The sequence below is a fragment of the Rhipicephalus microplus genome, chromosome 3 (genome assembly GCF_043290135.1).
Source record: "Rhipicephalus microplus isolate Deutch F79 chromosome 3, USDA_Rmic, whole genome shotgun sequence".
Lineage (NCBI taxonomy): Eukaryota > Metazoa > Arthropoda > Arachnida > Ixodida > Ixodidae > Rhipicephalus > Rhipicephalus microplus.
Window position 1 is genome coordinate 149761863 of NC_134702.1, and position 139075 is coordinate 149900937.

The window sequence follows — 139075 nt, forward strand, 5'->3', positions numbered from 1 at the left end:
CAGTGTCCTCTTCGCGAGAGCCGAACGAACCGCCGGGGTGCCGAAAATTTAGCGAAGCTGTTGCTTAAAATGTGTCCAGTCCGTGATGTCAGTTTCATGATTGAAAAACCATGTTTTCACTACGCCTGTCAAATAAAAAGAAACACGGCGGAGCTTGTTAGGATCATCCCAGTTGTTAGCGGTACTCGCTCGATTGAACTGGTCTAATTCTCCACATCTTCACCTCGAAGTCCGGCGAACGTACGCGGTGGTAATCCACGATGAATAGGCCGCGGTAGCTGGGGCCTTGGAAGTAGACGCAGAAAAGCCGGTTGGCTCGTCCTAAAGCATGTTACCGGACACCTGGCACAGAGCACAGACGACGACCTGAGCGGAGCTCCATGAGGAAGAGCGGGCTTGGAGAAGACAGGAAGACGTATGTATATATATATATATATATATATATATATATATATATATATATATATATATATATATATATATATATATATATATATATATATATATATATATATATATATGTCTTGCCCGGTAAAAGTTTTCTGGTGGTGGACCTATAGTTACATCATTTATCTCATGAATAAACGTGTAAGCAATCTAATAATTTTTTTCTGAAATTCCAAAGCACTTGTGCAAAAAGAACTATCAGGAACGAGAAAAATTAAGCAAAGTACTTCTTTTTAAAGAAGGCATTGCTAGCAACACGTGAAATTATGGAGAACACAACTGAATACATATAAAACTTGATACCTGAGCTCTTTTAGAGGCGAAGCAGCTTTTTGACTGGCCTGTGTAATGCTGTTCCTCTGTCCGCACCACGATTTCTTGGCCTCAGGTCTCGGGGCCGTGCCAACTAGGCAACACCTTTACTAACAGTGCGCGCACGTTTACGTCACTCTCTGCCTAGCCTGTCGCCGCTTGCCGCGTGTTATCTCGCTCACTTCACCCTCTCCACTGCTCACAACATTTGAGCGCACATCAAGCAAACAGTCTTTCTTGATTGAAAAACTGACTGCTCACACTGCACAACCATTCACTGGCTATCCCATGTATACAGGCACTAGATCTCGATCTCAATGGTAGTGTCGGTGGGAGATTTCACCACAGCGGTGCGTTGTTGAACAATAAAAATTAGTGCGTTGTTCAACAGTGAAAATTCGCGTTGAAAGAAACATTGAACTATACAGACACAGTGCATATTCAAAACAGTGTGCGTGAAAGATATCCATAAAAATGAAAGGGGTGAAGCCGCAAGTACTGAACATTCTACAACATCACTGACACAGAATTTAGTGGAATAAAATCAACTTTTATTCAAATGAAATTCAGTTTTTCAATTTGTCTTCACAACGAAAATTTTCAGTGCACCAAGAAGAATAATACTGACATAAGAATATCAAATTGTACAGTCGGCATTCAGCCTGCATAGTACGCAAAACACAGTTCAAACGATATGAAATGAGCGCGACGAAAGTACGTGTTCGTGTGCTGACTTTTCTGCGCAAGCGTACGTTCACTACACAGCCACAGCAACTAGAAATGTCTCGCTACTTGCCACGAAGACAGCAGCGTTTCCCCGTGTCAACTATTTTTACGTCATAAATAGCACAAAATAGATCGGGCATGCATATTAGTATATATACTCCTAGTTCTTTGTCGCCTTTCTTCAAGCGAGCAGGTTCATCGAAATCTACTGCCACATTGGGCCAAGTGGGCCAGCCACAAATTTTTCGCTGTTTACTCATGCTACTCTAAGTTTTCGTCATTTTGTTTTTTCTCTTCTTTCCTCTTTCACCTTTCTTATTTTTCCTCTATCTGTTCCTTCCTCTCAAAACGTAATCTGGCATTACGTAGCTGGAAGTTGCCAGCTTGCTCTCTTTCTCTTTTCTACGTGTCCTTGTGTATCTGTGTATGCAAATCAAATTGCTACATGTAGGCTGCCGGAATGCATATTATGACGCGCATGTGCGCCCGACAAAGAGAACGAAGGTCGCTTCCGGCTCTAGCCTGGAGCTGTATTGGTCACTGCTGCAACCGCTCTTTCAAATATATTTTGTGAACTGCCTACAGTGTGAGCGAATCGTTACTCACGTAACAAATTTGGTAAAGGAGGAACATTCTCCATCCTCTCCACGCAGCTCCGCAGTGGCCGCTTCTTGAGTGAAAATTTTTCTACTATAGTTTATTTTCATGTCCCATTTTTACAGCACTTATCTAAGGATGATTGTTCAGAATTATTTGGTTGCTTCCGCAAGTTACTGTAGAATAAATCAGACAGTCATTTCGTCATTCATTGACGTCACGTAAAACCAAATTTGGTATATGTGGAGCTAGCAAACGGCCACGAGCGTATCATGAAGGGTCCGATATATTCTATTGTAGCGCGACAGTAGCGAGAGACATATCAAACGTTGTAGAACAAGAAGCAGATCGGTTTTTCTTCAGCAGTTAGCCACTCCGTGGGGTTACGATATAGTGGTGGAACGAATGGGTCACTTCGAGATGCATTGATGGGATCGGTCTGGAGTAGGGGCGAGAAACAGGCCAGGTGGCCCTTCGTTATCGCTGAAAACCTTTACTGATTGTAGATCACGTCATGAGGTCGTTACACAATGCTCTAATATTGGTGGTTCAATATGTGCGGTTGATATGCTGCGGCACTGGACTTGCCGCTTCAAGTTGCCGTTGAACAATACGCGTTACATTCTGCTCAAAGGTGGTGTTGAGGTAGAATCGGAGCAGGTCGACGTAGCCGCCTTGCTTGGCAGCCGAAAAAACTGAGGGTGCACACGAAGACTTTTCGCCGTTTCAAAACGTTGCCATTCATGAATGATGTCGTCTATGTCGAGACATTGGTGTACGCCGGTAAATCGAAAGCGTCGTACATGCTTCCCTTAAAAACTTGACCAACAGTATGAGCTCCAGACATTGCCTCGACCACTTTCCGGCATAGAGCCTGCACAACTTGTATATAGGACGCGTACAATTTAGTTTGTGACTGGACACGGGTAGAGAGTTCCTGTTGTGCAGCTGCGTGTCGACCGGTCGTGTCCCCCAAGAAAGTCGTGACCTCCCAAGAAAGCAAACGGCATCGGTGTGATCAACGACACTGCACGTGCACTTTTTGCCTGGTTCGTTGGTTCTGCTGTGGTCTCCGACCGGGCACGTTGGCTTAACTGACAAACTGCTCTCTTGGTACAGGGGGCCAGACATAGTGTTTTGTGCGGTGACTTCCGTCTCTTATGAAATCACTCCTGCTGCCTTGTCGTCTTCAACAGCCCTTCAGGCCACCAACATCGTACACATCACACGCCTCAAGCAGCACTACTCGCCCAATGACGTTGAGTCTAGATGCCCCGAGAAAGCATCTGTGCCGATGAGGGTTAGACTACATGTAGGCTGCCAGAGTGCATATTTCTGACGCGCGTGTGTGCCCGACAAAAAGGACGAGGGTCACTTGCTGATCGATCTCGGAGCCAAACTGGTCAGCGCGGCAACCGCTCTTGCAACTATATTTTGATAATAGCCTGCAGTGTAAGCGACTGATTATTCACGTAACAATAATAATAATGAGTTTCAAAACTAGCTATGCTGTACATAAGAGCATCTGACAGAATGGCTCTATCGTGCAGAAAAAAAGGCGAAAGACCAATCTTTTTGTCCTTCAAACTCCATTTCCATGCATAACTACACTCAAGTTGCAAAATAGATGCTTTAAACTGTTTCCATAGCTTACTTCGTTTTTACTGAAGCACACTATATTCGCATCTTCCAGCATGTGTTCAGTTACTTCATTGAACCAAAGGTTGTCGCAGAGTACGGTGCCTTTCTCTCCTTTCGAGACTTCTAACGATAACGTGGTTAGGGCGTGCAAAATACCAAAACCTAATAACTGAGCATTTTTAATTATTGTTTATGCGTAGATACACAATACCTACATATTTAAAGAGAAATGTTATCTTTTGGTTAGCAATCATCTGTTCAACTAAGAGCACGAGAACGCAGCTGCCTAAAAACAACACATAGAGCGCGAAAAATCTACTGAGCTCACTCATTTGGTTTGACTCGTTATCTTCACTGTTTTCCGTGTTTGGATGCTCCATTTCACTGCAGTTAACCGGCACTCGTAAAAGGGAGGTCTCCACAATTCTCGTCACAAATTTACGGAAGGCGCCTCTCAAAGCAAAATTTTTTCGTACCGGAAACGTCAAAAGTACTCTCTGTACTTTGTCTTCAGATATCAGAAGGTCAGGATATCTGTCACGCAATTCACACTTCGGAATTGTGTGCATCAAGCAAACGTTCCGATGCTTGCGTGCGCACAATGAACAGGCACTCGAGCTGCCTTTTTTCAGCGAATTTTTGTATTTGTTCGATTCAAAAGCTAAGGACAGCTTTTTGTAAAAGCTTGTGTCATTTCGATTTTCCTCTATATAACTAAATGTTAGGCTTCCCTGAAGTAGACAGGTATTGAAAGTTCGCCTCTCAAGCGCAAGTTCAAGTTCTTCGAATGTGTCCACCACATCAGCTGGTGATCGCAAACTCAAGCGCGAAACGAGTTCAGAGCGGATATATGTTGATAATGGTAACATTGCCATAAGCCAGGTGGTATACCAAATGGAGCGACTTGTCGGCCACCGGAATCTCCAAGGGACAAGTGATGGAGTTGCGTAAAATGATGCGAGAAGCAATGAGACGCTGTCGATGAGTGATTCTGAGTAGCACAGGCTCATTTTTTTCAAGTCAGCTATAGCTAACACAAGTGTCGCAAACATTATTGCAACTGAAAGCAAGGAGAATGCAAGGCTGGACTCCAAGACAATGTCCAGCATAGAGGCTAGGACATACTTGCGACGCTGATAGTAAAATGTTTCATATTGCTCTTCGAGGACAGCAGAAAAGTCTGCCACATTTCCATAGCCATCGTACATTGGCCATAAGTGCCCTACTATATTGAAATATCCACGAGTGAGCTTGATCAATAGGTCCTTGTGATCAGGTTGAAACGTCCAATGTAGTGAGACATTGTATACTCGCAGTGCAGCGAATACAAACATTTCATGGCTTCCTGCGCAGGTCGCGTGGTTTTCTGCGGCCCTTTGGCAGCCGACATATATATCTGAATTTCTTAAATGGTTTTGTTCACTCAGTGCAGAATAGATGTCACGATAGTTGTGACGGCACTCCCTTGTATATATTGATACATCACTAGCATTCAATAGTTCATGAGAAAAATTTCCATACTTCTTGCGATAGGCGGTTCCAACGACATCGCAAGAAAAGTTTCTGGTTGTCTGTGCGCCTATGTATTTCTGAAATATTTCTTTCGCTTCATCACTGCCTTGAATCACTATCCAATCGACTAGCCTAAAAGCTCTAATACGGCTTAGGCATGTTGCCAGGCAGGTCGACACTCCTCGGCCAAGTCGTGGCAAAATCACGATCGACCTTATTCCATAATGGGCATGCGCACTGAGATAACGAAGAAAGTTTTTACTTGGGAGTGTCCACAGGGTGACAGGCCAAGGAACATGACGCAACAGTTGTTTGTCCTCGGTGTCCCACTTGCCTTTGCACGTAGCGATTGCCTGCCGATCATTCCTCTCTATGAAAGCCTCAACAGATTTGAGTAATTTAGAGGTTTTTTCTTTTTGTGAAACTGACATGTTGGACTGAACATTGTAGAAAACAATTACAAACACACAAGCAAAACACCTCATTTGTAAGGAAAATCAGTATATGATGATTATAAGGTTTGTACAGCCGTAAACGCAGCTTTCCGTGAAGTCCCACTTATATTTCTGATTTTATTGATTTATATAGTACAATCACTGCCGGAAAGAAAACCTTAAAATATAGCAAAGTACACATACGCACACATAAAAGAAAACTGGCACACTGAGAGCAAACAAAAATATATGATTGCGCACACAACTTGTGATAGATATAACTGTGTTCGCGAATAACAGCCACGAACGCCGGATTAGATTCTTCAGCTTTACCAGTACAGCGAACTAAACTTGCCACGGATCGAGAAAGCATGCCGATGGCCACAACGTACTCTCGCAATGAAACCTTCACCTCGCTAACAGAGCCATCCTCTTCCAGGGTAAAAAAGAGCGAAATGTAAAACTAGAATGTAAATTATAGTTAGCTCCGTCACACCAAAATGCTCCCTTATATCCAAGCTTTGGAATGCACGACGAGCCCGTCACCCAAATATGCTTTACACGCTCTGATCACATCAGTAAGTGGACACGCCAGTTCACGTGTACGGTGGTCGGCAGCACTCCTGGATGGACCATTTGCGCGCAAAGTTTCTAAGCCATGGCGCAGGTCAAAGCACGTGTACCGCAGTTGTAGTTGTGTTTTCGAACATCAGGACAAGATGAGGTTTACGAAAACGTCAGACACCTCTCCTTGTTCCCAATTAAATTCGATCTAAAAACACTGTTGGGTCCAGGAAGAGCCTGTGGACAACCACCCGGCAGGAGCGCTCCAAACATCCCTTTCTCGCCCAGAAACGTGTTGGTCTGTCCAGAAAGTCACTGTCCTTTATCGACGTTATTAAGAACACCAACTTACAAGAGCATTAGGAACACCATCACTGTGTCAGTACCAAAAAAGCTTCACATGTGCACTTTGGTCAGTGGCCTGCAGAAATAAAAACAACAAAATCGATCAGCCTGATGAAGATAATGACTTTGTAGCATAAACTGAGTTGTAACGGCAGCATCATGCGGTAACCCCATTTATACGCAAAAGTTTTAGTAGCGTGTTTTTCTTTTCCACAGCAACAATGTACATGCAAATGAACAATCATAGCACACCATTGCAAGCGGAATATAAAAAGAAGAACCAATGACATGTATGCAAGTGGTCCTAAATCACTCTTTAGAATGCAAAGAGCGGCTTTGTGAAGCTCACTTCAAATATTATATCGCTTAGAAAAGTCCATGCTACATGTAAGTCTCAGTACGTTTCGTAGGGCGATAAGGAGAACAACACTGCCTAAGTTGTCATTCCCGCATATATGACACGGTCCACTTTAAAGGGGCGGAAAAACTGCGAGTTTAATCCACACTATACTTGAGTGTATTGTGTCTCCACGCGATATATTCAAGTAAGCTGCTTACAAGTCGTAGCGTTCTCATAATGGCAAGAGCAATATTGACAGAATGTGACTTTGAACTACGCGCGCTAGCAAATACATGTGCCTTCTGGATGATTTGCGACGCACGAGCCTGCGGTTCCCAGCTGCGCGCCAACCGTGTTGGAAAAAAGAAGAACGTAGAAGAAGAGGCAGACGTGAATCCTCGAGACAATCTAGCTGTGTTATTATTCTCGGGCACAAGTTCGCCCTACCTACGTTAGCATAGTAAAAGCGTTCATTAAAGAGTGCGTTAGAAATCTGGTGGAAGTGCAGGGTGTGATGCCAAGCCCCTCTCGAGTGACGGAGCACAGTCAAGAACCACGGCGATTTCGACCCAACGAGCTGACTCCTGTTCATCAGCGCTGCAGTCGACGCCTACGTGGTGAGGGTTCTGAATTTTCACCTTTATCGACTTCGCTTGAAACATCAACGGCTGTGAACGGGTACGCAACCGACATGACAGCTCAGGTCACTCTAGCCAACATTGTAGTAAACCAGCCAATGCTACCAAAGCCTTTCCACGGCGAAAGCTACGAGGACGCAGAGGACTGGCTTGAGCACTTTGAACGCGTCGCAAAGGCTAACGGATATGGGGAAGAGCGCAAACTTGGAAGTGTTTACTTCGCACTGGAAGATAGCGCACGAACGTGGTATGAAAACCACGAAGCTACCTTCCGGTCATGGAATGACTTTTGACGGGAGCTGCTCGCTGCTTTCCCGAACACAGACCGCAAAGAGAGAGCTGAAGCTGCGCTCCAGACAAGAAATCAGTGAAATAACGAAACTGTCGCCATGTATCTGGAAGACATGTCTCGCTTATTCCGCCGAGCGGATTCAAATATGAGCGAAGACAGAAAGCTGCGCCATCTAATGCGAGGCGTGAAGCAAGAACTCTTTGCCGAACTAATTCGAAGCCCGCCGCGCATCGTCGACGAGTTTCGTTCCGAGGCGACTACAATGAAAAGGACGCTACAACAGCGAGCAAGGTTATACAACCGGGATGCGATCGCCGCTTCCTTGGACATGTTACCAACAGCCTTCGGTAACGGCATGGGAGCACTACGCGAGCTGGTGTGGTCTGTTGTACGAGAAGAGCTGCAGAAGCAGCGTCTTGACGAGAACGCTCCAATGCTTTCGTCTCTGGCCGATGTGATCAATGAGGAGGTCAGGCAGGTGGTACGCGAACATTCGAGCAACGCACAGCCAGGGCCGCCACTACAACAGAAGACGAGAGTGACGTATGCTGATGTGCTACTACGAGGACCTCCAGGACGTTCGGACGTCGCGGCGGCAACACCTATGCAGTACCCGATGCCGCCGAACACCCTGCAGCCAATGCCAGAGAGGAGACTAAGGAAGAGCGATGTCTGGCGCACTCCCGACAGGATACCGCTGTGTTACCACTGTGGGGAGCCTGGTCATCTCTACCGAACGTGCCACTACCACCAGGAATGTCCACGTGGTTTTCCTGTTAATGCACCAAGACCACGAATTGGTGAACATCCCTTCGAAATTGAAGAATACCTGTCAGGTCGTCAAACCTCAAGTGGCTTCCAACGACACCAACCTCATGCAACGACAACGCGGAGGTATAGATCGCCTAGCCCCAGACCTTCAGCAAGCTCCCCAAGGTCTCGTTTCCCAAGCCCGCGTCGGGAAAACTAGAGTCAGCGACCTGTGGAGGCAAGGCCGCTGTCGACGGTAATGCAGAAAGACCTCCATTGCTGACTGAACGACGACCGATTCAGAAACCGGTGCTTCGATAGTGAAGTTGCTTCCAATTTACGTGTGTTCGTTGACGGCTACGAAGTCATCGGACTGTTAGATACCGGCGCAGATTATTCAGTGATGAGTAGCGGACTTTTTAAAATACTAAAAAAAGTGCTGACTCCTTGGAAGTGACCACAAGTTCGCACAGCAGGAGGGCACCTCATCGACCCTACTGGAATATGCACAGCAAGAATCGGAATACGGTGTTTCACGTACGTCGCCGTTTTTATTGTGCTGCCGGAATGCTCAAGATACTTGATTATCACCATGGATTTCTTACGAGCCAAAGGCGCTGTTTTAACTTGCGAGAATCTTCCGTCACATTCTCGACTAGGCACGCAATTGCTATCTTCGAAACGGAAGAAAACATATGTGACCTTTGTATTGCAGATGATGGCGTCATGGTGCCGCCAAGATCGAGCATATCTGTCGCAGTAAACAACAAAGCATTCAGTGAATTCGAAGGATTTGCTGACAACAACACTGTCTTACTACGCCAAAAAGGGATCTGCAAGGCACGAGGCCTTGTTAAGTTACGTGACGGGTGTGCAAATGTTCTACTCACAAACTTCGCAAATGAGGTGCAGCACGTTGCAAAAGGTACCATCATCGCCAGTCTGAATGATTTCGTCCAGGTTACGGAGCTGCGCACTTTCGAAACCAATGAGTCTGATTTCGAAGACGTGGAGTCTGTCCTTGCAGCCATCGACATCGAGCCAGGCCTACTACCAAGCGAAAAAGAGCAAATAGAGGGTCTTTTAAAGGAATTCGCCGAATGTTTCTCGTTGTCACCTAAGGTTCGACGCACTCTTATCACCAAACATCGCATCATTGTCGACGAGTCAGTGAGGCCAATACACCAGCATCCCTATCGAGTGTCACCAAGAGAAAGAGAAGCTATTGGTAATCAGGTTGAATAAATGCTCGAAGAAGATGTAGTGCAGCCTTCATCAAGTTCATGGGCATCACCTGTTGTTCTTGTGAAGAAAAAAGGCCAAACCTTACGTTTCTGCGTTGATTATGGGAAGCTGAATGCCGTCACCAAACGGGATGTTTATCCTCTGCCAAGAATTGATGACACTCTGGATGAACTGCGAAATGCCAGGTATTTTTCCTCATTGGATCTTAAAAGTGGGTATTGGCAAATAGAAGTGGACGAAAGAGATCGCGAAAAGACAGCGTTTGTGACACCGGACGGTTTGTACGAGTTCAAGGTACTCCCTTTTGGCCTTTGTTCAGCACCCGCCACATTGCAGTGGGTAATGGACACAGTGCTTTGTGGTCTTAAATGGCAGGCATGCCTGGTTTATTTCGACGATTTTGTAGTTTTCTCTGCTACATTTGAGCATTATTTGGAAAGGCTCCGGGCCGTGTTCACTGCGATCAAATTAGCGGACTTGACGATAAAACCGCAGAAACGTCATTTCGGCTTCCGTGAGCTTCTTTTTCTCGGCCATGTCATCAGAGCGATGGCGTCAGCCCAGACCCTGCAAAAACTGAGGCCGAAGCAAGATTTCCGAAGCCAGCAGACAAAAAGGCTGTTAGGCGATTTTTAGGTCTCTGCGCCTATTATCGACGGTTCGTTAAAAATTTTTCACGAATCGCTGAACCACTGACGCTGCTGACAAAAGAAGAAATGCCTTTCGTATGGCTTGCCAAACAAGAGGAAGCATTCAATTAACTACGAAAGTGCCTTCAAAGCCATCCTGTTCTGGCGCATTTCACGAGGAAGCGGAAACCGATATCCACATGGATGCAAGCAATTCAGGTATCGGGGCCATGCTCAGACAATGGCAAAACGGACAAGAACGAGTCATTGCGTATGCCAGTCGCACTCTTTCGAAAGCTGAGGTGAACTACTCAGCGACCGAGAAAAAATGCTTTGTCGTGGTATGGGCTATCAGCAAGTTTCCACCATATTTATATGGTAGGCTTTTTCGAGCTATAAGCGACCATCATTCGCTATGCTGGCTCGCTAACCTCAAGGACCCATGTGGACGGCTTGCACGATGGAGCTTGCGATTACAGGAGTATGATATCACGCTTGTGTACAAGTCAGGTCGCAAGCACAGTGATGCGGACTGCTTGTCACGTGCTCTGATTCAACCTGCTGCTTCTGCTTTCACCGAGGATGGTGAAGATTTTATATTCTTGGGAGCTGCGACCCCATCAGAGATGGCACATCAGCAGCGATCCGACCCTGAGATACTCCTCTTGATCACATACCTACAAGGACAGTCTGTCGATGTTCCACAACCTTTTGTCCGCGGCTTGTCAGCGTTCGTCCTACGAAACAACATCCTGTAGAAAAGGAACTTTGACAACAATACAGCGACATTCCTTCTTGTCGTCCCTTCATCTCTGCGACCAGAGATTTTGGAGGCTTTCCACGACGATCTGTCAGCTGGACACTTAGAAGTAAGCAGAACGTTAGCACGTATCCGCACTAAATACTACTGGCCGAAGTTGCTTAGCTCTGTACGACACTATGTCAGAACCTGCCGGGACTGCCAAAGACGTAAAACGCCACCGCTAAAACCAGCAGGTCTCCTTCAACCGATAGAACCACCAGAAGCCCCATTCACACAAGTGGGAATGGACTTACTGGGCCCATTTCCTGCGTCGTCATCGGGAAAACGGTGGATAATAGTTGCGACCGACTATTTAACCAGATATGCCGAGACAGCGACTCTTGTTAAAGGATCAGCCGTTGAAGTAGCCAAATTCTTCGTCTCCAACATTGTACTGCGGCATGGAGCTCCAAAAGCGTTGATCACGGACCGAAGGACTGCATTTACTGCCGACCTGATGAAATGTATTATGAAATTGACGCACACCAGTCATAGAAAAACGACGGAATATCATCCTCAAGCAAATGGTCTTACGGAACGACTGAACAGAACGCTGGCTGATGTATTGTCAATGTGCGTAGATATAGAACACCGTACTTGGAATAAAATATTACACTATGCAACATTCGCCTCTAACACTGCGATGCAAGAGACAACACGGATGACGCCATTGCAACTTGTTTTTGGCCGGACGGAAACGACACCTTTAGATGCAATGTTACCTATTGATGAGACGCCCGAAAATTACTATGACGTTCATGACTACATACAAAGAGCAGAAGAAGCCAGACAGCTGGCACGATATCGCATTCTACAACAGCAGAAAACCGACACGCATCGATACAATCTGCGAAGAAGAGACGTCCAATACGCACCAGGAGACAGAGTATGGGTGTAGATTCTTGTACGAATACGTGGCCTGTCAGAAAAACTTCTTCGCCGCTATTTCGGTCCGTACAGAGTGCTCCGCGGCGTCGGCTTGCTCAACTACGAAATTATGCCAGAGGGACAGGATATTTCATCCCGACGGCGGCATCGCACGGAAACTGTGCATGTCGTCAGGATAAAACCATATCACGACAGGCAATGAAACGCTGAAGATACAACGCTCTTTGACGTTAACGACATCCCCGACGAGGGTTTGTGAATGACTGCCATGCAACCAGTTCGACAGAAGCATCGGGACGATGCACTCTGCAAAGGGGGGCAATGACACAATGTGACTTTAAATTACGCGCGCTAGCAAATACTTGTGCCTTCTAGATGATTTGCGACGCATGAGCCTGCGGGACCCAGCTGCACGCGAACCGTGTAGGAAAAAATAAGAACGTAGAAGAAGAGGCAGAAGTGAATCCTCGAGACAATCTAGCTGTGTTATTATTCTCGGGCACAAGTTTGCCCTACCTACGTTCACCTAATAAAAGAGTTCATTGAAGAGTGCGTTGCAATGTTAATAACCATGGGCGCGAGAAATGCAAGTTTATGCTTGGAAACCAATTCGTGTTCCTGCTTCGGAGCAGTTTTATGTTGGGTATATTCTAAAATTTCGCCAGTATTTTATGAACCCTTGCCGAGAAGAAAATCCGGAATGAACGATCTCCGACAAGATTATGGTCGGAGTCCGGACACAAGATACACTGATGCAGCGAAATATCTTGAAATCCAAGCCCATGCTTTCAGCGTAGTTGACAGCGATCACAAAAACATAATGGCAGCTGCCATCCAAATCTCAGTAATCGATATGGCAGAACAAACAGAGGTAGTGCTGGCAGTCTCCACCTTTGCTCACATAGCGATCATACTGACCGATACGCAAGCAGCTTGTCGAAGATTTCAGAAAAGGACAATTTCGAAGCAAACCCCAGAAATTTTCGCCCCCACAGCGAAGGCAAAACTGCCTGAAACGTACACTGTTAGCACTCCAGGTGACGAGTCCCTGATGAGAAATGAGGCAGCCGATGTTTTCGCCAGAGCTCATGTTCACCACATAATCTCAGAGGACGCAACAAGGATGAAAGGAGATGTACCTCAAAGTACTCCAACATACTGCGGCACATCACGCTAAACCGAAAAATTAATCTGCCATTTCACTCCAGGCTGACAAGGGAAGAGGCACTAACCTTCGCAAACTGCAATTTAAGGCCCCGCCGCGGTGGTCTAGTGGCTAAGGTACTCGGCTGCTGACCAGCAGGTCGCGGGCTCGATTCCCGGCTGCGGCGGCTGCATTTCCGATGGAGGCGGAAATGTTGTAGGCCCGTGTACTCAGATTTGGGTGCACGTTAAAGAACCCCAGGTGGTCAAAATTTCCGGAGCCCTCCACTACGGCGTCTCTCATAATCAGAAGTGGTTTTGGGACGTTAAACCCCACAAATCAATCAAATCAATCAATCAAACTGCAATTTAAGACCTACGTTCATGGTACGCTGCTTCCCCGCATGTCACCAACTGAGTACGCGTACGCCTTCAAGTACTTTGATGTCCCGGAAGCCCTATTCCATTAGGTATTAGGAGGCACTACACTAGCAGAAGAGCGGTGGAAAGAATCAGCGCTGCCGGGTTTAACGGGCGTGCGATGTAGCCAAGGTCCGCGGCTACCTAAAAGAAGGAGGCCACCCACCTTGGACTCACAATGCGCTTGCTCAAATAGAAGTTCATTCTCTCCTCTCTGTTGCCTAGTCCCATGTACGCATAAAGGCATTTTGTATATCGTGATATTAGCGTGCCTACTGTCGATGCACCCTTGCAGCCGTTGAAAAACAGCTGACAGTCACCACTTCTGTGGTAACAGCAATTATGCTTAAGAAATTCACTGTTGTCGCTGGCACGAAGAATGTCAAACAAGCACGTGCGTATCTGTAGCCATGTTGCCGTTTTACAGCGAAAGCTGTATAAAGTTACAGGAAACGGGAAACTGTCCGGCCGAGGTGTCACGAACACGCGGTCCTATTGGCAGCCCTATCTATCACTTACGTCATTCTCAGCACCGTACCCAAGCACGTGCTCGAGTGGCTGCGTTGTGAGTGACGCCCACCTCGTCACTGCCGGAGCGCCGAGCACGCGCGAATTAGTTTTTTCCTAAAACATTTCCCATGGACTTGAACTCCAAGAGGGTGCCGACCGTGTAAACGTGAGAAAACTCGCATTCGCGGGGCGGATGGCGTTGTCCTGGAATAAAATTTGGTCCGGGAGGCCGAGTGCCAGCAGACACTGTGTACCGATGATCCAGCAGCCTTTCATGCAGCGCGATATCCCGAGCGGGAATGCAACCGCCGCTGGCAGGCGGATCTTGCAAACTGTGCCATTCAGTTAAGTCGCGATGTGGAACGCTTCGAACAACGTCGTGCCGAACAATGAATGCGTGGTTCTTGAAGAATTTCCTTCTGCCTACGGGCGATGCGGCGCAGTGCCTAGGCCGAACAAGAGGCGTTCCGACGTCAACGTGATGACGGCGGGAGCACGTTTGCTGGGGGGTTTTTCTGCGTAGTTTCCACAGCGGCACTCTACCTTCGGCTGCGACGTCTGTGATCACCTGTGGTTCGAGAACAACCACAGTGATGAACAGATTGCGATACGCCTTGAACCACTCGTTACACTCTTTTATGACCAGGATCATGGGGGGTACAATGTGCGTGATTAGAAATAAACAGTGTGGCAAACCCAAGCCAAACCTGCGTCTAACCTAAGAAGCACGAACATGTAATCAAAAATTTTGAAAGCCTTTAGGGCCATGTCGTTTTGAACTCATTGCTACACTCCAAGGGCACGCGTTTATCTTTCACTTGTTACCCATTTGTACGGAGTATTCGCGCGAAGATATGTTTCATTTCAGTCCTCGTTATGTTTCATTTTCTTGCTATAATCAAATTTCTTGTATTCTAAACAGGCTCAACATATCATTTATCGAGGATAATTAAAAAGAATTTGCCCAGGGCTGTAAAAGCTCGAGCTTGACGTTTTAATGGCTGGCCTATGTAGGCAGGCTGGCAAGAGAACTGATAAGTAGATATGTAGATATAGGGACAGTAAACAACATGGCACCGCTTATCAATGGATAATGGGTCACTGCAGCATCAATGGAAACGGCCATGCAGATTAAACAGCCGGATCTGCTGATAAATTCTGCCTATCATTTCGCTCTCAGTAAACTTCAATGAAATACTTCAAATCAACAGCTTCATCAGGCATATTTGTATTTTGAAAATTTTTACCCTAGTAACTGCCCTTGATACTTGCCCCTCATTAGCGCATTTTATAAAAAAACAGTGCAACATTATGCTGGGTATGTTCTTTTGTTTCCTGACTTAGTAAATCATGGTCATTGAAATTAGGTGAACTCCGCGAACCACGCAAAGCGAATCACATGACTAAGAAATAGAAATTATTGTAGATGTGTTGACACCAGTAGGCCGAATATTGAATGCAACTAGCTAGAAACCTAGCAGAATTGTTTTAGGAGTAATAAGAGAGTTTTCACTGTCATTCAAGGCATAATATTCAAGAAGTCAAAGACATTGCTTCCAAACTGAAAGAAAATAAGATGCATTGAATATTGAACACAAAATGTTTTCGGGGGACTTTTAAGCACCATCTTCGGCATGTTGAGTTAGGCGTCTAGAACTTAAACCGAATGAATAATATCTCACTTCTGAATTTCACCACTGAGTTCCATCATTGGGGGAGCTGCGTCCACGACAGGATAACTCTGCCAGTGATCAATCCATGACGTTGGTGTAGAGGAATCTGCAAAAGGTTATGTGTACGCGTGCCTACTAAACCGAGATTCTAGGGTGTATACGTATGAAGCGATGTTTGGAGGAATCAAGACAATACATATCCTCTATGTTCACAGAGAACATTCTAAGCAAATCAAGAAAGCATAATATTTTCGTTAAAATTTCCACATACTGACGGAGTGCAGATTCCTGATGGGCATGTGTCTCAAGTGAACAGACGTTTTCGAAGTGTTCAATAATGAGCGTAAAGCACTTCTATATGGAGCGTGCCCATCGAACGATAAATGAGGAAATGAGAGAAAATCACGGTTTTCTGAGAGCTCGTGGAAATTACGAATTTATTATGCACCTTGATATTGCAACTTCCGAAGATTCACAGACGAAAATTGGTATGAAACACCGGGGCGAAAATCATGACAACAGACAAGATCAGAAATGAAAATACTTTAATTTGCGTGCAGGTAATGAATTTGTGGAAATACTGAATTTTGTACGATAACTGTGTAGGTAGTTTTGTAAGGAGCTATCTGAGGTGTGAGCGGCAAGTGAATCGGCGTCATCAGAAGAAATAACGTCGAAGTGAACGTAATATGATACGCCTCCCCGTGAATCAGTTGTACATCCCATCTATAGTCTAGCGGATTGAAAAACTCATGCATTTTGTACAAGATCAGAGTCAAAGAACGAAGTAATCTAGTTTTTAATGCGATGTCTCAGAGTGTGCTTTCAGCGACTGATCAATTCACAAAAATGTCTGTACACTCCAGATGATGTAGCAGCACAAAAGAGAAGCAAGTTTGAGACCTTAGATTGAGTACGACATGTGAAACAAATTAGAAAGCCTAGTTACATAGAGCAGTACTGATATTCTCACTCACTAAAGAACCGGACATATTATTCGCAGATCCGCAAAAAAGCGTGGGAGGAAATTCTAAAGTTGATCGAACATCCATGCGACATATCATTACGAATGGGTCTTCTCTTGCCAATACCGAGGTTCTGTAGCACAGACTTTGTTTGTTTACGCGCATTATATGACACGTACCGACTTTACCGAATTGGCCAAGAATGCGACGTTGAGACTTTTGAATCTTGTTGGTGGGTGATTGAAAAAAATGAATATATTATGCAATAATGCATAATATATACAATTTGAACTACAAGTATTATGTGTTTGAGCATGTGTTCCAGACTGCCTTATAAACCTGATTGGAACAATTTCGAAGAACTTAGGTAGTTCGCACGAATGTCTTTTTCATCATACAACCAAGGTCTGGCAAATATTTCTGATGATGATGATAATGACGATGATGCTTATGATAATGATGATGATGATGATGGTGATGATACCTCAAGCATAGTTCATACCCACCTAGGGTGTCGGTGAAGGATTGGTTCTATCACATTCTATGGTTTCGTTGAATTCTGGGTCTGAATAACACGCTATGTTTCCAATGAAACAGTCATTGTGATTGCGAATATTATCTGCATATGGCACCCGCGGTAGTCTCTGAGTACTGCTGGGCCTTGGAAAAGATTTTTTTTTAGCGATGCTGACTTACAGTGCAGTAACTACAGCGATGCAGGACTACCATGTTTTGTTGGCACGCAGCCGTTTCACTTAAATAAACCAGTGACCGCATTTATATTTAGGATATATTGTATTCACAGAGAAACTATCGCTGCCGTCTCCATCTAAACTGGTGATGCCTACACGACGTGGTAAAGCATTACCGTACTTTGTACAGAGGAAACCACTATTTAATTGGGTGGAAGTGCTCATATCGGAAGCTCCCAGCATCAGCGAGGCCGACATCACGCCAGCATCTGAAAGTTTACATAGGCCCGATAGCGCGTGAGCTGGACTCCAGCTCTCGTTTTTCCACGACGTTGCACCGTCGACTCACATGCAGGATGCGGCCAGGTTAATGTCGTTATAAGAAAAAAAAATATGTCAAGCAGAGCCTCAAGAATTCGCACTGTCTGTGAACTATAATTGGCGTGCAATTCCACTTAAAATGGCTGTCTAAAGGAGGATAGACTCACCAGTTTGCCCAGAGAGGCCCCTGCGAACACGTTTTCTTGATTGTGGTGCGACTAGTTTTGCACGATGTGTGACAGCAATGCACTTCTCTTTGCAAAGACGTTTTCACTAGGTGATGTTATGAGCCACCATGGAGCGGAAGACAAGAAATGTAGATTCCGAATTGAAGGCTAGGTGGTGATAAACGCCGGCCACTTTATATTATGGGGAAAGAAAACCTGCGACACTTTCCGTTGCGGCACGAGGTCTCTGCGTCCCGACATCGCAAGTGCAACAAAAGCCACACGAACTTCAGGGCAGAGTTAGGGGCTGCTACAAATTAAATCTTGGCCGCAATAAGGCACGATTGAAATCAAGGCAATTGGTGCTTTGATGACGTCTACGCCGAACTCAGCGTGGATGAGTTTCAATTAATCGCAAATAACTGTGACCATGCAATGCTGTTGTAAGAAGCTGCTATTATTTGATCGTACAAAAACAGTTTCAGGTAATTACGAGCGAGTCCAATATGGATAATGCTGGGCGCAATGACAAGTGCCCGGACTCTATCAGAGCTCAGTGAAATGTTTCGCGGAATTTTTTTTCAATCTGTAAAAACCACTCAGAAAATTACACAAAAAACCAACTGCCCGTCCACTCGATTAGCTTGCTTATTTCTTAAAACTTGTCGTAGTTTGTAGATTTATCAATTAGGGGCGAATCTCCTTGAAATGTGACTGGTTCCCTCTGTGTGGTTAGTAGTCGGAGTACTAGTAGTGTGAAGCCGCCTCCAGTTTATTAATTGCTTAATTGATGGCGTTGTGTGTATATGTCCTTAGAATTAACATCACTAAATGGCGTTAGCGATTTTTGTATAGTTTACGGACGGACATACAGACACACAGACCGATGGACGAATGGACGAAAGAACGGACACAAACACAGACAAACTGACAAACGGACGGACGATTTCACGTAGTTGATGGACGGACAGACGGACAGCCAGACGGACGAACGGACACACGCTTCACACCAGTCATCATCGTTCACTCCTAAGATAGAATTTTCTTACGGCGCATCGCGTCGCAATGCAAGCACGCATGGGCCCTTACGTAAACTTAAACTAAAAGTGAGAACTTTCCACTTACCTGTATTCACCCAGAAGAAATCACTTGGATTCAAAAGTGCACTGCGCACAGGTTTTGGAAGCGTGATAAGTTTACCGATACGAAGCCTCACCACACATTTTTTTTTCGCCCTAGATCTTGCACGAACGAATGAAGGATTATCTTCTTAGGAACACCTGGAGTTTTGCAAATCCGATTTTTGTTGACTTTCCATGCCATGACGCGCTTACGATGAGCACAGAGGCGCTAGGCATTTATTTAAAGCAGCCGAAACAGGCGCTCCCGTTTAAATATCATCTTCAAGTTGTTGCCGGCATGCGCCACGGACTGGCGCGACAGTCTACGGACACCGCGAACAGAAGACAAGAAAAAGTCCAAGATTTTGTTATGAGGCTATTTCACGCAGAAGAAGCAAGAGACATACCAAGTAAGATGACATGGTGGGGGCTTGTGCGGCGCGTTTTTTTTTTTTGTCATCTTGGCTCACCCTTAGTCATCGTCCAAATTCACTGCAATAAGCCTTATTTCCCCCTGTGATCTAGCGTAACAATATAAAAAAGAAGGTGACGTGTTCAGAAGGGCCCTGGGTGTTCGATCGTTTGCGCATGGGCTGGGCACGAGCGTCGAAGGTTGTGCTCCTGGCTCTTCAGCTCTCATTGTTTAACGGCATCGCACCGTAGACTTCGGGCTTTCAAGGACGAGTCCGAGAAACCGGATTGGAGTCACGACAGCCCGCATCGCTCAGAGACCGCCACCGACTTGTGCCGCGAGCGCACCAATCAAAGATGGTACACCGCAGGCCTTAATTGAGTCTGTTCCTTGGAGGCGAAGACCAGCGCAAGTACCCGCGAGGCGCTGGTCACTAGCTTCCGAGCCTTCGAGCCTCAACTACAACGCAGCTCGCGTTCCTGATCTGAGAAGGACGGGGTCACCATCTTCGACGACAAAGTCAACGTAAGTGCCGCAGCAACGCGACCCTACTTCAGGCAGTGAGTGGTAACCTTGCAATTTACTGAGAAATGTTGTTTAGACAGATATTATACATATAATTCGTCCTGACCGTGTAGCATTTTGTGTCACTTGATTGAAGTAGACATTCTGCGTTCCTTTATATGAGCGTTCACGATTCAGTTGTTACTATAGAAACTCAGCATCGTGTATTGTTAATTCACAGCATATACGGTGTACGTGTACCTATAAAATGCGAGAACTATATTGTTCTAAGAGGAGACTCTACATGTTATTGTTCCAATGATATGTGAGGTTTAACATCCCAAAACCACCATATGATTATGAGAGACGCCGGAGTAAAGGGCTCCGGAAATTTTGACCACCTGGGGTTTTTTAACGCACACAGAAATCTGAGTACACGTGCCTACAACATTCCCGCCTCCATCAAAAATGGATCTGCCGCAGCTGGGATTCAATCCCGCGACCTGCTAGTCCGCAGCCGAGTGCTTTAGCCACTACACCACCATGGCGGGGCTCCACATAATATACTTCTTTGTGCTATCATCTCATTAGAATTACTTGTTCTTTCAATATGACTTTATTTTGTTAGTGTTCAATTTGCCTCAATGAAAATAGCTGGTGCTTTATGAAAACTTCAACATTTAATTATCATATATTACTAAATATTATAACCTTAACAACGTGAAGGAAAAAAAAATCAAGCTTTGTGGAGCTTTTATAAGGTACAAATATTTTTCAAGCACTTATGGTTTTGTTATTTTCGTTAGTTTTTTTTAATGCTCATGCTCTTGAATTATGCTCTTTCTGTTTTACAGCGAAAGCTGTAAAGAGATTATGACTCGGGCGTCGCAGAGCGCCGTAGTTGTCCGCCACTGCCACCGCTGCCGGTGTTCGTTACCACATCGCGCGAAATAAAAAAAAAACTTAGTATCAATGACACAGTGGGGCTCAAACCTGAGTCCGCTGGGTGCCAGTCCAGTATTCTACCACTGAGCCACGCCGGAGCTTCAGACTTGTTGGCAAACTTGCTTTAGGCAGGCTTGATGTCGGGAAAGCAATCGCGTTATTACGACCCCTAAAGCGTTTTAAAACAGCGAAAGAACAAGCAGTCGTCGCGCAATGCGAATAGCGTAACGAGTGGGTAGTCCTATGCTCCAACCCATTACAAAAGCTTCTTTTAATTAACCTATTAACTGTGGCGCATACCCACTTCAGACCAAATTCTTAATCGTCATCAGTCACTGCAAGCACAATTGCCACAAATTCCTCGCAATATTTTAGCGGTTGCCATGCTTCTCAGAAGAATGACGAATTATAGCATAGCAAATGCTGGCCAACTACCCGAAAATTTTTATTTTAATGCCGTAGTGGGCATCAATCAAGTGCGCTTGCAGCAGTTACCCAATGAGTTTTAGAAAAGACTCTGAAAGGCCGCTCTTCTAGCTTTCTCCCGGACTGTGCTCCACCTTCCACGCAGGCCTGGCGTTTTTAGCTGACTTGCATGCATGGCCCTCTCATTATCGGGAAACATCACTACACTGTTTGCAAAGTGCAGTATGACGCAGTGGCCTTGTCCTTAATTTTCTAAACTCTCAATCAAAGCTCTAACCTTCTATTCGTATATTGCTTTCTAACATATTCCTTACAACATGATAGTACAGTTACATATGCCGCACTATTTTCAGACGCAAATAATTCTGATTTAATTAAGGTTCAAAATTATTTGCTTCTTCATGACAAAATAAAAGTGATTCATGGTACTTTAATGGCAAGTTTGTTTATAATTAAGTGAGTAATCTAAGGCTTCGTGATTTTATTCTGTTAAGTAGGTTTACTTGTCTTATTTAGGAAAGGCTAGCTCGTAATGTTGCATGGAACTGGCATGATTGCAGGATTTGCATTAGTTTGCGCAGAAATTGCTTGCCGGATATTCTTCTCAATAAGAGAACGTGATAATTGAGCTGAAATTAGTTATGAACAAATGCCCATCTTAGTCAACGCTTCTCGCTGGCATATTCGCTCCTCCTAAATCTTTTCGGCATCGCATACAGAGCCAAAATTGCATAATAACGCAGGTGACCCCTCCCTCGAAATCAAAGAGAGGTCATCTTGTTTCCAAAAAAAACGTGCCTGCGCCCCAGACTCATCTACCAAACCGGATACTTGCTTTCTGGTTTTTTTCCTTAATACCACAACTTTCTTTTTCTTTTCATGTTTGTATCGTTCACCATCGCCAAGAAACAAAACGTTGGCAGGTGCTCGCTTATGACTATACCGACAAGAGACAGGCGTAAGTACTTGTGTAAAGTTCATTTATCATGGCGACATCTAACACCTTTTGCAGGGTGAGCTCATGCACGTCCTGAACTGATTTGAAGGCGTTCATTGATTGACTGACAGAGTGATTGAGCGATTGATGTATGAGGTTTAACGTCCTAAAACCATCATATGACTACGCGAGATGCAGTAATGGAGGGCACCGGGAATTTCGACCACCTGAGTTCTTGAACGTGCACCCAAATCCGAGCACACGGACCTGTAGCAGTTTCGCCTCCATCGAAAATGCGGCCGCCACCGCCAGAACTTGATCCCGCCACCTGTGGGTCAGCAGCTGAGTACCTTTATCACTAGACCAGCGTAGCGAGGCTTGAATGAATATTAGCTTCTTTGTAATTCAGCAAGAATAGCTTTTTTTGCAGAGGAACAAACTAAGCACCTTTGATAGTCTGATGATGCCTAGCAGTTGGAACTCTGTGGCCGATGTCTATGCCATGCTCTTGAATTTTCTGTCTTATCAGTTCTACAATTTCTTTTACCACTGACACTGATTCACTTGCGTGCGCGATATTTGTTCTCGTTTGTGCGTATCATTTGATTGTCTCTGTGTGCTTAGGCGTTACGTTATAATGAACTTGATAATTGCTCGTTGTTAGAGTATAGGCATTTAGGACACTGGCACATACCATCGTCGGCACGCAACAATTTGAGTGTGTTGTTGAGTTTCTTGTGGACAACTGGTCATATAGACAGACATTGATTGGTGTGGTTTGTGGGGTTATTGTTCTGTTTTTTTTGTTTAGTTTTTCCAACATCTCTGTTTCATTATTTACTCCCTTCACCCTCTTCCCCAGAAAAGGCTGTCAGCGCAGCTAACCTCCCTGTCCTTTAATTTTTCTTTTCACTCTCCTCCTTATTTCTAGTGTAAATAGCGGGATTATGTTTCGCCGACAGACACGAGTCAGGTGCTAACGTGCCTTTTCTACACTGTTTCGCATTGGGTACACTAAAAAAACGACTTCACATGAAACAAGGCCAATGGTCGGCGCCTAATTTTTTTTTTACTCTGCGTATGGTAACTTTGCGTACATTTTCGCACAAGTATATTGTTCTCGATCGCTGTACTCTTCACATATGCAATGTGCACGGCATGTTTCTTGCGATGTCAAGTTCCCAATTGCGAACTTTCTTCCTTTCAAACCATGACACCATCATCCAAAGCAAGCCAATAAAGATACACAGGCTTCCCAGAAGCCAGAACATTGCATTGTACGAGCCAAGATTGTCTCTGAAGAAACCTGCAACAACAAAAAATAACCATTTTTTATTCCTCGCGTACAGACACGACATTTCTTTATTTCAAGGCAGGGCGCACTGGAATGTGATCATACAATGCGGAGTAATCAACCACCTCGATGGCGCACAATTATTAGTAACTGGCCTTCTGTCTTTGCAAATTCTGGTAATAAAACAAAATAGGTCGCGTAAAATAGAGCCAACGACCAGGATACCTCGTAGTTTCCTGCCATGCAAAGCAATAATGAAATCCTATACATGCGAACTTGCATAAATGCTGCCATAAAGTAAGGAAGATCTAAGAATGACTACATAACTACCGACTACTGCAAAACATGATAATTGCTGTTTCCTTGTCGGAAGCTGCCTCCACAACTTACTTAAGGTGTTATAGGGTTAGCTGTTAGGTTAGTCAGGTCACCTAATAGATGTGGTTAATTAACAGATCAGCGAAGAGTTTAATTGCGCGAAGAGGATAGATGAATGAAGAGGCCAATATGTAACGAACAAGTTAGCTTATAGATGAAGACATATTCAACTGTATAGAAATGCGTGTATTAACGGAGTCTTCTGCGGTCACGTAAGACTACCTGAAAGCGAAAGCCTCCGCCCTTCCCTCCCTCTTAAATTGTTTTCTGCACCTAACATGACATTGCGCCATCTCCAAGCTCGGAAGCATTGCAAGCTTTCTGAACCTTGGCTGGTTTTGCCTTGTCGTGTAGGTTGGAGACCCCATTAGATGGGCACAGTCAGATCATATGAAGGAAAGAACAGGACTCATGCGATGGTCTACTGCACATCGCGGAGTTTTCCTGCTACGTTCATTTTTGTGTTCATTCTTTGTCTCCTTTATTAATAGTTCTTTTTTTTTCAAGCAGTCGTCTTGCAAGTTTTTTCTTCATGAATTATTTGAAGGTGCCTCCCTTTCTTGGCAGCAGTTCAGAGACTTCTAGATTTCTAGTTCTAACTTCTCGTAACACATGGTATAATTGACTTGCACGCAGCAAATGTACGAAGAGTCGTGTACACAATTATTTTACGTTGAATATACAAGTGCGAGAAGCAGCAGCGGACCTCTTCAAGAAATCTAAATTGTCGGCTTTCAAAAGAAGTAGGCATGTGAATAATTATACAACATCATGCAAGACACAAATAAGCGTGACGGTGCATCAGAATGTTGTAGTACGTTTTAGAACTCGGGCAACATTTCCGTCGTTTGTTTAAACCGAGTTACTGTGACTACGGCACAAAATTTCATCGCACGTGAAAGTAAAGATTCTAGTGCTTTCTGTTAATAAAATAGAATTCTCACCTACGAGCGGAGGCTTCCCCATAAGCAATGGTCCACAGATGGCGCCCATAATGCTGTACCCCACGGCCAGCCGCTCGAGGCCCAAATAGTCCGCCATCAAAACGCTGTGCATTGTCATTCCGCACCCCATGAACATGGCGATGCTCAGCGACGCGCCAACCAATGCTCCATAACTGTTGGTGAAAGGCAGCGACACTACAGTCGCTCCCAAGAAGAGGTAGTTTATCATCATAAGGCTTGTACGGCGCACGTACTTTCGATCGGCCAGCAGTGGCAAGAAGACCCTGCCCACAAGGTCCGTGATTGAGTAGTAGGGTATGAGGGCCACAGCATCACGCATGCTCACGCCTTTGTCCAAAGCAAGGTCGACTACTGTGGAGAAAAAGATATCGACGTTGTAACTGAGTACTAGCCAGGTCACCAAGAGCGCGTAAAACATGCTCTGCCTGAGCACTTCGCGGACACTTTGCAGCACAGCCTGAGAGGTTGACACCGCCCCTGTCGTGATGTCTCCTTCACACTGAGCAGTGAGAAGCGACGGTCTGGTTACTTGTGCCGGACGTTGTGCTCCAACTTCACCACCCAAAAACGTTGATGGGTCTGGTTTATTGGAAAGCCGAGGCTCCATTGTAAAGGCCGGACACGATGCTCGACGTAGCTTCGACGGGCTTCGGGTTGCCAGTTTATTAGTTGGGAATGCCGGTAGACTTGCTACTGTTGGGCGCCTCTTTTCAAGCCTCTCGGTGGATACCCAAGTGGGTTCATGAAGCGCGAGGCTTAAGGCAAACATGTGCATAAGGATGGCACCAAAAATCAGCAGGCTCCCACGGAAGCCGTACGTGTTCCGTAGAAAGAGCAGTAGCTGAGGGTAGAAGAAGGCGCCCGCTGTAGAACCGGCAAACATGATGCCGTGGGCGGTGCCTCGATAACGCTTGAAATACATACTTATGATGACTTGCAGCATGGTCGCAACGACTCCTACGCCGAAGCCTGGAGGTAGTAGGAGAGCATATATTAAGGGGTGGTATTGAAAAAGAGGATGAGACTGGTATGCGAGTGACACTTAGATGCGTTTACATTCAGCGGAGAAGTGGGGCGCTACTTCAGCCTTTGGCACAAAAGCATGCCACCTACTTCATTATTTATAGATTAGTTAAGCTATCAGTGGAACGAAATTTGCCACAGCACATTACACGACGCACATACCCTGCTAGAGCTGACTGGACGGTCCGCATACAAGCTTCACAAAGGTGGTCGTCAAGTCCTACACTTCTGTAACAGGAGGGCAAAACGTGATACGTTCTGCCGCCTAATTTTAGATAAGTAATAACAGATTGCTCATTAACAAGTCAGGTTGTAATTTGGTCACTTTCAACGTAGAACAGGCCGGAAATCATTTTTTACTGCCCGATCTAGACTAACTTACCAGAATCTGAGTGCAACTCGGGCTAAAAAACTTCGTTTTTTCACTTTATTTTCTTGTTATTGCGACAAAGACTTGCCTTTAAGGCAGAACATTTTTGCGAGTATGTGTATTAGGTGTGTCCTTCATTTATAACAATTACAACAATCAAGGAAGTTGCAAGCCAAAAAAGCACCAATGCTCAAATATTCCAACAAAAACACCACTACATTTTTTATCTCTTAGCAATGTTGTACACCTGAAAAAAAATCAAAAAGTGGTGAGTTCAAATAGCAACTCAATGTCATGGAGACGCTCATCGGAATGAGTTCTGGCCTGTTGTATTTTTGTAGTCAACAACGCTGTTTTCTAAAGTTGTCGTAGACTTACACGCTGTATGTAATGTCAAAATGATTCACATTACCAATTTAAATATATAAATTGATGTTTACGAGATTCTGCACAAAGCAATGATACCGGTAATGTAACGCAGTTTGAAGATAAAGTGAATTGATAACAACACGGCTGGTGGTTGCATACAGCACTGATTTCTTCATTTACAACTTGCTAAATGTTGACGCCTCATTTCAATTCTCGTGTTGAAGACGAGAAAAGAGTGAGTAAGAGAGTGAGTGATTGAGTGTGTGAGTGAGTGATTGAATGAGTTAGTGAGTTAGTGAGTGAGTGAGGTAGTACGTGATTGAGTTAAACAACTTTGATTGGTCCACAATAGATGCCAGTAAGCTCAAACGTGACTTGGCTAGGCCTACTCGGTGATGGTCAGATATACGATTATGAATCTGTTACTGCCACTCCGTACTCTACGATGCACTTCACGTTCACAAAAAGTTTGATTTGGCACTGATAAGGCACAGCGTCACAAGAAACTGCAATGTACGCGTGCATCTTATTCTGTAAAAGCTGATGAATACGGCTGCATCGTGCATGCAACACCAACAGTCGATCCACCTCTGTTTCCAAGAAAATGTACCAACGAAAGTCTTTTATTATCACTTATTTTTATATATTGCAGCCCTATCCGAACAATAACTTCATAGCATTTATTTTCTACTTCTTTCATAGAATACAGAACATCACAAGGGCTTAGTGTTATGGAGTTTATTTTCTTAGAAATTCAATTGTGTTTTTGAAGTTTATTTTTGGATGGAACTTAGGCGTTTATCAGAGTTCATTCCTCGTAGATATGCCATTCCCGGAATTTCTGTGTTAATATAATTTTAATTCTAATAAAAAAGCGTTGCATTTCTGCTGAGCGTCCTGCTTCTCAACTCTTTATCTTTTCTATTTGGTTTACACACATCTTCTTGGCCAAATATAAAGGACCTAACTGTATGCCATTCTCGCGTGTACTGCGAAATCTTAAAAGTTATATCTTAACACAAAAACAAGCAAACAAAAAATACTCTAAATTTCTCAAATGTGAAACGCACAAACAGATATGCAGCGCGAATATTTGAATTCAAAGCACCTACGTTAGTTAGTGCTGCAACGTTCAAGCCTATAATAACAGACTCAAACATGCTTTACTAGGTTACTGCCGCTGATGGGTGTTCACTCCACTTTCTATCAATGTCAATCTTGAAAGTGTTTGTGAACTTCGAAAATTTTTCAAGATTGGAGTTGACCAAATAAATCCGATTTGTCAAAAAATTATCGGCAGGATTTTATTTAACTTTTTCAAATTACTCCAAGAACACGCAGCCCTGTGTATACCTGAGACCGCACAGGGGGCATAAGGAGCAAGAACAATCACATACCATGCACAATGCCAAGACTAACGGAGATCCATGTGACGTCCGGCGCGTAAGCTGAAGCAATAACGCCGGCTGACGCCAACACGGATCCAACGGCCATCACCGGAACTGTGCTAAAATGTTCACTTAAGGGGCCAGACACTAAGCCTGCAAACAAGTGGTTATACAATGAACATGAGTAAAAAACTTTATTTCGATTAGTAAGACCCATTCTAGAAAGAAAACAGGCATACAGTGCACTCATAAAACCCAATTTTGTCTACTTTGAAAATATGAGTCCGACGATAATTACAACAAGCCTAGAAACCACCGACAGAAGCATTTAGACAGGATACTCTTTTAGTGGCTATGCTGTCTCCTACTGAAGCGAAATATATAACTTACCAACAGCTGTATTTTGATTGCCTGACATAAACCAGGGGTCGGTAACCTTCAGCACGCAAAGCAGTATTAAGTGTCCCTGGTCACGACGTCGAAACAACCCCCCTCCTTTTTATTCAGTGTAACTGCTCGAACTTCAACACGCAGTGTGATGGCGCGTTGCCTCCTAGTAATTCGAAGTCACCCCCTTGAAATACGCTGCCTACATTTATTTGTTGGTAGCTCTCGTTCCGTGTCAGCGCTTTACTATGAGACTCGATGGCCACACTGAAACGCCGTAAGGTAACGCTTGCCTAATGTTTCTCGAAAGGTGACGCTTGCCCCAGTGCACATTCGACAACTGGCGAAAAGGCTGCAGCAGCTGAAGAAACGGTTCTCAGCTGTAGTTCTGCACTGCCTGAATACGACTCGTGTTCCGAAAGAACTGCTGAAAACTAATCACAGCATAATACATGCACGGAAACCATGATTCTTGACAACGACCTTGGTCTTTATGTGAGCAATAAAACGCACTATCCTTAGCAATATCCTGAGCAATAAAACGTGTGCTCACTACAAATGTACACAAATGGGGGGTTTGGAGGGATGCAATGTAGGCCGCTGCTCGCCGCTGCCTACACTCATGTGCCAGTAATCGTTTTGTTGGCAGTTTGTATGACTGTAATCCGACTTTCTGCTTACCAGCCACACGTCCGGCCAAATAAACAGGGCCCGGATTCACAAACCTCACTTACGAAAACATTTTTGCGCAAGAGAAATTTTGTTGCGTAAGTCGATTCACGAAACGAAAAAACGTCGTAAGAGGTCATCGTTGTCACATCGGCCGCTGCAAATAAAGCGTGCTGTGACTGCCCGGGAACATGTGAGCGATGGTGATGAAGTTGCTATATTTGCTTACGTCACCGAAAAGTGCTCGTAAGTGGATTCACGAAGCGAAATTGTGCGTAAAAACAGCATGGCTGAGAGAAAATCCTAAGAGTGGCCCGGACCACTCTTAGGGACAATGTGGCTACTTAGAACCTGCTGCCGCGGCGGTATACTTTGGTGCCCTGGCTGGTTTTGAGTTATTTCATGCCCATTAAGGGCTGCCTGATGACTGCTGGTGCGCTTTTATTTCTTTCGGCGCTTTGAGCTTCGCGTGTTGTTTCCCTTGTACGCAGTGGATGGTGTTGACAACCACCATCGTCCAATAAGTTCGAAGTCGCAGTAATTGAAGAATTCTATTGGGCGTCAATGGCATAAAACTACGCATGTAAAGATTTGTGGTTGGATGAAAACCAATGTGATACGTGAATGGTCGGTGCATTCGAACGCGGCATGGCATAGGATCAACCTTATTTGTTATGTTGTTGTGTTGAGCCCCATCTCATCCAATTAAAAGTGCGACTCGAGATCCTTGCCTCATTGGTGGAAATTACCACCAAAGAGGTTAATGGGAGCACATTCTTTGCACGCTATTGGAAATAAAAATGAGAGGAAGTTTTCAGTGAGTGGCTCATAAAGTTTGTGCTCTAGTGTACTTTCATTGGCTCTAATTGTCCAATGGTTGCGATCTCTTAAATACAGCTGTCGATAAACTTTGGGACGATCTGGAACAAAGCGTACTTTGTAAACCAAAGCGTATTAGGGGTGTGCGTGATTACGCATGGAACTACAAACAAACCATGCATCTTCACCTTCACTGTTCAGACACCGATATGGGGCGTGATAATATGGCAAGCAATCGGAATGAAATGACCCTAGTAACTTTGTATGACACCGAAAATATGCAAACCCTCACGATTCTGGGGCAAACCTTGGCTGAATTCATCCCTGCGTCAATTACCAGCCATTTAACTTGGCGCTCGAACATCATTCAAAGGTAGAGCGAGCCACTGACATGTATTTTGTGCGACGCAGCGACCACTTGACCTGAGAATAATAGCGTTGCGAAGGTGAATCCCCTGTCGCATGCTCTGATCGAAGCAGACGACAAACGCGAGCAGACGACGGCTTGGCCGACAGGCATAGCTTGTGATTGGTTGTGAAGCAATACCCTCTACATCAGCTCACTCCGTGACGTTGCCAAAACACTTCTTTCATCTGGCACGCCTGTCCTGTTCGTCATATCACCCCCCTCGCACATAAGAGAAAATTTTTTCACGCCGTGAAAGTAGTGCAAGTACTTTCTAAGAGCTCTTTTATGTGCTGCGCAGTTGTCGAAAACAACATGGCGTCGTAAACAGCGTATCGGTCGGTGCGACTTTCAGCAAACGCTTCTCGCACGAGTTACTTCAGCGTTTGACCGGATGTGTTGTGATTACAGCAGCTCTTTCGGTGCGTGTAAGCAGTGCGGAAAGCTGTGGCAGTGCAATGGTGTACGGTGAAGCGCAGCGAAGCCTGTGCGTCGGTGTGGTTACCAAGCGGGGATCGGCGTCGATGTATCGACGGCAACTAGCACTCTAGAAGCCTGCAATGTGTGTTTGTGTGCCGGTAACAGTTCGTTCGCTTGACTTTCCAGTCTCTCAGGCGGGTGCTGTGCGACATTTTGGATTGACAGCGTTTTGACACGTTACTTGAGTAACCCCAACTACGTACTGAAACGTATGAACTGCGCGCTCGGTTCTTGCTCCGCCACTAATTATCCCGTACGGTTCTATTTACTTGAGAGCAATGTACTGTTCGGGAGTGAAACGATGTTCGTTGTGAACAGTGGTGCTGTGTTGTCGTTCCAAGACTTGTGAACAAGCTGTGCTCGTGTGACCGAAACTTGAAAGACAGCGTTGATAACTGTTTTTTCCTGCGAAGTTGTGGTGGGGCAGCTTGGCGCTTTCGTTTGTTAAGTCGTCACTTCTCCTTTTTGTGATAACTATAGTCCTAGCGCTGTGATGTGATCAACCAAAACTGCGAGATGCTACATTCTGTTGTGGATCGTGCTACTTTGGAAGCGCGCCTAGACTGTTCTTCGGTAACAACTTGAGAGTGCTATGTGGCAGCGAGAGCCTGTGAACGTCAAGCTTCCCTCCGGCCCCCAGACCTAGCGCTGTGATGTGATCAACCAAAGCTGCGAGATGCTACATTCCGTTATGGATCGTGTTACTTTGGAAGCGCGCCTAGACTGTTCTTCGGTAACAACTTGAGAGTTCTATGTGGCAGCGAGAGCCCGTGAACGTCAAGCTTCCCTCCAGCCCCCAGAAAAAGCAAAGATTTCACCGGTGCCTTGCTTTGGATGAAGTTGTAGGCCAATATCGCCTAACAAACAGGTTTCCGAGTTCGTCTGGCCATCGTTTTGCACGGCACTAGAGCCTTGACAACAGCCGGTCACGGTCAGTTTTTACACTTTATCAATGGACGTACACGCCTGGCCAGCCCTTCATTGCTGTCATTGGCAGCTTCCAGTCTGCAGATGGCCTTTGCCTGTTGGCCGTACTTGGTTCCTCATGACACCGACGGCTACTAAGTGCTGTCATCGGTGAGTTCACCTTGCAGAACTAAATTTCACCGGTACTATAATTCACGCAGTTCTATAACATGTGCAAGTTTTTAAGCTTATCAGATGTAATGTTTCTCTATGGTAAGTTGAAGCATGAAATATTTACTACTGCTGTTATATACATACATATATTATGGAGCAAATACATAAAAAGTTTTTTGTGATTTGATACAAGTCAGCTCTTGTTTGATTATGAGGTTGGGCCTGTCGATTGACCACGTTTGATAGTTGGAAAGGTAATGTGAATTTATTTTTTCAGGAGCCAGGTACCACTTAAAAAATTTATGTTATTTTGCAAAAATTAGTTCTATAGACGATTACCACTGTGGTAGTACTATATTTCAGTAGGACATATATATTGCTGTACGTAAATTTTACATGAGGCTTCAGTTTATTTCAAAGTGATTATAGCAGATTTTGGTCACTTTAACGAAGTGATAGCTTGCTCAAATAAGTATTAGAAGTGAGTGCTTTTAATGATTGTTTTAAATATCTTGTTTTTGGCTCTTCACAGATCGCAGAGATTGGTTTGTTAAGGTCCTGTGATGCATCGGTTGCACATTCGGGCACATCAATTCTCATCATTACTTGGAGCACCTGTACAAAAATAGGAAGGACATGTTCTCCCTAACTATGCAAACCTATGTCACTGCTGGGACTGTTATCATTTAGCGGATGTGGCGTGGAAGCATGCATGGCAGCCTCATCTGGAAGGACTGCGATCTGCTTGGGAGCTTCTAACGGCTGGCTGCAAGGTTAGTTTTTCTTTAATACATACGATTAAGTGAACACCACTTACTGTGCACAAGTTCAAAACCCAAGCATGGTTGCTTGCTGTGGATAACTGTATTATTCTTACACATAATTCCTATTCAACATTTATAGAACTAAATAGCAAGATAATTGAGAATGTTGATAGCTGAAAGCCTGCAGCTTATGAATGAAACTTCAATAATCTGAGACTCAAAAGCTTGTGCTTTGAAACGAGCACAAATACTTTGATTCCTTATTGAGCTCTCGAGCTTGTGACTCCCTCTGTGGATCAAGTGCTCTGGAAGGAAATAGCAAGTGGGTGAAAATTGCATGGCTGTTCACAACTTGCAAGGAGAGAGACCTATTGAAGAAGCCTCAGATGACATAGGGCCAGTAACTGCATCTTTTACCTAATGTAGCTTTTTCTCTCTCAGTGCTGTTGCTTGTGTTTTAGCCGAACATGTTCACCACGATTGCATAGTGATATATATTTTTCTACAAATTGTACATGACCTAAGTATGCATTGTTGATCTCTAAATATGACGTTCAGTGTGTTTCAAAGCCATGGCTTCTCATTTCTCTCTCCGTGGCTAGCCTATTTCAGCAGCAGAGCGATGCAGCTAGCACACATGCAATCCAAGTCATGGAGCGCTCCTTTGGTGTTCTGTGCAGGACGCAGCATATCCATCCGGCAAGAAACTGGTATCAACAATAATAATGAGTGTTGGTGGCACCTTTAGGAGCTCGTTGTGTTTTTTGCGTATGATTATTTTCTCTGATTAAGTGCATTTTTGAAAGGTTTTCTTCATTTAGAATAATATAAGTCAGCAACAAGCACACTCATAATCCACAAGTTCTTTGTGTCTTCTAGACTGCCCATTTGCTCCTATACGCAGTACGGTGAGCTGGTTATGTTAGACAGCCTTAAAGTTATGAACATTAGCTGTTGTGTTGTAATGCAGTCTAACTTGTGTTTCTTAGTGAACTTATTTGTGGTCTGCTTCTCGCACCTAGTGTAAAGTCAAAATAGAAGAAGCTTTATTGCCTTTTTATGTCTGGCAGAAGTTTCATGCCTTCATCTATAACATTGTAGTTTTGCTCTTGTATCATATTAAATATATTTTCAGTCTTCACTGTTTGTGTGTGTGTGTATGTGTGTGTGTGTGTTGAGGCTTGTCATTGGCTTCTGAAAATACAATATCTGTAAATATGAGCACATAATTGACAACTGTACACTCTTGCATGTAGCATGGTTGTAACAATGATCTGTATTTTTCTAAGTTCCAGCTGTAACAAGGGGTTTGGTGCTCCACGGTCATGTACAGTGCATCAAGAACAGAGCACAGAAGACCAACAAGTATAAAGGGACAGCCAGTGGCTGTTCTCCTGCTCAAAGTTTACAACAGCAGAAAGAGCACATTGTGATGTCAGGAGCAGCTGCTGCTTAACTTCTTAGCAGTGCATTATTCAGCAGTTCATTTGCTTGCATTCGAAATTATTTAAATTTTGCATGGAAGATACCAAACTATGACACTAATTTAAAGGCTGCTGTAGTGTTAGTGGGCAAATATTTTGAGCTGAAGTTTTTAACATGTGTGCTTCTACATTTACATGCCAGAAATCACAGCATCCATGGTCGCCGATGGTAACTGTGTTTGCATTCTTTGTAGTACAAGAAGTAAAGCCATCAATGCAGTAATCATGTACTTAGTCGATGTAATCTTTCAGTGTACACTCATTTGTATAGCACCAATGATGCCATGAGTGTATAAGCTCTGGGAAGTGAATCTATGTGGATTATTATATTTGGAAGGAAGAGGATCATCACTACTCCTTGTATGTCTTAACAGTAGATTTTAGTGCCTGGGTATTATCCCACTGCCTGTCCGTCCTTCAACAGTCTACTTATCTACTGTGTAAGTGTAACTTTTTAAATGTATACTTTGCTCGGATAGGTTTGTTCATAATGTAATGCAAGTGACTTATCATCTATGCAGCTCTATCCAGACTAGAAATAAAAGTATTTATTTTTATATGTAGCTATAGCATGCATTCACTTTTGTTTTCTAGGTGCCTGTACAATTGTTTAGCCCTACAAAAGTGCTGGTATACTCTAATATTGAATCTGGCATCTTAAAATGGTTTGTTAGTGGAAGTAAGAATGTGTTTACAACCATTATTACTATCCTCAGATGAACTGTGAAAACTGTGAAAATTTTTTTAGATTTTTTTAACTTTGTGAAGGCAAATGTTGTTATGTTCTTTTATTGTGGTTCCTGTTTCATGCAAATGACACATAATTACTTTGCAGTGGCATAGTATTAGTTGTTATTTTACACATATGTGCTGAGCAACATCGCAGTTGAGACCAGCAGCAAGACTTACATGCAGTGCACTGGAGCATCACCTCACATAGTGTACAGTCTTTGCCCACCAGTAAACTCAATATTTTTAAGCAGATTAATAGACAGCTGTATGGGAACTGTGTTGATGTGCAAACTTTGAAGTCTTCTTGAAGAGTGTTTTTCATCATTTTTGTCCAAGTGAAGTAGCTACCCAAGGCCACAACTGGTGGGAATGTGGTGGTTTCCTCTCTCCAAAAGCACTCTTACCAGCTGCCTCAATGTTAGCATGGGGTGAATTCATGAACTAGAAAAATAATTGCTCTTTGTTTTCTTGGCCGAAAGAGTCACTTCCACCGTTGAGCCACTACGACGCGCCAGAAGAGAATCTTCTAGCTAAATAAAGTTGATTCTACTTTTGAGAAGTGTTTTGGGGAAGCGAAATGGCACCGATAGCTGTCAATGTAAACACTGTTTGCACCAAGGAGATTAGTAGCTTATAATTGTATTTTTCATGTATTGTCTAGAATTTACTCGCGCTGTGCCAACTTTCAGCCCAAGTGTACTAACATGCTTTGTTAGTGGGTTGTGAATGAGCCAAGCTATGTAAATAAACAGTGATATTGAAGACATGTACAAAATATTGATGCACAGCCCTTTTCTTTAGCATGACATTGTCAAGGGCTTTATTCTTGTGTTTTTTATAAAAACTGCTTGTCACTGGGCAGCAGCGGAAAACTATGTATCAAGCTTTTGCGAGATGGTTCGAGAAACACCGTGTTCAGACATAACAGTGCCGGTGGATTTCTCTCGTAAGTTACTTTCTGTAGTATATTCAAAATGAGTGTATTAGAATTGTTGTTTTATAGCCATTCATTTTAATATTTACACCTGAGTGTATGTATGTATGTATGTATGGGTGTACATATGTACATGTGTGTGTGCGTGTATGTATGTATGTATGTATGTATGTATGTATGTATGTATGTATGTTTTGAATGTTTTAAATGAGAATCCGTTTATCATTTGTGAGTAAGTTTGGTAATGATTTGGCTGAATTTATTTCTAGTTATTTCTCTTTTGAGCCATTATACATTTCAAATTGTTTTGGAATGCATAAAAATAAATATAACCTTACACAAAATATGTGTGTTCGAAGAAGTTGTTTCATTTACCAACCTACAGTCATGGGCGAGAAATTGGGTAAAATGGAACGATCCTGCAAAGATTAGTTTAGAGCATAGCTACTCTACATGGCATATCTCATACACATTGCGTTTGCTGAATATGTTGATTTCAACCTGTCAATTTTAATCAGAATAAGCAAGCTATCACCCGTGGTTGTATGTGTGATATTTATGCATACTGTGTGTACCGGTTCGCAAGTACAATTAAGGTCACAAACCTAGTCAAGCCGGATACACGAATTTTGTCCATGCACCTTTCATCTGCACTGGAACTGTTGTTAATTAAAAAAAACTTCAGTTTAGAAATTTACTCTAGTAACCGAAAGCAGGGTATCTCTTTATCACACAAATCAAATCACCATTGTTCTGTTCCATTCTGGACAATAGGGGACCCTCTCAGCAGAACTCAATTAACTGGTATAGTTCATTTTAACCATTGACAGCGACGTTACACTGAAGCGTGCAGCATGACAAATAGCGGGAGAGAAGACACAAACTAATCACTCTGTTTGCATCAGCTCTAACTGTCCGTGCTCTTTGGTCTTGCTGCATGTGATGATGCCCACCAAATTAGCACGAAATCGTGTCCCTACAAAGGCAGTCAACTTGGCTGCAAGCAGGTAGCTCACTGCATGTGTAGATTTTCTTCAAAACACCGTGAAGACTGATTGCTGGTCGAATGTCCAAACACGTGAAAAGTAATATACCGAGTATGATATTGGTATTTCAGCACTGGACACTTTTGCGATAAGAAAGGATGGAGGAGAAAATTATGAACCCTGAATTGTTTAATTTTTGAAGGAGCACATACAGCGCTTTTGGGTCAAAAGGGGAGTGAGTGAAAGAAGCAAGTGCGAAAGCCTACTTCTCAAAAAATTAGTACCCGCCACCGCGCATAATGCCAGGCCGGGCAACCTCTTGAAAAAAAAAATGCTCAGTGATTCTGCAAATCGAACCAAGTACCTCCTAGATTGTAGTTGAGCGCTGTAACCGCTCGTCCACTGCAGCAGTGCTTGCATTCACCCTATTTCTGATATATAGTCATTCCTTTGAATGAAGCCAAATGCAAAAACGTCCGGTGAAACTTTGTCAAAAATAGAAAAAATAGTTAGAATGCGTTTGCCCAAGGTTACTAGAAGATAGACACCGCGACGTGTGACTGTATAACCGTGCGCTATTTATTCTTGTACATTACTGTCATGACGTTGGGATAGCCGGCTCTAAAGTAGGCTACCTTCTCATAGTTTGCCAAATATAAATAAGAAAATAAAATATATATTGGCCTGTGACAACGCTAATCAACTAATACGAGTTCGCTGTCACTAGTGTCACTTTCACTAGATGAATGCTCAGTTTGCTTGCATTATCGTTATTTAGGAAAGTTTTGGCTCATTAACTCAACTCTCCTAATTAGCATTGATTCTCACATCTAAGGACAGTCACACTTCATCTCGCTTTCTGAGTGGCTGTCACTCCCATATAACGCGTACTCCACTTTTTTATGCTCTCCGAGCATCTGACGCTGCTTTGCGGAGACTTTCCCTGACGTCTGCTGTGCCAGAAAATTGTCTTCGTTATCTATCAATTTCAAGCTTTCGCGAAGCCGAAACGAGAGTCTCTCTCTCTCTCTCTCTCTCTCTTCATTCTTTTCGCACGTGTGATAACGTCTCTAGACCTCAACACTCGTATACACGTCCCTTGCTTTGTTTGCGCACTCAAACAGCGCTGGACGAAATATTTGCACCGTGTTTTGTGAAAAGCATTAGCACTGAGACACCTCCCGACGAGTCTCCCTCATTTTACGTAGACATATACCTAAGCGTAAGCGTATGCACGTTGTCGCATTCCGGCTTTATAAAAATGCTGCGGTGCATGGAACCAGCGAAATTGCGCTCACTATTTCATTTGATTACTGCTGTTATCTATTTCCGCACAATTCGTCTGCAGGCACCAAAGTCACTCATGTGTCTTGTAATAAGAATATTGTAACAAAGGCTACCTTTAACTATTGGTACAAAACACCCTTACGTTCACCACTATACCGTGCTAGATTGCACCAAATTAGTTAAGTAGCAGCGCAGCTTCAATGAAATGTAAGGTAACTGGTCCCGTTAAATAGGGGAAGACATTCGAGGCACATTTTCAAACATTGCTTGCATTGATTTATGAGTGGTTTCATTTTTGTGGTGCACGTGGAGTGTTGTTTACTTGTACTTGGCGAGATAGTGCATGGATTGCTCGGTGGCTTAAGGCCATCGAGAAATTATTTTGTTTAGCTACAGTCGTTCATTAAAGGCGAGTGCTTGGCTTTGCACAGCCCACCAAAACGTCTATTGCAACGTACGCGGCATCCCGTAAGCGCTGTAGCAGACGCTCGCGGAACTGAAACTTAGATGCAGCAAATCATTGGCTATCATCGTATACTCTCGATGCTAGACGCTTTGCGTGCTACCTTGATATTATCGGCACACACTTCTTTCTTTTTTTGTCGTTTCATCGGCTATCGTGTGTCCTCCTTGCCCTCTTAAGTGCCGAATAAGTTAAACTCATACCCGCGCTATAGTAATCCCTCCAGATAAGAGAAGTTTCGGCTAAGGAAATGCTTAGCCAAAGGGAAAGCTTTGTGAATTCGGCCCCAGTTTTCTTTCTACAAGTCATCTCTACCTATGCCAGCGTCATGCCCCCGTCACAATATACATATGTGGGACATGAGGGTGACGCCGACAATCTGTCGAGGATGCCCATATCGTCACTACCGTATTGAAACTTCAAAGATGTTCGAGCGTGGGATTCAAGTATAGAATGTCATCACTTAACCTGCTTTTGTGAACGGCCAGCATGGCTTGGGATCTTGGTGTATGTCTCTATTGCGCTGCTGCAGTTGCAGTAAGCATTTACGATATTTCGAAAGGCCGCACAATTGTTCGTTTTTTTACAGCAAGTTGGAGACTCTCTCCATCTGGCTGTAAGAAAACGAACGACTGTGCGGCCCTTCGAACTATCGTAAATGCCTACTGCAACTGCAGTTGCGGAGTGCACACTACACCTGAATTCTTCTTTTTGCGAATCAGTGAAGAGCCCACATTGCGTCCGTCAGGCAACACTTGCGTAGCAGTGTTCTATTGAATTTGGTATTGCGCACCCCACGTTTTCTTTTGTTTTTGCGCGTGTGCTTTTTTCTTCGCTTTCCTTATCACCTTTTTTCTCCATTCCGTCTCGCCTTAGTGCGGGGCTGCAAACCGGATGCTACAATTCTGGGTAAATTCCCTGCCTTCCGCTGAAATTATTATTTGCGGCTGATAGTAATTAACTATGACAAAGTGCTTCAAATGGGTTAGCCTTTTACACGCTCATTACACAAATATTGTATTTTGACGAGTGGCCTCATTCTATACTTCTGTGGCGCAATGTCAATGAATGACATTCCGCTACATCACATTCACATAGGAAGAAGTGGGAAATAGAAATAAGGACATTTGAATCAGTAGAGACATAGGAACTTGCTCTTTTAAACGTCATTGACAATTATGTCATCAGTTTGCGTGTGTCCTTATTTTCCATACGTAAGTTGTCATAAATGTGAAAGGACCCCTCGATCATTGCTTTTAAGTGTGTCTGTTACGAAACGTTACTTTTCTGTTAGATCTGTTTTGTTGTGTCTAGAGCCACAGTCACTTTGTCTATGGAGGGAGCACATTATTATCAGCAGCTAAGAATGTGCCACATGCTTGGTATTACTATCACGCTACCGATATAAACGTGCTTACCCCCGAAGTCGTTCACAGAGGTGACGAGGTTTACCGGCCATGAGGCCAGGCCACGATCAACGTTCATCTGTTCTATGATTCCCACGTAGAGGAACCCAGAGCATCGGCTGGTTGCGGACTCCATGGTCGTCACAAGGAAGGCAAGCACGACAACCCACCAGCACTTGTCTATGCCTGCCGCTTCACCACCTTTCTTCTGCCTTCCGAGTACGCTTGCATCAGGACAACTGCACTCCACGAAGCTCAGCCGCGGTGCCTTGCAGAAGCCTTCGCCCGTAGCTTCGTGTGGTTCTTCGTAGAGATCAACCCTGGCAGTTGAATAACAAACGAATAAGTTAGTGATAGCTATAATGAAGTAATGGATGAACGAATGAAGAAATTCTACCTTCCTTTTAAAGAATAGGGCGGCCTGGGCTGAAGTTTGGGAACACGTAGGGAAGAAATTGTTGGGTGTACAGCGTAAAAAAACTCGTGTTCATTCGTTTTCAGTAGAGGTACTATAGCGTCATTCTCGCATGAGATGGTTGAACTCTTCTACGCAATTCGAAACAGGCGCCTTATACTAGCATAGGCCACAAATGTTTCTTTGTTGCTTCATCAATATTTAAAGTAGTGTAAATGAGTTTTCGTGCAATAACACGAACAAGCCGAATCGCTCCCAATTCGTGGACCCTGCGATACTTTTTACAGTAACTGTTTGAAGGTTTCATTAAAAGATTATTTCCTCAGGAATATTTCCCCACAAAATTTTTTTGCGAATCGATGATTTAAGAGCAGAGTTCCAGAGATTTGTTGCAAGTTTTATTTAGCTTCCCTCTCCTCCCTTCCAGCTACTTGGAAGCTAATCAAGAAGGCGTGGCAGTGGGAAAGCAAATAAGTCATCAGCAAGTCATGACTTCTAAATTTTTTGTTTGTTTGTTTGAACGTGCGCCTTATTTTCAGTGTGATTGCGCGTGAGCGTGCGACCAAGTGACAGCCTCCCGAGGCGGCCGTAAGAACTATCAGCTCGCGATGCTCAAATCAGCCAGTGCTCGTGAGCATGGGTATACGGCGCACTCATTTGGGTATGTGACATCATCTGTATAAAAAAAGAGGGAACGATTTCTAGCCGATTTAGAGAATCCTATTGTAAACTTCAGACCACGTGTGGTACTCTAACGCCTGGCTTTAGTGTTATCATTGTCCTAGACTACCTATCGGCTGTGTTTTCTGATCGCGCTTAAATGGTGCTTGGCAGTCCTATTAAGTAGTGCAATATTCGGTGGTGATTACGAAATGTATATCACACATACGACCATAGCATTGGGATCACTTGCCGGAAAATGTAGCTACGTTCAAACAAGATGTTTTAGTTAAAATCATGAAGCAATAAAAAATTACACATGAGGGCTACGCGTATACACTTAGCGAAGTTTTGTTCAAGGTCATATAGGCCATGTCAAAACCTTTTCTTGACGCACTAAGATTGGCAATTAAAAAAATGTTTGAGTAACTTTTTAAGTACCGGGTTTACAAAAAAAATTATCAAGACAAAGCTTGTAGTGCGTAACAAGGTATATAAAACTATCAAAATGCAGTAAGATAACTAGGCTGCCAATTTTTTTCCACCTTTGTTTAGAGTTCGCACGATTCCTGAAAATCCCAGGTGATTGCTGTCTAAATTGTGGTGTTTTTCGTGCTCTCTATCATCCTCATCAGCCTGACTGCGTCCAATGCAGGGCACAGGCCTCTGCCATGATCCGCCAATCAACTTAGTCTAGTGCTTCTCCTGCCGCATTATTCCCTCAAATTTTTTCGTCTTATCAGCCCACCTAACTTCATGTATCTCCCTCGTGCCTTAGCATTTTCTGGCAACCCAGACTGCTATTCTTAATGACCTTCAGTTGTCCTGCTTACGTGCTATGAGCCCAGCCCATGTCCATTTCTTTGTCTTGATTTCAATTATGATATCCTTAAGCGCGGTTTGTTCCCTGATCCACTCTGCTCTCTTCTTGTCTCTCCAGGTTAAACCTATCATTTTCGTGGCCATAATTCCCTGCGTCGTCCTCAATTTAAGCTGAACCGTTCATGCAAGCCTTCAGGCTTCTGCTCTGTAGGCAAGTTCCCGCATGATGCAGCAGTTATATGCCTTCCTCTTGAGAGTTAGTGGTAGATGATTACCATTCATGCTTGGAGAATATGCTTGTCGATTGCGATCCACCCAATCCTTATTATTCTAGCTAGTTCACTCTGATTGTTCAGCTCCGCGGTTACTGCCTTTCCTAAGTAGACATATTCTTTTACAACTTTCGATGTCTGTTTCTGCCGGAACTATTGCACATTACATTAGCTTTATGCATAATATTTTCAAACCTACTCCTCTGCTTTCCGTGTCCAGCTCAGTAACTATAGCTATAATTGTTCCATTGAGTAACTCATCATGGCAATGCTGTAGCAAATCGCAGGTTACTAACGTACCCTGCATTGACTCTTATTCCTAACTCTCCCGAGTCTACGGCGCTGAACGCCTCCTGTAAACAGCTTCTGTAGCAGTTATGTAGCATGGACACCTCTATTAGCATTCGAAAGATCGTGTCTGTTTGCCTTACGCCCTTTTTACTCTGCTTCATGCCGTCAAATGTAACTTCAAAGAATTATCGAAGACTGCCCACACACGAAGTTCTCCTGAACAGGCTATCGGCGACTGCTATGTACAATAGGTGACGGGTGGATGGTACCATTTAAAAAAAGAAGTAAAAAAATAACTTTGACAAAAAAGCTGTGGCAGAGCACGAATGGGATCCGAGATTGTAGGCAGCATTGCTCGCAGCGTCGGCAGTTTTTTCTGAGGGGGGGGGGGCAATGATAAACATGTCACCCTCTCCACCTCCATCATACTTATTGTTTACCTGAAAATAAAAAAAACAAAAAACAAACGTTGGCCACCTTTCTGTGCTTCACTGCTAATTGTCTTCGAAAGATGCCAGTCTTCTGTCTGGAGGCGCTGCGTGAGATATGGACGCCAGCTGGCAGTAAAGTCGCAAAACTAAAGCTTGCGTGCAATGCAGAGCCACTGGTGGGCAGCAGCATCATATTGTTTGAGCGAAGCGTAGGAAACACCGGCTTTTTCGTGCATAGCATTGCATTCTCAGTGCAGTTTATGAAGCACAAAAATTTTTAGAGTGACGCATCTGTGCATTTTAAATTTAGGAAAACAACTACCTAATGTTACGTACTCATATTAGGCCACACATATGCGCACTATTTCATTTTTAATCAACAATGTTCAAGAACAGCAGCACCAGATTAAGATTGCTGGGCGTAGAGCAAGGGCTTGCACTTGCGCTTGGTGGCCGAATCAAGTTACCGACAAACAAACAAAAACAGCCAGACCAAAATTTCTGTGTTCAAATATCTCAAGAAACAACTTCAGATTCGGGTGCACGTTAAAGAACCCCAGGTGGTCGAAATTTCCGGAGCCCACCACTACGGCGTCTCTCATAATCATATGGTGATTTTGGGACGTTAAACCCCATAAATCAATCAATCTCAAGAAACACTACTGCCTTTTAAAAAAGCGCCAGCACAGTGACGAATGCTACATCCGGTATCGTATCGCATTCACATGTGGCGGTCTCTTTTTTATTGATTTTTTTCTTTTTCAACAAGGAGTTCTTACCGACGCCTAACGTTCATCGCAGTCGTCCACGAAGGAACCTTCATCTGCCAATTCTTTGATAATTTCTTGAACTTACAGTTGAGAGCACAAAAAATGGCGCCCGTCAGGGGCAAGCACTAGGTAGTTTCTTAAAATTTCGCGCACTTTAAACAAAGGCTGGAAGTAAATTAGCAATTTTGAATATATTACCGCAAAATAAAACTTTTACCATTTCTCAATAAGAGCTACGAGTATTGAAAGTTTTCCTCAAGAGGCACCATTTAAAAAGTTCACTAAGCTATTTCTTCAATAGCCTAACTTGGTGAATAGGAGGAAAAAAATATATACTGCGCTTTTTGGCTCAGAACAGCACTGTGATAAATAGAGACGCGTAACGCTGAGGATGAGTTTTATTCTAGTGTTTTAGGCAAAACACCTTGTACAGGGTTGAGGCCCATAGACGGCTTTCTGCTAAGACATTGTACGATGCTAAAATTAATACGCAATTAGCTATTATGGCATGTCTCATACTCATATCGTAATTTTGTGACGTCGATGGTGCAGCAGGGAAACAAGTGAGTACGTCAGGTAAAATAAGATTGAAGGGACAACAACTGATCATTTGTTCGTTTCATTGTTTTTGCATTCGCGCCTTCAACAGCCACAACCTTCACAATATTGTCATGTGCCCAATCTCAGCAGTCCACCTCACATTTTATTTAACAAACAACATATGATGACCCCAATTTTGACAAAAACCCATTGCTTTTTCTTCTGCAGCTATTTTTACATATTGAAGAATTGCGACGTAACTAAACAAAGTTATGCCGGCCGACATGGACGCAGGAGCCGATAAGTAAATACAAAGCCTTGTTTAACAAGAACGTGTCATATGCCGGGTCCGTCATGGCTTCAGTGACGTATGTCCATCACAGGAAAGACACCGAAAAAGTGAACGCGATCAAATTACAAAAAAAAAATTGACCCCGGATCTGCATATTGCATTGCAAATGTCGTCGAAAGACGATGGTCTTCCCACCAGTGAGAGTGAACAAAACATTTATTTGATGTTCCACGCAAGAAAATCGGTGAATGGTATTCTGGAGGTGCTGCGTTAGAGTACCTCGAGCGTGCAGCGGAGGCGAACGAGGGCATCGAGGCACGTTAGACACGAGTGCCATCTGGCAGTTATCTTCGAAAACGAAGGAAGACTTCCGTACCTGCGGAGAAAGGTGCATGCCACTCTCGGAAGCGATAAGGTGTAGAAAGAAAAGCGATGGACAGGTGTTACCACCGTGTCGTTTAAGCAAAGCGTTGGCAACACTTCCCTTTTTGAGCATCGCGCTACACTGTGAGCGCAGCGTGTTTAACGTTACGGTCCTTACAATTACTTGTGTGTGCTTTCTCTAGTAGAAAGGCACACATACAAAACATTGATGTGTTTTTATGGTACCTCAGATATGCGCAATGATTGTTTTTTATTTGACAATCACACAAGTATGAACGCTAAATATTGAGCAATATTGGTGGGCGCTGCGGATGCAGTCGGCCGTTTGAGGTATCGTTTGAGGGCGTACAAACAGACAATTGTACAGACAGACAGACAGACAGACAGACAGACAGACAGACAGACAGACAGACAGACAGACAGACAGAAAGACCAAATTCTTTCATCCAAGGTCCCCAAGAAAGCATTGTCTTTGAAAATTGCTGGCGTATATTGCAGCAACTGTATTCTAAATACCATTATCCTCGGCCGGCCGCACTGTTTGAGTCCTGTTCTCTTCCGCGGCCACCTGTGGTGACCCACAAAGCGCTTTCTATATGCTAAATCGGCCTCATCTAGCTGGCATTTATGAATAAAAGAGGTGCTTCGTGAGATCTTGACGTGATGTAGCAGTAATGGTACGAAACAGGAGCTTGTTCCCATGACCTCCGAGGTTCGAAGGTCATGACCTTCGTGACCTCCATTGAAATAATAGGTGATTGTATTCAAGCTTAGCGTTTTTTCATGTTTCCTCTTTTCTTTGTTTCCTTCAGCGATTCGTGGTCTGTGATTGTATTGTAATGCTGTTACATCGAGTTATGCTCTCTTGTTTATACTTCCGACAGTAGTCATTTTTTACTACCGAACAGTTGTACTTCCCTGAAGTGCTGTTAATTGTAAGCAACAATTTTTCCAGTTTAGAGTATCCGAAGAAAGACTATCATCTCTTAATGTTCATAAATAGATGTAGAAACAATGACCTGTTAATCCGGGACAAGGGGTGCCGGGAATGCAACTAACCGCGCTACGGTCACATATTGAATTGGCTTTACAAACGTGCAATATATAGAGTTAGGGGAGGTAATATTATACGCGGAGCCAAATGCGACCTTCTGACTTTAGCAGCCTCAGTAGCTAATAAAAAACATTTATTTGTTTATTTTCTTTATCGATAAGTGCTGGTTCTTGTTTACATTTTCATCTGTAAAGGTTAACGATCACTCACAGTAATCGAGCGAGAAAAATTACGCGGCTGGAATCAGTGTGTTCGTCACTCGTCAAAAGTGGGCAAAATTCTGCTTGGCCTACTTTTTGACCTCTGCGTGGAGCTATTGCTGCGTTATTACCACTACGTAAATATTTGTGTGCGTACTTCAAACTACGAACTACCTAACACGAAATGTTCTCTTCGTTTGGTGACCACGAACAAATCAGATTTTTTTTATTTCTTGCATGTGACAGGGTCAAAACAACAAAAATGCATTCAATTACCTTAGAGTGTATCGTAATACTCGAACCAATAACTTACACTGAATATATATTACATTTGATTCATTAGGAGTGTTTTATCGTACAAGAGAGTGCAATATGCAGCTTCCTCGAAAGAAAACGACAGGAGAAAAGTCACAGCTTTGCCGCAAAACGAAAGCAATGAACGTGGTATCAACGAATTGAGGGGCACAATGAAAATCAAATCGAAACGTGTTCCGCGTTTCTCATGCCCAAATGACGCACAAAACGTACTCACAGTTACAAATGCACACGAATAAGCGTCTCATTCGTTACTTTGCTGTGTCTGAAAAGCGCGATCTTTTCGCAAAGACGCAAATTATTGCAGTGACCTTTGTTTGCCCGGTAACTATCTCAGAATCGTTCCAGGTAAACCCCGAGGCCAGCCAAGACGTACGATCTTCTTCTCCTTCCCACAGCGCGATAAGGACGCGCGAGGGAGCATCGCTCCCCTCTTATAAACGGGCAAAGTACGCTAGGATAGTACAGCACGCGCCGCTGGGCGATGTGGCAAGGCGTGCTCATTGCGCCATCTTGCTGATAATGCTGAAAACACAATGATTCCTTGATTGATGATTTGTGGGGTTTAACGTCCCAAAACCACCATATGATTATGAGAGACGCCGTAGTGGAGGGCTCCGGAAATTTTGACCACCTGGGGTTCTTTAACGTGCACCCAAATCTGAGCACACGGGCCTCGACATTTCCGCCTCCATCGGAAATGCAGCCGCCGCAGCCGGGATTTGAACCCGCGACCTGCGGGTCAGCAGCCGAGTACCTTAGCCACTAGACCACCGCGGCGGGGCGACACAATGATTCCTCCCGAGATGACCATCAGCAGTTGTAAGTGGTAGATATAAATAGCTTGCCGTTTGAACGGTTGTGAACGTGCTGCTCGGTAGCTCAGTGGCTCAGTGATCCGCGCGCTGATAATGCTAATCTTGCTGATAATGCTGAAAACACAATGATTACTCCCGAGATGAGCATCAGCAGTTGTAAGAGGTAGATATAAATTGCTTGCCGTTTGAATGGTTATGAACGCGCTGCTCGGTGGCTCAGTGGCTCAGTGGTCCGTGCACCAGAGTCTTTTAGATGCGGAGCATCTTATACTCGCGCCTTGTAGTGCGCCGTCTGCGTCGTCCGCGCCGTCCACACCGCTTCTTGAACATTCGACAGCTGACGCGCGCGCATGCGCCGTCGCGCCGTCGCCCACTCTTCCACCATCTGTGCATTCCTTCCTCCTCTACACACCGCGCGCGCTTCACTCCTTCACCATCTGTGCACCCTTCCTCCTCTACACACCGCGTTCGACATCTACAATTCTCGTGATTCTCCAGTGGACGCGCATGTGGCGTCGCGCTTCGAGAACATTCAACAGCTGACAGTGCATGCGCCGTCGTGCTGTATATATACTCAAGGTCGGCGCTCGCTCGCTCAGTTGCCGCTCGTCGGCTGGTTTGTACGGCGCGTCGACGTCCAAGGTCGCGGTGAAATGAATTCAAACGAATCCACAAACACAATGATCGACGTCCCTTCGACCAGTGCCGCCCTTTCGCATACCTGTGTACGTGTTCACTCATTTAACACCCCCTCCTACAACCACGTTAACCAATTTAGCCATCGACCCAAGTAAGTCGCAATTTAACACCCCATTTCACAACCACGTTAACCAATTTAGCCATCGACCCAAGTAAGTCGCACTTTAACACCCCGTTAACCAATTATATGGTCCGCATCCTCCTCAGTGTTCCCCCGAGGGAAGCTGCGGGCAATTTTTCGGCTTTTTTTCTTTCTTGCGTTTTCATGTATAAAGACACGTATTCATACATGGTGAGTGACAGCGACGCCAACGCCGGCGTGAGCGTGGACGCCACTGTCAGCGGCAAAATCCAGCCAAGAGCATCCATATAATTGGATGCTCTTGGCTGGATTGGATGCTCTTGGCTGACAAACACGTTTTAGACTGAGTTTCAACGCCTTTTCTCCAATGCCCTAATAGAGAAAAAATGAGCGCTAGAAATCACGAGTTCAGCACAGCTTTATATTTGGTGCCTCAAAAAGTTCGGTGGACGAAGTTGAAATCCACGAAACGCCTTAGTAGTATTGCATTGAAAGAGTAAAAAGAGGGAAGAAGATACACGAAAACATACCTAGCCTCAAATTGTTGAATTATTCAATGGGTGCAAGCGTTCAACAAAACACAACATTAGCACAAAGAAAGACTGTAGGTGTTTGATTTTTAAGGAGTTTTGAAGCAACGCAACACCATGTTCTACCTAGATTCAATGTGTAGGTTTCAAGGACTTGGCTCTCAAAGACTGCTTAAGGAACCAAAAAGTGAATGCTAGGTTTTTTCATTGAAAAAAATTAAGGAATATATTTTTCTCACAATGTCTCGTTTTCCCCCGCAGGTTGGGGCAAAATTAGACACGTGAAGCGTTTTTTTATTTCTTGGAAAATAATATTTTTAATGGTGGTAACATAGCAGTATTTATTTAGCACATACATGTTACCCAAAGAAAAATTTATGCATTGACGTTTCATTGTAAGGAGTGGAATAAAAATTATTATTCACTATTTGAAAACTTCTTTCGCATTTTCTCCCACCCTTCTCTATATATTGCACTCTCGTCTCGCAGTGCACAGGGTTGGCGGCGGTGTTGCCGTTTGGAAGCTGTGAAGTGAATCGATACATGACGATTGTGGCCTCCACGATTGGCTCAGCGAAGAACGCTTGCCTCACCTGGCTGCAACAACACTGCGAAAACACCGCTCAAGATTGCTTCTTGAAAGATTGGGGCTGGGTGAGAGGTAAGCACGACGTGCGTTGAGTCTTTAGCTTTCCTGAGGTTCCTAACATGCCGCGAGAGGCAGACATTAACTAAGGCTCTGCGTCCAGTGAGCGGCACTATTCTGGCTTGTTTACCACCTATTCCAATTATGCTTTCACCCGCTTAACTACTACGCCTACCACAAAGGTTCGCTTAATCATTGATTATGGCAACAGTCGTCTGTATCGATATGTGCCACCAAGCATTCACGTTGGTGCATCCACACTGAACACAAAAGACAGTGCGCAGCTCTGTTATGTCAATGCGCAGTAAATATTCAACTTCTTTTTAAGTATACGTATTTCGTGTTATACCGATTGCAGTGATGGAGAAATCAGCCGCGTATATTAATATGTTTCTTCGTACTTTAGAAAACTATTGTGTGAGGTAACTGCGATTGCAAGAGTACATATTGCGTGAGTGCTTTTGAACATATGTTAGCTTGAAGTCAGCTTCCGTCAAGTGTAACTTATGCTGTCCGTCCCTTTGTCTTCCGCTATTGAAAGAGCGACCGCTGTGATGCATCCAACAGTTGCCCCATTTGCCACCGATCTTCTTAGCAGCTCGGCTTCCGCCTGCCTAAGCTTATGATTTATTCTCTTACTGCTGAACCTAAGTATTGTCTCCAACGCCTATTAACATGCTATGAAATGCTGAGTACTATCACCGAAAATAAAATTGAACTGAAATAAAATTGAATTGAAAAAACGTACTTTCTCAACTTCTTTTGCAATGAAGAGTACTCACGGCTATATGGCCTAGGGTCAAAAACGATATTGTTTAAAGTGGTGAACACTACGCCAAGTCTTAGTGCTGAACACGTTACGCCAAGTCTTAACCAAAATATGTGTTTCAGAAATCTGAAGCAAAGGAAATTTCTGGTATGCAAAATCTTTTGAAGAAAGCTCTTTTTAGAAGACCGTTAGCAGTCTTGAGAGTGTCTGTGAATAGACCTTTGGGTCCGTTCAATACAACCGTAGACAGCTGCGTGATGTGCAGTAATTGATGAAAGCTTTGATATGATTCATTAATCGATATGTGGGGTTTAACGCCCCAAAAGCACCATATGATTATGAGAGACGCCGTATTAGAGGGCTCCAGAAATTTAGACCACCTGGGGTTCTTTAACGTGCGCCCAAATCTGAGCACATGGGCCTACATCATTTTCACCTCCATCACAAATGCAGCCACCGCAGCCGGGATTCAATCCCGCGACCTGTGGGTCAGCAGCAGAGTACCTTATCCACTAGACCAATGCGGCGGGGCACCCTGATAAGAAGACGACAGCAATGGTATTAGTAAGACTGTGACAACACAAAGTTAGCTACTATGGCATAGCCGCAGAATCAAGCTGCAGAATGCTATGATCGCGTAACAATTTATTTGACCACACCTAAAGCTATCTGTAACATATGGTGCGTGCTCAAGGCTAATTTGCGCTGATGTGGTCTAGCAAGCCGTGCATGTTTTTTTTTTTGGGGGGGGGGGGGCTACGAAGAAGAAAATTCTGTATTTCTCCTCTGTGTAAACATCCTCACTTAGAGACTGTCGCAATGTCGCCACTTATATTTAAACCTTGAATCATCTTCACGTAAGTACAACATGAGAACCACAACGCCAGTATTTTCATACGCTCGTTGTCTTACTTGACGATCCTGGGTTTACCAATGGCTTTTACGTCTTTCTTCAAATCATTTGCCATCCTTCCTTGCGAGAAATGCCCAACTCTGCCACCACTGTTGGAGATCTTCGTTTTCTGCAAATTAAAGTCAAGTGACGAACATCTCAACGTAAGGACAGAAAACATTTCCCTGCATGAATATATGAAAGAATACAAATAAATCACATTGGTACACTCAAGAAATTCGATGCCATTGAGTGATAAAAAACTTTTCATGAAACTTGTTACTGGCTGGTCTCAGAATGACACTACCCGTAAAATTGTACCCACGCAACATGCTGTATAAAGCCAAATGTATACATTGCTCATAGTGGGAAAAACAAAACGTAAACACCACTGGATGATTCGCTAGTTGGGTTTAACGTCTCTAAACCACATATGATTATGAAAGACGCCGTAGTGGAGGGCTCCAGAAATTTCGACTACTTAGGGTTCTTTAACGTGCAGTCAGTGGCCTAGAGCAATTTTGCCTCCATCGAAAATGCAGCCGCAACTGGCTGGATTCCATCCCACGACGTGCGGGTCAGCAGCCGAGTACCTTAGCCACTAGACTACCACAGCGGGGCGAAACACCGCTGGAACATGCTATACAACTAGGAGGGGAGAGCCTTGAACTTCCGCTCCACGCCTAGAGAATGAGAGGGAGTACTGCAAGAACATAGACACTGTCTTACTCTCCACACAGTTCTTCAGCTACATGGGGGAGTAGGGCAGAATTAACCACGGGCATAATTAGCCGCGGAACTTACTTCTTCATTGAAGACAGAGCGAAAGAGACTGCGAACTCTCGGCTACTCAGGTGGAGTTCCCAGTGCATGCAACTCTTGTGCCCATGATGCGTTAATGGGGTCTGGTCGGAGTACAATCTCGCACCTTCATATCACCACTGATGCCACAAAGCAATATAACTGTTTTATAACAATAGAATTCTGAGCGTAGACAGCCCAGATTTAAATTCAAAGCGTAACGTTCATGCATTAACTTGTAGTGGTAACAAAAGCATGGTTTTCCGGCATTGCAGGTAGGATTGAACGCTGGATAGTAGCGTTCTTAGAGTGTTTCTCGGCTAGCACTGCTGAAATAACGTCCCAACTGTGTCTGTAAGCGCCTATAGCTAGAACTCCCAGGTATGGGCATAAGTGGCTTCACCGCATTGATCCAATATGATAGAATACCCTCTGAATAATGGGTCATTTCACTCTGTCTGTAAGCGCCTATAGCTACAACTTCAAGGCTTGGGCCTAAGTAGCTTCACCGCATTTATCCAATATGATAGAATGCCATCTGGTAAATGAACGTTCCAGTGAATTTGGCGACCTTCTCGAAAATATTCGAAAACATTGGGCTGATTTACTGCATTGAAAACAGTGAAACGTACAATATTTCCGAGATAAAACTATTAGGGGTCACCTGGCTGCCTTTTGAACTTCACGGAATGTCGTTTGGGTGCTGTTTGTGGAAAAAGTTATTTTAAATGTTCTGCTCTGTTTTGCTGTACCAAACTTGATGTACATGTTAAGTAAATGTTTTTGTGTAAGGTTTTTGAAGCTTAGTAATATTTTTTGCAATTGTACTAGCATATAGGCCTCGTAGAAGTTAGCGAAAATGTGTTATGTTTGCATTTTTCTATTGCATTACTGCACATTGGATGAATATTTCAGTCAAAATTACCTACTCCACAGAAGGTACATTTTGAGAAAAAATTATTTTGGACCTTTCAATCTGCTAGTATTTACGAGGAAAATTCACAAATTGCGCAAAAATGTCATTTATGTAGATATTGAGACGCAATTCCGCCATGTGGCGTTCCTACTAAAAGTCACCAGTATACTTGAATCACAAGCAAATGTGCACTTCTCTTTATAGGGTAAAGCTTATCCTTATGTATTTTTGGGGAAAAATATTTTTGAACTTTCGCATTGATGGCAATAGGGAATTTTAAGGCAGCACCTGTGGATTGACCAAATGGGAAGATAGGCTCATGAAAGTTGAAAATTAGTTTCTTTATTAAAACAAAAAATGTAATAAGACTCGCTATATGAAAAGAACGGTTTAGTTGGTTCCGATTTAGGTGTAAAGGTGACGTTTAATTAGGCCACCACATGGTGCAAATTGTGTCTCAGTATCGTCAAAACGACTATTTTTGTTGAATTTAGGATTTTTTCTTGTAAGGTTTAGCAACTTGAAAGGTCTAAAAATGTTTTTGCTTAAAATATACTTTATGTGCAGTATGAATTCAATACTCGGATAATTATACAAAGTGCAGCATACCAATACGAAGATCGCAACATAAGTTTTCTCTAAATTCTTGGAGTCGTATGTGCCAATAGAGAGAGAAATACAGTTGCAACGAAAGGCAGGGAGGTAAACCAGACGCACGTCTGGTTCTCTACTCTGCACTGAGGAAGGAATGAAGGCGAGACAAGAAATAGGAAAAAGGTAAAAAATACACACAATCACGAGCACTCTCGGGAAGCACACGCAGTTGACAGGCTGTTTGTTGTGTTGGTTGGTTGTGTTGAAAAACTGTAGTAGCGCTTTAGTCACTTTCTGCGCAATTGAGGCACACGCCCAAGGTCCCATAATAGTTTGCACTTAGAATGGTATAGAGTCCCGTTGGTTCAAAACCATCCGGAGCTGGCATTGCTGCGTGTCGTAGCAAGCGCAACTGCACAGGACTAGTTCGATGGACTCTACGGCTCCACAGGTGTTGCATGTATAGGCGTCTACCATACCGATGCGAAAAGAGTACGCCTTTGAGAATGCAACACCCAACCAAAGGCGGCATAACAGTGCCGCATCAGAGCGGCAAAGTTGCGATGGTAGCTGTAGCTTGAGCGAATGATCCAGTTCATATAAGAGACACCTTAGGAAGCTGGTAGATGAGCAGAACGTGCGTGTACAATCTCGAGCCATTAAGTAAAGTTGTCTTGCCACATGAATCCTTGATAGACGAATCGGTACCACACGTGATTCTTCATGAGCTAAATGGGCTGAATGATGGGCTAATTGATTTCCAGTAATAACGATATGCCCAGGCCGCCACTGGTATATAATATCATGCCCTTGCGCTAGAGCTTGGTGGTGGCAATCAATTTTTGTATCAATTGCTCACGATTCCTCTTACGCATGTCAAACTGCAAACTTTGAACTGCTCTCTCTGAACTGCAGAATAAGACCCACTTTCCTGGATGCTTTTGAACGACATGTTGTAAAGCGGCTCTTATAACAACAAGCTCTGATGCCATAGATGTAGGCATACGCGACTACTTAAATTTGATTGTCATTGCTGTAGCCGGAATTACAACGGCACCTGATGAGCTGCTGGACGAGACGCACCCATCAGTGTATATCTGCGTTCGGTCCTAGTACAACTCATGTAATAATATCAGTGTTGCTTGCTTCAATGCTACTCTGGAGTGATTGCTTTTCTTTTCGATTCCCGGAATTTCTAGACGTACTTGCGGCTGGTCGAGGCACCACAAAGGACATGCCATCCTCGCAGCTGGCGTATATCCTGATGGAATGCTGTTTAGGTGCTTGGCTATGACGTGTAAAAACGTAGCACGTGGTCTTCCAAGTGTTGGGCCAAGTGTTGGTCGGGGACACGGCTAGCAAGCCGGATGTGCGCTCTGAGGCAATCAACAATGGTATATGTCCTGACTGGATGGTCCTTGGCAAGCACAATTGTGGCATAGGTAGAAGCGCATTGGGGCAGTCCTAGACAGATATACCGCGTCTGACCCTGCACAGTCTCCTATGAATGAACGTTGGATTTGCAAGCGTTCTTCAGTGCCGGCAAGCTGTAGCGCAACAGACCCAGTACTAGGGTCCTGTACAACTGTAGCATGAAGGCCACAGAAGTTCCCCATGCTTTCCGCACATGAGTTCCAATAAATGCACGATAGATAGCAATCTCTTCTTCAAGTATGCGCAATGTGGGCTCCACAAAAGGCTTTTGTTGAATATTATGCCCAAGAAACGATGCATCCGTACATATTTGACACTCTGCACATTGATGTAAACAGGGTATGGCGTCACTGGTTTTCGTGTGACCGCAATCGATGCGCACTTTACTGTTGATATAGTGAAGCCTTCTTTCTGAAGGTAGGCTGTTCTGAGGGTTGCTGCCCGCCATATTCGCGTGCGCACCTTAGGGCGAGGAACTGCAGCACTTCAGAGGCAAATGTCTTTGTCGTATATATATAGGCACGCCGGCTTTAGCAGAACCTCTGCCAGACTAATGAGGGCAACATTGAACAGAATGAGCTTAAAACACCTCCCTGATGTATGCCACAGTAGGTGTAATGTTCAGTCGTTTGCCATCATCTGTTTGCAAAAAAAAGCACTTGCCAGTCATGTACTCTTTTATCCATGGAACATTAGTTCACCAATGTTCATTGCTTCGAAAGAAGGGATGATGGTATTGTGCGCTACATTATATATGCATCCTTCACGTGAAGAAAAGGTGCCACTGATATACACTATTTTGTTGCTGAACAAATGTCGATAAGTCAAGGGCACAGTCGATAGAGGAGTGGCCCCGACGAAGGCCTGCCATGCAGGAAGGGTAGATGGTGTATCGTTATAAGTACCATTGCAGACGAAATAGAATCAATATCTTTATTACTTCCAAGCTAGCGTGTGGGGGCAATAGTGTGATGCACTGCAAGTTCCATGGACATTTTCCGGTTTCAGAAGTGATGTTAGTCGACCTGTTTTCCACTCCAGGGGACCACTGCCACTGAGTTAGTAAAGTGCACTAATATTACTGAGCTTCAAACACCATGCGCAAAAAAAACCTTTACTTAACATATATAGACTAAATTTCGTATAGAAAGAACAAGCGGTACTTTTAAAATACAATTTTTTACAAACAACACTCAAGTAACATTCCGGCAAGTTCAGAAGGCACACACGAGACAATTGTTTTCTCTGGGAAATATTCTACCGTTTCAATGATTTCAATGAAGTAAATCAGCACAATTTTTTTTCAATTTGATATAGGAAAATTGCCGAAATGGCTGTCACGTTTGGCGTGAAACGACCCAATTGGAATTTAGTAATGAAAACTGCGTCAATTGTCATGTACCTTTATGAGAAAAGATCGCCGCACCTACACAGTACCTAATGATCATCAGATACCCACACTTTCTACATATATATTAGCTCATCAAATTCGCTTAATACAGATGTCACACCTCCCACACTAATGCGAGGCTAAACATCATGGATATAAATACTGGTTGGTGTACGTATCGTTGCCGGTGTCGCGAGAGGTTTATCTTCAATGTTGCTGTAGTGTGTACGATTACGATGTCGGTGCCGATGTCTGTCCTGTATAAGGGACGTAAGGTTTAAGCAAACTATGCTGCACGTTCACTGTGACATTGCATAAAATTCTCGGCTTCTCCTTGGAACGTTAGACCTAGCAGCAAAAGTGAATCTACTTTTGAGAATAATTGCTGCACTCTAGACCGAGCAGAATGTAAAATTTTGTGAGAGAGTAGCGCAACTTCCGCTCATAGTGATGCTATTTCAGAAGCGTTACTCAGTTCTCGCGAGAGAGACTGTTCACTCTCGTTCAGCCAAAGCCCAAGCACTCTGTCAAGATAGTGTGCCTACTCTGTGCAGCAGAGTCTTCCCAGCATTTCTGAAAAGAGAATGAAATACGGGACACGCATTTACTTCCGCAATGAGAGTTGCCAGCACTCTCTTGGGACAGTGAGTGTAGCGCCTACTTTAAACTTCGATTTACCATACAACAAAGCTTGTTTGTACTTTTTTGGCGTGGAATCAGCAAAAAAAAACTTTTTGGCAGATCTCTCGTACTGTGTGAAACGACGATACGTGAAGCACGAATGAGAAATGTTATGCGAAGATATGCGAACCACAACACTACGAGGCACACGTAAATGATGTCGCGCATCACTTTCATGCCATGATTATCATGTTTGCATGTGTCATTTACTTTCGGCGTCTATTTGTGTCACATCATACCAAATTCAGCATCATGTGACGTGATATGAGGAGCTATCAAAACGGCCGTGAGCACGCTATAAGCGTAGCATGTTGTCATGCTTTACATCACACAATTGTCATGACTATCATTTTTGGACATGTCATTTACCTTCGTCGTCTATTGACGTCATGCGATACCATTTTTGGTGTATGGGGAGCTAGCGAAACGACCCCGAGCACGCTATGAGCGTAGCATGTAGCCTTGTTTTAAATGACACGCATATCACAATTTTTATGTTTGGACGTGTCATTTTCCTTCGTCGTCTATTCACGTGACCTGTTACCGAATTTAGTGTGTGTGGAGCTAATGAAACGGCTACGAGCGCGCTTTGAGTATGAGTGCCGCACGTAGTCATGTTTTGCACGACACGCATGTCATATTTATCAGGTTTAGACGGGTCATTTACCTTCCCCAACCATTCGCGTCTCGTATTACCATATTTCATAAGTGTAAAGCTAGCAAAACAACCTCCAGTGCATTATGAGCGTGGCGTGTAGTCCTGACTAGTCAAAACATTAGAATCGTGACGTCCATGTCATGGTTTTCACGTTAGGGTCTGTCGCTTACGTTCGTCACGCAGTCAAGTCATACCATACCAGTTTTGCAATTGTCATATGAACGAAACCACTGCAAGAGCAGTAATACCATGAAATCTAAATCATGGCATTCATGACATACATGTCATGATTTTTATGTTTTGCCTAGACAAATATATTCTTCATACAGTATTGCTATGTCATAGAAATTTTCGTATTGATACCATTATCAAGCCGGCCAGGAGAGCTAAATGTCATAGGTGGCTAGATAGATAGACAGATAGATAAATAGATAGATAGATAGATAGATAGATAGATAGATAGATAGATAGATAGATAGATAGATAGACAGATAGATAGATAGATAGATAGATAGATATATAGATAGATAGATAGATAGATAGATAGATAGATAGATAGATAGATAGATAGATAGATAGATAGATAGATAGATAGATAGATAGATAGATAGATAGATAGATAGATAGACACGCTCAAAGTCGTCCAAGTTCACCAAGAAAAGCTTCGCATTGAAGTACTGCCATAACTTCTACGCGCATTCAAATATCTCAACATACGAAAATTTATTAATATTTATATGATGAAAACACGTCTATTCTTCTTCCACTCGTATACAAAAAGCACCTTTTTTTCGTATTTGTATACGTTACGCTGCCGGCACAACTCAAGCTATCAACAAGGAAGACTTTCGATCTTCTTCAGGCACCGCGTTACGCGGCTTATCACGCAAGACAAGTTACACGCCGAATCTCCCCTGGACCTTGTCAAAACAGAGCGTAAGTGTTTGCTACTATTCACCCGTTCTGTCTACGGGTATATCAACGTGCTTGCTACCATTCTGATGAATCAAAAAAAGCTGTTCAAGACAGAAATGATAAGTGAGACCATAATTAGATGACGAAGAGCCAAGTGGTGCGCTCATTGTTCTCCATGACTTCCAGTGTCATGTGTCATACCCTTCCATCAGCGGCACCTCTCGTGCGTTGCGATCTTCCCTGATGACCATTGCCCACAGATATCGGCATGACATTGTTTTAAAGTGTTTTTCTTCGCTATGATCGTGCTGTTGTACATTTGCTCATTCATTTCGCTCAGGATTATTAAGAAATACCCTTGAAAAATACCGCACGTGGCGGCATTTAGCCCAGCAGCAGCAACACTCGGTTGCTGTGGGGTACGTGGTAATGCACGACACGTTTTGTATGTAGTAATGTGCACTACACGTAGCGCAATTAGGCCTCTTGTAGCACATACTGGGCTGAGCGACAGGGTCCAAGTCCATATTGCGAATTTTGAAGCATCCTAAAATGCTCAGTGCGATGCGATTCATTCAACTTTCTGCCTGCACAGCTACCATAGTGATTTACTGATTATGGTGCTCAAATCGAATCCCGGCCTCGACGGCCGCATTGGCGATGGAGTAAAAAGTTCTTGAGGCCCGTGTACTTATATTGAAGTACGCGTTAATAAACCCCATGAGATTTAAACCTCCAGAGCCCTCTGCTAAAGCATCTCTCATAATCCCAATCGTAATTTCTGAGTGCTTAGAATGAACGACCACTGAAGTATGTGACGCGTGGGTTGAACTGGTCATTCCTCGCCACGTCTGTGTGAGATACAAGTTCGTCGGAAAGCCTACAGTCGTGAGCAGTATGAGATGAAACACTGAACTCACGTCCAAACAACCAACACATGTGAAGCACCTATATGAGTGTGAAGCACTGAAATGCAGGAAAGAGTTTGCCGCTTGGACATTTGCTGCTGTGAACACTTTTTCACTTGTCAACTACCTAGTCACACCACTCTTCTCTCTCATCATTAATGTTGCTCAAACACGCGGACACCGAAAACTAGCGCACATACATAGCACTGCGGCCCTGTAGTCAAGTACTACACTATTTGTATTAGTTGACACGGACACTTTGAGTAGACCATTATGCTTGAACCTTTCACTACATTGCAGGGGCAACGGTTGCATGCTCGGCTCACAGAAGCAGCTGTAGTCAGAAAATTAACAGAGAACAAGGAGCGAGAAATCGAGGAGCCGTTCTTCATCAATAGACGTGATGAAGTATGTGCCGAGAGGCCGTTCATAGTGTTACACCCTATCGAAGTAGACTTTCTCAATTCTATACAATAAATTACACATATTAGTTTTTATTTGCGTGACCACGTGTTTAGTTTGTCAAGTATATATGCGTATTGTTTCTCAATAGTCATAAGTGAATTGCTGTGTACGAGTGCTCCTTTTCTGAGCCCTTGTTTTCCGCACCACGTTTAATGAAGGTATCGCACCAACTCGAACATTAAGGCAGCCTTCTGAACTTTCCTTCCACGCTGCTTACGACTGTGCGTGTAGTTTCAGCTTGACGAACGTGTAGTTGGTGCTTCGCTTATCAGCGAATTGATTGAGTTTTGTGGCGTAGCTGCTACTTTGCAATTCTGCGTCTTGTGAGCGAGATCCCAACAAATAGTGAGAACACTCCTATGTCTTACGCTGAGACATTTTCCCTGTTCCGCACAAGTCTGCTATTGTTTGTCTCCATTTTAATGTTTAAAAAAGTAAACAACCGTGATCAGAAAAAAAATGCTTTGCTATAAGTTTTGCGTGTTAACTCTCAGAGTAACAGTATTTACCGACTTACAGAGGTGGCCTGAAGTATATATTTGTGGTAGAAAACTGTAAGAAAATAGTAAAAGGAGAAAAATAGGCTCACCTTCTCGTCAGCATATACAGCAGGGGCCAAATTCACAAAGCTTCTCTTCCATATTTGCTGCGTTAAAATCGGTTGGTCTCCGCCACTGGTAGGGTCATCTTCCTGATTGGCTGTGATTTTGTCTTACATCTCTAGTATGAGATGTGAATAAGTGGCCCTTGTTTCTTGTCTAATGGTTCGACATTTATACAAAACTAAAAAAATCTGCGGAGCTGCAAGAGTAAGATGTTTTTTCAACAACAAAACAAACGCAATGTTGTTTTTTAGTTATTCTAAATTTATTAGAAGATTCATTCTTAGCTTACGCGGATTCTTTATCAGTTAACAAACGTCTACGCTACCGTACACAAGTTAGGCCACATTGACCTTCTAGTTATAAACTATTCCACAAAATTATATTCATTACCACAACTCCTTCGGAATATCCGCACAATGACATTGGTGTTAATTGTTATTACAAAGTGTATTGAACAATCCAGCGACGGAAGAACTAAATATCGGATGTCTTTAGGTCATAATCTCATCAAAGCCACAATATCCACAAAACTGCACTGCTATTTTCCTAAAGGTCAGAAAAGTAAAGAAAGCTACGCAGATAGCCTTTTGCACCGTCAGTTTACAAAACTTGCTTTACTCCGCTTGATGAATACATCTTCACTCGAAAGGAAACTCCTCCTTCAATGCGCAGGTGCGTAAATCGAAAAGTGCGGTGTAGTTAGCTTAAGACGTCAACCTGATCAAGCATGCTGATCCCTCAAGGAAATGGAAACCGGCTGCGAATGTGAACGTCACATGATTATGATTGAGAACGGGTATGTATATATATATATATATATATATATATATATGTGTGTGTGTGTGTGTGTGTGTATTGTTAGGCGGTCTAAATTACAGTGAAAGAGCAGCAGCTACAACAGCAACCGATGATGAAGAAAAAGAAGAACCGTGTGTAGCACTCACCGACACTCGCCGTCTAGCCCATTGTAAATAAAGCGCTCTTACAAACCGCGTCACAAGATATATATTTACAGGACAAGTCTGTGAAACTTCCGTGCATTAGTTTTAGTTAACTGACGACACGGCAATGATTTTGCTTGCACTTGACGGAACTAGGAACTAAGGCAGATACCATGGAACTTTTGTCACAACGTCACAATAGCTATGTAACTAAGCCACTTTATGCAATCCAGTGCGCATTTCTTACATCTCTCTAGAAAAAGGTTGGCACTATTTGGGTTCAGTTTCTATAGATTTAATTTAACTATCTCTGGTACATTTGAACGTGCTTAAAAATTATTTCAATTTGTTATTATTTCAAACGTGCCCTAGATGCACAAAGGCACCTGTAACAGCTGCTAGCACGCGACCACCTGTGCGTACGCATTGGAATTCGCAGAATTTTTGCCTTCTAAGTATTTCTGAGACAAGGCTACAACATTTAGGCAAAACCTTAAGCGTGGTCAACTTCAAATTCTGATTGCCTACATATAGTCCGCCGCCATATACTAAATTTGGTATCGCGTGACGTGAATAGACGACGAAGATAAACGACACATCAAAACATGATAACCATAACACGGAAGTCACGTACGGCATTATTGTTCTCCACCTTGTACCATTGTGCTGATTTTAAGGTAACATTTGAAGTTAACATTTCTCATTCGTGCTTCGCATATCATTGATTCCCACAATACGTGGGTACTGCTAATTTTTTTTGCTGTCGCTTTTGCGGCACAAACAAGTTGGGTCTTTGTTTTTTTTCTTTTTTTTCCTCACTCTTCACGTTTCCACTACAAAAGGGAACATTACTGGGATTAACACTGTTCTTAATCTATATCGTAAGTGACATTGAATAAAGCTCAAGACGGCTTGAAACTAGAGGTGCCAAGCTTGGGGAACACCGGTGCTCGGCGATTTACTTTCTTGGTTCGTTCCTCAACTTCTTGACGCAACCGATTCAAAGGGCTAGGTCATGATGCTGATGATGCCTTGTTTATTAAACTAATTAACTTGCTGTTCCTGCTTTTTATCTTTCTTTCTTGCTCTATTTCTGTTTTTCTGTTTTTTTATTGCTTTCCGAATTTTCTTTGTCTCTAATTATTGATTGCTCTCTATTCGTATAGCTATTTGTATGTTTTCTGTTTCCCCATTTATTGCTTTCTTTTCTCTCTCCTCATTTTCTGTGTTCCTCGCTTTTCTGTTTCTATGTCTCTCTCTCTTGCCTTTTTTTTCTCCGCACTTCTTCGCTCATTTCTGCGAAGAACTTTCCTTTCTCTCCCCCTCTTCCCCTCCTCCTCCCCACGTCTTTCTCTAAAGCTCGCTTTCTCATCCCAACCTTTCCCTACACTGTGCTATAGAAGACTACGTTATGCGCTTTTAGTGGGCCTACATAGCTGAGTGGTTAAGATGCTCGCTTTGGGATCTTGTGGATGTGTCTTAAAATGCAGCCTCATCATGTAACTCTTTCTCGAAAAATACACCTCTTCCTTTATTTTTGTGTTTCGCTGCTTCATTTTCTTCCTCGGTTTTCGTTCTTCCAACCAATCAGTTACCAGAATCGTACGCCGGACAAATATGCGCACGTGTTCTGTGAGTAGAGCACGACATGACAAAGAAGTGGACTAAGACAGCGCATGCCGCTTCATGGTAATGCTAGTTTTTGTTCACAGATTACAGATAGACTGTCAGCTTCACCAGTTCTGCTCTTAAAGGTGATGACGAATGCTGTCAACAAAACCCTTGAAGAAGGGGTCACCATTACGGCCAACGTGCTTGATTTGCGTCAGAGTGCCTGGCGGAGGTGTAGGAACTCGGTATGAAATGCCATTGTTTGAAATACGAGCGCGATACGTAGGCAGGAACAAGAAAGACAGGGACAAGCGCTTACTACCAGCTAAAAGTTTATTCTGAAAGCTGTGAATTATGTACTGACAGATGAAACACTTCGAAAGCACATACGATAAGACCAAGTTGCAAATCAACGTAACAAAACCGATACAATATTTATGGTTATCAGCCCCATGTTACCAACGTCAAATATGCCTTGCTGTGATACTTTAAGGCCTATTACATCTGCGACTGTCAAAAAACGCTAGCTCCTTATCGGTCAGAGCTATTGATTATTCGCTCACTCAAGTAAAGGGTTCACGCACTATTTTTTCAGCTTGAATTATAAATCTTTCAACGCTCATGTTTGTGTGTAATAGGCACGACTGTGCTGTCAAACTGAACTTCACAGCCACATCTACCAACGTACTGGGCCAGAAAAACATCGTTGCCACTGCGAACATAGCACGCAGGCGTACGCAATCTGTAGTTTAGGCATCTTCTTCCAATACAACACGCGCCGCATGAAAGCGGAATACTGTAATTAACGTCGCGAATGCAATTGACAAAGCGAGTTCTGTGCTTTGCTTTGCGCGGCTGTTTCTTGTGTCTAGCCACACATATGTGAGCCTAGCCAGATGAGAAAGCTGTGTGGTGCAGAGAAACACACAGGCACTTCCATGCGTTGTCGACCCTCTATAAGGCGGTGGGTGACCTGGTGAATGTAAGGGACTGATACATACAGCCACGGAAACCAAACCTGGCTCAGGAAATCTCGCTGATTTAGGCCTAGTGACCTGATTGTAAAGTATGGCTTCCATCGAATGAACAAAAGAACGGTCAATTGCTTTACTGAAAGAGGTAATCACAATGCCTCTTTACGAAGTTTTGTATGACCACATGTGTATGGCAGCAGCGGGTTTCTTGCGCACGGCTCATACGCCCAGAACATATGCTCGGCATTAAACGTAAGCCTAAGATCAATAAACCTGATGGATGAGTTTTCTGGCATTTCATGACTACATAGGTGGATCCCGGCATTTCATAAAAAGCAACAGCACATTAGCGGCCCGAGACAGAATACATTGCGGACCAACCTTCACTATGACTAAAAAAACTAAGAAAAAACCTAAACACTTTCTTTATGGCAGTGCTAACTAATTCTTGATCAACCGCCCTGTACAACTTTGCCAGCAATAAATCGCGTAAAAGAGAAGCCAGCACGACCCAGTCTACACAGCCTTTTTCTGGAGATGCACATTGCTATTCCACTCTACATTAATAGATGGGAGATACATGCCCAATGAGTCTACAAAACCACGCACACTCATTCCTGTGCTGTTCGAAAATTACACTTCACCGAACGGGTCATTAGGTTCTTCAATACAAGTGAGCAATACATCATGAGCTAAACAAGAGTAATGATAATTTTAGATCCTTGGAAAATTGCCCGAGACCACTTACCAATGCCCACACTATTGTCAGAAAAACTCATGTTGTATCTACGTATTGCATTCATCTCCTTGTGTACGTGTCACGCTCGTATTTCAAACCATCAGGACTCATCAACTAATCCAATCAACCATTTTGGTGAAATGCGAATTTTACAAAAGAGCGAATATTAATATTGTATGGCGATACTGGGTGTTCTTGTGCTCCCGCTAGATACAGATCTTGGGAATAGCATGCGTCATTCTCGTTGGAGGCGAAAATGTTGTAGCCCGTGTAAAGAACCACAGGTGGTAGAAATTTCCGAAGCCCTCCACTATGGCGTCTTTCATAATCACGTGTTAGTTTTTTGAACGTTAAATCGCACGTATTCATCAAGCAATAGCACGCATATAATACGGGAAAGAATGCTACCGTCAGCACAACTTATCGTATGCCATTCCACTACACGTATGTTTCTTGAACGTACAGGCGATCTAGCGAACAATCGTCCTTATAAGCTCTGTCGCGGATGGCTTGGCTTATCTTCCTACAGCTTGGAGCACTCACGTCACTACTTCTCATAGAGGCCTTAAGACAGCCAGTCATTCCGAAACATGTCAAAGCCAATTTTGACACGTGCTTTCACATTTTTTTAAAAATTGTTTGGTAAAGTGGCACTCTGTATGTCCACTGATTCTACTGCCACCCAATTAGTGAGCCCCGAAAGACATATCTCCAAAAATGATCGTTTCATAATACAAACACAAGTCTACATAGTGAGCATTAAGTTTGGTTGCCCCAGGAAAATAAGTTAAAGCCATTTTATTTGCACATTTTCAGCTTCTTGTAGCCTTTTTATCCCAGTGCTTTGACTTCGGGCCATTTATTCCAGTGACGAATTTTCCGAGTACATTTCTACTTATATCATTTTATTGTACACTGTTACCTACGATGGGTACAGCTCACGCATGCTGAGGACATTCCCAAAGTTTAGGGCCTTCGTGGGTTCATTCTTTTAGCGCAACTGATTTTGGCCCTTATCCAAATATTGGCTTTGGTGTTCATTCACACTGCACCCGTATTTATGATACAATCCTATGTATTCCTATTAATGTCACTGTTGTGGCGGTTTTTTTTTATAGCGTAGCCGCGTACACCTCAAAGCCGACAGTATTGTTGCTTATGATAGCATCAGGTAGGCATAAAAACTGCCTTGTTGTACCATTGGAAGGATTTCAAACTTTAAATGACAAAAAATTGTGCGGTGAGTTATCGTCACCTTCTGATCTTCCAGAACCTACAGTAGCATGATGGTAGTGCTGACATTTCAAGTGGTTGGTGTTGGAAAATACTTGAATATTGATGCCGCAAAATACTTGAATATTGAAGTTTGATGCTGCAAATACTATTTCGAGGCAACTTGCTCTAACACGGGGATACGGTATATGTGCTGTATATTACTGGGTATTCTCTGTTCCATAACCGTATCTAACCTTCCTGCTCGTGCAATCTCTGGTGCGCTGGTCGTGCTCTGCGGAAAAGTGGCAAGAGTTAACGAACTCTGAAGGTATCGATTTCACCTTGTTTGCCAGATTACCCTTTTCTGTGATTGAAAAAGTTCCGATTGTCTCCCACTACATTCAATGACAATGCATAGGAAGGCTTGCCACACAACCCAGCATCCTGGACACCGGAGCTTCAGTGCAGAAATTCTTGCCATGTACTTCACCAAATAATAAGCTTCATAAGCGAACGAGTAGCCGCACTCATTCTATTTCTCCAAATTTCAGACGATCATCCGACTGCTATATGCAACGTGTTCACAGCCCTCGTATGCTTAAAAAAGGTGGAGCCTGAGATGAACTGTAACTCTTTTCAATCATTTCAGTTACGGAAAAAGCTCATATAGACTTACACCTTTTCGTGTTACAGGGCAAATGTGAACACGCATTTGGCCTAGGCTGGTTCATTCACGCGCTTGCTTAGGGGTTCGTTGGCGGTATTTCACCATTTCTTACCATTCCATATACATTCGCTCGTTCACAGAAATAACCCAGCTAGACGTCAGCCGTCTTCGACTACTCCTACTCCTTTTCCTCAGCCCATCCGCGTGTAAATTATTTCCATAAGTAGTCTAGGTATCTGTTCCCAGCTTCAATTCATGCGTTGCTGTGAACCCAAACATATTGTGCTAACAATGGCGTGTGTTGTTGCCGTAAATAGGTAACGCGATCCAAGATTATCGGTGGCCAGCACTTTCGAGCGGAGGTATCCGCTTCGGCGAAGACAGAACAAGCACATAAATGAGGCTGGTGTGTCTTAGGCGTAGACTTGTCTGGGCTTTATCATTGGAAAGAAGTCAGGAGTTGTTACACTTACTTTACACGTATGTGCATACCTAGAAACCCAGTAGTCTAGGCGAGCGAGCTGTGGTTAGAGTGATGCAGGCATGTAGTAATATAGAGCATTGCAGGTAGGGGCAGTGGGAAAGCTGTGGTTAGGCTCCTACAAGCAGAATTGCCCCCTTTCAAGAATTTTCATTTTTATTTTCCTCGTCATCAGTGGATTAATTAGTGAGACAGTGCGTATTTCGCCTGTGCTTTTCTCTTTTTCATCATCTAAAGGTTAATTGCACAGTTGTGACAAGTAAACAAAGTTCCAGTAAGAGGGTGAACCAACAAAGTACAGAGCTGACACTCAACGCGCTGCTCAAGCACAAAGGACGTAACCAATTGTACGCGCTGGTGTTCAAAGTTGTGACTTCGCTGTGTCTGAACAGCACCCTCTTTTTGCAGTGCGCTGTGCAGCTAGTGCTCCGTATTTTTAACGCAAATTTCCAGTGAAAGCACATGACGTACAAACTGCCCCATCTCGAAATAGGCCCTGGCGCGCATGGAAGACAAGCTCTAGTGGTTCAAAGTACGCCTGAGAGATGAGCGCATCAGGGCGCCCATTGCACTGAGCCGAGCACGCCTTGTGCACAGTCTCACTGGAAGTGTTGAGAACACGCTCATACTTTTCCCGATATCTGCGTACCACCAGCAGTAAATGATATAGGTATCTCGATGCTGTATGAACGGACGTGCACTTTCGTGGCGTAAAACGACGCGCGCTGCTGAGGTTCGATTTGACGCGTCGGAAGACATTTTTCCGAGTCTGTGTAGCGTTTACATATGACACATATGTAGCGAACAGGACAGCGAACTCGTAAACAAACCAAGAGTTTGTTATTATTATTGTGGTTGCAAACAAAATCATATTAATTTTTCTTTGCTGCTGTTAGCGTGTGGGTTACGTAGGCGTGGGTGTTGGTTTGGTTTTAGGAGACCACGCAGACAGAGCATTACCGCATGAAGTTTCACCAATGGCTCTATATATATTAATAAATATACCAAGCACGTTTCTTCCAAAGTCTATATGATTCTGAGAAACAAGACAAAAGGTCTCCTCCGCCATTCTTATGACGTACAGGTTCGATATTGCACTCATCGAACCACGCTGGAGGTGGTAAACTAACTCAACCGTCTTTCATGGATGTTTATGCGTCGTCTGCCGCGCTGCCGTCAATCTGAGTTCGCGACCGATAATAAGAAAAATGGAATGTGTTTCGCTAACAATCTGCAGCGTACTTGGCATCGTGATTGATAGTGAGGGGCTCGTGCGTCTATGTGCTCCGTGCATTTCTCATGCTGTGAACAAAAGGACTCGTTTCTGAAAACGTTGTTGTTATGCACTCAACTCCAGCGACGATCACGCCTAAAGAATTTTTTTTTCATTCGACGTTCCTCTTGGAATATTAAAGCTACAATGAGAACATGTATTACGGCGCAGTTAGATAGCTTATATGCTGCTAACTCAACTCAAAAGCGTCATGATTGCTAACTAAGACTTAATTAGGCTTTCCCTACTATTCGTGACGCTATCAATAACGCCTTTCCAGCGCCTCCACGCTGCATATATGGGTGCTTGCACAGCATCCGACAAATCGTTCCTTGACCTTTATTGGGATTCTGGGTGGACAACGCGTCGGGCAGCTCCAATATAATCATACCAGCATAATGCCGATATATTCTTTACGCACCTGAGGTATAGCGTAAACACCTTAATGTTACCAATAGCATTGAGCGCGTATTTCACTTAAATTCAATCAGGTCTGGCGTTCTTTACGGTTACACGTTAATAGTGGTATGTTTTATTCCAAGACAGCAGAAATACTTTTTTCAAAGAACCTGCAACATAACCGGGCAATGAAGCCTTTGTGTGCAACTTGAAGCAGCGCGAACAAGCCGCAAGCTGCTTCTGTTTGTTTCTCAACTTTGCCCTCGGTTTTGTAACACTGCTTGAGATTATCATCAGTACGCACCGACTGACCCGAAACCCCGCCACGGTGGTCTAGTGGTAAGATACTCGGCTGCTAACCCGCCGGTCGCGGGTTCCAGTCCCAGCTGCGGCGGCTGCGTTTCCGATGGAGACGGAAATGTTGTAGGCCCGTGTGCTCAGATTTGGGCGCACGTAAAGAACCCCGGGTGGTCGAAACTTCCGGAGCCCTCTACTACGGCGTCTCTCATAATCATATGGTGGTCTTGGGACGTTAAACCCCACATATCATTCAATCAATCAACTCCTCCAAACTAACAATGAGTTGCTATCATAGATCTGTGGTGCTCACTGTTCAATGTGCTATCCTATACCACATCGCAATACTGTCGCTTTAATAAACGAGAAATGAAAAGCGCAATGCTATTGTAGTGTACTTGCACTAACACTTTTTATGGTTTGAGACCGTAACAACAATTACATACGACAATTTGCAATTTTAATGATAGCTTATAATTTTGTTTATTGCACGAATCAATCGCACCGACACCTCATCGCTATCTCACATCCTTATCGAGAATCAAACTCGGCGAACGTTGACGTGTGGGCAAAAGTTAGAGGCGAACTTGGGTTATAGGAAATGAGAAGGATATTCACGCAAGATTTTAATGCCCATGTGTTTGCGTTTTTTGAATGCCTACGAAGTCCACTAGGTGGGAATCCCGTCAGCATCCCGCAAATCTGCGTGCGCCTCATAATGATGACATGATCTAGGCGCATGAAACTATGAATCTCTTATTTACATCTATTTAGATAGAGCCGAAAACGCGCTCGCAACTCACAGTGCGACTTGAAGGTCTTCCGGTGTAAGGCGCGGGTAAATAGCACGCGGCAGGAAAAAGAAAGTTTGCCCCTGAGGCATACATATGCATTTACAGGGAAACGTATCTTTATTACTTCCATGGAAATAATAAAGATACGTTTCGCTGTAAATAGGGAAATGGGATAGCATCTCGTGAAATAGAGCATATAACAGCAAAGTAAAGCATTAAAGTAAGGTTGCTGGCTCGGGTTAAAAAAAATTCTGAAGGAACTGAAGACTCGGTTAAAATGAAATTGACGTTTTAAGGTGTTTAGATTCTTATTTCTTATAACGCGTCACTATAAATAGATTTTCTAGATTTCACGAGTTCTTGCAATGTCTTGTAATGAAAATGCAATGAACTCAACTGAAGCGCGGGAGTATGATCGAGGACTCAGCGGAGCTTCTGAAGACCATTTGAATAGGAAAAAACGTCTCAGTTGCCAAAATGCCGATTAAAAGTAAGGACATCTAAAGTAGTGTGGCATACAATGACTATTTAGGCATCGATGTTCCTCTTCATTTCTGTTCGCGGACACACACGAGAACATTCTCAAAAGTGTTTGTGTTCATCACAACCGTAGATGTTATACGCACAACAGTAGACTGATACACGCGGACCAAACTGATTTACTAAAGATTGGTACGAAAAATTTGCAGAGGTGGACTGATACTTGTTTACTTAACCGAAATTTGTAGGCCTATATTTTTCCGCCATGAAACTGCGATCCAAACTTCTTACACGAGCACTGTACAAGATGTCAATTCATATATACAGTGGTCCTCAAGGGGTCAGTGCGGAAGATTGTTTCCCCGGCAGCCACTCGTGCTTTAGTGGTTTACCAGTGATGTCAGGTGATTGTCCTTAATATTTTTCGTTCAAAAGGAATGGGTGTGCAGAAAGATACACAAGAAACTAGTGAAGACTTTACAAACGCTTACTAACGGCGGTAAAAACATGCTCGAACCTACAGCTGGCTAATTTACGAAATCATGGCAAATATATGAAAACGAGAAAAAAGATGATGATTGATGTGTGGGGTTCAACGTCCCAAAACCACCATATAATTATGAGAGATGCTGTAGTGGCGGGCTCCGAAAATTTCGACCACCTAGGGTTCTTTAACGGGCACCCAAATATGAGCACACGGGCCTACAACACTTCCGCCTCCATCAGAAATTCAGCCGTCACAGCCGGGATACAAACCCGTGACCTGCGGGTCAGCAGCCGAGTACCTTAGCAGCTAAACCACCGCGGCGGAGCCGAGAGAAAAAAAGATGAAACTTTCACATATGCTCAAAAAAGTCAGTAGGTGTTCCCTGTTCTTTTGAACGAATAGTTACAGATAAGGTCAGCTTTCTGTTAATCTAAGCCGATGTTTCCCGCTCCAATCGAAACTTCCGGCATAACGATGTAGGAAAAACCACAGGGGACAAAAGAAGTGTGAAGTAATGAATCTTTACATTGCAGTATGATGACGATGTGCATACACACAAGGAAACAAATGGAATATTTACACATGCACAAGAAACACATCAAAACATATCCAATTTCCAATCACCAAAGTGCAAACTCACTCAACTGTTTCGAGTAACAACGCTTCTATCAACTTGCTGAATCAACGTCAACGTTTTCGGGTACTAGCCGCATTTATTAGTACATTCCATTGTTGACACAGGTCAGTAATATGCGATAGAGCTTTATTGCCAACCTATGAAACTTCTTTGTTTCATTCATGACGTACCCAGGTGTGTACCCGAGGTATTTAATGAGAATGTATTTCGGCAGCCATCATTCACCTTAAGAAATACTCAGGGGGCAAACAGAAAGTAAACGGGAGAAAAGGATGGGGTTAGGTACCTTACTGACTAAAAACTAACGTTTCGAGTTTCTGAAAATACAGCCAAATTTGCCGTCATGACTACCGGACAGCACAGTAAGAAGTCTAGAAAGCAATAGCACAGAACTTCGTGATATGTGACATCAACCACACGTCGCCTTACAATGCCCAGAAGAAAGTCGTCGGCTTGTGAAAGCAGCTGGAACTGGACAAGCTAGCGGCCTGATCAGCCAAAATGGCCGACAGAGCAAAAGCAGTCAACCTGATGCCCTTATTACTTCATTGGCCGAGAGCTGCTGAAGGGATTTTAAGGACTAACGATAAGACTGAAGAAGCATAGTAAAAATCGAAACAACAGCCTAATTTCTTGTCATGCGTTCACGTTTTCTGTGCACGGAAGGAAATCATGAACAGGTTTTGCGTACCAATGCTTTTCACAGCTTCTTTTAAAAAAGCTACTCTCATTTTGAAGTGCATTCGACAGCAAACAGCAGCGAACTGGCGATTCACGTTGTCCATTCAGACAACTCTGTTCCAAGTAAGCATGAATTTTTTTATTGTGTTCCCCTTTCCTGTGGAAAGAAGCACACTGGGACAACCTCAGGGTGCATCAACACTCGACTGCCCGAGCAGAACTACAACTGTAAAGAGATTACTCAAACCGGCATTATGGTCTCTCATTGCGAAATGTTCCAGTGACACACCGAAATTCCTTGCACTACAATTGTATCGCGATGTAACGAGTCCAGGGAAATGAAAATGACTGAAGCGTTTCGGCCCCAGCTCTCTGGTTGTGATACCTGCATTAGCATTCCTTTTCTAACATTAACCGATGAAGAGGTCTCAATTATTCAGGGCTGGGAAGGTACTACACTTCGAGAAACAAGGGCGTCAGGTTGTGGATCGGATACCTGATGTTGATGCTGATGACCTCAGATGGATGGTGCTCACCAACAGAGGCGGTTGGTCCAAGAACCAGGCAGCAGGATATATAATTGATTCTAAATTGAAAAAAGGCAATCTGATCAATCAGTTTGGAGATAAAACTGTCAATACACAGAAATGATTACTGAGCAAGCGGTCAAACCATCTCTTGTTCCTGACAAATGTAGCTTCGAATTTTAAACTAAAGATCTGAAAAGGTTTGGGTTCACTAGCACGGTAATCTTTTAGTTGCATTGATGTAGTCAAACCCAGTGGAACATATAACCCGGTGGCAGTAACCAAATGAAGTGCCGCCAAGTGGTAAAAGTACTGGTACAATTACTTGTATGCCTAACTTCTGTATTGGCGCTTCAAAAAATCTTTTTCACTGATAAGAGTATTGATGACAGAATAAAAAGAAATGTTCAATTGTTTCAATTTAGTTGCAAGAAATGCACAGCCGTGACGCCTTGAGTCGAGCTTTGTTACGGTAATAATTTAGTTGTGGAACTGTACAGCGCAATTTGGCATGACTTCAAACTGGCGAGATATACACCACTGTTTATAGCAGCAACACCTTAAATGCTCGAAATCATTCAATTTATCCAAATTACCTATTTCCCGTTGCAAACAAGTATTTCGGAACCTTAACGCTGTCACGTAAGCCGTATCTGGCAAAACTGCGATGGTGGACCCACTCAAGGATACTGCTGCTAAAGAGTCTGCCAATTCGTTCAAATATAATCTGCGGTGGCCTGGTACCCATAGAAAATGCAGTTTACGTTTTTCCGTATTAATTGAAGAAACATAATTATCAGCTCGGCATTTGCTGCCACCGAAAGTGCATGTTATACTTATAATGAATATGTAATGATCACTGCTAATGATTCGCTTGAGGGCAATTTGCGTAAAGCAAGAACAATAGCCCATATTTTACAGGGGTATAATCTGGGAGTCGAATCGAAAAGGACCAGTCAAAAGAAGGAGAGAAGGTGCCAACCCCAGCCTTTTTTTTTTGACGCAGATGCATCAGTCGCAACGATTTTGCTTATCTCCAGGTGAGCTAGATAATCTGCCAACTGGATATTTAGGTACCTATGTGCCTATTGTTTCGCTTTATGAGGAAATATATTATCAAATTGTAAGATAAGCATTGACTTTAGGTTGTCTATTGGGCCAATATGTTCATTTTTACATTCAGTTGCTGCAGCATCGCTTGTGCAAATATGATTTGCGGCGTGTGTAGTCGTTGCCAATGTGTTTCGAAGAATAAAGTTGGTTTTTTATTGAAAATGTAAAATGAGCGTCTTTGGTGTGAACTGTATATCTTTGAGAATGCTTGCACAGTAAGAATTTTAAACCTAATTAGCAGAGAAGGTAGGCGAGCTTCTATATACAACACGTTGTTTGCAACAAACATTGGGAGACCCAAACACAAACGCAACGTTTCTTTTTCCAGCAGTATTAGAGGTCTGATTTTATAAGCTGCACTGTCAGAAAACAACACTCATCTGAATTTCATTATAGGCCGCAGATATAGTTTATATATCATCATAGCGCATCTCTTTTTAAACACGCTCTACTCTGTGCGAGCATCCGTATTCACCCCATGGCGCGTGTTGCCTTGGAGTGCACATCAACAATGTGGCTTCTTCAATTTGATGTAATATTATATAGGATGCCCTAATATTTAGGGAATTTGCCTGTTGAATGAGCTCATTACTCACTTATATTAACAAGATGTTGATAGGCTGCAAAAAAGAGAATGCAAGAAGCGCACATTTCATCGGATTCAGCGTCATATGAATGTTTTTGAGCCATCCATCTATATTATTGAGATAATTTTGTAGACTATGGTATACAGATTGAAGATCGGTGTTACCTGCAAAGAAAGTAATATCGTCAACATACACATATAAATCAATATCCTTAGTTCATGGAATGGTGCTTGAGAAGATGTTCAATTCAACTGGCGACATGACAGCCCCCTGTGGTATGCCACGTGTCTGCTTATATCTGTTCAATGAGTACCCATCATTAAAGCAGTTATATTCTCTGCCTCCTAAAAACTCCGAAACCCATGCAGTGATATAGTTTGGAAAGTGGTCATATTCCACCTGCTTAATAAAATTGAATGATCAACCCTATTATACGCTTTAGCCAAATGTAGAGCAACTAATGCACAGTATTGGCGACGATGCCTAGCCAGTTTTATTTGGCTTTCTAAATCAACATTCGCACACCATATTGAGCAACCACATCTAAAACCAAATTTACAGGGTTCAAGATTGCGTTATTATCAATATATTTTGTTACCCGGGCATTCAAAACTATTTCAATTAGCTTAAACAGATTAGACATGAGTGATATTGGCCTTACATTGTCAAAGGCAAATCTTGTTTCCTGCTTGTTAAGAAGTAGAACTACTTTAGACAGTTTCCATTCCACAGGTATCCAAGCTTTTTCAAAGAAAAAATTCACTACATTAAGTACTTCAGTTGGAGAAATCTCGAACATCACTTTTATGATTGAATTGCTTACCCCCCCTGGTCCAGGTGCTGAAGGAGATAAGTGCCTTATCATCCCTGCCAGCTCATTTAAAGTAACTTTCCTTAAATCCTCACCCGCCATTGGGTTCACAATGTGCAATGGTATAGTTGACAATAATCTATCTTGTTGCGCTTTGGCGATATATTCTACTAAATCAGAGAGTTCACGGGGGGGAAAATGGAAGAGTCAATATTTTCAGCAGGTGGTAACATTTTTGTGATTTAAAAAATCTGAGGAGCGTTTTTTTGTTTTTAGCCCAAGAAAGATAATCATATCGTTTCGTAATATAGCCCTCTTTTGCTTTACCTAATGTGCATTTGAAGTCTGCTGCTGCGAATTGATAATCACACCAACTTTTTGGACATTCATTGACCAACAGTTGTTCCCAAGCAGCTTTACGTTTTCTATAGCTCCTCATGCACTGTTCAGTCCCCCATGAACTAAAGAAAAACCTGTTCTTGCCGAGTTTAATTTAAATTTCGCGTCTTTACTGATCTTTTTAACACTACACACAGACTCATAGCCCTTATGTCACCTTGCATGTGCTTGCGACGATTAAAAGTAGCCCTTAAGTCTTTTTCTAACTTTCTATAGTTTAAAAATGCGCCGACCTTTTCGGCCACAAGTATTCTCGGAAAGTTGAGGACAAAACTAATAGACAAGTGGTCACTGTTAGTAGCACAGTCTAAAGTTTGCCACGAACATATTTTTAGAGATGAGCTTGAAGATGTCAAGTCTATTACAGATTTAGAGAGACCTCGGACAAGAGTAGCAGGGTGCGAAATTAATCAAGATAAATTCTTGTCAATAACCCATTCCCACAAGCGTTTTCCGCTTTACTCTATTTAGAAACCCCAAGCCACGTGATGTGAACTGAAGTCTCCAGCCATTAATATATCTTTTCTGCAGGCAGAGAACATGTCGCCTGAACCTCGTGTGTCTTGCACCCCAGCTAGGAAATACGCATTTACAAACGAGAAAAGAGAACCATCACAATGAAAATTTCGCAATCAGGAGCCATACACCGATAAGAGATCTTAGCTTTGCGACTAAACTTAGTTGCAATCAAGATAGAAAGTCCGCCACTTCTGCTAGGTCGGTCCAATCGAAATAGCCGATATTTTTTAGGTAAAACTTCTGGCTGGTTGAAAGACAGGTTTCTTGCAGTGATATAATATCCGAGGAAAGTTGTGAAGAAAGGTATTAAAAGTCTGTGGCTGCAAAAACAATAGATCTGCAATTTCACTTTAATATGGTTAGTGAACCTATTTTGATGACAGAACTGTAGCAGAAACTGCTTGTTCAATATGTCCTTTCGCAATTGTTTTTCTTGGACATGTTCTCAAAGAATTCTTTTTTGGGTAGATAATCTTTAAATTTCGAATTAGGCGAAGAAATTTTTGATTGGGGAGATCAGCTTTACTTCAGAGTCTTATGAGAGTCCATATCCATATCTGCACATGCGTCCGAATCATCCGTAAGATCACCGTCTTCCGTTGTTTTGGAAGTCCCTGCTTCAGGAGAAACCACTCGCTGACATGTTGTCGCACTTTCTATTTCCGTACGCTGCGATACCAATGATGTCTGAGGAGCCCAATCGTTCGTAGATGCTACACCTAGAATTTGAGGTAGTTCATTGGAAAGGAATTGTGCCAAGCTTTCAAAAAGGTTGTTTGCGAGGCGTTTCATAGCCTTTTTCGTAGCCTTCTCTATGGCCTCTGCGATAGATGTTGCGAGAGATGCATCCATGGCGGTGGTATTACGCGCTGCAACACCTGGATATCCTTTGGATCTCTCCTGCATTTCTGCAACGGCTTCTCTCCAAGAGCACCTCTTGCGTTCTACAATATGCAATATGGCAAGCTCCCTTTCTTTTGCAGCACAGTCTGCAGAATCTGCAGGGTGCGCCCCATTACATAAGCTGCACCGCTCTTTTTCAGAGCTGCACTTGTGGCTGTCATGATTTTCTCCACACCAATGGCATCTAAGAACTAACTGGCACCCTCTGACGCAATGTCCGATCACCAACATTTCAAACACTGCAGGGGTTTGGGGGAAAGTGGCTCTACCTTCTAGATCAGTGGCTATGCCTTAATTTCGGAAGTACGGACTGTTCCGAAAAAGGTCACTATCACAAATTTCGTTGGGGATTTTCTGTTGTCAATTGTATACAGGTGCACCTGTACACTGAAACTAGACGCGCCACAAAAAACAAATCGAGCCCTTCTGCAGGTGTCAGGCTTGTGTCTAAACCTCAGACTAATCCTTTCAAACATGCGTGGTGTGCTGTAATAACCAGGCTTACTGGATGCGCTGCGAATTCAGAATATTGCAGGAGCTCATGAATGCAATCCTGATCTGCCGAATAGCACAGGATACCACCGCGACCAAACTGGTGGACCTCCGTGATCTCCTGGAAATGCGAAGTGGCTTTTCGAAGCTCTACATGAATAGCCTTTAGGTTCTTCATCGGAATAGTGCCCCCATTGGTAGGTACCAGAGCCACAGGGACACTGCTCGCCCCACTGCGTAACAAATAGTCAATCGGCCAATCCTTGGCGGGAGTGGAAGCTAACCGAGGGGAGCGCCCTTGACCGGGAGATGAACATGACATCAAGATCAAATGACTCGCTTCAGCTGAGAAAGACCGATACAGTTACCGAAAATAACGAAGTCTCAAGGAGCAATAAGGATACTTCCACCTGATCCTGAGGCTCGGCATCTTCTTCACAGTCGAGCTTCTGACTGCTGAAACGATCGCTGAAACTTCCGGCGATAAAGGAGGTTATATGTAAAACTTCTTGATCTTCTTCGTCTTCCCTCGGATCCTTACGATTGTTTTTTGTCAATGTGTGAATGTTTCAAGTCTTTTCTCATGCGCATACATTATTATATTGCCAACAGTTCTTAATTCGCGCTTGTTTGCCCCACCTGGTTCTTTCTACTTCGTTTTTTTGTTTTTTTAGGGTGCTGGCAATTGTATATTGGTCCCTACTATGGCTCTTCAACTTCGCTCTTTCTACGTCAGGAAAGCGAAGCTGTCATGCTAGCAATCACTTAGGCTCATTAGGTTCTTCAGGGAAAACCTGTCTTGCAGGTAACAAAGCCAATACGGCCCTACCTCGCAATTGTGTTTACTGCCTACATGACGCTCCAGTCATCCCTCAAACCGCACGTCTTCGCGGCGCCCGTGTGTGCCGACGTACGCAGGATGAACTCGTGCGTCACGTCACGCGTAGTCATAATTATTTGAACTACGAACAGTTTGGGCTAGCTAAAACGAATCCTCGCGTTTTTTTAATTGCTATAAACGCTCTTTGTCGTTATTATTTCACGTGGGCCCCAAGATGAAGGCCCAAAATGTATGTTTATACCGGAGAATCACCAATGGCGTTTTTCGCTCTCTAGTACCCGTTTGATGTTGCTGTTCGATGGTGTTTTTTAACTTCATATAATCACGACGGGACCTGTGTACTAAGCCATGAGAAAGTTCTATGACACGCTAATGCGAGGCAAAAATAATTTTATCGAAGGTTACATCACAGGTGCGCATTGCGTGTGCAAACGGTTGCTGACAATTTCGCCTGAATCTTTCTGACGCATCATTGGTGGTTTTGACGCGACCATGCTAAGATGAAGCCTGGAGTTGCACCGGCACTGTGCAATGCACCGCACACCTTTATTAGTTGTTTCCACACGGAAAATTTTGACAGAAGTATGCACGAAGGTTTCAGTGTGGCGCACAAGGCCAGTATTATTACGACGGCGGAATCTTAACTCTAAATCTTCTAGTGTTCAAACCCGATGCAGAGAGCACCACTACTGCCATGTACATCTCATCAGGAGAGACAGAACTCCCGCTTCTCATAGGCGCTATCTGTTCTGTTCCGTATACATGTATTTAACATATTAGCACATGTCACAAACAACTGCGATTTTCGTTTCACCCGCGCGCCCCATTGTCTAAGGAGGGGCGGGGCGCCTTTGTGTTGGGAAGATGACATCCGGTGACTAGCGACGCATCGGCGGCGCTCCCACGTCTTCCCTACGCCTGTACCAAAAGGAGAAACATGTGCTCGAGTAAAAAGAAATGACCTCGACAGGGGACGGGACGTCCCGAATGAGTTTAAACTACATCGTAATCGGCAGTTGACGTGCAGCCAGCAAGAAGTGCGGTCGTCAGTGTAGCGAGTCTCGTGTAGGCGGCGAGCATGGAGTGACCCGCGCAACGTATCGAGACGGCTGCAATACCGAGCACCCTCGCCATCTACTAAGCTGGCGAGATCTTCACCGACACCCCGCCAACTCCTCTACGTTTACCAAGAGGTGGCCTGGTCCATATGGAACATTTAATTGTGATTTTTTAAACTGTTGTTTTATTTTAACCAGCTATCAAATAATTGTAGTTGTGTGCGCTGCGTCGCCCTTATAAATTCAGAAGTGCGACCATGATGATGATGATGATATATGGTGTTTTTGGCGCAAGGGCCATTTGATGGCCAAAGAGCGCCAGTTCATGAGACAGGAATGTGGACAATGGTTGTGATTAGCGGCTGTATAAGGGCCATAAAATTCCTCGCAGTAAAGCGGGTAAAAACATACAAGTAATAAAATCATGACTATGCCGTGAAAGGTGTGCATGGTGTGAATAGGTGACAAAAGTTGGTGATAATGAAAAACGATGGTGGACATGTATGGCATTAGCACAAGTACCTCACACGTTAGTACCCTTGCGTGCAAGGGCCGTGAGGCAAGTGCTTTCCTGTGTAGCCACCGCAGCAAAAACCTCTCTAGAGAGGTCGTGCTACGGTATGCCCGGGTATATGACATGAAAATTATGAATTTCCTTTAAAAACGCTAATAATGATTTGTGACTAAAAAGCGGTTCCCTACCGACGAACATTGCATGGTGTAAAGGTATATGTTGTCGGTAGGATAGTGGGAAGTGTTGTCTTCTTAGAGTATCTAAATGTTTACATTGGATTAAAACGTGAAGAACTGTTAAAACCTCACCACATTTATCACACAATGGTGGTTCACCACCGGATAAAAGATGTGTGTGTGTCGTGTATGTGTGCCCTATCCTGAGTCTTGTTAGTATTACCTCTGTTAGACGTGATTTTGATACTGGTGGCCAATGGCCAAGGTGTGGCTTGATAACGTGTAGTTTGTTTTGTGTCTGTGTATCCCACTTTCTCTGCCAGTAGTCCCTGAGGTTTAGTTTGAGAGACGGCTTAAGATCAAGGGCCGGGATTGATATGGATGTAATAGCGGTGCTCTCATGGACGGATGCAGCGAGCTGATCCGCCCTCACGTTGCCTTGGATCTCACGGTGCCCTGGCACCCAGCACACTACAACATGTTGTTTGTGCGTGTAGAGTGTGCACAAAATGGAGTAAAGTGAGACAAGGACTGGGTTTTTTGTTTTTTAAGACTGTGCAGAGCCGTTACCACACTGAGGGAGTCTGTATAAATTACTGCTTTTTGTATTTGTAATTGTTTGATGTGTTTAGCTGCCACCAGTATCGCGTGAGCTTCCGCTGTGAAGATACTTGTGCGTGGATGTAGAGGGCCAGCATCCGAAAAGGATGGGCCGACAGCAGCGTAGGATACAGAGGAGTTAGTCTTGGAGGCATCTGTGAAGAACTCAGGACATGTGTATTTGTGTTGAAGTTCCAGAAAGTATGTTCGGATATGGGCAATAGGTGCATGTTTTGTAACCTCTAGGAAAGACACATCGCAGTCTATAGTCTGCCACTGCCACGGTGGCGGGTATGCTACAGGAGCCATTAAACTGTGTTCAAGTGACACTTCAGTTTCTTCAGCTAGACACTTCAGGCGAATTGAGAAGGGCTGCCTCATCGAAGGCCTGTTTTGAAACAGAGTTGAGCTCAACAAATCATTAATTGTAGAGTATGAGGGGTGCTTCTTGTCTGCTTTCACCTTAAGGAAATAAACAATGGACATGTAAGTTCTCTGCAGATGAAGCGACCACTCATTTGACTCAACATAAAGGCTTTCTACGGGGCTGGTGCGAAAAGCACCCGTAGAAAGGCGGATGCCCAAATGGTGCACGGGGTCCAGCATCTTCAAAGCACTTTGTGTTGCAGACTGATAAACAATGGCCCCATAATCTAAGCGAGTGCGAATGAGGCTTCGATACAGATTCATGAGACATTGTCTGTCACTACCCCACGTAGTACGTGACAACACTTTTAAAACATTCATGGCTTTTAAACATTTTGTTTTTAGATACTTGATGTGCGGTACGAAGGTCAACTTGTTGTCCAAGATTAATCCTAAGAATTTATGCTCCGCATTGACAGACAGACGTTGACCGTTCAATTCAATGTCGGGTTCTGTGTGCATGCCTCTCTTTCGGGAGAACAAGACACACGTGCTCTTTTGTGGGTTCAGTCGGAATCCGTTTTCCTTTGCCCATTTGGAGACCTTGTTTAAACCTAACTGAACCTGTCGCTCATACATTACCAGATTGCAAGATCTAAAGCCAAGCTGGACGTCGTCGACATAAGTACAATAAAACATATTGCGAGGGATGGACAAGTGCAGGGAATTCATCTTGATGAGAAAAAGTGTGCAGCTAAGTACACCACCTTGTGGCACGCCTGTTTCCTGAACGAAAGTTTGGGAAAGAACCGTGCCTACTCGGACACGGAATGTCCGGTTTGACAGGTAACTTTCGATTATGTGAAACATTCTTCCGCGTACGCCAAGGTGGGACAGGTCTCTTAGAATTCCGAAACGCCATGTTGTATCATAAGCCTTTTCGATATCGAGGAATACAGAGAGAAAATATTGTTTATGAACGAAAGCGTCTCTGATCTGTGCCTCGATACGAACAAGGTGGTCTGTCGTGGATCTACTCTCTCGAAACCCGCACTGAAATGGGTCGAGCAAATTGTTTGTTTCAAGGAAATGTACAAGTCTGCAGTTTATCATTTTTTCGAAGATTTTGCACAAGCAGCTTTTGAGTGCAATAGGCCTATAACTCGAAGGTAAAGAAGGGTCCTTGCCCTCTTTCAAAATGGGAATTATAATAGCCTCTTTCCAGGAGTTAGGGATAGTGCCAGAAGACCAGATAGCATTGTACAAACAAAGTAGGGTTTTTCGTGTTTCGATCGGTAGGTTTTTTAACATTTCATAAACGACACGGTCAGAACCTGGGGCAGAAGTACTGCAGGAGTTTAGAGACATTCGCAGCTCAGCTAGACTGAACGCTTGATTATATGCCTCGTATCCAGTGCATTTGTGTTCGAGTTTCTGCTTTTCTATTCTTGTTCTGTATTTTTGGAAAGTGTCAGTATAGTGGATGAGCTGGACACCTGTTCGAAGTGTGCACCGAGGAAGTTTGCCTGATCTTCCAAGGTGTCACCCTGAGTGTTTACGAGTGGAAGTGTGTGTACTTGTTTTCCTGCTATCCTACCGACCATGTTCCACACTTTAGCTTCCTGTGTGTATGAATTGATCCCTGACAAAAACTTCTGCCAGCTTTCTCTTCTGGCCTGCCGACGCGTTCTCCTGCCTTGAGACTTTATTTTCTTGAAGGTGTCAAGATTTTCGGCTGTCGGTGAGTTCCGAAGCAGCCTCCAAGCTCTGTTTTGCTGTTTGCGCGCGTTTTGGCATTCAGAGTTCCACCATTGCACACGCCGTTTTCCAGGGTGTCCATTTGTTTGTGGGATGCATTTTGTTGCAGCGTCAATCAAAAATGCAGTGAAGTAGTTGACAGCAACATCAATATTCAAAGTACTTATGTCATTCCAACCTAAACGAGCGATGGTATAAAAGTGTTCCCAGTCGGCTCTGTTTATGAGCCACTTGGGAACACGTGATGGACACTCAGTTACTGTATTTGTGCTCAAAACTATGGGGAAGTGGTCACTTCCGTACAGATTACTGACGACTTTCCACTGGAGTAGAGGCACAAGAGATGGGGATACTATGCTTAGGTCTATGGAGGAGTAGGTGTTATTGGCGAGATTATAATAGGTTGATTCTTTTCGATTTAGGAGACACGCGCTCGAGGAGAGAAGAAACTGTTCAATCAGTCGACCTCGCGCGTCATACCGAGAGTCACCCCATAGCCTGCTATGCGCATTAAAGTCTCCAAGGAGAATATAGGGCTCCGGAAGTTCATCAATTAAAGAGTGTAAATCACGTTTTTGCAGCTGATAGCTAGGAGGAATGTAGATAGTGCAGATTGTGATCAGTTTATCAAAAAGAACTGCTCGAACAGCCACTGCCTCAAGGGATGTTTGGAGTTGTAAGTGTGTGCATGCAACTCCTTGATTCACAATGATGGCAACACCTCCGGATGATGTCATAGCATCAACACGGTCCTTTCGGAAAATAACGTATTTACGAAGAAAATTTGTGTGTTTTGAATTAAGGTGTGTTTCTTGTACACACAGCACATTTGGTGAGTGTTCGTGTAAGAGTTCCTGGATGTCGTCAAGGTTTCTGAGAAGGCCCCTGACGTTCCATTGTATAATTTGAGTGTTCATGGTGAATGTAAAATAGTGCTGTGTGTACGAAAAGCGAGTGGCTGTTTAGGCAGGGAGTTTGAGTTCACTTAACAGGGCCGTCACCAGGCCCTGTTATCGGCTTTTTTGTTTTCTTGGCGCGCTCCAAGGAGCCACGCCGCTCTTTCGGCACCAAGGGTGCCGACGTGTCTATTGCCTCCTCGGAGGCACTTGATGCCCGCCCGTGCGGGCTGTTAATTCGAATTTCGGGCCTCGCCTGGTGAGGTGAGGCCTTGAGACCGGAGGACTCTGGAGTCTCCGGTCTCTGTTTGGGAGTAGGCGGTGTAGCCTGGGCTACAGCCGCCTTGGGGGCAGGTGCCACAACCACCGGCTCGGTATGCGCGGGCCGTGGGAGTGGCGAGGGCTGGTGCGGCGGTGCCCCCTGGCGCGCCGCATCAGCGTATGTAGCTCCATAGAATGAAGCGACTCTTCGCCGTGCTTCTTTAAATGTAATGTTCTCCTTCACCTTCAACGTAATTATTTCTTTTTCTTTTTTCCAGTATGTGCAGGAGCGTGAATATGCGGCATGGTTTCCTTCGCAGTTTATACAGTGTGGCGGTTGTTTGCAGTTCTCAGACACGTGGCCTAGGACTCCACATTGTGCACAAGTCTGGCGACCGCGACAAGTTTTAGAGCCATGGCCATACCTCTGGCATTGGAAGCAACGGCGGGGGTTGGGAATATATGGTCTCACGGATGTCTTTGTGTACCCAGTCTGAATGGTTTCCGGCAAATCGCTCGAAGCAAAGGTCAGTACTAAGTGTTTGGTTGGTATTTCTTTTTGATCTCTTCTTATTTTAATACGCTGTACGTTTGTCACGTTCTGGCTCTTCCATCCTTCCAAAAGTTCAGCTTCGGTCAGGTCAAGCAAATCTGCGTCCGATACGACCCCGCGAGATGAGTTCATAGACCTGTGTGGCGTAATACTGACGGGTGTTTCTCCAAACGTTGTGAGGGTGTTCAATTTATCGAATTGGTCTTTGTCACGTATCTCAAGAAGTAGATCTCCGCTGGCCATTTTGGTAACCTTGTACCCAGCACCGAGAGTTTCGGTTAAGCATCTAGCCACTATGAAGGGCGATACAGTTCTGGCTTGCTTGTTAGTTTTTTTCACAGTGTATTACGTGGAAACAAGGAAACAATTGTCTTGGCTGGTTGAAAAAATTGGTGTCTTCGGTGCGTACCCGCTTTGAGGGGGCACGATCACTAAGTAAAGGAAATGCTTTCTGCATGCTAATTGTATGTTGTTCGGCAGCGTTGGCGGCCACCCACCACGGAGCCCAACGAGGGGACGCTGCAAGTTTGCGGATGCTAAAAGCTTGCAGACGTCAGCCGTACAACCCTGCTATAACCCAATGCGCATAGGCCAAGGTAGGCTATTTGCACCGGGTTAACCCTTGCCGCCGAGAAAATTGGAAGTAAGCAGAAGAGAGAAGTAGACAGGAAAGCTAAAAAAGTAAGAAAGACGAAGATGTAGGGAGAGAGAGATAGGAAAAGGCGACTGCCGATTTCCCCTGGGTGGGTCAGCCCAGGGGTGCGGTCTACGTGAAGCCGGGGCCAAAGGGGTGTGTTGCCTCTGCCGGGGGGCCTTAAAGGTCCAATCACCCAGCATTGGCTCAACCCCCAGGATCCCCTTTTCCCCGGACACGGCAAAGCCACGCACGGCTAGGCGTGGGAGGGAGCCGAAACTCCCTCGTTAGCTCGGGTCCGTGGTGTCGCTACACACCAAACGCCTGCTTTAACAGGCGCCCCTGCGGGGGTGCGACCATGATCGTTTTCTTGTATATTTCCTCTCTATCTCCTTCAGTTTCACCATATTCTAATTTTATTAACATTCAATGTGTTTGTGTTTTATCTGTACCTGTTGTAGAGTTCTTTTAGAGCTTAGTTAGCTTTCTTGTTGTTTTTTATTGCGTATTAGTTTTTTTATGTTATTTGCGTAATATCCTTGACATTGCCCTATTTTGATTAAATGTTTGCCTGCGTTTAATCCAATCTCCGTGTCTGCTCAATGAGTACGTTAGTCAGGCCCATACATCACCACACGTGCGAACCCACACGAGTCGGCCAACCTGCAAATAAATTTGAAACGTGCCACTTCGGGGCCTTCCAGGCATCGCAGGCCGAAGCGTAAAGTGGAAGCCTGCGAGTCGGCCGCACGTCGATGCTAGATCGGTGGGGCCTCGCCCGAAGTGTGTGACAGTACAGAACCACTACGCCAGGATATAAAGCTGCATGAACAGGAGCAAAACGACGTCACGCTTTGGTTGTTGCTGGGTTGCCGATATCTTCTCTACTCAGCACCGTGCATTGTAAATAGTTGAATAATAAGCAAGCTACTTGTAAAGTACTTCAAGTAGTCCACCGCGGTTCTGGATAGCAGATTGCAAAATATCTCGTGTTAAGGAGTTTGGTTTGATGTCGAACCCAGTGCAAAATAGTTTACAAAGTAACGCTGGTCATATCAAAGTGTGTGTTTTTTTTTCGCTTTTTTTCGGTGTGTCATCTAACACCTAAGAAGACACTTCGCCGTTATGTGCTCCACGTTGGTAAATATTAGGGTGCTGTATAAACTGAATATATCCCAAGAAAGTGCTCGACGGTGAAAACGATAGGAGGAGATAGAAGAGACGGGAACAGAGCGCTGTACTAAAACCCGATTGTTAGTTAAGCGCTCTCTTCCCGTCTCTTCAATCCCCTCCTATCGTTTGCGCTATAAAGCACTTTTTTCGTCTACCACGCAGCCCCAACCAGCCCAATGAAGCACTGTGCTAGAATATATCCACGTTATTCAGTGTACAATATGACACCTAAATATGCAATCATATCTGCCGCTAAATAGGGCCCACATTACAATGGCGCGTTCTATGCCAGCTCGATACTAGTTCGTTCTTCACACTATTTCGTCAATATCAGTTCGTTATAAATGGGCGTGCAAGTGCCCGTAGCGTGTAATAATGCTACGTTGCTGCAGTGAAATACGCCACGTACTCTTACACGCCCATTAAGATTGAGCAGCTATTCGATAAATACATTGCAAATTTCTGTTAGAAATCCGCGTTCTTCGATTTTAATAGACTGGTTATTTTACGATCACTATGAAAACACACAGACCAGCTGCGGAGAACTGTTCTTTCAGACAGCTTAAAGAGGCGACGGCTCGCTTTTCCAGCAGCATGGACTGCTTTCTGATCAGCATAGAACCACTGTTGTACAAGGACATGGTTTAGCCGAAGAAGCAGAATAACCACATTCTTTACGCACGCACAAAGGTCGCAGAAAGTGCTACGACAGAAACTTCTTTAGACGACAGTTTCGCAACTGTGTTCGCACAAATGAAGTGAGACGGGAAAATGTGTGGCACGTGGGCTATTCCGATCATGCTATTAAATGCGACACATTCCTTAGGGAAATTCGGTGACATTGAGCATATACGTCTATCTATCTACCTATCTATCTATCTATCTATCTATCTATCTATCTATCTATCTATCTGTCTATCTATCTATCTACCTATATATCTATCTATCTATTTATCTATCTATCTATCTATCTATCTATCTATCTGTCTATCTATCTATCTATCTATCTATCTATCTATCTATCTATCTATCTATCTATCTATCTATCTATCTATCTATCTATCTATCTATCTATCTGGCTGTCTACGACTTTTAGCTCTCCTGGCCGTTTCCTTACTGGTATCAATAACAAATCCGGTCTGGCATAACATGATTGTAAGACGAGCTTAATTGCTTAGTCATAACATGGCTATCGTGATATGTATGTCATGAATATCTTGATTTACATTTCATCATCTTGCTGCTCTTGCGGTGATTTCGTTCACATAACATGTTGCGAAATAGGCATGATTTGACATGATTGCACGGCGAAGACCAGTGACAAACTCTAACGATAGAAATCATGACATGCATGTCATGTAAGTCATGATTCATGACTACATGCCACGCTCATGGTAAGCTTGCAGTAGTTTTGCTAGCTTCACATGTACCAAATTCGGTGTTACGGTACGTGAATGTATGACGAAAGTATGTCACTGGTTCAAACATATACCAAATTCAGTATTACGTAACGCAAACGGATGACATATGTAAATTACACATTCAAACAAGATAATCATGACATGCTTGTCATGTAACAACATGTCTACATGCCACTCTCAAAGCGCCAATAGGAAGCCAAAGCAACGCATGGTGGCGCTGCGGCTCTTCTCAGGCAGCGCCATCTTTGGTAGAAAAGTAGAAACCGGGCATGTATAGCGTCCGTTTTCCGACTTGTCCAATGCCTGCCGCTCATTTACGTGTTCGTGCAGAGCGCGCGCGCTTCGTTTGAGTCACCTCCCAATGTACCGCCTGCAGTGCGGCTTCATAAAGATCTCTCAGCTGGACAAGCACTTCCGAGAAGCGAATCTAACAAAAGAAGTAAAGCTCGTTAGTCAAGTTTATTATTTTGAGCAGACGACAGAAGACGAGGACACCCGAGTCACCGTGAAATGTATTTCTCGGGTTCTCCGTGATAATACTGTGTATGTCGTATGCGTCGAGGTAAGTCTCATTCTGCCGACATTAGCCGCATACTCTATCGATGCATTGTGTTAACGTCTATGGAAACCATAAAAGTGTTGTCTTGATGTGATATTTGGCAGTAGTAGCCGTGTACTGTCATGTGCAAACGTTTGCGGCGTGCTAAAAAAATAAAAAAAATAAACTTAAACGGTCACAGCATTAAAATGTATGAGAAGTTTTAGAGTCATTTTCTTCGTGCGGTGGGTGCAGCAAGCTGAAGTAGCAAGCTGAAGTTTAACCACAACAATTCAAGTTGAAGTGCTCGCCTCGTTTTTTTTTTCTTCGGCTCTCTTTTCATGCTTGCTCTCTCTCTCGCAAACGCATCTGTGTTCGCCAGCTCTGGCTTGCTGGGAAACTGATACAGCTTTACACGTAGAGAGCGTTCCTCGGTGTTGTCTGCGTTGCTGTAGCAGCCCACAACACAACGATACTTTGTACCTCGGCAACGCTTCCGTGGGGCCGCTTCTTCCATCGCAGAAAGGTAACTTCATACAGCGAGCGTCTTATTTTAGCGCACCCATCTGACCACATCGCACCTAAGTTCCCGCACTGATTATCAGAACGCGTTGCACGCGTGTCGCACGCGCTCCAGTTTCGGCGAAACACACCGACTCGCCTGCCAGGCTGCGACCTCACCCCGCCACGGTGGTCTAGTGGCTAAGGTACTCGTCTGCTGACCCGCAGGTCGCGTGTTCGAATCCCAGCTGTGGCGGCTGCATTTCCGATGGAGGCGGAAATGTTGTAGGACCGTGTACTCAGATTTGAGTGCACGTTAAAGAATCCCAGGTGGTCAAAATTTCCAGAGCCCTCCACTACGGCGTCTCTCATAATCATATGGTGGTTTTGGAACGTGAAACCCCACAAATCAATCAATCAGGCTGCGACCTCTCCCGCGTTTCTCCTCAAAACTTCCGGAGCTCGCCGCCACGCCAAGGCACGGCGTTGTTGTCGCTCCGCAAACTTGAGCTTCAGTTTCCTATACCAGGCCCCGGAAACTCTCAAGTTCAAGTGATCACCTGTAGGGAGCGAAAAAATTTGCCATGGCGCGTTTCTGCCTCAAACAGCTGGAGTGCGTTTACTGACCTTTCTCACCACTCGCGCTATTGCATTTTCTTGCAGGGGCGCTCTCGTCGAGGCCAAGTTTCAATTTTAAAATGATCAAGTAGTACTTCTTTGCGTACAGCTACACATTAGAAACAACTTGTTCTTATAGCAAGTAGTTTTTCTTAAACAAGTGCTGCGTCATCAATTTTTTGTAACAGTTTTTGCTCCAGCTGACTGAAGGTGAGCAGCAACCAACACGTGTTACAAGATACTGTTACATATATGTATAAACTACTGCTGTTTACAAGTCAACTGAGTTTATTGGTTTACTTTGGAAAATTTCATGCATTCAGTATTCATTGATTTCGTGCATTGATATCGTGTTATGTTATTTGTTTTTCCAGACTGCCATGCAACGAAAGGATGACTATTCCCAAATGTCTGCTCTGCAAGCACGTTGGAACATCTGAACGTTCACTACAACAAGTCATCTCGAACCTCACACATGCAATGTTGTATTTGTGAGTGTTTTACCACGCATATCATGGAGGGGTGCTTTAGATTGGCCACATGCCTTGGCTGTCTACCGCAGCATAGAATCTACACTTCACTGCCGTTGTAACTGTAACACTATTAGTTAGATTGCGTGGCACTGCTGAGCTAGAACACACAGGTTTGATCCCAGCCACAGTGGCCATATTTTGATGGGGGTGAAATGCTAAGACGCTTCTGTGCTTAAGGGTTTGTTCAATTCGCCTACACCACATGATCTATTTTACAAAGTGCTGCACCTCGCCATTTGTTTCAGTGGTGTGGCAATGACATCTTCTAAAGTGTGCCATTCATTTAAAAAATCGCAAGAGAGGTACAGCAATAAAACTGGCTCATGATTTTCTTGCACCGCCTACTCTGACGGCGCTCATTTGGTGCAGCCGCACGCACAGCTTAATAAAAACACATAGCATTAGACATAGGTGCCTTATTCACCTCTACAAATGCGGCCTGTTGTGTCAAGATGTTTGCACTTCAATTAACTAGGCGAACAAAATCATTCTCTTGTAATGCTGCACTGCTTAACTCGCGCTGCACAAGTTCTGAACTTCTCCGGCACAGCTGTGAATCTGTTTTTATTGGTGCAGGTGAACTAAACTGACTCTTAAAAGGTGAATGCTTGAAAATATGAAAAATCTGCGAACTCAGGTGTCAGAGCAAATGTTTCGACAACCAGTCTTGTCTTCTGTGAGGCTACAATGTCATTTTTTTAACCCTTGGAAGCCATAATTCATCTAAATTTGCCCACTACTGTACGACTCATGATCACCTAATTGTTGGCATGTGAATGATAAGAAATTATTAATTGCATGACAATATGAACACCCTCGCAGTGAGGGGCATAAACAGGCTTTCCGACATTTAGTTGCACCTTTTGACAGTTTATGAACTACACCCAAAACTGCTTTGTCCCAATTAAGTGTGTTTAGCTCAAGCAAGTTTACAAAAAGATGCGCCAAAGATCGTAAGGCTGCACTCAGTTGCTCTAACTTTGCACGTATGTTCAATGGGCTCCAAAAATAATAAATCATACAGGTGATGACCACTTGCCGCACGGCTTCCTCAAACACGTGAGTGCTGTCGTGACGAGCAAGATTATGTTCATTGGATGTGGTACTGATTTGCTTTTCATAGAGCAGAGAAACGTCCCCGATTTCTTTGAGCACATCATCGTCTCTAAATTAGGTTGTCATAGCTATAGTGTCTACCACTACGAACAAAATTCTGTGCACTTCTGTCACGAAAAAAAAATCTAGGAAATTGCACAGCTAGTTGAAACATACTTGATCTTGAGTTATCCACAGGCAAACTGCAAGATAGTACGTATTTCAAGTCCAATTCTCTAAAAGTAGCAGGAAGAAAACAACTTCAGCCTTCAAGCATAAGTATACTGAAAAATGAAACCCATTAACAAGTGTGTAATAAAGCGGAATTTTATTGATCCAGTATTTGGACAGATTCACATCATGTACCACCAATTGATTTCAGGTGTGCTTGCTTGCAAGATTGGGCTCAAGTACAATTGGTATGTCTATGCAAAAAAGAAATTGTGCTCAGAGCTGAGCAGATAGTGTACTGTAAGAGCACCAACTAAGATGCACAACAACAAATTTGTACAATGCATGCCTAAAGCTTATTTTCTTAGAATTGGCCCTTTTCTATCTGTAAGCATAAACCTCATAACTGCTCCTTTAGCATACATGTTCGCTGCATACTCAGCAGACCAGTCATTACCTGGGACGAGAAATTCTAGCTGTAGTAACTGTGTAAATAAACTCTAACAATAAATGTATCAAGCTTGATATATTTTAGGCACATCACCTAAATCAATATTACCTATGATATGGGCTCACGGCTGAAAATGAAAAGTAGTGCCTACCCTGTCGGCACGACGAGACATTGAACAAATGTGAAGTACTCAATGTAGCGTTTCAGAGTGAGAAAGAGTCATAACTGCTCGCATCCGCAATTGCTAATTTAACAAATTTAGCAAAACTACACTGCTCGCACTGCTCTAGCCACGTATCGGCAATGTGCAGGTTTCCTTCCCGATTCTACATCATGCATTCACTTCGCTTCAAGATCAACACCACAGGGAAAGTGTCCTATCTGACGGCATAAAGGAACCCTTGTCCTGAAGCCACGCTTTTAAGCTCGAACGCCGCAAAACAACGAGAGCAACGTTGACTCAGCAATCTCGATGTTCAGTTATATGCATACACTTGTTAGCTTTCAAGAGCTTTTACACATGGGTTGAAAACTTTCGAAATGTATAAGTGACTTGGTTTGTTCAGACCCGGCCGTATACATTGGTGGTACCACTTCGACACTCACAGTAAACGATGCAAACCTTAATTGATTGACTTTGCTTATGTAAGTCGAGGCCAGTTACATCACCTGGCGATAATTACAGAACTGAAGCGCGAATAAGCAACGAAAAAAAATACCAGAGGAAGCTAGAGGTGCGCACTAGCAGCCACCCCCCCCCTCCCCTTGCCTAATGCTGCAAAAAATGCGTCTGTTTAGTGATGATGACATAGTACTACCAGTGCCATCTCTCCTCGTGGTATTGCAATTATGTACGCTGCCGCTACGTACGCTGCCGGTATGTAAGGTACAGTTTTCATTCTCTAAACTAAACTGATAGGTGTTCTGTGCCTTTACATTTCGACGTGACTTGGCGCACGTGCGCACCGGCGTTTCTTTCGTCAAGTCACTCCGGTCAGTCACGTCAGTCACGCCAGCGATGCGACACCCGGCTCCGATCTGCCTGGCATATGCTCGCAGGCGCGCGCCCACGCTGCGTTGCTATGACGCATGCGCGTTTGAGCGTGCCCAGCTTCCACGAAGCTAGGTAGGCACGGTGCTGCCTGGGTAACGTCATGGGTGCGAAATTCAGCACGTCGCATTGCGCGCTGGTTGCCGCTGGGCCTCGCCGACAGACGCTGGTCACGCCAAGCATCAGACTATATAGCGCTCACATTTTGCTAGCGTAGCGTCGCTGCGCCTAGCGTGCGCGCGCGTCAACGCTACATGCGCTCGCAGTCGTTTCACTCGCTTCACATATACCAACTTTGGTATTACGGGACGTGAATTGATGACCGAAGTATGCGACTGGTGAGAACATGATAATCATCAGATGCCTGTCATGTGACAAAATGACCACATGCCTTGCTCATGATGCGCTCGCGGCCGTTTCGCTAGCTCCACATATACCAAAATATGATATTGCATGACGTGAATACACGACGACTGTAAATGACACGTCCGAGCATGATAATGATATTGTGCGTGTCATGCAAAAGATGACTTTTTGCTACGCTGAAAGCGTGCTCACGACCGTTTCACTATTTACCCATATACCAAAATTGGTATTACGTGTCGTGAATGGACGACGAATGTAAACGGCACGTCCAAACATGATAATCATGCATGAGTGTCATGTAAAACTGAACAACATGCTACGCTATCAGCACGCTAACGGCCGTTTCGCTAGCTCCACTTAAACCAAATTTGGTTTCATGTGACACGAACAGATGACGAAGGTAAGTTACAATTTCAAACCTGATAATATTGACATAGAATTCAAGTACGGCAAAATATACCTCCGCTTTGTATCATTTTGCTGAATTTAAAGTGACATATCAACCTTCTTCATTCGTGCTTCGCATATCGTTGATCGCACTGTACGTGCAATCTGCCTATTTTTTAGGCAAATGATCCAACAGCCAACCATAAAGTGTGCCATGCAAACAGCAGGTCGTTAATAAGTCTTCTCTACGAGAAACGCGACATGTGTGTCAGTCGACCGCTGCTGCATGCTAAGGACAGTGAATCTAATCATCAGTAGTCAATCGTCTCTACTCCGAGCCCTGCTTGCGCTGATGCGCGCAGTGCGCTTGATACCCGTTTCGCTCTCTTTCTGTTGTTAATATTCATTCAAAGCCAGATCTTAATTTTTTTTATTTATTGTGCTCTGCATGCTCGTTTGTACACATATGTACCTGTCACTGAAATATTGCGCATTAAGTAACTTTGGGGGAGCCTGTGCTGCGCAGGAACTGAGGATGTTGACACAGACAACTTCAAATTGTCGGATGGCGTGGCTTATATAGCGGCGACAACTACAACGTAGCGGAATTCCTGAGAACCTTAGAAGCAGTGCCCAAGAGCCCAAGAATGTACTACGTTTGTTTATGAGTGATGCATCGAGTCAAGCTCCCACACTGTCCCTACTCATTTTAACGCATTTTTTTTTTCTCATAAGCAAAAGGCACCGCAGGTGGTGGAAGCATTCTGCTTGACGGCAAGTTCACGAATTGTAAACTTGGGGATGAAGAAAAACGTATAGAGGTATGTGTTGCCTAATACTCTTGCCATATCTTTTAATCAGCCCCACCGCGGTGGTCTAGTGGCTAAGGTACTCGGCTGCTGAGCCGTAGGTCGCGGGCTCGAATCTCGGCTGCGGTGGCTGCATTTTCGATGGAGGCGGAAATGTTGTGGGCCTGTGTGCTCAGATTTGGGTGCACGTTAAAGAACCGCAGGTGGTCGACATTTCGGGAGCCCTCCACTACGGCATCTCTCATAATCATATGGTGGCTTTGGGACGTTACACCCCACATATCAATCAATCATTATCTTTTAATTAAAAGGCAGTTGCAAAAATATTCCTAACCTCAATCATTCAACGCAATATACTGGTGTAAATACTGCTTTGAGTTTCGTCATGAATAGCCAAACGCTGCATGTACGAGGGCCGTGGGAAACAAGATGTGCATATACGGACATTATAGGAAACAACGAACAACAGAAACGCCGACCACCAACCTAAAGAGCGCCCTGTGGCAGAAAACAAACTTAACACAAAACTTACCTGTGCACGAGCAGGTATAAAAGCGCCACCTTTCAATCAGCAACAAGCGTGGGCCTATCCGGCAACAGACAACTGTTTAGTTTCATGGAATGTCTTTTTCGTGTAAGGTGACTGAAGGCTGGTTCCCGTGTGTGCTTTCGCAGCATTCTATATGCCAGGCCTAAACAATCAATGCACTTCATTTCAGCTTTTAGCCCCTCTTGTATCCCAGCATTTTCGAAGAGGCAACCATGTCAAAAGACAGTTTATTGTTTACCTAAATGTCTACCGGCACCTTCATCCTGCCAGCAATCAGTTATCATCTGCAGTTCTCACCATGAAGCAGGCACACGTTTAACGAGGCAACGCACAGCACGGGTGCATTTCATCAAAACAAGCAAGCAGACTTACCCTTTCGGCAGAGTTGCTATGCTGAACTTAAACAGAACGGCGACTAAGCCATATCTCAGATACTTGTTGAGCAGCGCCGTGCATGGAGATGCCGCTTGTGACAAATGAGCCCGTCCATCGAGTGAATGATCACGGCACAGCTACAACAAGTGCGTGCGCCGATGTCGCTATCTACCACCGTTTCGAAAACTACAACTTGCACAAACAATGCGAACGATCTCACACAGCCTGATGAGTTCTTCTGGATCACAAATTTCGACCGGAACTGTAGTGCATGCGAATATCACGGAACACGACCGAAGCCGGAGAAAAGTGTCGTAATGCAAAATAAGCTAGAAGGAATAAATAGATAAGATCATTTCTCAACCGTTGTTTAAACAATGGATTTCCTGTCTTTATTTCATGCCTAAGATCATTTATCAACTGTTGTTTAAACAACCGATTTTTTGTCTCTATTTCATGCCCCAGAACGGAAGTCGCAACCTGCACCTTAAAAACTGCATAAGCACATTATACTTTTACCTCAAGAGCGACTTTTTCTCCCTCAATGGCGACTACTTCTACCTCAACGGCGACTTCAAGCAGAAATTCTAGTCTAAGAATGGTCCATGGCGTCGTTGGCTTTGAGCGAAAGGTGCTCTTGTGCCTGGCTGAAACATTTTGAAATATGCAAATAATAAAAAAATTACAGCACTTCCCGCTAAAGGGCGCTATGCTACATTCGAAGCAGTGGGGAGACAGCTAGCTTGTGCGTAAGACAGTGTGATATATTAAGAGTAGGAATGAGAATGTATTCCGCATAAATCAGATACGTTTGTACTTTTGTACGTGGTTGTAACTACACGTTATGAGGCAAACCTTATACAACACTGTCTATTAAAAGGCAATCTGCTCGTTTAACTCCTTCGAAATAAACACTACATATGTATGTCACGTTGCGGAAGGATTCCCGTTATATATGTAACCCGTGCGTTACAGAAGCGTTAAACCACGCCAGGCGTCAAAGCCTCTCAATTGCGCAAGGAGAGACTAGTATAAACGGCCACCCAGCAAAAAAAAAAACGCTCAGACAATTTCGTCATCAGCAGCAGTAAAAGCTCAACAAAGAGCAGGCTGTTTATAGGTTCGTGTTGCTTTACGGAGGCATAGCAGACCTTCGCTGATTCACAAGAGCAAAAAATATACCATGGTGGGTACTTAACTCATATATGCCTGAACTTAGGGAAATTGTAAAAACTAATTTATTTTGCCGAAATAATTCGTTCTACAACCTTACAAAATAGAATAAGGATTTTGTTCACAAAAAATTGGCAGCATATTCACAGAGTGAATGATGGAGAGTGGGGCGAAGCATTCGTCCGTCCATTCATTCTTGCTTCCGTCCGTCCATGCATCCGCATGTGTGACCGTCCATGCGTCCATCCGCCCGTCTATGCGTGCGTCTGTTCGTGCGTCTGTTCGTACGTCCGTCCCTGCGTTCGTCCATGCATCCGCCCCGGCGTCTGTTCATGCCTCCATCTATGCATCTGTCAGTGTGTCCATTCTTCCATCTATTCAACACTCAAAATACCACCATCTCGCATTTTTCATCATATATTCTCCATATAGAAGCACCGCCATTAAGCAGACATTCCAAGGACTAAACGAAAGGTGGCATACGCACACTTTCTTACGGCTTGGGCTTCGGGTCTTCTTCCCACCTTTAACCACCTCGAGTTCATGGTATATACTAGTTCACTGTAACCATGGCACTGCGGCCCAACGATGGCTCACCTTTTCTAGAACCAAGGAGTTCATGCCCAGCGAGTAAAACGTAGCAACATTTTCCTGTCAGATAGTTCTCAATGTACATGCCGATGGCTGCTAATGGGAAATGAGAGACAGGAAAATTCGGCTTTTACTTTCTTACGGCTTGCGCTTCGTAACTACTTCCCACCTTTAACCACCTCGAGTTCATTCATGGTACATACTAGTTCATTGTATTCATGGCACTGCGGCTCAACGCTCGCTAAACCTTTCTGAGACTAAGGAGGTTACACCCAGCGAGTATAACGTAGCAACCCTTTCTTGTCAGAGAGTGCGCAATGTACATGCCAATGGCTGCTAATGGGGATCGCAGTGGGCACGTTAACCAAAAGCCAAATGCTCCTGTCTCTCATTTCCCATTAGCAGCCATTGGCATGTACATTGAGCACTATTTTTATTGTTCAACAACGCACAGAAAAAATCTCTCACTGGCATTACCTTGAAGGTCCAAATTTTATACTTTTTACATACTACAACGGCTACGAGGGACGAACGGGTGCCGTTATAAGGAGCTTCGCCCCTAAAAACTTTTTGAAACAACGGTTTCGGCGCCGTCCTACATGTACGACAGCAAGCAGATGCGCGAATAATTGAATGGTACATTTTGAAGCAATTCACGTGCACTCCGACGTCACATTTTTCACAACGTGTGGTGGTTTTCTCATGGTAATGAGTGCACCTTGTCTGCTTCTCTTGAGTGATCACTGTGTAGTCAGTGCGGGCAAATCAGCTTGGCGCTTTCAGCGGAGATTGGTGGCTTCTTCCGCGCAATGGCTCAGAGCAATAGCTCTTAATATATGACATTGCTACTGTCTTTGAAACGTGAGAAGCTCCGCTTTCTCTGTTCCCCTTCTGTATAACTGGAATGCGTTGTTGACACAAGTATCAAGAAGATACGTCAGGAGTGATGAGTACCACTTCTTTCCTCTAATGGAAGTGCTGTAGTTCGGAATATTTTGATCCTTTCGGTCAACCCCTCCCATGTTGGCATTGTATCTGGAGATCGAAAAGGCTGCTCCACCGTGACCCTGGATCTGTTTTCTCTTGAGTACCTTTTCACCATTTGTTTTGGTTGAAGCCCATGAGCATTCTAAAAGACTGTAACCATGCTATTGTCCTTCCAACAGCATACCGAAATTTCCAATTCGACATCAACTATGTAGCATAGAATCCCCGAGCCTTGTTTCTCAATTGTTTCTGCGTTAGGATCGGGCAGTTTTCAATACGGTTATCTCGCACGGTGCCTGTGCACTGACACCTATTGTTGAAAGCATTCTAACAAGCTTTAGCCTTGAAAAATAGTTCTCAAAATACATGGAAACAGTTTTGAAACTTTGCTTTCACTCTGGAGACCATTTCTGTGACAACAGATTCTCCTAGGCCGAGCTTGTTTTTATCATCAATGTTCACGTCGTACTTCCCTTGGTAGGGCTCAACGGATAGTAAGTAGCCCAGGGGAGTGCAAACGCACCACAGTTTATAGCCGAAACGAATAGGATTTACTTTCACAAACTGCTTGCATCTATGCTTTCCGAAATACTCACATATGCTTTCATCAATGCTCAAGCAGTCAAGTGATGGAGCATACAACAGGAAACGCTCATTCAACAGCTTGAACAGTGGTCGTAGTTTTGTGAATTTACTTTCTTGCACTAAGCTGTTGTTGTCAGCCACATGTAGTTTTGTGAAGATGGCTTCAAATCGGTCACGCCTCATAGAGTTCGCGACGAAATCATTGTGCGAATCACGTGATCCGACGCGTTGGAACAGGTACATAGCCACTGAGAAGCAATATGCCGAGAAAACAGTCATCTCAACAGCATGTACGTTCAACAACCGATTCTTCTCTTGTGCATAGGTGTAGCTGTTTTCAACTAGCAGGTTGATTACCTCATCATCGAAAAATTTTTCAAATGCCTTGACTGGAGTTAGTGGTTTTTTTTTCGGTGGAATCCGGCTAACACGAATTGCCGATTAGGAAGCTCGAGTTCAAGTCACGTTTATCCCACTTGACATGACGTTTCTGCAGTTTAGCTGGTGGCTCCTTCTCGTGCTCGTCGTCACTTGGCTGTGAACACGAGTCCACGACTTCAGCCCGTAGAGTGCTTTCCGGTAGGTGATCCATGCTGGTGCCTTCTTCATCGCCGCTTTCTTCATCTGTCACTGCCGCATCAGGCGGAAGAATGGCCACAACCGAAGGCACATCTTCGCCAGCGTCCACACTGTTCAAAATGTCGTTTAGAGTTTGTGAGTCTTTTCTTGAGTAAAGTAAACTGCAGGGAATCTCCCGACTGCAAATAAAATAAAGACAAAAAAGTACCTTACTACAAGCCTCACGAGCACGACGCAGCATGCGTTCCAGATTGACACGATGACGACACCCGATCTGCCTAGCGTCCTATATGTAGGACAGCAATGTTTGACAGACCGCAAACAAAAACATTTGCGCGTATCATGGTCATACTAAATTTACTGCACTCCCAATAATTGACCAACACTCAACAACAATATCGGCAGAATTGAAAACAATTTGAATCTATATTACTTACATTTTCTTTCGCGGCATGGCGCTCGGCTTCACTCACGCCGAACAACAATTTTGCGACTACGAGCACGTGGCGATTTGTGGCCTGGCAACCACCTAGAGTTGCATGTGAGAAGGGCAAGGCATCATAAACGCACGTCAGGAGGCGCTAGTTTTTTTACAAAAAAAAAACGTTCAAGTTATAATGAAAAGTTTCAGCTTCCTACATGTAGGACACTAGGCACATATGGGTTAACTGCGCTTCCAGTATGCCCATTCTAGAATACATCGAAAGGGGCTATGTTACGTGCACTGTCAGGCATTGTCTTACGGCGCGGTCGAGGCATGCACCAAGAACTGAAGTAGGGCTACAAGTTGAGAAAGAGATTCTCCCGGGGCCTCATTACGCTAGCTAATTATAGACTTGGAGGAGAAGCTCAAGCATTTTCCGCGATTATTTTTTTTTCATCTTGAAGAAATAGAAGTTGCGTTGTGACTATACATTGACGGGCCCAGGCTTCCTGCCTGTATCAATAACAAAGGCAGAACCATTTCTGACTGACTTCAGCTCACCATGTTGTAAACGTGACGTATATTTCAGTGCGACTTGGCTACAAAAGAATCTGAATGCTTACAGTCTATAGGTAATTTACAATACCAGCTATCGTCTTTACGACGTTTCTCATACCGACTGAAGGCGTAACAAGAACGTGAAAAGCGAGCAGCTCGGCATTTACCTGTTCATTGAGGTCACGTCAAGAAGCATAAAGCAATAATAATAATAATAATAATAATAATAATAATAATAATAATAATAATAATAATAATAATAATAATAATAATAATAATAATAATAATAATAATAAGATATTATTATTATATTATTATTATTATTATTATTATTATTATTATTATTATTATTATTATTATTATTATTATTATTATTATTATTATTATTATTATTATTATTATTATTATTATTATTATTATTATTATTATTATATTTAGTGCGCCTTCAAACAACCATGAGGTCTTTCTGCATGACGCACACACAGAAATAAAACAACACTTGCACTTTTAAGAAAATGAAATAGAGCGTAACAACACACAGAGACGTTTCAGCGCAAATGGGAAGAATAAAAGGACACTATGAGATTCATGGAGAAGAACTAAAAAAACGGGATATACGCAACTCTGAAAACTTCCTGAAAGACGGTTGAGGGAAGACTCTGTACATTGTGAAAAACTATTTTAAGACAATGCTGAGCTGAGGCAGAAACAATGACAGTAGATGTGAAACGCATCAAGATCATGAAAATTACCTATATAGAGACCTTGTATCCTGTGAACAGTAGGGTTTCAAAAAAAGTTGGCAGGTATTAGAAGTGGTCGAATCTCTCTAATTAACTTGTGCGGAATCCGAAAATTTACACAACTGAGAAGTAACCATTCCGTGAACTTGTGTGTAAAGAAATGATAGGTCAGCGCAATTTTTTCGGCAGTAATATGATGGCAATGATAATAATCCGGCAGTGCTGTAACAAGATCTAGAGTCCTTTCTAGCGAAACGGTGTTTGTAAATGCTTAAGAATTTTTTTTGAACTAGCTGAGTTGCATAACACCTAATTTAGCATTAGCATTGCAGATCACAGATACATATTTAAGTTGAGGAAGACTTATTGCAGTGCACTATTTGTGGAACGCTCTGGGACAACTGAATTCTCGAGAGAATCTAAAAACAGAGCCGAGGGAACGAAGACCACTCGTGGCAGGACGTTTAGTGTGAGCAGAAAAATTTAGCATGCTATCGAGAAGAACATCAAGATCACTGAATAATTACACCTTACTTAACGATATAGAATTAACTGAGTATGAAAGGGACAAAATGGATGTTCTGCGAGATATGCTCAAGAATTTGATCTTTGAGGTATGAAGATAAATGTTATTGTTATCATGCCATTCGGAGAAAGAACACAGATATGACTGCAGCAAGCGACAGTCCTTAACTGAATAAATGTCCTTAAATATTCTGAATTTATCAGCCTGCAAGAGAAAAAAGAATAATGAATTGCAAAATAAACGTCCGTAACATTTGTTCAAAATAAAGTGGGCCTATTATTGTCCCTTCAGGAACGCCTCTCTAACTTTGTAGAAGAAACATGTTTCGTAATTCACGACCACATAACATAATCTATTGATTGATTGATTGATTTGTGGGGTTTAACGTCCCAAAACCACCATAAGATTATGAGAGACGCCGTAGTGGAGGGCTCCGGAAATTTTGACCAGCTGAGGTTTTTTAACCTGAGTACACGGGCCTACAACATTTCCGCCTACATCGGAAATGCAGCCGCCACAGCCAGGATTTGATCCCGCGACCTGCGGGTCAGTAGCCGAGTACCTTAGCCACTAGACCACCGCGGCGGGGCAACATGATCTATTAAGCAGGCATTTGTGCAAGACATTCACAACAGATGTCACTATCGAAGTTCGCAAGTTTAAAAAAAAACAGTGAGTGGCTGACTACACTAAAGGCATTGCTCAGGTCACATTAGGCTACACCAACCTGTCCTCTCCGAGAAATAGAAGAGATTTCTTTCGTGAAACAAGCAACATTAGTGGTATGTTGAGCGGCCAGGGAGAAACCAGCGGTCATTAGGAATCAATGAAATATTCACACTAACATAAAATATGTTGTGGCGAGCTAGCTCAAAGATCTTCGATATGACACGCAGTAGCAAAATCGGGCGATAATTAAAAACATCAGTTACACAGCCCAATTAAACACTGAAAAAAAAAACAAGCGCAGTTTTCCACATGCTGAAAAATGTGGCGAAATCTAGACAGTTGCTAAACATTGTAGTCAGTACTGCAGCAAATATACTACCATAGGCCTTGATTATGGCACAAGATCTGTCATATGGGCCACACGATAAGGATTGTTTCAAGCGTTTGATTCATGAGAAGGTAAGATTTCCATTCAGCGATGTTTAGGTTTTGTTCCCACTACCCCATTCTTGTGCTGACCTGTTGAGGTGCTATCGTAAAGGCAGTTACGGGTCGCACTTTCCCTTCTTTTTCTTTTTCATAACCACTTAAAGGAAGATTTCTACACAGTTGTGTACATTGGCCTTTATTTTCGCCCCATCTCATGATTTTCGTCTTGTCCTTTTATTTGATTTTTCTGAAGAGAGTCTGTATTGTACTAGTCATTTGTACTGTTTTATTTTAGCCTACGCCAGCACTCAGACGTCATGGTTGCTCCAATTCATGTTAAAATATTTACCAGGTATAGTGATACAACTATTATTAATAATAATATTATTAATAATAATATATGCTAGAAGTGGGCTTTCATTAGTGGCAGCAAAACGGCACACGATGTAGTGCTGCGTGGACGTGCTGTACAGTGAAAGGTAGACAAAGGCAAACGCCACCCAACCATGTGGTTGTTCAGTTCGGAAATTGCTTTCATGCTTAAAGCTAAATTGACTTTTCTTCAGAGTTTCTTGATACTTCATCATCAACAGACGCTGCACAACAATCAATGAGCGACTTTTTCTTTGGGCAGCTACACAAAGCATATAAAACCACACTGCGTGTCAAAATGGCTTTTTTTTCAAATTAGTCGCAGTATTGCGGCGATGTTTCTGTTTCATAGGCTGCTCAAGTATTTTTACCATTCATTCTACAAGCTATGCAACTTACGACGTGATTATTTTACTCACGAAAGGAACTGTGACTGCAATGCAAATGATAAACATTCACAATTTTTATTGAAAACCGAATGTACTGAATGATTGATTGATTTGTGAGGTTTGACGTCCCAAAACCACTATTTGATTATGAGAGACGCCGTAGTGGAGGGCTCCGGAAATTTTGACCACCTGGGGTTCTTTAACGTGCACCCAAATCTGAGTACACGGGCCTACAACATTTTCGCCTCCATCGGAAATGCAGCCGCCAAAACCGGGATTCGATTGCGCGACCTGCGGGTTAGCAGTCGAGTACCTTAGCCACTAGACCACCGTGGCGGGGCCAAATGTACTGAAAGTCAAAACAGGAATGAACACAAACATCCTACTTATGAGAGGTGATTGCCTTCATATTAATATGAAATTTGCTTACCATAGTTCCTTCAACCAGAAATTTTAGATAAACTACTTCACACGACAGTTTCACTTACGCAGGTAAATTTAGGGAGTCCGCTAGGCAACATAGAATATTTAGCGAGATATAACATCGTACTACCGGTTCTCATCGTTACTAGAAAGGCAAGATTTTTACATCATAAGCAGATATGCAGATGTGGTCAAAAAGCCGTCTTGTACGCCGGGTAGTGAATATTCCACGTACACACGTGGACACAAGCTTATATATACACGAGAACTAACAGACAATGATAAAAAAACGAAAGATAAGGTGTTCTATAAGAAGTAATTGTATTGGAAATGTGGTGGGGCACATCGGACGCGCTATTAGAAGGTGGCAGGTTTGGTCCCTGCTGATGGCAACTTATCTGTTTGCCCCATTTTTTTCTTCACATTTACGTTACAATTACTTTCGATAACATTCCTTAGACACTCCTTGGCATCCTAGCACATTATCTCTCATTGATATTGTGTCTAAAACAGAAAATGAGCCCTCATATTTACACTTCCTCCCTACTACAGTGCTACTGGGAAGCAGTGGAGATCTATTTGGCTTGTAAAAGCAGGCCGGTGCTGTCCTGCGTGTCGCTTCTCGCTGCTGAACTTTACCATTTGACAGCAACGCCACACAGCACCTCCACCAAATGTGAAGAGGCGTTCCAGGTAGCGAACATTGAGAGCTATAGGCTGACGTAGCTCAGCTTTGCACCTATTGGCCACACTAACTTTGTCGTTTAATAACAACCATGTGTCGACATCTTGATCTTCAGCTCCACTGAATGTGATAGGATCTCGTCGGCGCAGCGTACCTGAACAGGTAATCACAGGGGATGCCTGGGGACGGTTGTTCGTTATTCGTTTTCAGGCACCACAGGCTCGGTGCGAAGCGTCCGGTTACGGAGTCACAGGTCTAAAAATACCCTGCACCTCCACCAAATATCAAGAAGCGTTCTAGGTAGCCTAGTCGTCAGATTGTAGACTCGAGCAGCGATAAGTAACACCCAGAGCGGTACCAAAAGAATACTTTTATGACCAACTGGTTAGCCTCTTCATTACAAGCCAGATACCTTCTGCATATATACATGCGTGTGTGTCTGTGTGTCACACACTTTAACTTCCGCAAGCCACGCTTGAGTGTCGGGAAACATTCCAGATTGCTCTAGAATTACTTTTTGTTAATTCTGCGCCGATAGCAAATGAACTACCTCATTCTTGAGCGTATCCGCTCGCCGACAATAACGCTGGAATCTTCGATGCCTCAGGCGTAGAAGACCGACGTTCTTTATTGCTGCTCGTATTGCTCGACGAACTGTGCTGTTCAAGCCGCAATCAAGACACTGCTAAAATGGCTTGTACATTCCCTTTCATTTTTTCGGGGAACACGTTCCCACGAATAAAAAGTTTCGTATTTTCAAGTTCTCTTAAAAACTTCTCCACACTCACGCCCTCGTGACATCTGGTGGGCGTGTTGGTTCGCTTTGTCTTCCGGATGCCTACACAAAGTAGGGATGCAAGCTTAGTTAGAGAGAAGATTCTAAAAGCATCCCTGATCGTCGAAGCAGCCGTGAACAGCTAGAAGAAAAAACTGGCCCCGTATCTGCATGTTAATCTGCAAATGTCGTCGAAAGACGATAGTCTTGCGTGTGGAGAGAGTGAACAAAATATTTATTTGATGTTCTGAGCAAGAAAATCGGTGAATGGTATTACGGAGGTGCTGCAGAGAGCCTAGAGCGTGCAGCGGAAATGAACGAGCGCATCAAGTCACGTTACACGTGAGACACGAGAGCTATCTGGCAGTTTTCTTGAAAAAACAAAACGCGCGGCTCTGAGATTGGCGTGCGTGCCCGTCTCGGAAGTGATAAGGTGTAGAACGCAAGGCGACGGGTAGGTGCCTCTACCGTGTCGTCTTAGCAAAGCGTTGGAAACACTCGTCTTTTCGTGCTTGCATTGCAAGGTCAGCGCAGCGTGATAAACGCTACAGTCTTTAGAATTACTTACGTATGACTTTTCTAGTAAAAGACGAACATACAGAACTTATACGTGCTGTTATGCTGCCTCAGATATGCGCAATAATTGCTTTTTAATTGAAAATTGCACAAGTATGAACACTGAAGCTTGAGCAACATTGGTGGGCTCTGTGGATGGGGTCCGCCATTTGGCGTATCGAATGGTTCCGTTCAGAATACTCAATACCTTTAAAAGTGGCGAAACAGACAAAAGTACAGACAGACAGACCAAAACTTTTGCGTCGAAGGTCTCCAAGAAAGACTATCGTCTTTAAAAGCAGTGTACGGGTCCTTTCCCGCTAAATCAAGACAAATCAAAGCTGTGACCTCAATAGAAGTGGTGGTAGCCAAAGCGGCTCCTACGTCTATCCGACTACGTCAGCCCAGGAAGACACCAACCTTCGGCGCGTCAACACTAGAAGATCCGCACAGCTGCCTGGAAGGGCACGAACATATAGCCATTTTCAAACGCTGTATCAGGAAACTAAAAGCACCAAGATTATCATCTAACCTGCGTACCTTGACTTGGTTTGAAAAAAGAAAGTTAGGCAGCAGCACATTTTTACGCAGAAAGCGGACGTCATCTAGCCTGCGTACATTAACTTGGTGTGAAGGAAGAAAGTGATACAGCGGCTAATCTTTTCATAGAAAGCGGACGTAATTCACTGTAAAACCACTTACTGTTGGTGTTGTGCCTCTAAGAATGTCGATTAAACTGTTTGCGGATTAAAATAAAGCACCCTTGACGTCACTTAAGCTTCCCTCCGTTTATTGTAAAGCAAGAGCACCCAATAAAACTCAAAACAAGCACCAAAGCCTTGAACAACATTAGGGGGCCCTAAAGCTATTCTTTGGGAGTTGAAAGCGATAGCGATATCCTGTTCTCAGTGCGAACTTAAACACTTGATGAATGGAACCTTTTTTTGAATTTTCTATGCACCCGCTACGTGGCCTTAAGAGAATAGGCGCAGTAGCGTGTGTGCCTTTTCAAGAGGGGTACCGGCTTTCAACCACAGATCCATTATTATACTCACATATTCTGACGCCCGTAGACAATGGACACTTGTACCACGCATTATTACAGCAATATTTCATGTGAAATTGCGAAGCTTTTATACAGGACGCGTGTGTTTGTGAAACACGAAAGCTACTTTCACGGCATTTCCAAGCAGATAAAGTTCGTTTCGCTGTTTTAACAAGCAGAGGAATGAAAAAGTTGCATGGTTCACTATCGAAATGTCGCATGATTGGTGGACACGCCGAGCCACCATGGTCGACGAGATTCGTCTTCCGAGAGGCAGCTGCTCAAGCGCGCAGTGTTGAGACTTTTGACTGCGTTCCGGAGCGGATTCCCCTGCTGGACGCTTGTGTGTGCTTGCCTGACTTTTGATGAAGTATTTTGGCCATAGTTCACGCATTTTGGCGTGGATTTTTTTTGCACAAAGGAAAAAACAAGCAGAGACATGGCCGTTTGGTAGAACATCCACTTGCCACGCAAACTACTTGGGTTTGATCCCCACTCTGACCCAAACTACCCTGGTTCCGTCCCCACTCAGCTCCAGGATTTTCGTTCAGGTATTTATTTTATTTGCATTGTCCCCAATTTTTCCGTCACGCATAGATGATGATTTTTTGCTCGCAACCAATGAAGTTGACGCCAACGCCGATTTTTCTGCGAAACGAGCTTTTTAGCGCTCTCGCGGTAAAAAGCAGCAACTATTGCCGTGTAGCTACCGGGCTGATGCTCTGCCGCACTATGTCCATATTGTTTGCCGCCGCAGCTGCGCACTTTACGTCCAACGCTGTCACCAGACATGTTCTTGTAGATCGCGACTGAAGTTTATATTTCAACTAAACTGCGTCTGTTTCGGCCATCAGCTTCAGTGGCGGCAATTACGAGATGCCCCTGCTCCGAGACTGTGCAGTCGCTTCCTTCTTTGACTGCGCGAGCCTCAGTGTTAACGCATGAGCAACGAACGAGCACTACGTCTTTGCATGTTTCCTGCATCATTAAACAAACCAGCCCCTCCGTCACACGACAAATCGGATTTGTTCTTCCGTACGGCTAAACCTTTGTGAAGACACCTGGCAATGCACGCTTGCATTGATGGCCCACAGCCTTACGGATATCGGCTTCGCGAGGTCTTTTTTTTGTAACTGCTAAGGCTAGTTAAATGTTATCCTATATGAACTTTTCAATTAAAGCTAACCCTGTTTTACTTGCATATTGCATTTATGGCATACGTCATTGCTTTTGTAGGCATGAATCTCGTAGCATCCGCGGCAAGTCGCGCGGGTTTGCGATTTGATTTTTTTTGTAAGTGGGCAGTTTTTTGTAAGTGTAATTAGCCGGCAGTGCGCCGTTTCTTCTGATACGTTCGTTGATGGGTGACACCACACTACAAATGATTTTCTGGCTGACCAGTTTTAGGACAAAGTGTTCTCCTGGCCCGCCAGGCTCAAATAACCTGGTGACGCGGAGTGAGGGAAGTCTTTCGGCGGAGGTAAATCCTCCACATTGCTTTAAGCAGGAGTGACACTACTAGTTTGTTTTGACATTTATGCATTGCTTCCTATGATAACTACTTTTTTCGTTCAATTTTCCCTTTCATCGCGTACGGCCTTCCGTTTAGTGAAAAGGAGATGTACAATAGCAGCGGCAAACAAATACATAACTTCAATAAGCGTTCTCGAAGTCGCAAACAGCTGAAATTATACAAGAGGTTTTTACATTAAAAACATTCTTTTGGTCAATATGTTATTCATGTCTTGAAAAGAAACTAAAGTGTTTTCTTCGGAAAAGCATGTACTCACTTGTGAAAATTAGCTTGAATTCATGTGACCTTAAAATAAGCAGCCGAGAGCGTAAACAATGTAAGATTAAGTGTTTAACAAAACCATTCCAAGTCGAGGCATATCTGTGTAAAAACAGTAAACTTTAAAAAAATCACTTGGCACTATTCTTTCTAGCTAAACAAAAAAATGGCAGCACCGAGAGCATTTCAGCGAAAGGCCCCGACATTTGTTCAAGTTACCTGCTCATTAGCGTACAATAAACTTTGTCAGTTTACCATAACAATCCGTAACAAGCGTTTGATATATGTTAAGGGTCGGCGTAGATCTCTAAGTTGTCTTTTGATGATAATGATGATGATGTTGATGCCTCCACTAAGGCTCTTGGCCACTCAGGGGGATTGGCCAAGAACTGAGGATATGAAGTTTAAGGCCTTTCAAATGATCCGTATTCCTAACAAGAGTATAAAGCACGTGTAAACACAGAAAGAGTGCAATAATTTTTTGCCATTTTGACAAGACAGAATAATATATATCTTGCAATAAAATTGCAGTAATTTCAAACACGTTTAAATTGATGTTTTGAATTTGCTTAATAATAATAAAGTAACAAATATACAAAAAGAATTTAGAGGCGCATTCGTTTTGTTTTATCAAGATAACTGCAAACGGCATCAATGGCATTCTTGTCGCTGTAGCCCAGAACCAAAGCACCAAAAGAGAGTATATTCTCAACGATGAAGGGCACCCCAAAGTTAGCAAATGCGATGACAAGGAGACGTTTTGTTAATAGTCTGGAACGACGGCATGACAAAAATAATGCTCTAGTGTTTCCAGACCTGTACAAAAGCTGCGTAGGGGAGATATTTCGAGACTAGCCCTGTGTGAATATAAATTTAAAGGGGGCACACGACATCGCAATCTTGCTACCATGACTTCCAGATGTCTAGTATGACACCAGTCGGATTTCCATCGATATTTCAAATGTCTAAGCTCCGTGCATGGTGTTACTGATTCTATGGCATCATCCCTGAGTGAAAATTTTCGATCTCTTATCGCCGTTATACTGGACAGCACCGGAAGCACAGAAAGTAGTGGGTCATTTATTTCATTCCTGCTAACGAGTCCGCCATTTTATTTAACTCTAACTCGCATTGATCAGGTACCCATAATAATTTTAAGAACTTCAGCTGTGGAGGAATCACTGTAAGGAATGTCCTTAAGGCATCTGATTGAGGTGAAGCTGCCAGTAACGTACATACGACCAGGGAGTCTGTAATTATTATAGCAGTGTGGGTTTCCAAAGTAAGTTTTCGTAGTGCTAGAACAGTTGCCAAAAGTTCAGCTTCAAAAATAGGTGTGAAGTCTGGTAGTCTTACTGAAAACGACCAGTCATGTAAAGGAGAGTACATAGCTACTTTTGCCTTTTCGTCCAATACTGAAGCATCAGTGGCTATTACATAGTTTGTGTCCACGTGTGCGAGGTAATCCTGCACGCGGCTATTTAGGACTTTGTGTGATTGAAATTTAGGCTTACATAGAAAACGTTTATCATATTTTAAGATAAGATTTTTATTTGGCAGGTTTGCTACTGGTATATCTCGAATTTTCACGTTTATTCTGTCTAGTTCCTTCTGAACGAAATTTGTGATGACGAGTTAATTGAGGCCTATGACGTTGCGCAATACGAACGCTTAACCAAATCAAAGACGGGTCGGCACATCCTTGAGTCACTGGGCATCAGATATCACGCTCAGCAAGGAGAAAAGGTGGAAGTCCCTGCCTCAGTCCGCGACCGCTTGATCGTTCCGCCGATTCCTAGGAATATGCACCCGATGCACCACATCGGACGGCGCAACGAGCGTGCTAGACAGCTTCAAAAGAAGTTTGGTAGCAGTACGCACGTGGTATACGTAGACGCTGCGAGATATGGAGAAGGGAGAAGTGCCCACGCAACTGTGGTCGCTGACAATCAGGGCAAATGTCTCGCGAGCGCCACTGTGACGACGGGACACACGGAGGCGGCCGAAGAAGCCGCGATAGCCTTAGCAGTCGCCGCAGCGCCCCATACAGAGATTGTAATAAGCGACTCGCAGTCGGCAGTCCGTAGTTTCGCGCGCGACCATGTCTCGCGTGAAGCGGCACGCGTCCTTCAAATGTGCGGAGATGGTGACTCGACGTCACGCTCACAACCCCAAATTCCAACGGTTTTCCTTCTATGGACCCCGGCACACATTAGCATACCGCTCGTCGGGAACAAGGCGGCCCACGCCGCGGCTAGAGGTCTCACTCGCCGAGCCGAGCCGAGCCGCTGGCCGCGGCTACGTGGCCGCGGCTCGGCCAAGTTTGGCCATGACGGGGCGATGCATCTGCTGGATAAAGACACTTTGATAGGCACGCAGCAACAAGATTCAAATTCGTCATAGGGTGATCGTCTTACTATGTTCCGTGACATCACAAACACTACAGGCTCGAAAGGCGTAGGTTCCCGCCAAAGCAACGAGAAATTAAACAGTCGCGATGCCGTAAGCTTTCACTTACTCCAAACCCATTCCCACCCTAGCCCGCTCGTTTTACGCCACCTCTACCCGAACCTATACCCCGCCAATGTGTTTAAAGCGTGCGGGCACAGAGAAACGCTGAGTTACATGCTCTGGGAATGTGCTGACGACGAAAGTCGTGAAAACGCCACCAATTGCGACGCGCCTATAGCGGCCAATACCAAATCACAGGGAGGCTCGAGCTCACTCGTTCCTGCCGCCGCCCCTGCTGCGGGAGCCGCGGGGAAACTTCTTTGTCGGCGTCGACGCCACTGGAGAAAGAGAGAGAGAAACAACTTTATTGATGGCATAGCAAGGTACGCAAACTTAATTTGCCGGTGGTTCGAAGGGTGGTGGCCGAAAGCTTGCCACGACCATTTCGGCCCAGTTAACCACTTCTGCCTGAAGACGGTAGTTAGCTGACAACAGGAGCGGCTCCCACGCCTCGAGGGACAAAGCTGGCAGTATTGTTCTTGGTGGGGCGGGTTACCCTCGCATTCCAAAAGAATGCAATTTTGGGTAGCTTTCACGCAGCTGCAATGTCAGCAGTTTGATGTAATCTCTTCTGGATAAATTGTAGACAGCTGATGAGGGCTGGGCAAAGAATCTGTTTGGATTTGCCTCCAGATCGTGGCCTGTTCCTTTGACACTTCTGCCTACGGGGCCGCGTACGTCTTGCGGTTCTTTCGGTAATACGCTGTAATTTCGTTATACGTGGTGATTCCTTCCTGCGGGAAGTCTAGGGTGGAAGTGTCCACGTCCCGGTTGATTAAACCTCGGGCTACGCGGTGGGCCGCCTCATTCCCCTAATTCTGCGAGTGAGCGGGCACCCACATAGGTTGTATTATATTGATACGAAAATGCGGCTAAACACGGCTGCAAGAAAGAGGAGGACGAAGTGGGTTTTTCCGTTGGATGCTGGTCTGACGCCATCTTGCTCGTCGAGTTCTCTGCGCTGTAAATAGCTCATTAAACAAGTTACTCGTAACATTATTGGTGGAGGTGGACGACCCCCGTACCTTGATGGAGACGCGCAGCGGTCGCACCATCGGCGACCTTTCGACTGCTTCGACTGCTGGTACTTCCTCTACGCCGCCCTCATCAGTCCAAGCCACCACCTACGTCACAATACCGCACCTCCGAGATCCCGGCACTTTCTCCGGTGATGGTACGATCGATCTCGACACTTGGCTAAAGTGGTACGAGCGCGTCAGTGCTACTCAACGATGGGATCCTACGCTCATGCTCGCCAACGTGCTTTTCTACCTGGACGGCACTTCCCGAACATGGTTTGAAAGCCACGAAGCAGACATAACGAGCTGGGATCTCTTCAAAGAAAAGATACGTGACCTGTTTGGTGATTCATCTGGTCGTCAGCTCGCTGCGAAAAAGAGTCTTGCCACACGGGCCCAGTCTTCTACCGAATCGTACGTCTCTTACATTCTTGACGTCTTGGCCCTTTGTTCCAAGGCCGACCAGTCCATGTCGGAAGACGAAAAGGTTAACCATGTCTTGAAAGGCATTGCTGACGATGCTTTCAACCTGCTGGTTTTTAACAACGTCTCGAGCATCGACACAATCCTTAAAGAATGCCGACGTCTCGAACAAGCTAAAGCCCGCCGCGTAGCCCAAAGCATCGTGCGCCTTCAGAACACAGCGGCCACTTCTTCGTGTGACGACGCCTTCCACCAGGCCCCTCGATGTGACAACCTTACGTGCATCATCCGTCGAGAGGTCGAGGCAGCACAACCGGTAGCCACGACATTACCGACGCCTGCGCCTTCACCGACCACGATCTCTTTAATACAAGCGGTCGTTCGTCAAGAGCTATCGAATGTCGGCCTACATCCTGTTCCTACCGTATACTCTGCTGAACCTTTTTATCGTACCCCTTCTGCACCTCGCATACAACGCAATCCGTCCGAGTGGCGTACTCTTGATGACGAACCAATATGTTTTAACTGTCGACGCGTTGGCCATATCGCTCGTCACTGCCGCAGCCGCTGGACTCCACCGTCCCATTATGCACCTCAGTATCACACCACTTCTGCTCGCCAGGCATCCCCACCGCTTTCTCCATCAACGCCGACCACATTTTCCGCTCCTACAGCACCTCTGAGCAGACCTCGCTACGACGGGTCACCGTCCCCTGCTCGTCGTCAGTCCCGGTCGCCCCCACAACGCTGTGCTGCCTCCCCGACATATTCGCAGCACCTCCGACCGGAAAACTGGGCCGTGCAGCTTCTAGAGGTGGAGCTGCGTTGACGACCTTCGTAAGAAATCCTCGATTAACATTAACAACGAACCGGAACCTTTTGGACGTTACTGTCGACAATGTTCGTGTCAGTGCATTGATAGATACTGGCGCGCATGTGTCCATTATGAGTGCTAACCTTCGCCGCCGACTTAGAAAAGTTGTCACGCCCGCCCTCAACCGAGCTGTACGAGTCGCCGATGGAGAAACTGCTGCAATTCTTGGCATGTGCTCTGCGCGAGTGTCTATTGGGTAGAGAAGCACTGTCGTTCTTTTCGCCGTCATCGAACATTGCCCTCATGAACTCATACTCGGTATGGATTTTCTAGCCACGGACTCTGCCCTCATAGACTGTTCAGCTGGTTCTCTCCATCTCGATTTACCCCTCTTTTCCGAACCGACCAGCCCTCCGCAAACCAGCCTCTGCTGCATTGATTTCACGCGCCTCCCTCCTAACTCTGTCACACATGTCGACTTATCCTCCACGCCGCCAGTACCTGATGGTGATTACACGGTGGCCCCGATTCCTGCAGTGATGCTTACACGTGGGGTTGCTGTGCCGCATATGATTCTGGCGATTAAGAGAAACCGCACCTTCCTTCCACTGGTCAACTTTTCACTCACCACCCAAGTTCTGCCACAGGGTATCTCCCTGGCAAAAATTACTGCTCTCCAAGATGACCATGTCGAGCCCTTCAGAGTTGACGATTGCTGCAGCTCAGTCAGTGGTTCCACTCCATCTCGTTCTTGGGGCGCCGACATCGAGCGAATGGTGTCATTGGACCTTACGTCTGAGCAAGCTGCAGCGCTTTGCCACGTTTTTGAGGGATATCGTAGCATTTTCAACTTTGCCAGCAACTCTTTGGGCCAAAACGACGATTGTCACCCATCGCATAAATACTGGCCATGCAACTCCCATTCGCCGACGCCCCTACCGTGTGTCGGCGTCGGAGCGTGCAATATTACAACACGAAGTCGACAAAATGCTTGCGAAAAACATTATCGAGCCTTCATGCAGCCCCTGGGCTTCTCCAGTCGTCCTTGTTAAAAAGAAAGATGGAACATGGCGCTTTTGTGTCGATTACCGTCACCTTAACAAAATTACAAAAAAGACGTTTATCCTTTACCTCGCATCGACAACGCCCTCGACTGCCTGTACGGTGCCACTTATTTTTCAACTACTGACCTTCGATCAGGGTACTGGCAGATAGCCGTCGACGAGATTGACCGCGAGAAGACCGCATTTATAACTCCTGATGGTCTTTATCAGTTCAAGGCGATGCCCTTTGGACTCTGCAATGCACCAGCTACATTTGAAAGAATGATGGACTCATTGCTCCAAGGGCTGAAATGGTCCACCTGCTTGTGTTACCTTGACGATGTTATCGTCTTTTCGCCCACATTCGACTCGCATCTTGATCATTTGTCAGCTATTCTGGACGTTTTTTGTCGAGCCGGACTCCAGCTTAACGTCTCCAAGTGCCGCTTCGCTCGTCGTCAAATTTCCGTGCTCGGTCACCTTGTCGATGCCCAAGGCGTGCGTCCAGACCCAGAGAAAATTCGTGCAGTCACGAACTTTCCCGTTCCGAAAACTTCAAAGGATGTCCGCAGTTTTGTGGTGTTGTGCTCATATTTCAGACGCTTTGTTAAGGACTTTGCGACCATTGCACGCCCACTCACAGAGCTCTTGAAGAAAGACGCCTCGTTTACGTGGGGCCATGACCAAGCGTCATCGTTTTCACAACTTACGACATTGCTTACAACGCCACCAATCTTGGCTCACTTTGATCCATTAGCTCCAACCGAGGTTCACACGGACGCCAGTGGACATGGCATAGAAGCTGTGCTATTGCAGCAACAACGCGGACACGACCGCGTTATAGCCTACGCAAGTCGACTGCTATCTTCAGCCGAGCGCAACTATTCCATCACGGAGCATGAGTGCCTCGCCCTTGTATGGGCAGTCGCCAAGTTTCGCCCATACCTGTACGGGTGCTCATTCCGTGTTGTCACGGATCATCACGCGCTCTGCTGGCTAGCCTCCCTGAAGGACCCCACGGGACGTCTCGCTCGTTGGGCTCTACGCCTTCAAGAGTACACGTTCTCTGTAATGTACAAAACAGGGCGATTACATCGGGATGCGGATTGTTTATCCCGCTACCCTGTTGACGAAGCAACCGATACTGACGCTATCACGGACGTTTTTTCCGTGTCGCAGCTGTTAAACATTGGCGAAGAGCAACGTCGGGATGCTTCTTTACGAGCCTTCATTGACAAACTGGAGTCAACGCCTCGCGACCCGTCCCTACGAATGTTTTAGATGCGGAGAATCTAATACTCGAGGCTTGTAGTGCGGCGCCGTCCGCAAGCTTCCTCCTCCTTCTTCCACCATCTGTGCATCCCTTCCTCCTCTACACACCGCGCGCGCTTCACTCCTCCACCATCTGTGCACCCTTCCTCCTCTACACACCGCGTGCGCTTCTCCTCTTCACGAACATTCGCTAGCTGTATAATGTAGCGCGCATGCGCCGTCACGCTTCGAGAACATCGGCAGCTGACGCGCGCGCATGCGCCGTTGCGCTTCTCCCCCTTCTCGAACATTCGACAGCTGACGCGCGCATGCACCGTCACCCACCATCTGTGCCGCGCGCGCTTCTCCCCTTCGAGAACATTCTACAATTCTCCTGATTCTCCAGTGGACGCGCATGCGCCGTCGCGCTTCGAGAACATTCAACAGCTGACAGTGCATGCACCGTCGCGCTGTATATATACTCAATGTCGGCGCTCGCTCGCTCAGTTGCCGCTCGTCGGTTGGTTTGTACGGCGCGTCGACGTCCAAGGTCGCGGTGAAATGAATTCCAACGAATCCACAAACACAATGATCGACGTCCCTTCGACCAGTGCCGCCCTTTCGCATACGTGTGTACGTGTTCACTCATTTAACACCCCCTCCTACAACCACGTTAACCAATTTAGCCATCGACCCAAGTAAGTCGCAATTTACCACCCCATTTCACAACCACGTTAACCAATTTAGCCATCGACCCAAGTAAGTCGCACTTTAACACCCCGTTAACCAATTATATGCTCCGCATTCTCCTCAGTGTTCCCCCGAGGGAAGCTGCGGGCAATTTTTTGGTGAAAGACGGGATCCTATATCGCCGCAACCTTGATTCCTTCGGATCAGACTTACTTCCTGTCATCCCAGCGCACCTGCGTTCCACTGTCCTGCATCAACTTCATGACGCTCCCATAACGGGCCATTTGGGCGTTTCTCGCACATACGATCGGGTACGACGTCGGTTTTTTTTGGCCTGGACTTGCTCGCTCGGTTCGACGCTATGTCGCCGCTTGTGAGCCCTGTCAGCGTCGCAAAACGCCGTCTGCCCTGCCAGCCGGCTACCTTCAGCCGATCGACGTTCCCAACGAGCCTTTTTTTCGAGTTGGTCTCGACTTGTTGGGTCCTTTCCCACTCTCCACAGCCGGAAATGAATGGATTGCTGTTGCCATGGACTACGCGACGCGGTACGCAATCACACGAGCACTCCCGACCAGCTGCGCTACCGACGTTGCGGACTTTCTGCTGTACGACATAATATTAGTGCACGGTGCTCCCCGTCAACTTCTCACCGACCGTGGCCGCACGTTCTTATCAGCTGTCGTTCATGAAATCCTGAGGTCTTGCCATACCAAGCACAAATTTACTACTTCGTACCATCCACAGTCAAATGGCCTCACGGAGCGCCTTAACAGGACCCTAACCGATATGCTTGCCAAATACGTTGCGCCAGACCACCTTGATTGGGACATTCATTTGCCGTATGTGACGTTCGCCTACAACTCATCTCGTCACAACACTGCCGGATATTCGCCCTTCTATCTACTATATGGCCGGAACCCAACTCTACCTTTAGACACATTACTACCTGCGGCCACTGAATATGCTGGTGAAGCCATTGCCCGCGCCGACCACGCGCGCCAAGTCGCCCGTAACCGTTTACAGGCTTCACAGGCGCGCCAACAACAGCTCTACAATTCTCACCATAGGGGACGTGCACTTTTCTCCGGGTTCTCTCGTGCTCCTCTGGTCACCTACTCGGCGTGTGGGACTGTCGGAAAAACTGTTGTCGCCCTACACTGGACCATTCCGTATCGTTCGCCAAGTGACAGACGTCACGTACGAGATTGTTCCAACCGATCCAACAAAGTCATCGTCAGCTCCGAGCGACACCGTTCACGTGGCTCGGCTAAAGCCCTATTACCCCCTTCGACATCATCTGCATAAATTTAGCACCGGGACGGTGCTTCTACCGCCGGGGGTTATGATACGACAATGTGGCTAAACACGGCTGCAAGAAAGAGGAGGACGAAGTGGGTTTTTCCGTTGGATGCTGGTCTGACGCCATCTTGCTCGTCGGGTTCTCTGCGCTGTAAATAGGTCATTAAACAAGTTACTCGTAACATTATTGTCTCTTTTTCTATTTTTTATAATATTGGCTGCGATCGGCCCAACACAGACCATCGTAAAAATCCTGAACGCTCTTTTCGAATCACTCAGGATGGAATTGGTAGCCGGAATAGAGGTGGCCAGCGCGATGGCGGCTTCTTCTCCCTCTGGGAGGCGCCTCGATGCAGCAGGAAGGTGGCCCTTTAAAGCCCAGAACTGAACGACCAACTCTGGGTCGTCCGGCAGGCCGATGACGCCGCCCGAGTCCACGGACTACGAGCCGCCACCTAAAGCCACCGAGACCAAATTGCCAGTCCATTGTGTTCAATAAATTCTTTCTCTCTTTCTCTCTCTGGTGTATCAAAACGTGACCAATGAGCAAGAAAAGAAGAGTCTGGGTCGTTGAAGAATACATATTGTCACGCGCTAAGAGCTCGAACGAACGTACAAAGGGACGCGACTGTCCAAAATCTCAGAGCCAAAGAAGGACGTCTCCGCTGGCACGGGTTTTGTTTTGTTTTGTTTTGTTTCCCTGGGAGTCTGGCTCATACCCACTCAGAGGGATTGGCCAAGAAAGCGTAGTGCAGTTTTTCTGTAATCATTTTAACAATGTTTAATGAATTGGTATAATAATGAAATTAATGTAAAAATAGAAACAACATAAAAAGAGCAAACGAAAAAAATCAAGTTGAGCAATTTTGAGATTTGAGGTGTTATGATTAGCACTCAGCTGCGTTTACTTCACTCTGCCCTGGGGAATAATAAATAATTTTTCTTTTTTTTGATTGAAGATCACAATGGTATACGCTTGGTTGCCTGAATATAATCGCAAACGGCATTGAAAGCATCCCTGTGGCAATGTCCCTAGGCTGAGGCGCCAAAGCTTAGCGCCGTTTCCGCCGTTAATCTAAGGCCTATTTTCCGAAATGACATAACTAGTAACCTTTTTCTAAGTATCTCGTAGCGGCGACAATACAAAAAAGAATGATCTAGTGATTCCATTTCTCCGCAGAATGCGCAGAAGGGTGATGTTGTCTGACCAGCTCTGTGTAGATACAGGTTTAGAGGGGGGACACGACATCGAAATTTAGTAATTAAGACTTCGAGCTTTCTGGACTGACTCCAGTGGTGTTGCCATGGAAACATGAGGTGGTTATAGTCTGTCCGTGTAATTACTTTTTCTATCGTATCAGTGGAGATTGCTGATTTTCGATATCTTATTGCCGTGATATATTCAACATCTGGCAGTATGGTCAAAACTGGCCCATCAAGTGCGGCTCGTGCTAAGGAATCGGCCAATTCATTTAATCTTAATCCACAGTGTCCCGGAACCCATAGCAATCTCAGGAGTCACAATTGCGGGGGTACTAATGTTTTGAATGTGCTTAGAATTCGAGAGTTCTCTGAAGCCGTCAGAGCTGCACAAACTGAAAGAGAATCCGTCATTATTACTGCGTTGTTTTGATTTGATGGAAGTTTTTGAAGAGCTAAAATAATTGCCAAGAGCTCCGCTTCAAAAACTGGAGTAAAATCAGGCAGTCTCACTGAAAAGGACCAGTCAAGCAAATCAGACGCAATGCCTACACCTGCCTTTTGATTATTTACGGAAGCATCTGTGGCTATTATATTTTTAGTTTTTGCATGCTCCAAGTAATCTAATAATATGTTATTTAAGAGTTTGAGGGATTGTAATTTGGCGTTTTGGGGGAATATATCATCATACTCAATAATTAGTCTTAATTACATGTCTAATGTTCACATTAGACATGTAATAAATTAGTCTTAATTACATGTCTAATGTTCACATTTATACTTTGTAGATTTTTTTGTACAAACATTATCTGAGGTGTGTGAAACCGTGGCCAATGAGCAAGAAAGAAGGCGTCTGGGTTTGCGATAAAAGCATATTGAGATCTTCTTGCCGGTAAGCTATAAAATTTTAAAAATGCTTGTACGGTCAAAATACGAAATCGACAAAGTAGTGTAGGCAGGCGCGCTTCCTGGTACAGTACGTTGATAGCCACAAATCAGGGAGTCCCAGACACATTCGCAGTGCTTCTCGCTCCAAGACAACTAGAGGTTTCGTTTTATAAGCAGGGCCACCCGAGAATAATATGCAGGCACGGGTGGCTCATCTTCGTCTTCCTCGTTCACCGGCACAGAACTGACCCACTGTTCACTGGCACAGAACACCAGGTGGCATTACTCCTCCTCCAAGAGAGCATCGACCCGATGCTCAAACAAAAGTGTGCACAGCAGTGGGTCGAAGTAGGTAACATAAAGAAACATTAAACAAATTGGTGCACGAGAGAAAATGCGTCCTGGGTCCGGCAATCAGAAATAAACGGCATTCACTGTTCACATGAGTTCACTGGCACAAAAAAAAATTCGCATCATCGCGTAAAGTATGGTTTTAGGCGGACTACGTGTACAGTCTCTGGGCGTGGTAACCTGCGCTTTGGTGATGGCGAGCCTCCGTCTGGAACCACTTCGAAGTTCACGTCGCTCACACGTCTGAGTACTTTGTAAGGTCCAAAGTACTTCCTCAAGAGTTTCTTACTGAGACCTCGCCGCCTAATGGGTGTCACCACCCAAACTTGGTCACCAGGTTCATAATTAACTTCTCGATGGTGGGTGTTGTACCGCCGTGCATCTGCGCACTGTTGAGTTCGGATGTGCACACGGGCCAGTTGACGTGCTTCCTCAGCGCGCTGAATGTACTCATTGATGTCAGGGGCTAATTGGTCGAGCTTGTCGATGTCCTCATATGGAATTATGGCGTCCAGCATAGCTCTAACATCTCGACCATAAACGAGCCGGAATGGTGCGAAGCGTGTAGTTTCCTGCGTTGAAGTATTATACGCAAATTTTACGTACGGCAGGACGTCGTCCCACGTTTTGTGCTGCACATCCACATACATAGAGATCATGTCAGCTAGCGTTTTGTTTAGCCTTTCTGTTAAACCATTACTCTGAGGGTGATACGCAGTGGTCTTTCGATCGGTTGTGTAATTTAACCTGAAGATATCATCCAAGAGTTTCGTTGTGAGTGATGTCTCCCGATCAGTGATGACATGTGACGGGGCGCCATGCCGTAGCACAATTTGATGCATAAAAAAACTGGCAACTTCTGATGCGGTCCCTCCTGGCAACGCCTTCGTCTCAGCGTAACGCGTCAGATAATCGGTTGCGACAATAATCCATTTGTTGCCAGAAGAAGACAAAGGAAACGGGCCTAGGAGGTCCATCCCCACTTGTTCAAACGATGTACGTGGTGGATTGATCGGTTGTAAATGGCCTGCAGGCTTTAAATATGGTGTCTTGCGACGCTGGCATTCACGGCATCCCTTCACGTAACGTTTGAAACAGGCAGACATTTTAGGCCAGTTGAAGAGTTGTCGCACCCGATCCATAGTTCTCGAGTAGCCCAGATGGCCAGATGTGGGCTCGTTGTGGCAAGCTAATAAGACGTCATCGCGGAGGGCTTAAGGCACGACGAGAAGATGAGATCTGTCACCAGCACCGGCGTTCCTTTTGTATAAGATGCCATTTCGTAGGCAAAATGATTGCAACGTTCGCGACATCAGACGAGGAATGGGTGCAGTGCTGCCTTCTAACTGATCTATAATCATTCTTAGATTGGCGTCATTTCATAGATGCGACATCAGATCCGGTCCACTGACAGTTGCCACGAAAGCGCCGTCCTCTTCTGCGCTAGTACTAGCGGATTGAAGAGGTGCTCGTGATAGCGTGTCGGCGTCTTCGTGCTTTTTGCCTGACTTGTACACGATGGTGACATCAAATTCCTGAAGGCGCAGACTCCATCGTGCTAATCTTCCTGAAGGGTCACGTAGATTGGTCAATCAGCACAAAGCATGATGGCTAGTCACCACTTTAAATGGTCTTCCATATAGATATGGCCTAAACTTTGTAATTGCCCAAATGACCGCGAGACATTCTTGCTCTGATGTGGAATAGTTAGATTCTGCGCGAGACAGTGTGCGGCTTGCGTAGGCTATCACCCGTTAAATGCAATCTTGTCTTTGTACCAAAATAGCTCCAAGACCAATATTGCTGGCATCAGTGCATACTTCAGTGTCAGCATCTTCATCTAAGTGGGCGAGCACGGGAGGGGAAGAGAGCCGGTGCTGTAGTTCCGCAAAGGCAGTCTGCTGTTCGTCAGCCCAGACAACTGGTGTGTCATCACGCGTGAGGCGTAATAGTGGCTCCGCAATGTTGGAGAAATCTTCAATAAATCGCCGGTAATAAGCGCACAGACCCAGATATCGTCGAAGACTTTTCTTGTCAGTTGGAGGTGGAAAAGCGGTGACAGCAGCAGTTTTGTCAGGATCAGGCCGAACACCAACGGCGCTCACGACGTGACCAAGAAACTTTAATTCTTCGTAGACGAAATGACATTTCTCAGGCTTGAGTGGTAGGTCGGCCGATCTAATGGCTGCGAGCACATTCCGAAGGCGACGAAGATGCTCGTCAAACGTTTCTGAAAACACAATGACATCATCGAGGTAGACGAGACAGCTTTTCCACTTGAGGTCTGCCAGGACAATGTCCATCATTTGCTGGAATGTGACTGGAGCGGAACAAAGGCCGAAGAGGAGCACTTTGAATCGATAAAGGCCATCCGGCGTTACAAAAGCGGTATTTTCCTGGTCACGTTCATCGACCTCTATTTGCCAATAACCGCTCTTCAAGTCGACGGACGAAAAATACTTCGCGCGTCGCAGCTTGTCCACCACCACCACCACCACCACCATGTCCAGAGAATAATCGACTCTGGGCAACGGATACACGTCTTTCTTTGTGACATTGTTCAACTTTCTGTAGTCGACACAAAAGCGAAGCGTGCCATCTTTCTTTTTCACAAGAACGACTGGTGATGACCAAGGGCTGCTTGAAGGCTGTATCACGCCATCCTGTAGCATTTCCTTAACCTGCGTTTCAATCGCATGCCGTTCGGTTGGCGAAACACGGTAAGGCTGCTGCCGTATGGGATGCGTGTCGTCGTACGTGATATTATGGTGTTTCGTTATCGGTGTTTGACGTATCTTTGACGAACGTGCAAAGCATGTGTGGAACTCCAGCAACAGCTCGCTCAAACGCTGCTTGTTCGCTTCAGAAAGCGTTGGATTGATGTTGACGCTGCGGAAAGGCGCTTCAGCAGTGCCGATGGCCTCGAAAGCAAAACACTCTGTGACATTGGCGACTGGGTCGACTTAGGCGATGACAGTTCCAGCAAAAAGGTGCTAGTGCTCGTAGCTGAAGTTTGTGAAAAAAACGTTGCAGTGATCATCACAAAGGTCGACAAGGCTTCTCGCTACGCAGACACCCTGAGACAGCAAAAGCGAATGATTGCTTTCTACGACTGCTTCACCGTGCATCATTCCGTCCCACGCCACCTGAACCACAACAGTTGCACGGGGTGGTAACGTGACAGCGTCGTCGACGCGGCGAAGAGACACTCGGGAGTGGCTGAGGTCGGCGTAAACTGTTGTGGTGTTAGTGGTCGCGAAAGTGACTAGACGTCGTCGAATGTCAATTATAGCACCGTGCTCCATGAGAAAATCCATGCCAATGATCAGGTCTCGAGAACACTGCCGGAGAACGCTCAAACTGGCAACAAATGTACAACCGCGGACTTGCAGTCTTGCCGTGCACATACCGAGTGGCGTGACGATATGCCCGCCAGCTGTACGAATTGGCGTTCGGTTCCAAGGCGTAGTTACTTTCTTGAGAAGGGCGGCCAGCTTTTCGCTAATTATGGAATAGTCCGCACCAGTATCCACTAAAGCGCTGACTTTGCGACCATCTAGCAGAACAGAAATATCTAAGAAAACTCTTCCGCAATCAGCCGGTGGTGTCGTTGTCGATGTATTGTCGGTATCTTCAGTCCGCGTCGATAGGGGGTCTTGAGCATGACCAGTCTGAGCGGCCTTGCCCCTGAAGGTCGCTGAGGCTTGTTTTCCCGACGCGGGCTAGGTGACCGGCCTTGCGCCACGCCCGCATAGGTGCGATGATTCGGCGGGAACTGCCGCGGTGATGGAGAGCGTGAGTGATGCCAAGATGTCGATCCGCGCTGCTGAGCAACGTAGTCAGCGATTTCCGGAGGCCGCTGGCCGAACCTAGGAGGTGTAGAGTTGGCCGAAAAACCACGAAGTCCCAGCTCTCGATAAGTGCACTGTCGGTAGATGTGCCTAGGTTCACCACAGTGATAGCAAAGGGGACGTCGATCGGGGGCCCGCCACACGTCTGATTTTCGCGGAATTGGTCGGCGGTCACTGAGGTACGGGCCCGTTTGGACTGTCTGAAGCATGGCCGGGGCTGTGGTATAAGGCGGAGTGAAATGTGGTGCAGGTGGGCGCGGAGTTTGATCTGCCGGAAGCATGGCAGGGGCCGCGGTGGGAAGCGGAGGCAAAGGTGGTGCTGGCTGGAGCAGAGTTTGCGCATACGACATGCGAGGGAAGTCATTTAGGGGCCGCGGCTCTGTCTGACAGGACGGTTCTCGTAGTGCCTGCTGAACTTCATCTCGGACGATGCCGGACAAAGAACTGACAGTGGACGCCGAGGGTACAGATAACTTCTCCAGTTCTTCGCGAATTACAGAGCGTAGGAGCTCCCGGAAGAAGTCGACGTGGGCCCCAAAACCACCCATGTAGTCCGTAGCAGAAGCAAGGTTGACTTGTCGCTCGTACGTCTGGGTCCGTTGCCGAAGCGTGCTTTCAATCAGGACGGCTTCAGCAAGAAACTCTACCGTAGTCTTGGGGGGCTGCGTACAAGACCACCGAACAACTGCTCCTTCACTCCACGCATCAGGTATCGCACCTTCTTCTCTTCCGGCATGTGAGGATCGGCTCGTCGAAAAAGACGCGTCATGTCCTCAACATACATTGCTACGCCTTCATTTGGTATTTGCATATGGCACTGGAGTTCACGTTCAGCTCGCTCTCGGCGATCGGGACTTGCATACGTTTCGAGAAGCTGGCGTTTGAAGTCCACCCATGACGTGAACACACCTTCCCGGTTTTCGTACCAAACACGTGCCCCGTCATTCAAACTGAAGTAGACATGTCGGAGCTTGTCTGTGTCATCCCACATGTTATGAGCGGCAAAGAAGTCATAGTGGACTAGCCAATCTTCAACATCCTCATGGACAGCACTGTGAAAGGGTTTCGGCGTTCGTGGTTTGAACAGCGTATATTGCAATGGCGTTGCGCCTTCCATACCGGCTGTGTTGGAGCCGCTTGGGACGGCGCTGCCTGGAATAGTTGGGGCCGTCATCTCTTCTGAGAGAAGTACGAACTCAGGGTCCAGTCCACGGATCCTGCGGCTAGCACGGTGAACAGGCGTAACCACCGGTATGGGGCTGGAGCTTCTTGTACTAGGAGGGGTTCGGTCCATAGGGTACCCAGCACCTCCACCAGTTGTCACGCGCTAAGAGCTCGAATGAACTACAAAGGGACGCGACTGTCCAAAATCTCAGGGACAAAGAAGGACGTCGTTGTTGTTGTTGTTATTTCCCTGTGCAAATGGCTCGAACCCAAAAAAGGGGATTGGCCGATTATAAGGTAAATTTGCCCTAAACTTTCAGCATTGCGTCATTCCTACAAATTTTTTTAAACTTAATTTTGATTTGAAATACCGGTATCAAATTTGCAGAAGAAAAAGAAGAAAAATAGTGAGACAGCAATTTAGCCAGAAAATCGTTTAGTCGCAGTGATGTATTCTTGAACGGCGAATAAAACATCCCTGTGGCTGAAACCCAGTGTAGAGGCTCCAAATGAAAGAAGATCAGGTTGTGATAGTTGCAAGCCCAGTCTCTGAAGAGGTGGTGTTAGTATGCTTTGCCTGAATAAATCGAAACGGCGACAACGTAATAAAAAATGACGGATCGTTTCCTCTTGATTACAGTAAATGCACATAGGGGAATTCAATATGCCTGATCTATGCAAGTAAAAATTGAGGGAGGTAACGCGGCAACGAAATTTCGTGATGACAACTTCCATCATCCTTGAACTAGTCAGTTCACTGCGCCACAGAAATAACAAGTGTTTGTACTCTGGAGAAGCCGTCAGTGCAGGGTCAGATAAATTTTGCCTGATTTTAAGTGTGCGAAATCGCGCCACCGTAATGTATACTGTATGAGGGAAAATAGGAATAATTGGGGTCGAAAGGGATGCCTTCGCAAGAGAATCAGCTATTTCATTTACCAACAAACCTTTGTGCCCTGGTGTTCAGATTAAATGAATACTTCGGAGATGACAGGGGATCAACGATTTAAGAAGGACGTCTCCGCTGGCAAGGGTTGCTCGTCTTCGTCTTCCTCGTTCACCGGCACGGAACGGACCCACTCTTCATTGGCACAGAACACCAGGTGACAATATTCTGATCATCTTAACGAATAGCTATAAAATTTTGGTAAGCCTGAACCGTCAGGATACGGAATTGACAAGGCAAGGTTGCTAAGCGCGCCTCCTGATACAAAACAATGTTCACAACAAACAGAGAGCTCTAGGCATAGTCGCAGGGCCTCACTCTCCAAAACAATCAAAGGCTTAAGTTCATAAGCTGGGCCATCTGAGAATAAAACATATCCAAATTCTAGTATGGGACACATATACGTTTTCTAAATTATAACCAGAGTGTCCCTGCGTAAACCACAGTGTCTGATGGTCAATTTGCGAATCATTCCTAAGGCACTTTGTGCCTGATTCGCCATACTCTCTATGTGATGAGACCAGTTTAATTGATCTTTATAAATCATTCCCAAATATTCAAGCGACTGAACTTGCAGAATAGGCTCCTCTTTCAAACAAATAATATTGAGATAGGGTCTCTTAACGCAAATATCAACATTGCGCTTTTGTGTAAATTTATTGACACGCATAATGTCTGTAGCCACCCCTCTAGCAAATGCATATACCTCTGCAGTTTTTTATGTAAGGAATGAATGTCAATGTCTGCCGCGAAAAAGGCAATGTCATCAGCATACAAGTATACATGCACATCCTGGCTGTAATGGATTGAATTCATTATTATCTTGAATAATATTGGAGACAAAACAGCCCTTTGGTGAACTCCGCGAGTTTGTTCAAAATTTGATGAAGCGCAGTCATTCCTAAGGCAGTAAAATTCTCTTGCCCTCGAAAATTCCCCCATCCACGCAATAATGTACCTTGGGAAATTCTGGCTTAGAAGCGTCTCCGATATCATTGAAAATTCTGCACTGTCATATGATTTGGTTATGTGCAAAGTTACTAGAGCAGCATTTTTCCTCCTTTTGCGAGCAAGTTGGATGCGGCTTTCTAAATCAGCGTTAGCACACCCTATCGAACAGTGTTCTCTGAAGCCAATTTGATTAGGGTTTAATAATTTATTTTCTGTCAACCAGCTTGTCATTCATATATGAAGCACCCTCTCAAGAAGCTTTACTATATTAGAAGTGATGAAAATTGGTCACATGTTTTCAATGTTATAGCCTAAACCTTGTTTTTCTTCTATCGGAATTATGTTTGCTTATATCGAATCGTATGAAATCCAGAGGTGTCTTAACGAATAATTTACAGTGTTCAGGAGGTCACCAGGTGATAATTCAAATGATGATTTTATCATGGCAGCTGTAATTCAGTCTGAACTGCGAGCTGAAGAGGGTAAATTCCAAACAACCTGAGCTAATTCTTCCAATGTAACTCTCGTAAGATCCGTCATTTCCATGGTAGGTCCTAGATAATACATCTTGCTTGATGTGAATCGACACTCTAGTTCTTTTGCTATCATTTCCAAATACTTTCTTCATATCATCGGGCGACATTATTTCACAGTCTGCATTGGTTCCATGGCAAGATTTTACGCGATCTGATGAACCTATACAGAGCACTCTAGTTCTTAGGGTTATAAAGATAGTCATAGTGATTTCTTTCATATTCGTCTTTAGCTGAGGAATCTGTGCGCTTATAATTATCAGCATAAAACTTGTAACCGGACCAATTACGTGGAAACTGATCATACAAAATTTTTTTCCACGCAGCCCGTCGTCGTCGGTAATTACGTGCACACTCAGGATTCCACGATGGACCATGATTTGTGCTCTTGGCAGACGTAACTTCAAATTCGACTTTTTTATAGATTCTTTCGAGCAACGCACTCAGTCCCAAGCTTTTGTGTCTTCTGCATCTTCAGAAGGAATGGTCAAGGCTGATTCTAGATTTTGTTTAACTTCATTATCATTTATATATACTCGGTTCTGACTGCATGACGGTATTGTAGGATAAACAGCCCCGCCGCGGTGGTCTAGTGGCTAAGGTACTCGGCTGCTGACCCGCAGGGCGCGGGTTCGAATTCCGGCTGCGGCGGCTGCATTTCCGATGGAGGCGGAAATGTTGTAGGCCCGTGTGCTCAGATTTGGGTGCACGTTAAAGAGCCCCAGGTGGTCTAAATTTCCGGAGCCCTTCACTACGGCGTCTCTCATAATCATATAGTGGTTTTGTGACGTTAAACCCCACATATCAATCAATAATATCAATTATTGTAGGATAAACAATACCAAATGTTACTGGCAAGTGGTCACTTTTGGTAGCACATTTCAAGACAGTTTATGACGAACTAGTGAGGGAAGAACTAACAAAACTTAAATTCAATGCTGAGCGAGACATTCCCCTAATAAAAGTAGCTGTTCGCGAATTGAGGCACAATAAATTGTTATCTCTGTCCCCTCCCACAATCGTTTGCCACAACCATCGCTTCAAAAACCCTAACAGTTATGGTGAGAATTAAAATCTCCCAGCAGAATTTTATCTCTACAACGAGACATCAATGCAACGTCCAAACATCGTGCGTCTAGAACCCCTGTAGGAAAATAAGCATTGACTAGTAAGAAAGAGAAGCAACCTGTCAAAGTGATTTCTAAGGCGAAATTTTTTGCTTTCCAGTGACATATGCTTATACGTGATTTTAGCCTTTAGACTTATTTTTTAATAATAAAATTCCAGACCTCCACCTTTCAATGGATGGTCCAGATGGAAAGATTTATATCTATTTTATTTGAAAGGCCTGATGTGTTGAAAGCCAGGTTTCTTGTAATGCACTTATATCTGAATTGAATTTCGATGCTAAGAATGATAAATCGGTTGCTGCTGAGTGAATTGATCGGTAATTCCAGTGAAGAATTTCAAGCGTTCGTATGCTTAGGCTAAAATAGCTTCAGTGACCACCTAATTTAGGATACTTTCTTTAAGTAAGTCGGCTTTAGATCGGCTGTCCTTTTGCTATTTCTTGTATTTTCAGTGGCTCGGTTGAGTACTTTTTTGCTCAAAGGGGTTCTTGAGCGTTTTAGTGATCAGGGGTCCATCTCCATTTCATCTGATTCCGACATGTCTCTCCCGGTACCTTCGCTACGACCCAGAGTGAGTTCATCAGATGCACTCTCGACTTGAGCACCCTGTGACGAGGTACCGGACACTACCTCTTTTGAAGGTTCATTACTTTCGCTGTTGTGAGCAGGTGGGTTGAGATTATCAGCTCTGCCCAATAAGTGGGACATCTGGTTTGTGAGTATATGAGTCAATGTTCCATAAAGGCTTCCTGCTAGGCGTTCCATCGCCTTTTCCATCGCTTTATTGATTGCTTACGCATTAGAAGCAGAAAGCAACCCTTCCATTGCTGGTGTAAGATGGGCTGTTGTGCTAGCATAATCTAAGTTTCGTGCTTGAATTTCAGCTACTGCTTCCTTACGAGAGCACCGCCTACGCTTAGCTATTTCAAGAATTTGCAGTTCACGAGCCTTTGCATGACAGTTTGAAAAGTCTGCAGCATGAGCTCTCTGACATAAGCAACACTTTTCATTGTTACCTTAACACTCTTTAAAATTGTGCCTTTCTCCAAATACTCTGCACCTGACAGCAGACCTGCAACCTTTTGTGGTGTGTTCATAACGCCAGCACTTAATGCATTGAAGAGGGCGAGGCTAGAGAGGTTCAGCTTGGTAAATGATAGGCCATGCCTTAATTTTTGATGGTCGGATTGCTTCCGGAAAAGTCGCTATGACAGACTTGGTTGGTATTTTCTTTTTGTCACTAACACGTGCGCATCGATAAACTTAAATAACACCTGTTGGCGAAACAGTTCTAGAATTTTAGTTGATGTCATGTTGACGTCAACGCCATAAACTAGACCTTGAAACATGCTAAACGCGGAGCAATAAACGCACTCACTGGATTAGATGCGAACATCTTAAACTTTAGAACAACTTTCACGCAGGAATGGGCAGAGGAAAAACAGAGTATACCTCCTTTGCCAAACTGGCGGACCTCGGTGATGGTCTGGAAGTGGGTCGTCACCGACCGCGATTCCGTTTGTATCGCCTTCGGGTTTCTCATCCGAACGATGTCCTCATTGGTAGAAACTAGCGCCACAGGAACATACAATATGCCGTTGCGCAAGAAAACATCCACTGGCAGCTCCTGCGGAGGAATGGACGCAGACCAAAGGAAAGTCCCTGGTCACGCCGAAAAATAGGCCATCCTGTTGTCTGGTCCAAACGGCACAAAAAATGATTCTCGACCAACTTTTGCACTCTAAAAACTACGAAATCTGTATAAGATAAAGCACTAGCAATCCTTGGCCAAGACCCCTCGTGAAAGCAAGAGTTTCTTAGTCACACACAGAACAGGAAGCGACAAACTTTACTTCTACGATGCCAAGACTTATCCGTGTTCTTATCCTATGCAAAGTTCTTATCCCTGTGAACTGTTTTGAATTCATTGTGCGTCGTACACACTCGTCTCTTCATTTCGTATAGTGCACGAGTTTAAGTATTTGTCTTTTAACCAACAGCTTTCTCTTTCACATTGTCACAGCCAAGAAACGCCTAAGAAATTATACTTGACATATTAATTTTTGTTTGTTTTTAGACAAATTCGCTCACTGCGACAAGGACGCGAATATTTTCCAAAGAGAGTATAGCCCCGAAGAGTCGTGTGTGTCTTTTAGTCAACGAAAGTTTAATGGTGCATCGCGCCTTCCACAGCAGCCCTAGACAGCGTTATTGTGTTCGGCGGCAAATCTGCGTTCTGTATTTTTTTATTATGGCTCGTTTCAAGAAGGCCAAGACGCTCCCGAGTGCTCCACGACAATGATTACTGCTCGTAGAAAAGCGATAACATAGTAAGGGCCCTTCTAGTACAGTGCACTACCAAACAGTCGTAAAACAACACAGACCAATTGGTATAAAATACATCAATAGAAACAACACAAAACTTTATCAACGTTCTTGAACGGACAGGAGCCACGACCGCGCCGTCGTTTGGCACGGCTTCGGTGGGCCCTGACGGGGTTTGACTCAGCGGGCACTGACTCAGTATGTACCTCGAATCAACACATCCAAGAGTGCTTTGCAGGATGGCCCCACTTTGGCGAAGCTCAAAATTTCTCTGAGCTCTGGCAATACTCCTTTTTCGGTGACCTAACCGTACAAAAGTAAAGTTTCTCAGCGTACGTCGAGCCTTATTGGTTAGGGTGTAACTCGTTGTCACGTCAAAGCCTGCCTACAAAGTTTGGTAGTTTCTGCAAACCAAAGGCAACTTTCAAGTCTTTCTCGTCCCCTGTCATAAGCAATTACAAAACAAAAAACTGTCAGAAGCAATTACAAAACATATTTTCTTAGAAGCAACAACTGTTTAAGACCATTTTCACGCTGTCCGTGTGTGGACTAAGCACACTTTAATTTAATCAGCACTAGGACATCTGAGATAGGTGCGACGATCGTTTTGCAACATTGCGGCTGAAGCTAATCGCCGAAGCCACGTGTATATTCATCATGGCCGGCCTCTACAATCTAGCGCGCTGCCCGGTGAGCACGCACCCTCCACGTCATCTGCTATCTACCCAAGCATGTGCACCCAGCTGATTAGCTGAATTGTTGGGCCGTATACAAAGATAAAATCAGGGCATGCTGTGACCAAGCTGTCATGATGACACAACGCTAATTAAGCCACCTTCAAAAAAAGACTACGTTTATTACACGTCATTGCTCTGAGAGAAAGAGAGAGAGAAAAAAGAGAGAAAAGGCAAAGAGGTTAACCAAGTTTGGTTTAGTTGCAGCTTGTTAAAACCGCTGAGCTAATTAGGACTACTCACTAAGCTCTCGCTTGTAAGAACATTGAAAAGTAGCTCCATAATATCCAAATTTTTGCTAATTACTTCAAAAATATTTATTGACGTGTTATTAAAAATTTTATCAATCAACAAATAACTCTTCAATAACAATAATAATAATAATAATACCTTTTATTTCTTCAAATAAAACAGTACATGTGACTACGCCTGCCGAAGCCAATTGGTGGCTTGAGTGGCAGAGCCTGGCAGGCAGCAAAACAAACCGGACGTGTTACAAGATTGTATTTCCTGGCCTAAGAGGGATGATAGGACAAAAAACAACGTGCATATAAGATTATAAACAACAGGACATACAAGCAATAGTTACAAGCATTATACAATAGTTACAGCAATTGAAAGTGAAAAGGTGTAAAAAAGAAAAAATTATAGCAAATGCTTCTTGAGCAAAGTACCACACTGGATGATTGTGCAGCACCATGCTTGCGAATAAGTGTATATGAAATAACACACGACATGCATTAAAACTGTAGACAAATACGCCGTAGCAGTTTCTTTATTTGTATTTTGTTTTTGTGCGATAAATGCTGGGAAGAAGTACATAGAAGTAGGTTGGTACATAATGGGCTCGTATTCTAGATCCATACTTTGTTGAACACCGTGGCCCCCAGTAACGTACTTTGGGCCTTAAAGAACGAGAAGTAACATACGAAACCAGGAATTCCTTGGACGAGAATTGTTTTAAAACAACCGTTTGAATTGACAGATCATTGAAGTTTGGCATAAACACAGTTTTGAAAATGTCTTTCTCAGAATTATCAGAATCATGCTTATTCTTCAGGTCGTACGATATATTTTTTTAAAATCGAACACAATATTCCGTTTATTCTATTGTGCCATCGGACAGCACAGTGTCCATTCAATTCATGACAGTTAAGCCCTCGCTACTTAGCTCATAAAATGTGAGAGCGAAAGACTCAGTTTTACTGCGAAGCAGACCGAGCAGCCTGATTCCGAAGAAAACCTAGCAGACTAAGTATACGAGCCACATAAAAAGCTAGAAGAAGCTAGGTGATCAAAAGGTACACTGCTGGCTCCAGTCTTGCCCAACTAGTGCAAGCTGACTAAGTTGTATCGTTTGAAACGAAGCACCTGCTGTCTCCCTACGCAATAAAAGGTCAACCGTCGCACCGGCATTTTGACATTCGTCAGTTCATCTGGGGCCTTTTCAAAATCAACGAGTTTGTACCCGAGTGCCCACGTCAGTCACTTTGATTGACAGACGTCCGTGGTGAAGATCTCGTCAGCCCACAACGTTAGCTCTTGCAGAGAGGCAGAGCTCTTGCCAACGAGCGGCACGCTTCATTTATCACCTTAATCAAATAGACTACGTGCACACGTGCGAAGAAGTAAAGGCTATACCATCACACACCTACATTGCCTTACATTCCGTTTTACCCTTCTTACGACGCACCACTCACAGCCCTCAAGCAACCACCATGGTGGCATACGCGGCGAGAAATGTTGCTATTTACTTGTTTGTGGACGCATTATTTCGACGAATTTGTTCCTGCAGAAATATCTTCAAATGTGTAATGTAAGTAGTAGTAACCTGTTCGTTGGTTTACGTGCATTATTCTGTAGAAGCGTAACGATCCGCACGAGAGTGCTGTATGAGCGCCCACGTAGCCTACGGGATTGAAGTTTCCATGGCGCAGGTGGTATGAATGATCGCACCTGTGGGAGGCGATAGGTTGAGTTGGCTGAAAGGTGGAGTTGGCTCCACTATTTACAAGTTCACTGAGTGACGGCACTCACGCATTCGCAAGCTGTGCTCCTATGAAATGAGCCGCAAAAGCCGTACATGCCTTTGTGACATTATGCTTATTCTTCTTGTCGACGTCTTTATCAACGCAGCTATCACGCGATTCCCACTCTCCTTGTGTCATAGCCGCAGTGAGAGCTCGGAGCAAACCCATGAGCCCGAGAAGCTCGGGTCATCTCTGCATAGCACCCCAGAATAGTGTAGCTAAAGACGCCTGATTATAGAAAGAAATATTATGGCGTAAAGATGAAAGGAACACGGCGATATGGTGGCCTCAACTAGCATCACCATGCGACGAATGCACGATATTGACGATCGAGCACCATCATCTTGATCATCCTGCGTACATTTAGAGCTATCACCCGCTTGCTCGGCTCGTACAATAAATTACCGTTACAATAATTCTGTTTTTACTCCATTTTAACACGACACATATTACTCGGCACGATGTTTTGAGTAAACCATATGTCCCCATTTTAATGGCAGGAAAAAGGGTCTGTTCATAAGCATCATTCTAGAAGCTTTACGTAGCAGCAGGTTTTGTAACTTGTCAAAGTTAAAAATCGCAGAAAGGCTTAATTTCACGTAGGGAAGAGGGCCATGGTCAGTGATGGTGTAAAGAAAAATTGGCATGTCCCACGTACAGTGGGAATCGATGATATGCGAAGCACGAATGAGGAATGTTGATATCTCACTTTAAAATCATCACAACAATATGAGTTGAAGGTTAAAGATGCCGTACATGACTTCCGTGTCGTGATTATCATGTTTGGATGTGTCGTTCACCTTCGTCATTTATTCACGTCACGTGATACCAAATTTAGTATATGTGGAGCTAGCGAAACGGCCGCGAGCACGCAATGAGCGTGGTATGTTGTCATGTTATTACATGACACGCGTGTCAGGTATATCATGTTTGCACCAGTCATATATTTCGTCATCTATTCACGTCACGTAAACCAAATTTAGTATATGTGAAGCTAGCAAAATGGCCGCAAGCGCATCATGAAGGGTCCAATATACTCCAATGTAGCTTTGACGCGCGCGCACGCTGAGCACAGTGACGCTACGTTAGCAAAATGCGAGTACTCTATAGCCTTATGCCAGGCGTGACCAGCGTCTGTTTGCGCGGCCCGACGGTAACTGGCGCCAAATTCGACATGCTGCATTTCGGGTCAATGCGTTGTCCAGACAACATTGAATCTCCCTCCTTTTCTCACGGAGGGACGCTGGACGCGCTGAAACGGGCATGCGTCAAAGCAACGCAGCGCGGCGCGCGCCTGCGAGTATATGACACGACCACCGCCTGGTGTGGCAACACCGGCGTGACGCGACGAAATGAACGCCGGTGAGCACGCGCACCGCGTCACGTCGAAATGTATTGGCGCCTTCACTGTAGCATGTTGTCATGTTCCTACATGACACGCGTCTCATTATTATTCTTTTTGCACCAGTCACATACTGACTTCGTCATCCATTGGCGTCACGTAATACCGAATTTGGCATATGTGAAGCTAGCAAAACGGCCGCGAGCGCGTCATCGGTGTGGCATGTAGTCTTGTTGTTACATGATACGCATGTCGTGATTATCATGTTCGGACGTGTCATTTACCTATATCGTCCGTTCGTGCCGCGTAATACCGAGTTTGGTACATGTGAAGCTAGCTAAATGGCCGCAAGCTTATGAGTTTAGCATGTAGTCACGTCGTTACATGAAACGCATCTCATGGTTATCATGTTTGCACCAGTCACATACTTTCGTAATCCATCCACGTACTGTAATACCAACTTTACTATATGTGACGCTAGCAAAACGGCCACGAGTGCATCATGAGCGTGGCATGTAGTCAGGTTGGTACATGACATGCGTGTCATATTTTTCATGGTAGGGTCTGTCGCTTGTGTTTGCCATGCAACCATGCCATACCATACAAGTTTTGCAACATGCCATGTGAACGAAACCACCGCAAGATTTGCAGGACCATGACATTTAAATCATGACATTCATGACATATTTTTTTATGATTTTCATGTTACTACTAGTTAAATATGTTCTCCATACAGTCATGTTACGTCATACCAAGTTTTGTGTCGATACCTTTATAGAAACGGCCAGGAGAGCTAAAAGTCGTAGGTGACTACATTAGATAGATAGATAGATAGATAGATAGATAGATAGATAGATAGATAGATAGATAGATAGATAGATAGATAGATAGATAGATAGATAGATACGCTCGAAGTCCCTGAAGCTCGCTATGAAATGCTTCCCAATTAAAAAGTTGGTCGGTGAAGAAACCAGACCGAACGCCTTCCATTGTTTCAGCTTGTTCTCTTGCAGCGGTCGCCTGCACGCATTTACTACTACATCGTTTTCTACGTACTTCCGTCTCCTGCTGCGCAATTTGAGCTTGAACGATTTTTTACTGATCTTCTTCAAACCTTTTCTTCTTGGGATTTCACTCTGCAAGATCTTGGGTTCTGTTACCTTAGCCAGGGTCCACGTCTTTGATTCGTCCTTGAGGCCGAAGCACTCCTGTAAGTATCAAGTTTCTCGAAAATCAGCGCACCGTATACTTGGAGACTGCTGCTGCAGAGTGCTTGGTCAAGGTGAACCACCCGTTGTTTTAATTGGTGCTCTTCCTTAGATTGCATCAGCCTGAGATAGATAGAAAGATAGATAGATAGATAGATAGATAGATAGATAGATAGATAAATAGATAGATAGATAGATAGATAGATAGATAGATAGATAGATCAATGGATAGATAGATAGATAGATAGATAGATAGATAGATAGATAGATAGATAGATAGATAGATAGATAGATAGATAGATAGATAGATAGATAGATAGATAGATAGATAGATAGATAGATAGATACGCTCAAAGTCGCTGAAGCTCGCTGAGAGATGCTTCCCATTTAAAAAGTTGGTCGGCGAAGAAACCAGACCGAATGCCGTGCATGGTTTCAAGTTGTTATCCTGCAGTGGTCGCCTGCATGCATTTATTACTACATCGTCTTCTACGTACTTACGTCTCTCGCTGCGCAATTCGAGCTTGAACTATTTTTTACTGATCTTCTTCAAACCTTTACATCTTGGAATTTCACTCTGCAAGCTCTTGGGTTCTGTTACTTTAGCCAGGGTCCACGTCTTTGATTCATCCTAGAGGCTGAAGCACTCCTGCAAGTATCAAGTTTCTCGAAAATAAGCGCACCATATACTTGGAGACTGCTGCTAAAGAGTGCTTGGTCAAGGCTAACCACCCGATGTTTTGATTGGTGCTCTTCCTTAGATTGGATCAGCCTGTGATCTACCTGCTACTGATGGTATCTTACGTTCTTGCTGCCACGTCGAGAGGCCTGAGGGCTTCGAACTCTGTAGTCGTAGTTGTTTCGACTCGGAGAAGGCTGGGATGAACGTCACGCCACCGTGGTGGTCTAGTGGCTAAGGTACTCGGCTGCTGACCCGCAAGCACAGATTTGAATCCTAGCTGTGGTGGCTGCATTTTCGATGGAGGCGAAAATGCTGTAGGCCCGTATGCTCAAATTTTGGTGCAGGTTGAAGAACCCTAGGTTGTCTGAATTTCTGGAGCCCTCCACTTAAGGCGTCTTTCATATTCGTATGGTGGTTTGGGGACGTTAAACCCCACATATGACAATATGAGGATGAATGTTCAGCAGAAAATGGCACCGGCAACATCGGAGAGGGCTCTTTGACATCCGTATGTGCGTAGGTGAGCTGTGTTGATTTGGCGCTCGCCTTTACTTCCAGTTGCACCTTCTCCGTTTCTTTGCAGCTGCGCTTACTTTTTGCTAGTTTTTTGAGCAACAAAGACTAGGCTTTTCTGGCAAGTCTGCTCCTCGAACCACCCACCTAATAGGTTCGACTTGAAATTAATTTCGGATTCCGTTGATGCATCGCGAATGGTGTAAATATGGAGCTCGACATGGTGCTCCTTTCTAGTTAGGGGTTCGATCTTATATCCACGCATTTGATAAGGATTCGCATGCCTTGCTTGAGTGACGAAGCGTGGAGCGATGCTTGGAACTTTGCAGTCGAAGATTCACCTCTCATATTTTCTCGTTGTGGTACACAGTGGTTATTTCGATCAATATGAGTGTTCTTAGAAAATACTTCAACATGTCCACGCTTCATAAATTCCTAGACGACAGCACCGTATTGCTCCAGTAAGCTTTCTTTTGCCGATTGCCTCGTTCTCACTTTTTGTGAACGTATCGATGTGGCATTATGATTAGTTCCATGTGGCTGTTTCAAGCCTTCTTTGCAGGGCAGTTCCACTGTACTTCTCCTAATTTCTTTGCGAATCTTTCCTTGGCCGTCCGCAGTAGACTGATGACCTGCCTATCTATGTTTCAATAGAAAGCCTGTTGCCCAAATGTCACTGCGTTTAGGTGTACCAATGACAATTCTCTGTTTAAATTTGCTGATTTGATTGAACAGACAGACTGGTCACCTGTGTATGTGCAATGCAATCCAGACAGCTCATATGATACTTTCATAGCTATATTCCTAGAGCGCTAGAACGCTTCTTTTCCGGTACAACAAATCAGAACACGAAAGACTAATAATAAAAAAGCTTGCATCAACGGTGACTTCTTGAAGCGAATCAAGCAGAAAAATGCGCTTTTTCACAGGTTTCTTGCTACTAGAGATGTTGAAATACTGCATGAATCCAAGCGATTCCGTAATAAGCTAAATAGTGACAGTACAAAGGCTCAACTTGACTATTACTAAGCCATAATCTCGCAAATAAAATCAAACCACCAAAAATATGGAAGCAAGTAAATCCTTTAACTGGAAAAACAACAACATCAAGCACACCTAAGCAAGTAAAAGCTGGCGATATCATTCTAGAAGGCACAAAATTGGCGAACGCATTTAACCAATACTTTGTGAATGTTGCTGTGAGTGATGAAGAGGAAACGCAATATAACAATGAGGCAAACATTTCCGTGAATTCTGTTGTACTACACTAAGTATTACCAGATTAAGTCTACCTGTATAAAAAAGAACTTAAAATGAACGTTGAAAGTGGTTATGATGACGTAAAGGCAGCTCCAGTTAAGGCTTTCACATCTGTTCCTAGCCCTGTGTTGACATATATTATAAGTTATTCCTTTTTGACTGGAAGCTTCCCAAAAAAACTAAAGGTGGCCAAGGTTACAACCAACCACAAAGGTGGCAGCACCTGTGACTTTACTATCGTCCGATCTCTGTGTTAGCTGTTCTCTCCAAATTTTATGAGAAATGTATTAACACGCGCCTCATGAAATATCTTGAGAAATATTATATCTTATTGTCGCATCATTATGAATTTCCCAAAAATTGGACCACGGAAGCGGCACCAATTAGCATAAAAGACGCATAATCGAAAATATTCAAGGTAAATTGTACACGCTAGGTATTTTTCTTGATTTGCGCAAAGCATTCGATTTGGTTGATCATGAAATTTTACTGCTGAAATTCAGCCGCTATGATATTGGCGCAGACGTCTATGACTTATTTAAAAGCTCCTTATCACTGAGATA

The 139075-nt window shown here is 44.4% G+C and overlaps 1 protein-coding gene across 2 annotated transcripts; it reads right to left on the reverse strand.

The window, feature by feature from the left end:
- Positions 1-23445: 23445 nt before the first annotated feature.
- LOC142803969 (monocarboxylate transporter 12-like) lies at positions 23446-95182 on the reverse strand. 2 transcript variants are annotated; one of them, XM_075890364.1, is made up of 8 exons: positions 95052-95182; positions 72504-72593; positions 60316-60527; positions 50985-51094; positions 40095-40402; positions 28195-28338; positions 25015-25386; positions 23446-23704 (listed from the first exon to the last, which is right to left on the reverse strand). In XM_075890364.1, exons 4-8 carry the CDS (start codon positions 51038-51040, stop codon positions 23535-23537), a joined length of 1050 nt encoding a protein of 349 aa, XP_075746479.1. In that variant the 5' UTR covers positions 51041-51094; positions 60316-60527; positions 72504-72593; positions 95052-95182; the 3' UTR covers positions 23446-23534. The 2 variants fall into 2 exon arrangements, with proteins under 2 accessions (XP_075746479.1, XP_075746478.1); XM_075890363.1 differs by having other exon boundaries at positions 25015-26004.
- Positions 95183-139075: the final 43893 nt, after the last annotated feature.

Bases quoted from the DNA above. Each gene is read 5' to 3' on its own strand.
- LOC142803969 (XM_075890363.1), bottom strand. From the start codon at position 51,040: ATGGCAAATGATTTGAAGAAAGACGTAAAAGCCATTGGTAAACCCAGG. The intron at 40,403-50,984 runs GTAAGACAACGA...TTCAACTGCCAG, and splicing joins GGTAAACCCAGGATCGTCAA to GGTTGATCTCTACGAAGAAC. The intron at 28,339-40,094 runs GTAAGCACGTTT...ACTTGTTTGCAG, and splicing joins CTCTGTGAACGACTTCGGGG to GCTTAGTGTCTGGCCCCTTA.